Source organism: Vanacampus margaritifer, chromosome 3, assembly GCF_051991255.1.
Source record: "Vanacampus margaritifer isolate UIUO_Vmar chromosome 3, RoL_Vmar_1.0, whole genome shotgun sequence".
Classification (NCBI taxonomy): Eukaryota; Metazoa; Chordata; class Actinopteri; order Syngnathiformes; family Syngnathidae; genus Vanacampus; species Vanacampus margaritifer.
This window is the reverse complement of record NC_135434.1, coordinates 18,711,215-18,855,393: the sequence shown is the minus strand read 5'-3', so window position 1 is coordinate 18,855,393 and position 144,179 is coordinate 18,711,215. Positions and strand designations below refer to the sequence as shown.

Below are 144,179 nucleotides of genomic sequence, written 5' to 3'. Positions count from 1 at the left end.
CGTGTTTGCATGTGTGCGTGAGTGTGAGTGCGTACTCATTATTCCACCTAAAACCTATTAAAAATCCCATACCGTTCACCTAAACCGAATACTTCAGAATCCAGCTAGAGTCGTGAGGTTGTCAGGAGACCCGAGGAAGGATCAAAGAAAAGAAAGGACAGTGAAATCCTGCACCGACCAGACATCACCTACTACCCACCGGGTTACCAACCAGAGTCTTTCAACAACCCCAGAAACATCTAAATTCCAACAAATTAGGGAGACCAGATTACATTTACATGGCAACACATAAAAGCTGAAATCTGAACAAAGAAAAAAAGAAAGAAAATCATACACAACCATACACATGAGTAAAAGCTGGGCAGCCAGGAGAATGGCTATTAAATGAGGGTTAAAGACTTTTGAGAATACATGGATACAAATTGTCTGAGTTCCAAGGTCAAACTGTCTCCATCATAAAACCTACGCAATGTAACATTTTTAACATTCTTAACTATCATACAAGTGTAAACAGAATGTAACTGCTGTATACTGTAGTGCAGTACTTAAAAATAATAAATTGTGAACTCTCCCTAATGCATTCAGTCACCTTACATAAATTATTGCAGTAATGTAAATTTAGATATGTTGCTTCAGTAAATACAGTAGCCAAAAATATTTGTAAAATTCCATTCTATAAGACTTCATGGGCGTTCCTCAAGGATCACCTGTTTTTGTGAATACTTCACCTTTGATCTAGTGACTTCAATGTGAGGCCTATCAAGATGCACACTAAAGAGCCTGGTTGTTGAGCAGGTGCGCCTTGGACTGGTTACAATAAAAGTCCTCTCTCCGTAAAGTTCAGTCATACCACACATGCCAGAGGTTTTGGAGTGTGCAGCTCACAAGCAGGAATGCCCACCTGAGCCCACTAGCCAGTTCATTTCATCATCGTAAGCCTTCAACATTGTTTCTCAGAATTTGGCAGAACATCCAACAGGCCTTACATGTGAAAAATGTCAGAGATGGGCTAAAGGCAGACGCGTGCAAGTCACAAGTAAGTCACAAGCCAAGTCATAACCTTTATGTCACAAGCAAGTCAGAAGTCGTTTGGGGTTGAGCAAGATGAGTCACAGGTTATCTCAAGTCTTGCCACAAGTCATGTACCAAGTCAAGTCATGTTATGATTGCGCTCTTATCCACATTATCTGGTCTTAATAAATAAAACACCAATAAGGTCAAATAATGATATTATTGGACAGTTGATCTAACTTGTATGTGCAGGTGTGTCTCACGCCTCTCAAGATAATATCAAAATTTCATGAATAACTTCATTTACAACTCCCCCCTTTATTAAAGAATAAATAAAAAAAGACTACATCATAGCACTCCATTTGCTTTTTACAACTTGCATTTCGCCGGCATCGGGCTGAAACCTCCTAAATCCCAGTTTCTAAACTTAACATTTTTCAAAAATCTATACTGTCAGTCAACTCATGTGGGTGTTATTTTTACAAATGGTTGATCGATTTGAATTCTTGAAAGTGGTTCTCTTTAGCAAGGTGTTTGACATTGAAATGACAAATCACCACAGCGTGCACTAGCATACCAACATGTTATATCACATCATAATTAAATATATAAAATGAAAAAGAGTCAAGTCTTTCAAGTCCAGTCCTAAGACATTGACACCCAAGTCAAGTCTCAGTTTTTTCACAATTCATCAAAACACTGACTTGAGTGGACCCGAGTTCAGGTCATAAGTGCTCACCATCCCCATCTCTGCCGAATATATGCAAACAAGGACAACCACAGCAGGTGTACTTCCCTGATAAGTTGTTTGAGATCAGTCAACCAGTTGAGAGATGAAAGGCGGTGTTCAATTACATTCAGATGAAGTGTTTCTTTAAGATGAACTGAGGTAATCATGAGGATCCTGGCATATCTTACCAGCCAGGTGGACTATTTCACAAAAAGGTGAGTTTTACTAATATCGGTACATTACTAATACAGAATCTATTTGTAAGAGTGAGGTGTTGGTTTGTACTGTATATAGGAAATCTATCTAATATGTTTTACCAGTTAATGGAAAATAAGAGCAAAAATATACCACAACTGAGTTTTGATGAGTGTATTCAATCCACCAAATATCCATACATTTCCTACTTAGTGTTTTTTTATTTTATTTAATAGTTCTATTGAGTTGTCACATATGTACGGTACATATGGTACCATCATGCAAGTGAATGTTTACTTACATTTATTTTAGTTACTAAATGGTTGCTCTTGATACAAAAAGGCATTCATGGACAAAAAGACATCAATCAAGGTATTTCCTTCCCCCTTTTAAACTTAATCCAAGTTCTGATGGAGAGATACAACCCTAGAGTCAGCCTGTCTATGCTTTAAAAAGAGAAGAAACCACCGAAAAAAAGAGAGAAGAGGCCCATGTTAAAACAACAAACATCCTAACCTGATATCATACTCAGTGTGATCTGCTGTACATCTCCACGCATTGCTTTGTTCTCCTGGGACATTTTATTAACAGTATAAAAACTTCCTCAAACTGTCTCAAAATAAATCGTATTCAGTATTTTGCATGTTGGAATAAAAAAAAAATATCTCCAACAATAATTTGAAAAAAAAAAAGCAAACTAAAATAACCTAATGAAATATTATGTAAGGTATTTTCCTAATATTACCATAAAAAAAATCTAAATGGGATAATTATTATTTCTGGATGAATAAATATATTAGTTGATTAGCCTGGCGTAAGATTTCAAATGAAAGGTTACTTGTAAGACACCTCAGCATATTGAAACAGCTAAGAAAATGCACCATTTCCATTGATGTTCAAAGGGAATGATCAATTTAGTCCTTAATTATTATTATTTTTTGACAATTCCCTTCAAATGAAATAAAATGAACAACTGTAGTTTCCATACATTGTTGTCGTACATAGGCTGCTTGCCATAATGCATTTAAAAATATGGGCATATACTGTATGCATACATATATATATATATATATTTGCTCTTTCTGGCATCAATAAAAAAAGACATGACTTCATACAGAAATGAAGGATGTGGTCTATTGATATGTAGTATACTTTATTTAATTGTGCTCAATGGTGCAATGTACTATGCTATATTAGGTCCCAAGTGCACAATAAACATACAAGCGTACGTTATCAATATGACAGCTGGAAAAAAATACAGAGGTAATAAGGTAATATTAAATGCAATGTACTCTCAAACAACATACCAGAAGACACAGCAGTCGTGACAAGGGGTTCACTGTACACTAAATCAAATCCTATGACAACTCTCCTTTTATCAGATGGGCTTGTTGTCTTGTGGAATGGAGTGGAAGTTTGAGCTCGTCTTGGACCAGTTCCCCTCCTCAGCTCACATTCTCCGGGTGAACCCGTGTCCTGGGGCCAGTTGGGCAGCAAAGTCTCATGTCTCAAGTCCTCACAGTTCACTGGGCCCTTTAAAGTGAGCACACCCACCAGGGGCCCTCTGGATTACAAATACAACAAACACTGGGTTTCTGTCCGAGACACACAGTTGCATGCCCACACGGGCACACGCACACCAACTGTTAACAGCCCATTTATCCTAGATATAATAGAAAGACAATAGCAAGAACAAAGATATCATATGCATCAGTTGTTGGAAAGCACGGGTCTCTAATTTTGCACTTGACAGTTCTTTTGAGTTCCTAATGTTAATCTTCTTTTCAATGGCATTTCTTTTCTCTTTCTTTTTTTTAGGAAAAGTGATACATCCTCAAATAGTTATGGGAGGGAAGTGTCAGAGGGGGGATCAGTTTTCAGACATGGCACACTCCGGTGAACATACTCACAAGATCAAAGCAGCCTCTTTGCCTACCGCAGTGCATCCCCAACAGATCTGACAAAGTGTCCCCATTGTGTGACCCTGACCCATTACTGATAATGGATTGCCTCCAGAAACAACACTCAGTTCTGTAGTGGTATACTGGCATGTTGATGACAGTCAAAAACAAAAGACAGTCAAAAATAACCCAAATGGGTTAAAAAATTGACTGACCCGACTTTTTATTTAACCCAAAATGTTGGGTCAAATTCAATAATAATCCATCCATCCATCCATTTTCTTAACAGCTTTTCCTCACAAGGGTCGCGGGGGGCGCTGGAGCCTAACCCAGCTGGCTTCGGGCAATAGGCGGGGTACACCCTGAACTGGTTGCCAGCCAATCGCAGGGCACACAGAGACGAACAACCATACTCACTCACAATCACACCTATGGACAATTTGGAGTGTTTAATTAACCTGTCATGCATGTCTTTGGAATGTGGGAGGAAACCGGAGTACCCGGAGAAAACCCACGCAAGCACGGGGAGAACATGCAAACTCCACCCAGGAAGGCCGAAGCCCGGACTCGATCTCACGTCCTCTGCACTGGGAGGCGGACGTGCTATTCAATAATAATGCACAAAGTAATTTATTTTTTATGGGTTAATCATTTGACCCATTTTTTTGGGTTATTTGAATAACCCATTTTTAATTGGGTCAGAAATGAACCAAACCAACATTTTGAGTTATTTAACCAAAAAGTTGTTTCAAATTTAATTAATAACCCACAAACCAAAACTATTTTGAGGTTGTTCTGTGGATTATTCATTTGACCCAACTTTTTGGGTTATTTGAATAACCCATTTTTAATTGGGTCAGAAATGAACCAAACCAACATTTTGAGTTATTTAACCAAAAAGTTGTTTCAAATTTAATTAATAACCCACAAACCAAAACTATTTTGAGGTTGTTCTGTGGATTATTCATTTGACCCAACTTTTTGGGTTATTTGAATAACCAATTTTGAATTGAGTCAGAACTGGACCAAACCAACATTTTGAGTTATTTAACCAAAAAGTTGTTTCAAATTTAATGCATAACCCACAAACCAAACCAATTTTGAGGTTGTTCTGTGGATTATTCATTTGACCCAACTTTTTGGGTTAATTAGTAAACCCAATTGAACTGGGTCAAAAATGAACAGACTCAACTTTGAGTTATATAACCCACAAAGTTGGGTAAAATTAAATGAATAACCCACAAAGCAACCTGATTTTTGGGGTTAATTGAATATCCCAATTGAATTGGATCAAATATGGACCGACCCAACACTTTGACTTATTTATCCCAAAGGGCTCGGTTAAATTAAATTAATAACCCATAAATCAACGTAATTTTTTAGTTGTTTTGTGGGTTATTCATTTGACCCAACCTTTTGGTTAATTAAGTAACCCAATTGAATTGGGTCAAATATGGACCGAATCAACTTATTGACTTCTTTAACCCAAAGGGTTGGGTCAAATTAAATTAATAACCCACAAAGCAACCCAAAAAAAGACTTTCTTGAAAGTCAGAAAGTGCCATCTAACTTGAATATATTGATTTATCTGCAGTGTTTTCACCTTATTTTCTGTCTATGGCAAAAAATACCACCGATAAGACCGTAAGAAATGCTACATGCACATTTCAACAGTAAAATGTGCAGAATGTTGGCTATTTTTGTTTGCTAACTATGGCAACTACACTTGGTCAAAACACATAGGAAATGCTCCAAAATTATGACTTCCGCTCTTTGCTGATTAGTTCTGTTTACTGTCTGTTTGGTAAGGCTTGTCCCGCCTCAGAAACCAGACACACTCAGTGATGAATCTGGTTTTCTGGCTATAATCCAATTGAACTGGATCAAAAATGAAGCTACACAACTTTTGAGTTATAGTATTTATCACAAAAAGTTAGGTTGCCTTGAATTAATAACCCACAAGTTTAATGGTTTGTTTTGTGGGTTAGACATTTGAACCAACTTATTGGGTTATTTGAAAAAAGTCAAGTTGATCCCTTGTTAACCCAATTTGGATTATATTTGACTCATTTGTTTTTACAGTGTACCTTCATGCTATATGACATTCTCAAACAGATTTAACTAATTTAGCTGTTTTTTTTTCATCATTGTATCATCCCAAATTGTAATTTGTGATCATCCTGATATTTTATATATATATATTTTTAATATATTTCATTTTACAGAAATAATGCCAGGAGAAGTACATTTTTTCATTTTCCATCCGTTGCCACCTTTGCACAAGTGTTCTGTATCGAGCTTTTTTTGTGAATTTTCTGGCATTTAGGTGGGGCCTTTCTTCAGACTTTGAGACTCACGCCAGACCGTACACGTAAACATTTACACACACACCAGCTCTTCTACTCTGCCACGTCAGTTGCCTCAGGCATGTTCTCAGCTCCTCCCTCCTCATAATTACTTTAGTGATCAAGGTTAGAGCAGTAGTAAAGCGCTCTAACCTTTTAACCTTATGCGAACTCTCCCATTAGTTCACCTTGGAAGCTGATTCTTGGTGTCAAGCATTGTCGCCCAGGACAAGCCACTGAGTTAGTCTTGGCATGAAACTAGGAGACAGGTCTGAGCGGCCTCCATGTGGCTCAGACGCCGCATCAGAGACAGAGGGAGCGTGAGGGGGTCAAAAATGCAGCGTTAGCAAGCGCTCCCCGTCTTCGCAGACCCCCGCCTGGGCTTACAGAAACACGACGGACTCCCACAACGCACCCTGCCATTCTGCCAGCCCCAAGGGCTCCTCCAGACAGCTCAGGAATTCAGGAGAAGGATCGGACCGGGTCTACAGCTGGGAGGAGAATTTCTACCATCCTCCATTTCACGCTCTTATTGTCTGGGCCTTCCATCCCAGTACTCCCTGTCTGGCTCCCTTGTCTTCCCAGCTCAATGTTTTGATATTGTTTTTGCTGAAGGGCAAGGTTCACATGGGCTGTGACATCTGAGTTTGACGGGAAATGAATTGCAAACAGTGATCATAATAGAGGTGAGAATTTGGGCCACGGCTGACTCGGGCAGACAAATATTGAGCTAAATATTGCCTTTTGTTATGAGCAACATTGCTAATCATGTTGCTCTCCCTCCACAGTGATGAGCAATAATCATTACATTGAATAAGTACGTGATTAGTTTTCTGGCTGTAAATGTTACTAAGCAACACCACCAAAGAGTTTTCAAATATTTTCAGATGTTACTGTTGCCAGTGTGAGCCCTCAGTGGAGGCATTGGCCTGCTAAATGATTGGTCCAGGGGACTGTTGCCTTTTACACGCTGATTCTGTTTGTGGAGTGCAGTACTACAATTACGTTTTAGGGGGCAGTGTTGTACTGAGAGACGGCTCTGGAGAGAAACAGACTTGTCTCCCGGAGACGCCTCACTGAAGGCAAATTAACTTATTGATAGTTCTTATTTAAGAAACATCTGAATTGGTTAAATTGATTAAATTAATTTCAAAAACAATTTCGTGAAAGTACAGAACAGTGAAAAGATAAATAAGTATAATCTGCTTTTATATATGCATTATAAAGGTAACCGTTTCGTATGTGCAGTGAAGCATGGTGACTGGTGAGATATCATATTACAAGGCATATTTAGATAAGCAACACAACAGATACAATAGAGAGACCACACCTTTTTTTTTGCAAGCCAATATATAATCATCTCTTTGAAAACCAGGACATCACTTGAAACAAAATATAAAATATATCCTTTTCTAAAATTCAGTATTTTATTAGTTACATAAACACAAATGAAATAACATGTAAAAAAAAATACCCTTCAAACAGTGGAGTTTAAAATAGATACTGGATGGAGGACAAAAACCAAATACTGAATACAAATAAATGTCACGGCTTAATCTGAGAAATAGGCCTGGCAACAGCCCAGACAAAGTGAAAGGAGTGTTCACAGCTGAGGCCATGCTGTTACTATCACGTACACTTTGGGGCAACATGATGGACAGATAAGATGGACAGATATTAGCAGTGGGAGTAAAATGGCACTGGGAGCGTTGTCAGAGCTGGTGTGAGAGGAGCTGAGTGGGGGGTGACATGTTAAGAGTGGGCGGACACAGGCAGGGGCGTTGGTGGCGGGGGTGTTCATATCCAGGGAGACTGGGCGAGCAGCAGTATGCAGGTGGTGGCTGGCTGGTGTTCCTCAGCTGGGCCCGCCGCCAGCTTGGCCCCTGGGTGCCCTGCATTGAATTCAGCCCTTTGTGCTGCCCCCAGGGAGGTCAGACAAATTCACGTCTCATCATACACGGAGATAGCAATGATACAGGCTAATGACTCAGCTGCAATTTTAGCGCTGTCTCTTTGGCTACACAAAACAACTAATATCATGTAGCCCAATCAGCAAATATACCCATTTGTAGATATGGTCATAAACATTATTAGATTGTTACACATGACTGTATTATTGACAATCATTATTTTATATAATGAGATTTAATTTCAATACTTCTTAGGAAATTAAATTAATTTCACTTTGAGTCCAGATGGGAAGATCACCCTGATTCATTTCAGTTAAACCTTTTTTTTTTTTTATCACTATTGCTAACGTTGCTCATTAGGGAATTGCTTGGTCTCATAAAGAGCTGTTCAATATGTAGAGTGCCATGAAATGACTTTTGTTAGTATCTAGCCCTGTACAAATAATATTGAGGAACTTAAATAACATTAACGTTTTAATTTGTTGCCCATCCTTTCATTCCATGTTTAATTATTTAACCAGAACATCTTGCATGCAATATGGTGAATTTGTGAAATATGTTTTCTCCTCTTGGCATGACACAAAGAAAAACAATAAAACATGAACCTTCAAGAATGTATTTTATTTTATTTATTTTTTCTTCTTTATATACACATAACAGCAACAGCAATAACTACAACAACAACAACAACAACAACAACAACAATAATAATAATAATAATAATAATAATAATAATAATAATAATAATAATAATAATAATAATTTTATTTATTTTTTCTTCTTTATATACACATAACAGCAACAGCAATAACTACAACAACAACAACAACAACAACAATAATAATAATAATAATAATAATAATAATAATAATAATAATAATAATAATAATAATAATAATAATAAATCATTACGAAACACCCTCTTCATTATTATGTATTTTCAGTAGAATCTAGGTGAGGCCCGGTTGCCAACCTACTTCGGCGTAGGTGCAAGAGTGGACAAACTCTAATGAGAAGCAGCAGCAGTGTGGTGGCTCTAGGGAAGGGTCACATGGGTTAACTATCAAAGATGAGTGCAAACCTATCCCTGTGGAAAAGAGGCAGAAGAAAACATCACCTAGCACATGCTAAGCTCCCCAAACTGGGAGTTCCTGAACATAATTAATTCAAGACACCGTACCCCTTCCAAACAAATTTTGCTTGGTTCACTCCATGGAGAAGTAAAGGCTAACACACGGACATGTCGTCTTTTAGCTTGTGTATGTTTTTGTGTGTTTTATTCGTATAATTTGAAAATGTCTCAAGATTTCATTAGTTGATCATGACTGTGAAAACGACAGGACATTTTATGGTTTTATCCAAACAGAACAGAAGCTTTTGTGTATTTGAAATTATGCCAAAATATCTCAAATAATTATGGTCACCTGCAGAAAAAATAAGAGCACACATTTATCAAGGATATTGGAAAGATTTGTGTGTGTTGTTTGTGATGAGAAAACCCTCATAATTTAAAGCCACACAAAGTTAAAGCTGAAAGGAAAATAAAGACAGAAGTTGACTTGTAGAATTAAAAGCAGAAACTTTGGTGACAATGACATTTTATAGTCTTTTTTGTGTGTGTGCAAAACAGTCGCAGTATATTGGTAACAAAAACACTACCTTTTTCCAATTGATAAAATCCTGAATATTCAACAGGGCATATCATTTCAAAATTCATTGTCACATCAATCATTCTTTTTTCCAAACTTTGAAATAAAATTTCGGAATCTTACAATATAACAACAATATGAACCCAACGCCTGTTTTCTTCACACAGACAACTATCTCGTCTCCAGACAACACACAACCTCAGGCAAAGTTTTGAGTTGTGAGACGGTCATTAGCGCTGTGAATGTTTTTGCAGATTTGGAATGTGAACAAATGGAACAGTCAACATAATCTAAGCAGGCTTTAAATAACATGCCCGCCAACAACTTTCTATTGTTTGTGGATGAGAATGTTGCATGCACTGCAATCGCGGTCTTAAACGTGCAATTGAACCTAATTCCCTTTTTCCCTTGCAGAAAGTTTCTGACTGACAAGCACTCGTCATAGCAACACATTAGTTTCCCTCCACTTGTCAAGACAAAGCTTTTAGTGGTAATGGCCTTCTAGCCCACAGGTCCTTTAGCATGGGAGGCTACATTATAGAGCAGTCACTTTTTGACTGACAACTTGTGTACATGCAGCAGCAACCCCATTGCCAAATTGCACATACAAATACGAGACGAAATCGATGAAAAGGAAAGTAAATGCTGCTGTAAGAAGAACAAATAAGAAGGCAGGTCAACACTCAAGACTGTCAGCTTTTGTTTTCTGCATGGAACATGCTGATATTCTGTTGCATTTGCCTCCGAGGAAACAAAGCAGTCTGTTCAGAAATGTGCGATGCTTTCTTGCACTTTCTTTCACATTGAAGAAATATAGCAGAACACACATGCTGATAATCCACCAATTTGCTTTGTATGATGCAATCTATTGCAGATGTGAAAACACTGGAAAACGCTATGGAGCAAGACGTTGGGCCCACTAATCGTCTGAGGGAAGTTTTTTAACCGCCTGCTGAGATTATTAATGCTTTAAAGTATCCAGTTATAACTCAAGCTACCAGACATCATATGAATCTAATCACAAACACTAAAGATGGCTGGCACCTGTCCCTGCAGGTAGCGAAAAGCTGCGGCATACTGGCCTACTTTGCATATTTATATATTAACTTTATTGCAACCAGCATGGTCTATTAATAATGCTCTCTCCAATTGCTAGAGTGACACAAAGAACTTACAATTCCAGCCCTTGTGTGTTTCTCATTCAGGTTTACAGTTTGAGTTGCAGTCCGGGCTTTTGCTTTGCCAATTAAACATTATCCATATGTCATTAGTTACTTTCTTGAGGAATAATGGCTTATTACATATTGAAGAGTGTATAAATTATGAGAGCAAGTATTTGCCAAATTTAAAGCGATAATCATGATAAGACAGTAACACAATGCAATTAATCCACATCGGTCAGAAAGGAATTTCCCAGACATAGACCTACTTGGACTGCAAACTTTTCTACAAATGTCTCTACAAATGTCTGAAAAAGAAAAACATTCACATGTGAATCAGCACAAGTGAGATACTGCATTCTCTTCATTCACTCCAAAGTCATCATGTCAAGTCAGTATGTGGGGCATCCAGATGATTTGGACTGGATTTTTTTAAACTTTTTTTTTTTTGTTACTTTACTAATTTCGATTCGCATTGAAGTGGCATCGTCTGGATGATCTCATGGTTCCAAGGCAACTTGAAAAAAAAGTCAAGAGGAGACATGTACAGTACTTTAGACGGGCAGGCCACAGGCAAATGGTTCTGGCTGGCTTTCTGCTGTGTGCAATGGTAGCTCTCTGTCAGGGCTTGCTTTTTGAACTGCTCCCTAAAAATTCTTGAAAAGGAAATTGAGGTCATGGCTCATCATTAGGGATTATGCTTGATTTTTTATTTTATTTTTTGCCTTTGAATTTGTTTTAATACTTAAATGTCTATTTGAATTTTCATTATATTAAAATTAACAGCAATACTATCAAATTTAGTGTCCTTTGCTGCCAATCATTATGTGAGTTGCTGCCAATGGCATGTCCTAATTTCAGTCTTTTAGTAGTTGTTCTTATTGTGATTTTTTTAGTGTAGTTTTTTTGTATGTTTTTAACCACAAGGTTTGCTCAAATTTCACTATTTTTATGCAATAACAACTAAATCTGAAACATGTTATCAGTGACAATATTTTTCTCCGTTTTCATATTATCAGCCTGTTGTCAAATTGCCGGCATCATTGGTCAGTTATTTGAAAAGCTGTCCTCTCTATAAAAAACAAAACAAAAAAAACACACACAGCGATCTCAGTCAAAATCAGCAAATTTAATAACGAAAGTAAATGTATACACAACATGATGAATTTGGCTAGGTGCTGCGTTGTATAACAGAGTTTCACTTATTCAACTGCAAGGTCCCGCTCTGTGGCGCAGCGCTCAACGCCATGCAGCGTCATGTCGGGCTTGTCAGCAGAGGAAGTCTACAAGAGAACTTTCACTGAGGCAGGCACAGCAAGCGTGATGACACATACGAAGGCAGGGGGTGATGAACGTGTGAACTCCGATACCGCCATACCATCTTGGGAGTCAGCCAGGGGCGAAAGCCAGGGGGAGTACCTCGACTTTGAGATTCAGGAGCCATATTCAGACACACTGCCGTGAAGGTCGGACTTCACTTCGCAGGAGCTCACGGTAACTCGAGCCCGGCGCAGAGCTGCACGTGCTGATTTGCACAGCAGAAAGAAAACGCATTGGCTGGGATGAAGGAAGAGCGAGGCAGGGATTAGGCTAGTTATTAGTCTTTTCAAAAGCGTGTCTGTGTTCTCCAGTGGTGGCTCCATCTAAGTGGCTGACTGTAATTTAATCAATATTTACTCATAATGGCCACTCTGGGAGGTCATGACCTTTAGTGTTTTTGACTAGTCATCAGTGATGCCAGCAACGTGTTATTCTAAAATATGTGCGTTTTCAAGTAACAACATTACTATTTTCAGTCAAGTAATCATACTATAGTTACTCTTCTAATATCAAATAAAAGCTACTTTGAAACTCTTGTATTTACAGCTTGAACATGGTGAAAGTCATTGTTGGAGCATTCAAATCATCTCACGGAGTGACATCATCGTTTCCGGCGTATTGATGACTCACATATCCATAATAGCAATAGTGGAAGGAGTCAGAAAGTTGCGCTTTCAAGCAAGTACAGTCACTATTTTGAATTTGTGTCAACTAAAAACAAAAATGTAAAAGATTTTTTGCACATAATGTGTTGTCTACAGAGAGCTTCAATAACACTATGTCAAAACAGACACATGGATTGCAGGGCAATTTATAACAACGTTCATTTTAAATGTTGTTTTGCCATTACAACATTAATAGATGAACAACTGTTTTGATTTAGATTTAATTTTAAAATATATTTATGCTAAATGAAGTCTAGAAAGACTGTCTTTATACATTTTTTGATTAAAAACAAGTAGCCCATTTATACGAAGTGAAATCCATAAACGACTCAATTGTTTTGTCAAAAAGATTGTTTTTATTTTATTATTATTATTTTTTTTAAAACTTTTTTGCTAAATGTCACAGTTAAAAATGCACTTCCAAATAAGAAGCAAAACTGGGTTTTATTTTTATTTGAAGCGGGGTTGTTGGTATTTGCTGAATGTAACTATTAAAGTTGCTTGTAATCTCACTTAGTTACTTTTAAAATCAAGCGTGTGTGTGTGGACGAGGCGGATTATTGAAATGCTACAACAGCAAGCGCTAATCCACTGTGTATTTTTATGTACAGCAGCTGTATTAGCAGCACAAACACCAACAACTGTAATGTGGTCACTATGGTAATGTTTATCATGAATGATACCATACGAAGGGTATTTTCAGTAGAGCAATAAACTTGAAGTCACATTTTTATGCAACTTTATTAGAAGTATCTTCCTGAAATGTGCCAACAAGGCACCACACAACAGATGCAAAGTCGACGAATGACGAATTACAATGCTAAATCAAGAGCCACTCGCCGCAAATTGCGATCAGATGGCATCACCCATTGCTGTAAATCCATATTTCAAGTACTCCTGCGAATGCAGCTTTCTTTTTTTTCTGTGCCTTTTCCCAGGCAGTTACTTATTTTGCTGACTTTATTTCATATTAGCATTAGCGACCGGGATTATTAGCATCTTGCTATGCATCAAGAGTCCATCATAGACGGTTGAAGAAGAGAGAATGCGGTCACATTTGAAAATAAAATGTTGTAAAAAAAAAAAGAGAGAGAGAGCAATGATGATGACATGTCAAATCGGTAAAATTACCGAATGAACAATACTGAGCTCTCCAGAAAAAAAAAAAAAAAAAAGTCTAATTTTTTTTTTAGCCTAGAATAAACTGGAAGTACTATTAAAAAATATATATACTCTTTCAACGGTGTGGTCTAAAGTCTGGTGATTGGGGACCACTGGGTTATAATGTTGAATTCAAGTTTAGACATTCACGGATAAAGCCACGACAGTCAGTCAAAACAAATTGCTGATCAAATGTGTTGCATAACCACAAAAAAATAAAAAATAAATGAATGAAAATCTAGTTGCAGCATATTATCGGTTCTTCAAACCAAAATGTTTTTACTTTTTTACTAGACCACCCATTTCATCTTTAAACACATCTTCATTAAATACGGAAGAGGGACAATGGCCTTCCTTGCACTGTCAACACTTAACCTCGCCAGGAACTGCAATATTGTAAAAGAGCAAATCTCTTGCCAAATTGCCCCACAGTTAATAATTAAGCCATGACATTTAGGCCAGACACCAAAAATCCATATGGTGAAATTTACTAACCTTTCGGAGCGCTCACCAGTGGAGGCTGTTCATGTGCCGTTTATTTGGGTGGCTCTAGTCTTCATAATAAAACTGTCAAAAACACACTAAAAGGCCAGGCTGTGCACAAAGAATGATTGTCTGCTGTTAACTGGAGGGGGAGCATGAGGCTAATCAATGGGCTTCAAATCAAAGCGTTATTTTAGGGGCTTCATCTCTAGGGGAAGTGGCCAGAGCGTCATGGCTGATAAATGATATTCATATGTAACATTATGGATTATTAATTGTCCTGATGAACTGATGATGATCTTGGTGCTCGCTACAATCAAAAAGGTCAATCGGGGCCGAGCGACACTGACCCCTGTCTTAAAAAAAAAAATCAGTATCATGTTAGGGCGGGTCACCTAGGAGGTCAAATGTGACACAAAGGTCATTAAATGATCTCAGAGCAATTGGTCCGCTCTAAGTACGGCATCAATAGTCCACTTTGAAGATTTACAGTGTTATAAAGGTCTGTATAGAATTTTTTAGATTGTATCTAATTTATATTAACAAATGAACATGACAGATGACTTGTAAGACACAACCTTAAGGAAAGAGGTCAAGCTTTATTTTCCAAGAAGTAATATGTTTAATAAATCAGTGATGTTCACAAGAAAGCTGTAGCTCTCATCAAACTCATCAAGGGTACATTGTAAACAAGGCAAACATGACAGGAAGTGGGCCAAATACAGAATTACCAACAGTTTGACTTAGATGTTGACTTTCAGATTTACTGTCCACGCTTAACTGGCCGTGCACACTGACGGTGATTTATCAGCCTCACAGGTGACTTCTGTCAAAACCTGCAGGGCTTAAATATACAGCTGAGGGCTCACCTTGTCCTTTTCAGTATCCCGTGTCCAGAGTTAATGTTTGTAGGAGTTGCTGTAGACAGCATCTTTGCTCTGAAGTCATTCCCGAGCAAAGGCAGTGTTTCCTCTCCTCTTCATCCAGACAAGAAACGGGGAGTTAGTGTGTTTCTAACAGGATTGTGCTTTAAAAAAGGACTTCAAAAGATTCTCTTTTTATATGCAAACATGTTTTAGCAAGAGGAGTAACACATAAAAGTGGATCCTTATTGACTTGATCACTTGTAAATTGTTGGAGTAACCTGAACTGCACTCTAAACTCTCGTCCAACTCTTGTCGACAACAAGGCTGGCTTTATCTCGCTCATTGACAGCTTTAATACTACAGTGTCCGTTTGAATTCATTTGAATGTCAAAAGGTAACTGGAGAGAAGGTACAATTATTCTGGGTTAGCTGTGTGTTAAATTGTTGATTCAAATCGGCAGCTTCTCATAATGCTAAGATGTGATTTGGTGGTAGGGTCAGCAGATCTTCAAACTTAAAAATGGGACGGTACAAATTAGCTAAAAATTAAATGTAATTGCTCGTCAAGCTTCGTCAACAGTGTTGCCCTGCAAGATGAATTCTCTCGGAATTTGTGACTTTACAAACTCCTGAGAATACTCTTGTACCCAGCCCGTTGATTTCCACCACTCCGAACCACCAGTGGTTTGGACCAATCACAGAGCGACATTGTGTTTGGGGCGTAATATGCAGCTGTGCTGAAACCAGGAACCCAGCGCCAACGCCGGGGCAAACACATCTAAAATGGACGAATGGACGCTGTAATTAATTATGTTCTTGTAGAATTACTAACCGTTTCCTTGTTGAATGTTGAACAGCGAGAGGAGCTTCATGCATTATTAGCTGGTAAAGATGTTCATGCTTTTCCCCCCCTTCGACGAGAACGAAGATACCGCATTGTCCAATCAACTCGAAGTATTGTACAGAATGTTCCGCCTTTCCCGAGCAAATCACTGCGGAGCAGTCCCAGATTGATGTTGTGGATAACTCCCTTGAGTGAATCACAATATCTATGTGGCTATTGCCAGGTTAATGGGATGGGGGGCATGAGCCAAATTCTTTTTGTTGACTGGTGGGAGATTATTACTTTAGCTAATGCCAAATGATATTATAACCAGTATACGCAGAATGATGTAACCCTGTGACCAACAAAGTATTAAAAAAAAGATAATAATAAATGATATCATCAGCATATTCCTTTCAATCTATATATATATATTTTTAATCCCTTAATTAGACACAGGGTTACACTACACTCTAAAAACAGTTGGGTCAAAAGTAACCCAATTATGGATCAAAAAATGGACCAATCCACTTTATGGGTAAATTTGACCCAACTTTCTGGGTTGTGTTAGATAAAATTACTTTTTTGAATTGAATGTTTTTGTACCAAGTAAAGGATCTGACCAATATGTATGAGTTGTTTTATGCTGAAAGACCCTTTTCTTGACTCACAGTGGGGTCAAACCGACCCAAGTAGAGGATCGGTCCATTTGATCAGCTTTTGCAGTAGTAGGACTATATTTCCCATGAGTCTTAGACACGGGAGGATGAGAACACAAACGTGAATGTGTAAGTAAATCGGAAGGAATTTAACAGTTAAAATTCCCTTTTAAAGGGTTTAATGCATGAATCGCCTATGACAACTGTGTGACTGACATACACATGGCAAAAAATTAGACACTGGGAAGGGACCTCTGTAATATCAGGAACAAAACAATAAGGTTGGCGAAATCTGCTGGTATGCGGGACCCAAGTTCAAAAACAGGGACTGTTCTGGCCAAAATGGGACATCTGGCCACCCTAACCTGTATCAATCAAACATTCTGAGGACAATACTACTCTGTAAGCACACTGAATCCTCACCCCCCCCCCCTCCCATGTAGACTTACTTGATTTGAATCCATTTTGAAAAGGTATGCAGTAGTTTCAGCAGAGAAAAGGTGAAGTTTGGTTCTCAAACTTGGAGACATAATACTCAAGGGATTGTAAGATAGGTGAAGGGGCGGGACGTGGATTCCAACATCAAGAAAGGCTCCTAGAGGTTAGCAGTGCTGGCTTGTGTTAGACCCTAAGGTCATCATTCCTTCAACTCATGCCCCTGGCATCACCTTCCTCCTTCACTTCAAACACCCTGGCTACATTCCTGGACCATGTACCAATAAGCACTAATAGTGCAGAAAAATGAAAAGCAAAACAGATGGGCTCCAATAGTGAGGGGGATTACTGAGCCACTATCCGGGGCTCTATCTGCACCCTGGGCAACTGAGAGGTGAATCCCACACCATCTTTTCTCAGGACAGGGAAAAAGGCGAGAGGTTAAATCATGGCAGCATATCAAATAAATGTGTGGAAAGAAGTTCAAGTTGGGTTTTTTGGTCTTCAGCATGGTGGGATAAATAATGGAATGTACCTCCTTTATTTTCACTTAATACAAGATTTTTTCATGACAAGTCAAAATGGGCTCATGTTCTGGGTGAACCTGCGTTCCTCATGTACATTATATCATACAAACAGTGCCTCATGCCGAGGCAGCAGTGTTTTGGACCGCAGACTTTGCCAATAAAGCTGCAAAGACGCTCATGGACACTTGGCTGAAAGCCCTTTTTCTGGTCAAGCCAAACTATAGCCTGTCATGCCATTACAGACAAGCCCTCAAGGCACAAAGAATATGTGTCAGTCGCTGGTTAAATATCTCCCTTTAACAATTAACCACACAGCATGGAAAATGCCCAATGAAAACACCCGAAAGCTCCCCCTTGCTCCCACTGGGGACTCACTGTGAACTCCTGTGAACTCTCTGAAATCATGAGACCTTTAGACTGTATCTAGCCGGAAAAATATATTTTTGGCTAGCGCTATTCGCAGTAATTGTAATGCTGAAAATTTTTCATTTATATTGTCTGTTGTGTGAATGCCAAATACTGTAGAGACTTTTGACAAATGGAGGTGTTGCTTGGTTTTGTTGTTCTGCTCACTTACATGAAATTTAACATTACAATAATAACAAATCACCAGACACAAGCTTTCCATAAGTCTGGTAAGAGAATCCTACAACTGGTGCAAATGGACCACAAACCTCTAATTGTATTTCGGGTAAAAGATTTCAGGATTTTGACTATCTAGTGAAAATATTGTCACTAGTCTAATTTCCTATGCGGTTCCAGGACAGCAGAAGAGTAAACGTGTGAAGAGTTTACTGAAGGGCGGCTCTTAACTCTCCGTGAGTTTGTGTGCGTGTGCGTCTGAGGCTGCGGCTCAGGTTTCAGCTCCACTGTTTTCATATTGAGACCACACTTACCTCAACCTCTGAGAGGCTCCTTTGGCTGATTCACACCCAACGAACAGGCAGTGATGTTGATTATAGTCACTCATTGGCTCTACTGTTTGTCAGAATGGAAGCTGAGGGAACAGGAGGTGAGGGGAAAATATCTTAATAAGGATAGCATGTGGAGGTACAATGGAGCAATTCAGTGTACTGGTTGAAATTCACTTTCAAAAATGTTTTTTATTCACTTTTATATATGGAATCCGATTATGTACAAGCCATGAAGGGAAAAAACAAAAAAAACTATTAAGGGAAAGATGCTCATCTCTTTCTGAGTACTGTCAAAGAGCAAGGCATTGAAACCCAGAATTCAACTTCCTACCATCTCTCATTAGCCTCTGCGTGTACTATGTGGGGTGCATTGTTTACAAAACAGAATAATGGCATTTAAAACATATACGAAAATGAACTTATTAAAGCGCACCTTTCCCCCTCCAAAATAGTAAAAGCATCAATTGTCTACACTTCATCACCAAGCTTTCTGAAGTGAACGTGTTAATTAGTGTGCAGATCCACGTTTGACACAACAGACACATCCCCAAACACAGAAACTCAGGGAGGAAAAAAAAAGCAATGTGATGGTAGTGTTATTTAAATTAGTCTAAAGAGAACACATTTTCTGAAGTCAGCAATTCACAAAAAATATATAATTTATCTTGTATTTTAAAGGGACTGCAACATGAATTTTTTTTTGGAACTTTTATCCATGTTAAAATGCTAATTCCTCATCAAAAACATGACCAAAGTTATGTTTTCCTCCATTCGCCCTGAATGAGAAATTCTAGGTTATTACCTGAGAAAACGAGCTGTTGGCACGGTTTGACGTCATTGCGTGCGGCCCCACCCCCGCACAGCCTCTGCGGACTAAACGCACGCCCACTTTTTCTGAGATCTCCCTCCATGGAATAATGACAAAAGTAGCCTTTATCAATAAACATTCTGTCCAAATGAATTCAAAGCAATCAATTATTCTTCACATTTGCAATGAAATGACAATTGGCTGTCTTAAAATCCATTGGCTGACACTGGTGTAAACTACAGGTAAAACATTTGCGCTGGTGAATTTTAAACAAATGGATGGTGTAGTGGGTAGTGTACATGCCCACCAAGCAACAGGGTGTGAGTTCATGACTTACTGTGGTGCTTCTTTTTTTTCTTCTCCTCCTTCTTTCCAATAACCCAGGGGTGCTCAAATTCGGTCCTCGAGAGCCCCTATCCAGCCTGTTTTCCATGTTTCCTCCCTGCAGCACAGCTGAATCTAATGATCAGCTAATCAGCAAGCTTTGCAGTAGCCTGATAACGATCCTGATCATTATTCAGGTGTGTACGTGAAGAGAAACATGGAAAACAGGCTGGATGGGGGCTCTCAAGGACCGAACTTGAGCACCCCTGCTCTAACCTCTCTGCTCCCTTCCTCTTCCACGATTTCTTGCGGCAAGGACCCATTTTGTTTCAAATGTTTATTCAAGAATTTATGGCTTGCATGACCAAACGCAGAGATCTAGCAGCCCGTCAAATTTAGAGTCCATTTAAAAAATTTGTAATCTGTTTCGTGGGCGTTGCTCGGAGAACGTCATGAGAGGGCCGTGGCAGCCACAGGGGGAGAGGCGGGGTTTTACTTTGACTTCCGGGTAAGAAAAATAGCCACCGAAATAACTAAATATTTCATAAGAAATTACATTGCGATTGTGTCAAAGGTAAGATTTCACATTATATGCCTATAGTTAACTGTGGAAGGGCTTAAAATAGCATGGTGTAGTCCCTTCAACATTTGATGGTTGAGCATACCGGCATTTGTACACAAGCAATGAAAAAGTCAGCTATGCTAACCTTAAAGGGAAGTTCAACCCAAACATTTTCTTTACAATAATATGTTATATGTGCCCTCACTAGTCTGAGCAAGGTAAGCAGCAAAATCCATCCGTTTTAATCCATGTCAGTGGGCGGCCATTTTGCCACTTGCTATTGACTGAAAATGACATCACAGTTGCTCAGGGCTCAGGTATTGACCAATCATGGCTCAACTTGCAAACGTCACATGACAAAACTCAGAAAACAGGTGAGCCATGGTTGGTCGTTAAAGCCGTGATTGGCCGTTACATGAACTCTGGGCATCTGTGATGTCATTTCCAGTTGATAGCAAGTGGCAAAATGGCTGCCCCCTAAGATGGATAAAAACGAGTGTATTTTGTTGCTTAATTCCGTTTCCACAAATCAGAATTCCGTGTTTAAAATAGTGTATATATTAATTAAATGTATATTATAAATTAAGATTTTTTGGGGATTGAGCTCCTGTTTAAATTGAAGGTTGGCTTTTTAATATTCTCAATTTGTAAGATACTGATTTTCAAATAATACATTATTTTTTTCTGACCAAAATATGAAAGAGCAAATGGTGACAACTTTTTGTCTTCATAGTGTAAAAGTGTTACTGACTAGATGTTATTGTAGGTCGTCCTCTATGAACCGAAACGTAGCTAGCTAACACTGCGTGGCTAGTTTAGTTAAACGTTTGGCTTCTTCTACAACACCAAATCACCTGGGTCAAAGTTCATCTGACCCAACATGAGGGATTCATCCAATTGTACAGTCCATGTAATGCAAACAAAGTGTGCTTAGTGAAGCGCCATCCATGTTTACTGTACACGGGAGCTTTTGTCAGATGTATTTACTCAGTATTTTGCATCTTAGACGCTGCCTATCAACATAGATTACACAAACTTTGCAGGAACTGGTCCATCGCCAGATAGAGGCTTAATGTTACTTGCAGAAGTTGGCAAATGAATATTAACATGATTAATTTGTCCCTTTGAGAAAAATAATGAAGAGCAAATGTGGCAAAAGTACTCAGATTCTGTATTTAAGCAAATTAACAGATACTTGTCTAGGCTTTTAGAGGTAGACTCAATTTAATTTAAGATCACAAATCAATTAAGGGCTTAGCTGTGCTTGACTTTACACCTGTCTAATTACATCTTTTTAATATCATGTACACTCTAAAAAGAGAATTGTTGAACCAATTTAAGATTACAAATGGAATTATTGACCAATTTTAAAAAAATCGCCTGAGTTAGTAACACATGATTGAATTAAGTTAATCCAAAATAAATATGTTAAATTTAATTAATTATGAGTTCAATAAAATATATATTTTCACTTTGAATTCATGTTGGATTCATTTAATATATTTTGGATTAATTTTGAATTAATTTATTTCAGTGAATATATTACGTTTAATGGACTAATAATGAATTAAACTTAATATATTCACTTTGGATTAACTTAATTCAATCGTTAATCATTAATCATCAATTGTTACCAATTGAAGCAATTTTTTAAGTCGGTCAACAATTCAATTGGTAATCTTAAATTGGTTCAACAATTTTATTTTTAGAGTGTAGGCTGAAAAATGTAACGACTATTTTGACAAAGTTAGGTTTAAAAAGTATGTTTTCAAATGAAGAGAGTAAAAGTGAAACATCATCAGAAAAATAAAGTAAAGATTTACTTAAGGACAGTAAAACAGATGCGATCTTCAATATTTCCCACCATTGACAAACATGGCTCCTCTTGTCACAGCACTCCGCCTGTGGGGATCCTCACCTTGCGGTGTTACACGTGAAGAGATTTTGTGACCTGGCTGTCAGATTGATAGTGGAGATTTAGTGCTGGAATGCTTCAAAGCGTTGACGACATCACATGCTTCTTTGCTCGGAGTCGCCCTTTCACAGTGAGAACATACGGCGTTGCGAAACAGCAGAAATGATTACTGGAGAGTTTTCGGAATCTGTGTAATCATGTGACTGTACAGTCGGTGAGTGGAAGCCTACATGAGTGCGGTGACGAGCTGTCAAGGAGATACAGGATGAAAACACGTCCAGGTGGCACTTGCAAGGAGCCGCCAGACAAAGCCTGAGGACTTGGGCGAGGTTTACGCTCCACTGTGCTAAAACGCAACAGCCACTTGTTATTGTACTTTTACAGGAGCATTACGATTTTTATTTTTTACTTCATTTGTTTATTATGAATTCAATGCTGCTGCAGGTTATTGATGTTGCCAGGCAATATTTGTGTGTGGCCTGTCCAGTGGCTACCACCACCGACTGAAGAAGCACTGTATTAGATATACATTTCATTAGAAGGATTCAATTTAAATAAATAATATATTAGTTGATTATGTTGTTACGAATCACTGTGAGACATATTTTTTAACTGAACCGTGATACAACATTGTTGATTTAATTTTTGACTGAACTAGTAGTAATTGGTAAAAATTGTTTTTGGTCCTGGGCTAGGTTATCCTCAGTTGTATAGTTCATTATTGTACTTTCAAACCCGTGTGGTAAATTCAAAACCTTTATTTAATGTAGATGCCAGACTTGATCTAGAAGTAAACAAAACCATAATCTTCGGCACTGTTTTCATAGACAGCATGTGAGCTCATTGTGAAAACAGGTGCATCTTCATATTTTGCATCATGCTGGGCATTCCGACACACCGAGGTATTTTCTGTTGCACGCTCATGGTACGCCTGACAATTTGGTGACTGAAAGCACGCAAGGACTTCAGACCAAGTGAAAGCAGGTCTAAGTTGTGGCGCAGGTGGTGCAACATGATTTTGGTCAGGCACACGGAGGTCTGCTTGGAGTTTGCACTTTACATTCTTTGATTTTTATTCATGGACTCCAACGAGTCTATTTCTGTTTCCACAATGTCAAAAACTGTGCACGCCTCTCCTGTACCAAATGTAAAGGGAATGAGAGGAGCAGCTTCCACTGGCCAGGAAATAAATTGACTGTTTTCACTCCCACAATGGTACCTGCGTCCGTCTACGAAAATACCAAGAGAAAGAGAACCATGCAGACAGTTAGACTGCACATTATGCTAGTCTTACACTGGACACAAATATACTGTAGGGCGCCTTATGTTAGATTAAAAACAAAAATAAATTATGCATCTTATATAGACATATACTGTATGTACAGTATATACTGTATACAGTATATAAAACACATCCACCACATGTGGAACCAAGTTGTGACTTGTCTGTCTCTGTGTAGTCTTTATGCAAGTCCATTCATTTTGTCAGAATCTGTGCTGTTGTAAAAATTGAATACGGCACAGGGGACCTCCCTTTAAGTCTTTGGGCTCTATATTTAAAGATTGTGGTAAAAATGGCTGCATCTTGATTTTCATGCCTTGTTTGGGAAGTTGGCTCTGAACCATAGTGGGTGTTCTGGCATACCATGGGTGTTTCCTTTGACATGGGCCCGGCTCACCGGACAATTTGGTGACTAAATGTCAACTAAACTTGATACCTTCTGGAACCACGTCTAGTTATTGGCACAGGTAGTGTAATGCGATTTTGGTGAATTTGATCAAAGTGCAGACAGAAAGATTTGGAGCTACATGGACACGTGAGATGGATGTCATTGTACATCATTCATAAATATGACAACAATGTGGATTGGTCACAATCACTGTAGTAATAAATTCATCCACCCATTATCAGAGTCGCTTATCCTCATGAGGGTCGCGGGCATGCTGGAGACACTTTATCATAATTATTATATTGTATTTCTTAATATTTGTAAAATCTCTGAATGCGGCACAGCTATGGGGCAGTAGTTGATAGTTTCAGCGACAAGGATCAGGGTGTAAGGTGGTCTCCAAGTACCCACTTCAAAGATCTGTGATCTCCATGACCAACTTCACATCATCCGCCCGACAAATCAAGTGTTCATGTTCACGCCCACAGCGGCAGTAAACAGCCATTTGTAACTGTGCCAAGCTATCATCGGCTGCGAAAATTCCAACGCTTTGTCCAGCTTGCCTCCATTCAGAGTTAGATAGCTGGCTGCAAATTCTTGCACTGAAAGTTCAATTTTAACCTCTTAAAGTTAAAGAAGGAAGCAAAGTTTCTACTGCACATTTCTCCTTTTTTATTATTAAGGCTGAGGGTTTTAACAATGTTAAAAAGTGACCTTCTTTTTAAACATGTATGGCAGTTATTGCCACTGATGGTATAGGGGTTCCTATTCAGTTACACTGTGAATGCTGCCTGTCTCCATATTTGCCCTGTGATTTACTGGCGACCAGTCCAGAGAGTAGTCTGCCTTTTTCCCAAATTCAGCCACAATTGAGAAAATAGAAGGATGGATGGTTCTGAATGGTACAATATAATACAGTATAATTTCTTCATGGCAACATATATAATATATGTTATTGTTGTGTTATAAATATGTTATTATCTTTATTATTATTATCACTCTTGTCATAACTCCTCTATTTACATCTACTTCCTGATAATGGTTCGTTTGTTTCACTCGTGCTGTTTTTGTTTACAGTGTCCACATTATGGCACAGGTAGCAAGGTTTATCATAAACAGGAGACTGACGTCCTCATCTGGCCTCTCGGAGAGTGAACCATGTCAAGCTGCTGTCAGTTTTCAAATCTGTGGGTGCTTATACTGTATTCTCTGTTGTGAAGGATTTGTGCATCACTCAATTATTTGCCTCATTTGACAGAAATGATTCAACCTCCTTCAGTAATTATGAAACTGAAGAAATATGATACTGATGTAGTCTGAATAAGGCAATTTGTTCAATGTTATCAGGAGAAAGACATTGTTTATTCATCAAACCAGTCAACTTTGGTCAATTAGCAACTTTAACATTTTGAGAATGCACATATGACAATGACATCAAAGACTTTATGGTCTGTACGAAATAAATAGCACATTGCTCATTTACAGCTTGGCTGGGAAAAAAAGGGTTAATCTTCATATTAAAATGGCACACAGATAAGTTGTGAAATTGTGAACTCACTAATTGCTCAACAAAAAAAAGTTCTCCTTTTTAAATAAAGCTTTTCATTTTTAATATGTACCTTCAAGAGCCTGTTATAGTTAAATAAATAGAATGTTTTCCATTTTTAACATGCACATCCAATTTGCCTCGGAAAAGTATTTACATTTCACTGATCTGACTAGTCCGTCCACCATATTCTCCACTATTTTAGTTTTTTTTTTTTTTTTTGTCCTCTTAACGCTTCTTTCTCACCACAAACTCTCAAACATACACAAATGTACAGCCACGCTTCCAGACATGCTGCACCTATTTACTATTAACACAATATCTAGTACCTATCCATAGTGATCAAAAAGCTAGCGGTAAACATTGCCAACAATGTAGTGTTAAGAAGAAACAAAACCAAACACCTCATCTTAACCGGGGGGAGACGAATTAGAAAAGTTTTGTTCACAATTGATCATGCACTGTATAAATTGACGCTGTTATTTGGTTTGAGAGTGTGTCACCGGCTTTAATAGCTACGTGTGAACAAAAAAAAAAAAAGAGTAATACAGTATCTCCTGTTAGGGATAAGCCATCCTATTGAATGGTTTCTAACAATTAACAAGTCTTTTTGTCCCAGGAATCTTCACTGTCCTACAAGTGGTTTTGCAATGTCGGCGTCCACACATAACCAGGACGCTTTCTTCTGTCGTGTCCGTGCTTGTGTACAAACTCCCCAGCGCCAGGCTTTAGGTAGGGATGCGCAGTTTGTTCTGTGCTGTTTTTCCATTTCTTTTCTCTGTCCTTTCATGACGCAAAATACGAGTTTTGCATGGAGTACAGGCGGTCGATTGGGTTTCCCACGCGGGCCTGCATGGAGTTGACTTCCGAAGACGCCATGAAGCAGTCACTTAGGCTGGTTAAAGATGTGTCACTGTCTATGTCGTGGAATGCAGAATCGTTACCTGTGTGGGAGAAAAAAGTACAGGAATCTGTCACCGCTAAGAAGTAGAGGGAAAAACAACAACAAATGCAAAATCAATGTAATCTTGCAACTGATGATAGCGTTGGGAAATTAGAATTACTAATCGTCACTATGAGAAATTGCGTTTTTGTGTCATCACAATTGTGAAAATGGTTTCCTCAGATATCAAAACTCACTTTTTGCTGCCCTCGCTGGGACAATTGTGCTTTGTGAGGGCGCATGTAAACAAGGGGCATCCTCCTAAAAGATCTGGCTAATAGCAACTGTTTACGCCTTTCATAAAACCTCAACATGTTATTTCTCTAAAGGGAATAGTTAACTTTATTACACTCTGGATCTTAATGATAGTGCACAAAATGGGGACAGTGTTTTGAGACATATCTTTTAATGCCTTGCCAATATTGTTCTTTTCCCCAAACCGAAGGAGAGTGATGAGACCGGGGATTTAGGTTCTTACTATCAAGAAGAACTAAATGGAGGCAAATTATAAGGAAGTTATGAACTTGAGGAAATGGTCCCTCTGGGGTTTGTTGAGGACATCACTCCGAAAAGTGTTATTCCAGTAACATCCTGTGGATTAAAACTTGATTGACTGATATGATCCCCCTCCTCTCGTTTGCAATTTAATGTCTTTGCAAAATCTGTGAGTAGTTGCGCTCGCGTCCTGATGTGCTGGCAGATACGCCCCCCCAGTCTTTGTTTGCGTTCGAGCGCCGTCTCCTCACACATGTTTTCAACCGCCAACATCATCAGCAACGGGATGTTTCAAAACTTGGGGGCAGAGATCTTGAAACCACATGATCCCCAAAACACAAACACGTATGTGTATGCTTGTGTTATCTCATGTGGGAGGAGAAGCTGCTGGCACTTAAATCAGGTTGCTGTGGCTTGAAAATATGTTCCACGATGGGGGAGCCATGAGATTGATCAAGGGGGGAGAGGGGGGGGGGGGGGGCAGACATGTAAGCGGGGGGTTAGCGAGTATACTGGATGCTCACCATATGGGTTCATGTGGTCCCCGGGCATCTGTGGGGGGGTGAGACCCTGTTGGAAGGGGTCTGTGCTATAGCCATTCTGATCCATGGCGACCAGCTGCTGCTGTGGCGGAGGCAGAGGTGTGAAGGAGCTCATCATCCCCTCCATTCGATTTGACATTACTTCTGCAAGAAAGTGAACACACGTAAGGGCAAAATTGCAAAATGTTACAGACATGTAGATGGCCTTGAAAGGAAACAAATGATGTATTGATTCAAGATGATATATTTCCTGTGTCTTTTTTAGAGGCACTCATTGGAATTCTTTATTTTATTTTTCCAATTCAATATTTCAATCAATGTAATGTTATTGTAGAACACAAAACTTTTTATACTGTAGTAAATGTTTACATTTTTTAGTATATTGTACACAACATTGCAATATCTACATTTTTTAAATAGTTTTAATAACAATATGCTCCCTATTACATCCTTATAGTGATTTTCTATTTCTTTTTGGTCCAAGTTACGCAATATGAAGAAATCCTTTACCCATGATACAGAACTTTTTACATTGGGGAGACTTTTACTCTTACTTTTACTCTTACTTTTACTTTTACTCTCTCTCTGTCTCTCTCTCTCTCTCTCTCTCTATGTATTAGGGGTGTGCATCTCTCAAGGAAAGACAATCTGCTACTGTTTCCGTTACGTGGGGTGTGAAACGATTCAAGGTTGGTTTGATTTGAAAGTGGAATGATTCAATTCAGTTTGAATCAGTGGGATTATAATTCCATTTAATATGGTACGGCTCAGTTCAAGAGGAGATGATACAATCATATTTTTGTTGTAATTTTACATACATTTGAATGGACTTGCCAGTACTGTAAAATGTGCCATTTCCTTATGAGACATATCTCTCCAATAAAAGATGATTAGATACGTGTCTTGATTTATTTCAAAGTGGAACAATTTGATTTGGTTTGGTTCGATACACTCACATTTTAAATCAAAAAACGATTTTTCGGGTCAAAACTGTTTTGTTACACCCCTAATAAATACATGAATGAATAAATAAATAAATATCCTATTATTTGGATGTCATTAAAGGTGTAGAATTCTGTAATGATTTATTTAGTCATTCTACTGATACTAATGAAATGGTGAATAAAAGGTTGAGTTCTTGTGAGATAGTGACAACCTCCAAATTCCTAACTGGCTGGCATGCCTTTGTTAGTGTTACCTTGGAAACCTCCTGAAACACACTCCGGTCACAGCCCTATGTTGCTTTTTCAAACACTGTTCTTAGCAAAGTGACTGATGAAGGCACATTTCAAGTCCAATCTCTGGCACTCATTAATGGAATGCTATCAATCCCCCACATTCTTTAACATTGACATTTGATTTCAAAATTACATATAACAACTTTAAAATTACTTTTTGTTCACACTTTAGAAATGTAACACCATATTTTTTCTTGAGTGAATTAAACCTAATTGTGAATAATAAAGAAACATAAGGGGAAGATCATTTTCAATTCAGCGCTTCAATGATATTTTAGTGGTACTTTAGTGCGTCTATGTTATATGCTCATCATGTCTTGACTTGTTCACATAAAACATCCTGCATGTAATATCTCTGTCATAAGAACATGATTAAAATGTAAAATTTAATGTAAATATTTATAATTATTTTCTTCATTAGAAAGATTGTAACTTATGGTGTTGTGTGTAATGTGTGTAGTGTGAATAAAGATAAATATTAGCATGGCATAATAACACATGATCAGATCCATACACACACTTTTGTGTGCTGTTGATTATGTCTATTGAAGAGAATAAGAATATATTCTATATTATATGATATAATATGCACTGTATATAATATTATCTTATAAAGGAATAAGACGTTTCGATTCATTCAAAACACAAGATATACAGCACTTGAGAATGAAAAGCTCCTCGTGTGTACTCAGTCGCTACCTTGCCCAAGTCTCTGGGAATTCTGTTGTTCTTGTTGTTGCTGCTGTCTTCTGGCCAACTTCTTCATCTAAACGAAAGAGTCAAAGTTGTGAGGAACTCCCAAAACTAACATGCGCCCTTTAATTTACAAAGGATGCTTCACGCTCTTCACCCTGGCGTGAACTGCATGAAATCTGTATCGGAGTGCATTTCATTGTCAAGTATCAAAGGATTTCACCAGATAGTCATCGGCCCGAGGGAGGGCGTAGACATTTAGTGCATCAGTGCGCTAGATTTGCAACTTCAAGTGATATTTCTTTTCTTTTTGCACTCGTGAAAGGAATGCAGTGATAACTTTAACACGCATAGTTTTGGTGATTTATTCTCTGGGCTCTTTCTGTAAATTCAAGATGGAAAAGGGCTGTTTCGTACGTACGCAAATTGTTTTGTTTCTCCCACCTTAGCTCTCTGGTTCTGGAACCACACCTGGACCACCCGGACACTGAGTCCCGTCTCCGCAGCCAACGTCTCCCTCACCTGAAGACAGTAATTTTGAGCATCATGAACAGTGTGCCATTTGATGCGTTTCTACTTTTATTACATCAGCTTCATATCTCAATGGGTTAAAATGAGACTTGCAGCTTATTTGGCTCTCTACTACGCCAGTGGTGATCAAAATGAATGAAGTTAATCGATATTATTGTTGCTGTGATCCAAATGCATCCCCACATACCTTCCGGCAAGGTTTTGAGGACACCTCAAAGGAGGCCTTGAAGGCTCGTCTCTGCTGAGTGGTCAAAATGGTCCGTGGTCGTTTGGGTCTCCTGGGATCCTTGCTGTCATCCCCTTTTCCCGGGCCTCCGATGCTTCCTTTCTCAGGCTTGATGTCCAATTCCTCTTCGTCACTTTTTTCTGCAAAAAGGTTTGCATCATCAGTTTCTGTTTGAACTAACGACACACTTTGGTCAGTGACAGCTTGAAGGACCACTATTTGGTTCTTCGCTCTTCCAGGAGATTCACACACCACCACAAATGCATAATCAAAGGAGAAACATGTGTTTTGAATAGGCTATCAATTAGTTTCAAAAGAAAACTGCCACATGCATGATTGCACTCACACAAGTCGGCAGCATGCGCTTGGGGTGCACAGTGAAGTATGTACATTTGTCACTGAACTGGACACTGTGTCACTTCTAACATATTGCCCTCAGCTTTAGCTGATTTGCACAAAATCAATCTCTGATAAGAATACTATGTTAAGTGTAACAAAGGCGATGCTTGAACATATGGGGAATACATCTTCTATAACAGCGGCTCTGAACCCCACCAGTTTCCATTCACCGAACACTTTATTGAAAAATTATATATATATTTTTTTCAAATTTGAAGACATATTATTAGGTATAGGGTTTACTGGTGAACAAAATGAACAGGGAAAGTTGCCTTTTCTTTACCTTGAATTTAGAAAGTGTTGTGTTCTTATATTCCCAGTTAGCTAGTTGTGCTGGTCTAGAATTGCTCAACTTGGCATTGCAAACAATGCAGCATAGGATGCTGACTCCCATCACTCAACTCAACTTTATATTTATAGAACACTTTATAAAAAAACACTGTTGTTTTCTCAAGATGGAACCCAGGGGATACAATGAAAACAGCAGAGGCCCCAGAGTTGAACCCTGTGGAACACCATATCTTCCGTTCTACATGTGAATTCATATTGCACATATTCGTCCGACCACTTCCTTTTTTTGGTCGACATAGTTAGTATGAAGGGAATACAATAATAAAGAAATCATACAACGTACGATCACAACAGTCACAAGTCAACTACTGAGCACACCAAATTACCTGTAGTACAGACAGGCCAAGCAATGTAGCATGTCTCAGCTACAGCCTATGATGGCCAAGGGGGGCATATCATCACAAATCATATTAATCGAGTGTGTGTCTTGACCTCCACTGAACCCCTGAAATTGACTTACCAAACCCCTGGGGTTCGATCAAACCCAGGTTAAGAACCAATGTTCTATGATGAAGCATAAAATGGACACAATTGTAATAGGATTGTACCATTTACATTTTTTTTTAAAGCCCAGTTTAAATGGAATGAATCCAACCAAAATATTAATCAAGATTTTTTTCAGGAGAGACACAAATTATGTCTTAAATACGTAATACTTAGATACGTAACTAACTACATTTGTCCATTGCAAATATATATTCTTTTGTCCATCACATAGCGAGGTTAACCTCTGCTCATGTCAACATTTTCTCCATCTTGAAATTTGGAGACATGCACAAAAGCCTGCGTGATACTCCAGGACACGAGCGAACAAGGATGCGGCAGAGCAAATATTCCCACAAGTTGACAAAAGTTGACATAGGCACAGATGTATTTGACAAATTCCCCGCTTTTGTGCATGTTTAAATGTGAGCCAGATGGTAGTGAACAGTGAGACTTGGCGGGCTGCCTCATTGTGCGAGGAGGCTATAGGCGAGGAACACTCGAGCTGATAAGAGCGGAGATGCAGGCGTTCTGCAGAAAGGCCCCAAATCCCTCTGTCACTCACCATGATACAGTGATTTAATTCTTTCCAGCACCCCAGCCTGCCCACGCATGGAGAGCCATTAGAACAGAGGGGCTTGGCTGAGTCCTGGATCCACTTCCTACTGTATCATAAACTTGCGCTCCCTGCTCGAATTAGAAAGCTACAAAAACAACAGATCAAGTCATGTTGGAAGCTTTTACAGCAAGTGATGTCTGTTAAATTGCAGCTGGATAAAAAAAGGGTTTAAAAATAATAATAATTGTATGTCTTTCCTATACGGTCACGGACCGCATCTTGAGGTATACCTGCGCTATCCAATACAAGCTTTATAGCTACTACAGGATTTTCTCAAATCTTTTGTAGGGGTGTTGACAAGAAAAAATGCATTTGGTGCAACTCGCAATACGGTGCACAATCTTTTTTGTTTCAGTTTTGTTTAGAATAGATCAATATTACTATATTAATCCTTTGGGGGAAGTTGAAGTGTCAGAGCAGCAGTATTCACACAGCACGTATTAATATACTACAGTATATACAAACGAAAAGAAAAACAGGACAGCACTGAGAATGAATTGAAATCATTAAAGATTCAGATTTAAAATGTGTTATGTAGCAAAAGGCAACCAAAATATTGGAAACTACAGCACTTCAAATTATAACCATACTAATTAAAATATTAAGACAATCTCACTGACCCCCCCCCCCCAAAAAAAAAATGCCTCCACCTACAAAAGTAAACATAACATGTTAAACTATATGTAAGGCTCTAAATATTTTTTCTTTGCAGAGCAGATTTGTGAATCAATGAGTTTCTAATTTTGTGAAACAATTTTGTTTTATTTCTATCTTTTTTTTTTTCAGGTAAACCCAGGGACCTGGAGCAGGGGTTTATGTAATCAATAAAAACATGACAATATAAAGAAAGGTATGTATTTCTTAAATTCACATTATGTAAAGCAGCAAACTGTATTTTCTTGTCTAGAAACAAAGCTGCAACTGATTTGCTGTGGCAACCCCTCGAGGAAAAAGCCAAAAGTTAAAGAAGATTGTGCAACCTAAAAATTCTAAATCAAAACACGGGAATCTATTGTGAAAAGGAACAAATAACAATAGCATTACTGATATTATAAATATTGATACTAATATACTTTTACCTTATAGGCCACTCATCCTGGCTGATTTACTGCATACCGTAAATTAATTTATGTCCGGATGTTGACCTATTTTAGTAAGAAGATTTTTTTCTCTACAAGACAAGAAAAAGAGCTCTACCTATTATTGGTTGCGAGTTCAACACATTAGACTGAGCAGATATAATAACTTCCTTGCTAACCATTCTCCACGTCTGCTCATTTTTGGCTAGTTGCTTACAGACCGCAATGATATTGTCCTATAACGTTTTTATTTTCATCACTTGTGTGTGACATAGTAAGGGGAGCAACTCTGCAACGTAGCCGCAAGATCTACTAGCTAGCTGGTGCGGCGCAAGTAGCTACTCGAGCCTCGATCGCGCATGTCTCCAGCCTGTGTGTCCTTCTCATTTTCAGATTTGCTATTCAATGTGTTTTGATGAGGTGCAAAATGCTCATTTTTGCTCGCAAACTGTGATACAAAACCGCTTATTTCAAGCCTTGTATATTTTGCTTGATGCTGTGAGCATACTTAATGTTGTGGTCAGTGTGTGCGTGTTATAGCATGTGAACACCACTTGACTCCAGTTCGAACCTTTGAGCTGGCTATCACTGCAATGGCACAGCACGCACATAACCCAACACCTCGGTGTCATGTGATGATCACACCAGGGTGCTGTTCTCACACTGCTGTGAGAAGGCGTGCAGAGCTCACCTGAGTCTGAGTCATCTGGGCTGACCGAGCTGAGTAAGTCCTTCTCTCTCTCGTAGTCGACCTTGCACAGCAGCTGACCCTCCTTCAGGACAAACTCGTCGCCCTTTCGCAGCTGGCGGTCGCACACGCAGCAGCAGAAGCAGTTCAGGTGGTAGACGCACTCCAGGGCTCGCATCACAAACTCTGTAGGGGAAATCTTCTCCATGCACCCGCTGCACTTGGTTGCAAACAACCTATGGATGAAAAAAAGAGATTTGTTTTTTCCTCCAAAATGCTGCTATCTATAACCATTATGGTATTTACCTCTGCTAACAACGTTGTTGTTTTTTTAAATCTCCCTATGTAGTTAATGTCCCTGACATATGGTCCATGAAACTGGGGAGGCACATACTCTAAGTCAAGGAAGTCTCATTAAATATTGTTATAGATATGGAAAAGATCCCAGAGTTTTTATTTCACTTTACTAGCTACTCATTTTGTAATTTTGATATAATTAAAATGTATTCAAACTACCCTTTATCACAGAATCTGTTTATAAGTAGAGGAGTTCTACACACACAAAAAAATGCTGGGTTGTTTTCCTAACCCACTGACTGGGTAGCTGTGGATTTTGAGCAGATTGGCTTACTTTTACCCAAGTTTGGGTTAATTACTTTGACCTAACAGACTGTGTTGAAAACTGGATTTGGTTGGGCTGAACAGCTGAAGCTGGTTGACCTTTTCGGCAGTTTTGTGTACTGAAGTTTAAGTAAGTTTGATATAACATTCTAAGAAGAGGTTGTTGGCAGCTGGATGGTTCAGTGAGTTACATCGCTGACTTTGGACACTGGTTTTGAGGTTAAAATCACGGTCAGGGACGGAAAATGAGTGGGATGCGACAGGAAGAGCATCCGGTGTAAAAACCATATCATGCAAGTGACTTGCTGTGGCAACCCCTGACAGTGGAAAGTTGCTGCTGCTTCTTATTCTTTGAAAATGTTTGTAATAGTGATTATTGTAAACTGTTTCATGGTAGCTTTAACACATCAGTACGGGCAGTTTTTTACGCCTTGTTGGATCATAATCTTGACCTAACGTGCTGGTGAAATCGTCAAACTAATTCACTGTTAGAATGAAGTGTTCTCTTCTTATTCACAAGTCAGGGAGAAATTGAATGTGAGATTAAGGTAATTGGTGACGTGTCTGCAGTGAAATGAACACCTGATGTGTCATGATGAAGAAGAATCTAAGCTGAAATGAAAAGCTCTAGATTTACCGTTGAATCTACGTTCACACACTTATCTACGGTCTTGAATTTTGGGTGTGACCTAAACGAGATCATGGATACCAGCAGTCAAAATGAGGGAACGCCTTGGGATCCCCCCCCCCCCTTGGGATCCCCCCCCCCCCCAGAAGAGTTGGAGAAAATAATTGGTGAGTGGCTGCTCCTGAAACTCAACAACATACAAGCGGAAGAAAATGGTTGGGTGGATAGTTCTTTTTTTTCTCTTCTTTGTTTTCAATTTCTCAGAGAATAATGCACAAATCAAACATACTGTCAATTCACTCTTTAAATCCATACTATTGTTCCGTCCCCAAGTGGGTCTGTTACTTTTATAAATGATTGACCAAATCTAAAGTGTTATTGAAGGTGTTCCAATTCAATGCTGATTCTATTTAGTTGCATTTGGCCTTGGCGAAGGTCTGTGTTCAACTGAGTGTTATGATTGTCTGTCCTGTAACTTTGCTTAAGAGGCTTGTGGGTTCAATAGAAATGAGGAAATGGTATGAGTATGGTGCTTTGTGTGACTCTGACCCAGAAAATTCATAATATCCTGGTAAATGTTAAAAAAGAGGCCAAAGAGTAATGACCCCAAACCTTGAATGACTGCGATCAGATTTTACTATGAGATACAATGACATGTTTGTTTCATACCAACAAAATTGTAAACGCATCAGATAATATCTCAGTGTCCATGATTCATTGCTGCCTGCCGGGTGTCACATCTTATCTAACGGTGTCTCTGTGCTGCAACCCCGCCTCAGTCATCTAATACCTCCATCTTCTTTTGTGGTCATTCAGCAAGATGTTTGCATTGTTTTATTGGTGACTGTGAGTCATTTAATTTGTGCTTGCTTGTTCAGATGAAGCCACCTAAGATGAAGCAAGGAAGCAGCGAAGCGCTCTTGATGTGGTCCAGCCGCAAAGCTGGATTTATTAGCGGCATCTTTGTTTGTCCTGGTCAGGAAGACAGCTGGCAGCCGCCTATCTATTTGTGGTGAACATCTATTTCATTGTGCGACGAAGGGAGGCAACAAGAGGACTATTTAACATCATCGACAGTTTCGGGGAAGGGATGAGCGATGGTGATGAATATAATGTGTAAATATGAGAAGAGGGTTTTGTCATGGTAATTTTGTTCTTGGTGCTGATTGAGTGCTGATAGGGTGCGTGTGTTTGTCTGTCTTAACACGTGTGCAAGCAGCACCGGGCAGCTGTATGCGTGCTGGAAACAAGTGTGGTTTCTATTGTTGTCTATACGCAGCTCTTTTGAAATGATTGCATCACTATTGCTCAATGGAACAAGCTATTTATGTTACCTTAATTACACATCAACAATTGATTGGTTATTTTACCAGATCAATTATAATCCGAATAATCTGTATTCGTCGGTGCACTGTATAGAACTTCTTTATATGTTATTAATCTTTCAGCCTTCATTCAGCAACAAACTAGCGCTAGCCAGTTTTTGTAAAATCCTATAATCTTTCTCATTTATTACAATAAATTAAGAAGATTATTATTTAACTATGGAAATACCTCAAGAGTAAAAAAAATAGCTAAAGTGATTTGCCAATCTGGATATATTTTCTCAACAAACCACCATTTCTGTCTGCTATAGATAAAGGGCTAAAAAATCTCTATATAAAAAAATAAAATAAAAATAATAATAATACTGTAATAATAATTTAAAAAGGGTAAAGAAAATAATTAAAGTGTCATCTCTGTCTGATAAAACTGAATATTCAGGGACTAGTTTGCCATTTTTAGAAGGATTAGTGAGTTACATGCTGGGATCAGTGGAAAGAAGTGATGGATCTCTCAAGACAAGTTCCCAGCTCTAATGTTTAGCTAATGATTGACGGCTTAGGCTAAGAAAGAGAGCGAAAAGTTGAGGAAATGACTTGTTAGCACGGTTTTGATATGTCCAGGATTGCGCATTCACCTACAGCCGCTCTCTCAAATCTTCTCATCTAGATGAAAACATTCTCATTCAGCCCCCTCTCCTTTCTTCTCTTCCGTGCACCGAGTCTAATCTTGTAAGCCATTATTTTTCTATTTCCCCTCTCTGTCACTTTGCATTATTTTTGCTGCTGTAATTCCTATTCGTCCCTTCTGGAATCTTCCTGTCCTGCTTTGTCCTCGACTCTAATCCGGACTTTCTGCCTGTTTTCAGGCCCTGGTCCCCATTCTCTGCGGGGTTCAGATGGAATAGCCATGCATGACGCCCCTTCTATGGCAACCACACCTCCACAGGAAGGCAACGGCGACTTTTCGGATGGGCAGAGAGGGCCTTTGAGAATCTGGCAGCAGAAGTAAATCCTTCTCTAAGGAACAAGGAGAATTAGCAGGGAGCAGTGGACTAGGGATTTAACCCTACCCCTCTCCTTTGAAAGGCACAGTCAGGCCCACTCCTGCGGCTCGCCACAATCAAACAGAAGAGGAGAGGGGAGGTGGCAGTGGGGAGAGCAGAACACAAACTCCCTGAATGACACAAGCAGTGGATTGTGGAGGAGCCTAATCCCACTTTAATACCTTTCCAAGTTCAGCTGCTAAAGAATGCTCTTTAAAACAACACCGCTGTGTGAGCAGTGAAGGTTGACCAGGGGAGGCACGCCATTCAACCTCCCCAACATTACCTGATTAGTGGTTTGAGGTCCGGGCCACTGGGCCAACGTGCCGGCGGGAGGCAGCGGAGAGGACATAAAAAATGATTTCATGTCGACAAGAAGCATAACTGTGGTAACGTTAGGCTCCATGCTGGGATGCCCCGCTTCAAAAAAGGAGACATTCGCTCAAAGTAGCCTTTCTGAATGCACGGCTACTGCAATTTTTATTAGCTGACTGATCGGTGTTATCATTTATTGTGTTAAATAAGTTAATACATGAACATTAATTCAGGTAGAACATTTAGTTTTGCTCTTCATAACCCTTTATCATTATATTGTGCAAGTACACTTTAAAAACAGTTGGGTCAAAAATGAACTAAATGGGTCAAGAATGGACTGACCCAACTTTCTTTCGTTTAGAGTTATTTAACCTAGAAAGTTTAATCAAATCCACAAAGAAGCGCACTTTTTTGTGGGTTGTTTTGTGGGTTATTCATTTGACCCCAGTTTTTGGGTTAATTGAATGACCCGATTGAATTGGGTCAAAAATGAACCAACCCAACTTTTTTAGTTATATAACCCAAAAAACTGGGTCGAATTAAATAATAATCCAGAAAGCAACCCATTTTGGGGGTTAATTGAATAATCCAATTGAATTGGGTCAGAAATGAATCAACCCAAATTTTTGGATTTGACACAACTTTCAAATTAATTAACAACCCACAAAACACAAGTTTTTTTTAGGTTGTTTTGTGGGTTATTCATTTGACCCAATACTCAGGTCAAGCTGTAGTGACAAACGTCCAAAGTGATTGTTCTTTTTTTCTGACATCGTGTCATATCCAACCTCTACGTGAACCACCTGACCGTGTGGACGCGCAGCTGCCTGCGTAACACGACTCCAAATGTCGCAGCGAGGACCACCAGCATCAACAATTCCCGTCCCGCCTTTGGCTTTCCTCCTCCCACACCTGAGCGCACGGATCAAGGGATGAGCTCCTCCTCTGTGGATCAATGGCCGCATCTCAAGCAGAGAGCTGTCAATATTTACCTTGACGTCCCCGACGGACTCATAAATGAAAGAAAAAGGGCCGATCTCAGCACATATCTTGCTCCCAGAGGACTCATCGTGTCCTTCTTTTTAATCCTGTGTCCACATACCTGTAATCCCTTGTCTGTTCTTTCTCAATTTATCTGTGATTGGGTTCATCGACTCTGACAGATTATCACACTGGTGGTACGGCGGTGTTTTTAGTAAATATAAAAAGACACAGCCAAGAGTAAAAAGTATTATATAGAAGACAAGGCCATCAGGGAGCAGCACTTATTTTGTCTGATGAACACTTCAGTCTGGCCAAGTGCAGCTGAGAGACTTCAGCATCTTCTTCCCCCTTTTTACAGGCACTCTGGAGAACTATGCACTCTCCCTTTGAACAGATTATAGGCAACTTAAAGTGTGACAACATCTTAAGCTCTCACCACATGCTGCCAATGATTTCCCTTCCACAGACATTACATTTAATGCTTCTGCTGCAGTGATAAGCATCAGGAGGACTGGGCAGGATGAAAGAAAGTGAGAAGCATAAAGAAAAAAGAAGGGGGACGGCGGGGTGTCGAGTTGATCATGCTACATTTAGCAACACGTGCGACACATTCGGATTTTGCTGACCAGTACTCCGAGAAATACCAAAACAGTTTCGGGAACAATACGCCTCGGCCTCTTATGTCAGCGACTCTCATCCGAGCCTGAGGGGATAAGGATTATCCCGGCAGCAGCTGTAAACTATTACTTTTAAGATTGTTTTGGCTAGGCAACCTGTGGCCACGCCAATCATGCTAGGGTGCGACATGATGACTGTGCGATCGGTCTCAATAAGGTCTCGGGACAGGATGGGTGACACGCCATCAGTAGTCCACTCACATTTCTTCTGTTTTTTGTTGTTTTTGTCTTTCCATTTTGCTAAAGATACATTTAGGGACAGTTTACAGCTTATTTTGGTAACTTTTCAGGCACATAAGAACATTTGAAAAATTGAAAAAGTGGTTGGACGTCAGCATTATTATTTTGTCAACAGTTGTCTGTGTCACTGTGCATGTGTGTTAGGTGTTAAGTCTCAGTTTCTGTATGAACAGGGACTTTTTCTTTTTGCTTTACAACGTTGCTGTTACCATGCAAAAGACACAAAAGAAAGCAATGTTCCAGTTATATCATTAAATGTGACAAATGGTATCTACAGGAACATGACGAGTTTCACTTAAATCCAAAACATTTGATTCATACAAAATGTATTTGTTATGTAGAGTTAGGTCAACCCTACTACGCTTAAAAAGCACCACAAATTAAGCTAATATGATGGTATCATTTCTTGCAGAGTGAATGGAAAAAATATATATTTCAAAAGAATGTTAAAGAGAGCTAAAACTAAAAAAAATTGTAACAGTATGTTGTATGGGGCCCCACTGGTCCTGATTAATATTGGGTTCATGGAACATGAGCTAAGCAGCAAATCCACTCTGACCAATCACGGCTCACCTGTATCCTGAAGCTGAGCAATGATTGGTTGTGGCAGCTGTGATGTTATTTTCAGTCGACAGCAAGTATAAAAATGGCCGCCCCTTCTGATGGATCAAAATGGATGAATTTTGCTGCATATTCCACAAACGCAAAATTTACCTGAAGATGGTGTTTAGACTAGCAAGGCTCTATAGAATATATTGTAAAGATAATGTGTTGAAAGAAAGAAAGGAAGAAAGAAAGAAAGAAAGAAAGAAAGAAAGAAAGAAAGAAAGAAAGAAAGAAAGAAAGAAAGAAAGAAAGAAAGAAAGGAAAGCTGTACTCATGAATGTCCCACAAAAATTGATACAATAATGTTGTCGGGATAAAATATCTCAGCGGCTGACCTTGTTTTATATTATCAGCATTTCTCTTTGGACTATAGATTCATGGAGAGTAATGAAGCCAAATAAAAAGTGCCATCCTTCTGCTCCCAAGGGCTAGCTCCAGTCAGCTCTAAAAGCTGCTTAATCACCAGCCCATGCTTACAACATTAGCATAATAATGGCCTTTAAATTGAGGCTCTTTGTTTTTTAATTAAACTCCCAGCAGGTAAAAGTAAAACACATTAACCAGAGACGTGTACACCGCTAATGGCCCAATGGTGCCTTCTTCATCACGCGGCTCTGGCCACGGGGTTCTACTCGTGCCCCTCCCTGGAGCGCAGCGCCGGCTCCCTCCAAAGCTCACCGGGGAGGAATGAGACGACCTGATTGCACTTGGCGTGGCGAAGATAATAGCGTAGACGTGTTGGAAGTGTCGGTGCACGCGTCCGCACCTGCCTTGCATCCAGGAGGGAGAACACTTAGGCGAAAAGCTGCTCAACGGATCTTAACTGAATCTGTAAAAACACGCGGCTAACAGTTAGTTTGGAACAAAGTGTTTTCCAGGATCATCTATCCCACAAGTCTGCTGGTGTGAAAATAAATATGGCCGCTTTAATTCTATGGCAGCATGAGCTCTCAAATTGAGGAATGTGCAGCTCCTGAGACGAGTCTGGGGCCAAACAGACATCTCTGTCTGATATCTGCGCATGGATACTGCACAGCTGCACAAAGAAATCCTAAACCTTGATTCATTATTCAAATGATGTCACTTTGGCAAGTGCGCTTTTCAGATGACACAAAGCCCTGCCTAAAACATGCAAATAGCTCACATGTAACAGGGTTAATCATGTCAAGTGTCTCATGCTTTGCAAGTTGAGCATGCATACGATAATGTTACACATGAGGCTCAGAAAGCGTTGCGCTGAGAATTGTATTGCAGCATCAAGTGAGCGGCTGATTCTCATTCACATGTATCTGCTAATGAGTCTGAAGGGAAAATGGGATCTCTCTCGCTCCCTCCCTCTCTCTTCTCTTTCTCCCTCTCCCTCTCTGAGGGTGGAAATAATCCTCCTACCAGCCACACAGGTAGAACAAAGCTGACAGAGTGAAAGGGACAGTGTACTGGGCAGCAGAGGAGGCTAAGTACACATCTAAATACAAGAGTAAGCAGACAGGCACATAGGATGCTGTTTGGACAGCTGGCGTTCCTGAGTATCTGAAATGTGTGGAACATCACATTTAAGCTCTTTTTTTTCACCACCTTGGAACAAACTGCATCACAGGAAATGATGACTGTAAAGTTTTTCAAAAAGAAAACATTGTCCTTACACTTATCCTTACACTACCGGTGGTAGTAGTAGTAGTAGTAGTAGTAGAAGTAGTAGTAGTAAAAACAAATAATAATAATAATTAATGGATGGGCGAGCACCAATACCAGGTATCAGTATCGGGTCAATACCCGGCCTTATTTCAAGGTTTCGGTTCACGCGACAGCAGCCGATGACCTCTTGTGGCCATTTTACGGTGAAGAATTGGAAATTAGGAATAATAGAATTTAAAATTGCCATTAATTTCATGCAATTTTAAGGAAAAATGCTATATTGGGATATATAGGTCTTATTTAAAAAAAATTGTCATTGTTTTTGAGGGGGGAAATTTTATGTATCAAAAGTATTAGTGGTATCAGCACTTGGTATCGGTATCAGTGACTACTAAGTTATGTCCTCGCACTGGTAACAGTCAGGAAAAAAAGTTGTGTCGAACATCCCTAATAATAATAATAATAATAATCGTCATGGGAACAATAATCATCAACATTATCAATAACAACAATAATAATTAAGGATGAATGAATACTGATACCAGTATCGGGCAGATACATGACATCATACATGGTATCAGTAGTTGAGTATCTTGAGGCCATTTCATGATCAATATCTAGAAATGATCAGAATAGAAAATTGCCATTAATTTCATGCAATTTAAAAGAAAAATACTATATTGGGATGTATAAGTCAGTCTTTAATATTATCTGTCAGTGTTTGTAGGGGAAATTTTATGCATCAAAAATACTTGTGGTGTCGGTACTTGGTATCGGTACTGGAGTACTCAGTTGAGTACTCATACTGGCATCAGTCCAAAATAAAGTGGTATCGAACATCCCTGATGATGATGATAATAATAATAATAATAATAATAATAATAATAATAATAATAATAATAATAATGGTCATGAATATGTATAAAAAAAGGTCACAAGATACTTCTAAGTACATGTGCAAGCAGTGATGATGTATTTTTGTATCCAGATTTTTCTGTTTGTCCTCCTCTTCCAAACTAATATGCATCAGCTAACAATTGAGGGCTTGGCCTGCTTGACGAGCCACTGGGAGCAATTGCAGCTTCTGAAAGAGCTGGGAGAGCACAGAGAGTGATGGCTACAATAAGGCTAATGGCTATCACATGTTATAGAGCTCTAACTGACTATAACTGCACAGAAACAACTTTCTGCAATTTCTGCCTTTACAACACAAGAGAGGCGTTGATTTATCAGCAAGCTTGTTTTGATATTGTAGCTCGCAGTGCTGTTGAAATGGACCATCTTATATGAGAAGTGTTTAATATTTTGGCCACGCCAACATTATTATTTAAATACATGTTCTGGAGTATAAAAGCAGCTGCTGAAAGCCAAGGCATAAATAATTAATTATTATCTATCAGACTCTAAGCAGCCAAACTAAAAAGAAAAAGCATGCATGGAATTGTTTTAGTGTATAATACAAAGTATTTTAATTGTATTCACTTGTATTATCTAAATGTCACAAAGCTTATAATTTACACTTCATAGTTTCATGATTAAACAATTTGGACATAATGTCTAATAATGAAAGTCAAATTTAGTTTGTTCACATTTTAAAGAAGAAAAACAAAGCGTTCTATATTGTTTATGATAACAAATAAACTTCCCGATTCAGTGCTGGAACGGTTAAAAATCAACATTTGGATTGGAAGGCTTTATAATTACTATTGACCCGCAGGTTCTGTGTATAAGAAATAAAACAAACAGTAATATGAGGTGTTCTAAAGCACAAGTCTGCAAATATGCAAAGACAGGGTCTGGTGGAGAGCATCGCGCTTTGGCTTCTTTTCTTCGCTCCTAATCTGGGGGTCTACACAATATTAAGACGGCTTTGGAGCCACTTGTGACCCAGCTGTGCACTAATGAAAAATTCCACAGTGCTGCGTAGAGGCCAATGGAGCTTGACCCCTTTCCACCACGAACCAAGCAATGTCCATCTTGAGGAGTTTACCAGTGCTGGAAGATACTGGATTAATCGGTATCAAAGAAGAATGGGAGACAATCTGGGAAAGGCTGTGAAAAGCCCCGATGCGTTCCCCCTCTTTTCTTTCTCCGCAACCTTGTGTTCTTCTGGCGTATTGGCGGAAAGTAAAGTGTTTGACCAGGTTTTAATGGGCTGAGATGATCTGGAGATCATTGTGAGGGACATGGATTGTGTGAGGGGGCTCTGTTTACTTAACAGAGATTCAGTCTAAGACCAAAATTAGTTTGAAGGGAGGGAATGTGAGGCAACCAGGAATTAGATGTTGCTCACAAGATCAGTGTTTGTATGTGTGTGATCGCGCTGCCCTTAATCCTACACAACTGCATTTTATATGGAGAAGTGTACTGGTTGCTGCAAGGTTATACGGTAGAGTAAGAAGCCACTGAGGAATGGATTCCATGTGCAGCATCTTCACATGAGCCAAAAAGGAGAACAAATGTTGAGCTCAACTCAAATTAAATTGAAAAGCAAGCATTTTAATCAATTTCTAAACAAAAAAAACATTTTATTTTTTTTCCTTTTTGGTTTATTTATTTTTTATTTGATGACTCACCTGCATTTCTTTTTTAAAAGTATTAATGGACATCGTTAAATGATTTTGTTGGCAAAAATACATTTTGTGTTTACATATTGATAAATCCAATAAATTGTTCACATTTAGGAAAGCACAGTATAGTATAGTAAAGTATATTATAGGAAATAATTCTAAAAGCACTAAAAGTTTTAACGACATCTGGCCTTTCATTTTATTTTATTTCCACATATTTACTCTTAATGAAACAGACACGCAAAACACACAGATTAGCCATCCACCTTTCTTATGAATATCCAAACACAAAATCACACATATAATAATTACATTTGGAAATCGTAGAGGGACAATTATACATAATTACAATGTCCGATTCTTAAAGAAAAAATATTTTAATTCTGGTGAAAAAATTATAGGATGTTAAAAAATTGTAGCATTCAATAGGCAAACATGAGCTGTATCTACTCAAGAATTGATGAATAAACTAAACCAAAAATCCCAACATCAAATTCAGTTCTGAATAGACTAGACAATTTAAGCATCAAAGTCATTTTTCACCAATCTGGTCACACACTCTCAAAGGCATCCTATTGAATCCCTGAGGGAATAGAATATATATTGAAAGTTGCGAGCTAGAGGCATACGCTGGAGAAAATGAAAAAGGGGATCACAAATGAAAAATAAACAGTGGTTGAAAGACAGGATGCTTTAAAACCCGAGGACTAGGGATTAACATTCAGATTAGCATTCAATTAATATATTTGAATTTCTGATCAGCAAGCCCCTTCAAAGCACAAAATCCCAAGATTAGCAGGAGTTATGCTAAAAAGCTGTGTTTTTTTTTTTTTTTTTGTCGGAACGTAGCTACACTAGCCAAACAAATACGTCTGAAGAGCTGACGTGGATGTATGGCTGTAACCATGACGACCGAATGGTAGTTAGGAGCCTTGGAGAAGGGTGCAGTGTTGGAATGTGTCAAACAGACAGAGGGGCACAGAGACACAGGGACACACACACAGACACACACACAGACAGAAAACCAAAAACCTGCTGTTTCACTAAAGAGTATCAGCCACATTATTAAGACCACCTACAAGGTCCAGGGGTCTTTGGGTCGAGAGATGGAAAGGTTATTCTCCATCATTATTACATGTTGTTTTGAATGTATGCACAATTTAATGTGATCTAATATAAGAACAGTATGAGATCCACATAACAAAAATATTATGTGTATGAATACAGGTCATCACCAAAACAAACTACAAGAAAATAAATACAAATGTTGTCAACTCATTCACTGCTGTTGACGTCATAAATGCATTTTAACCATTTCTATTAGTTTAACATTTTTTCCACTTTTATTAACAAGAGTATGAAAACCTAGAACTATTAAAGTCATGCAATTAATTACAAATACAAATTGTAATCACCTGATTCAATTAGAAAAAAAGAAAATATTATTAAAAATTCAATAACCATTTAATAGGGTCAACTCAAACTGGAAAGGCAGTTTTTTTTTGTTCATCAGATGGTGCTGGCGTCAGTTAGTGTATCATTTCCTCCAATTTAGTAGTCCATTCCACCTTGCATGATTCAGTAAGTTTTTCATGTTTTGCATGTGAAGTGTTCTGTTTTTTTTTTGGTTAGGATTTGAAACATGTTGCTCAAATCTTTCACTCTTACTAAAAGTTAGCACAGACAAAAATGGGCACAACTTGATAGTGCACACAAATAGATGTGGAAGCAGAACCGAGCACAACCAAGATTATGCAATATGCGCTAATTTGTCAAGCAGCTCATTTTGTGAGGAGTATATGTGAAGAGATGAATTAAGCTCATACAATGCGATTTATCAAACCCGAGGCAAATTACGCAAGCTGATTTTGCATTTTTAAATAGTCTGAAAGGCAGATGCAAACTAGGTGTAAGTTGGTGCGTGCCAGAGTTGTGTGAGCAAAATATAAAGTGGGGAGGACTTTTCAGCTGTAAACATTCTTGAAAAAAGGTGCCCAACATATCATCTATTCCGCAATTCAGTTTTAGAGTTCCTGAAGGATTGACATGGAGATAGTCACAAGAAGGAGTCATGCCAGATCAACAATGACAAAAATACTGAGTTCAGTTGAGGTGAGATAAGCAGAATGGGCACTGTACAGTGGGGGTTTTCAACAACTGGTCTGTGGGGCTATTTGGTACCGGGCTGCACAAATATATAGAAAAAAGTCATTAGAATGTTTTTGTAGCAGAGCAGATTCCAATCAGGAATGCCATCAGTTGCTGGTCAGATAAAAATCTGTACTATTAGGACCATGGTGGAAAAAATGTTGGAGATCACTGCTGTACAGAAGGGAAAAAAATGCGCTGATGGAAAAAATTCTACTTTACTTAACTCTACTTTAACTCTTGTTTCATACCCACTGTTTTGTTCAGCCCTATGATGAAAACATAAAATGAAAACACTATTTACCATTTGTTATTTAGGATTACAGTCATGCCCATCACACACTAAGCAATCAAAATGTGGACAACATTAAAAAAAATAAAATTATCAGTCTGCCCCCCCACAGACACGTCAAAGCTCAAATGTGGCATCATAAGGTTATAATTTTTCTTTTTTTTCTTAAATTGGCATCGTGTATAGCAGCAAATTATATTCTCTTGTCAAGAAGTTTGATTTAAATTAAATAAAATTGATTTAAAAAAAAAAGCTCTGCTTCAATGTATTTTATAAAACAACATTTGATGAAAAATATTTATTTATTTGCAAATTTTTTTAAGAACAAAAAACCTTAACTATTTTCAATAGAACTTTTCATAATTTAAGCTTTTAACTAATTTAAATTTAAACAACGCCTGATCTCTCCCAAAAACACAAAATATGAATTAAAATATGTGAAACAAAAAGGAGAGAAAAAAAACCATCATCCAGATAATGTTTATATAACTACCTCAGCCTTTAGGAGCTGATCTGTAAATATCTGCCCTGATTTGGAGAAGATTATCCCAGGTGGGACTGACAGATTGCATCCAGCATCAAGCAGCAACAAGTTAAAGTTAAAGTACCACTGATTGTCACACCCACCTAAGTGGGGCGAAATTCTTTCTCCGCATTTGACCCATCCCCTGAAGCAACATTACTGGAACTTTCGTTGATATCATAGAATATATAATGCTTGTTTTTTCCTTACAAACAAGCTTGTTCTCTCTCTCAAATTTTGACACCAAAATAAGATACAATCTTGCTTATTTCGAGCATTGTGAGAACCCGCAACTCCAAGTGTTCGCATCAGTAAACATCAATATCACAACAATATCATTTTGGTGCACTGCATATCCTGTACTGTGTAATTTTCAATGAATCGCAAATAATACGGCACAATGCTCAAGGAAGATGCGGATTTCCAAGACTGGTATAACTATACTACAATCATACAAAGAGAGGAAACATGTAAGAAATAAAAGGAGAAAGTCTGACAGGCAATTGTAAGTATTATTGTCAAACACAGGTACATATTCATAATAAATTACAACTATACAAATACAGTTAAGTAAGTAATGTGACGGCCAACTGAAACTCGAAAATGTTCAGTTTAGAAAGCTCACGTGTTTCGACAAGGCTTTTTTGAGTGGCTGTTAAATGGTGTTAAAACTGTTCACCAGTGATGGAAATTTTGAATCCCAGCAAAACCAGTGGCTGACGGTCGGGGACCTTAGAAAAGTGCATTTTTGAAAACAGTTCAGTCAGTTTAATTAAACTGTGTACTTCAACATGCCTAAATGAGGCCCTTAGTCTAAATGAATGCGGCACAAAGCGTTAATTGGTCACATTATGTGTGATTGATATTTCTTTCAAAAAATAAAACAATAAAAAAATAAAACAATAAAAAAATAAAACAAAATGAAACAAAACAAAGACCAAGTAAAACAAAACAAAAAACAAAAAAACAAAAAAATATGATTGACATTTTACAGAGTGTACTGTACACAGACAATGAAGATTTGTCTCCCTTTGAGATATTTGCTCAAAGGCGTTGTGTTTTCACATTTTTCTGTTGAGTCTTGAAGGTGAAACACCGTCTCGATCAAACCGGCTAAAGTTTCTGTGAAACAATTTTACTTGTCTTAAAGTACTCAAGCATGCATTTGGCCTTAAGCAAGTATTAGACAGAAATTGGCTGATGCCATCCCTGTTATTTCTCTTGACTTTCTTTCACAAACCCTACCCTGACCGCCCACAAATACATACACACCAAAGAGAGCGCCGCTCTGTCATGTGTTTGGCGGTGTGTAAAATCTCATCTCCCCAGCTGGGAGAGAACAGGTTTGACAAAATTCTCTCTCCTCCACGTGGAGCCTCGGAGGCAAAGAATGGAACGGCAGAAGCATGGCACGGCACGTCTGCTCTCCGCAAACCAACTGACAATGTTTCTGCATGGCCCCACGGCGCTGACGTGGAGTCAGCTCAGTTGTCTTAGCGCGCCTCTTGAAGTGACTGCATTGTGACCCCTGCACAGCGGGTTTTTTCCCACCTCTGCTTCAGAAGCTACAGACTCGTACTGATTATACCAAGGCTTCATGTTGCAATTTGAGAGTGAAAATAAGCATTTTAAAAGCCTCAATAAAACCATGAAGAGCAAAATGGGGAATCACAGATTTTTAAGTCCTTACGATAACTGAACCACAGAGCCTGTCCCAAGAAGCTTCACTGGGCTGGGCGAACGCACACTAACGTAACCTACACATGGGTGCTATTTACGCCACGGGAGTTAGCTAGCAACGAGGTTCAGCTGGCTGCTAAACACGTTGTGGAGTCACTTCAACTCCTCGATACTCATGAATGAATGAATATTTTTATTTCAGCTCTATACATGATTATGATTATGATTATGATTATGATTATGATTATGATTATAATTATGATTATGATTATGATTGTGATTATGATTATGATTATGATTATGATTATTGCCTATCCTATATAACCTCTATTGCGGCGAATAAGCTACACTTTTGATAACACTAATGTTATTTATTTGCACAATTCAGTCCTGAGTTTTGATTTTGGCATTTGAATGCTGCATAATAAATACTGTACTTTCAAAGTTGCATCACAGTTGATCACATTAAAAAATAAATACATTTGCTTTTCTAAAGTACCATACAGCACATTCGGAAATACTAAATTTGAAGTAAAATATATATTTGTGTTTGAAATTGCCTCAATGAAAATGTTTCTAGACAAGATAATAAAGTTTGCTGCTATTCACAGTGTAAATTTAAGAAATAACAACTTTATTATAGAAAAAAGCCATTTGAATGCTCATTTGTTATATTGCCACATTTTTACTGTAAAACCTTGATTCAGATCCCTGGGACTAACTAAAAAAATGACTCCTCAAAATTCAAACGTTGCTCATCAAATGAAGTCATTGATTCGTAAAACTACTTCTCAAAGATTTTTTTTTATATTTTGAGCCTTGTACATGGTACATACATAGTAAAGTATGCAGCAGGTGTAATGCCCAATGTTTTAAAATAGATGTTTTGTGTGTTCCTTTTTTAGCACTACATGGATAAAAAGGACAATTAGCTGGATGCCAAGTTTGTGGATGCAAAGCCAAAACCACTTACGGAAGCTTGGATGAGTATGATGTGGAAAAACTTTTAAACCTGACCTCAAACCCATGAAATGTCTTTAGAATTATTATAAGAACATCAGATTCCTCTAACTTCACAAACGTTTCTCTGGATGAATGAACAAAAAATATCAACAGACACAATCTAGAGAAAGATCTTCACAGGAGAGTTTTAGCTGTTAAAGCTGCAAAACTACAAACTCCGTCTCTTTCTCTATTTTCACTTTTTCTCATTGCAAAGTCATAGTCTTGTAGTACTTTGGTCGATATTTTGTATATGAGGCATAGTTTAATGGCTCGATATGAATTCTAAAGAGAGGGCGGCAGCTGTAGTTATGCAGATTTGGCTGCAAAGAAGGACAATGTTAGTCTCCCTTCCACTCATTGTTCACATTATCGGGCTGATATGGATCCTTATTTGTCTTCAGATGCGATGACAAAGTCTCCCACCGCGGTGACACCCCTGTTCGGCCCTCTCAGCAAGGCAAAAAGCTTTTCATTCACGCACAAATTTTACACCCTCTTTGGAGCCACGCGCGTCTTTGTGTGCTGGAGAGGAGCCCATTCTCTATGGCTGTCTGAAAAAGCAGCTGTTTCTATAATGCTGTGGCAGCACTTTATGTTGCAGCGTGATAAATGAAGGGGAAGGAGGAGAGCTGCAGCTGAAACACACACAAGCAAAAACAATAGCATAGGCGTGTCTTTGCATCGCAAGGATATGTCATTTCTCTGCGCGCACATGCAGTTTCTACCAGTGGCGCTACAGTTACCATAAAAAGTAACTTAATTACTAATTACTTGTGTTAAAAGTAACTTAGCTACTTTTCAGATTACTTGATTTTAAAAGTTTCATTCAACAAGTAACGTATAAACAACCTTGCCTCTGAATTTGAAGTGCATTTTTAACAGTGCCATTTGAGTTTTTTTTTTTGTTGAATAAAATAAAAACAATTTTTTTGGCTTAAAATAATTATTTTTAATGTAAAAAAGTATTTAATTGACTTTACTCATTGGAAATTGGCTACTTGTTTCTAATTAGCCATGATCAAGCTGGAAATACCAGAGTTTCCCTTTCTTTTGTACTCTACAATGCATAGTTATTTTAGTGACTTTATACAGTGTTAGGAATTAGGTTTATTCTGTATCTTATTATTCATTAGTTCTAGATTAAAATATGTGCATGAGGAAGGTACCGTAGGTGATAAGAGTGTGCTGAAAACTTTTGTCTCTTGCCTCTTGTAGGTGGTAAAGTGCTACTACCGGTACTTGGGTAGTAAATGGTGTCATTCTAATTATGGTGTGTAGAAGCAAATATGTTATTCAAAGTAGCTTTTAATGGAATTTTAAGATTAACTATATTGAATATTAGCATGCTAGATTAGACATCACTGGAAAATGTGCGTATTTGTGGAGTCACTGTAATCCAATCCAATGCAATACATTTTATTTCTACAGCCCATTTTATAAACAAGCATTTCCAAAGTGCTGCACATTGAAATCCGCACACTATCATACACATAAAATCGGGTAAAAGCAACTCAAAAAAAAAAAAAGTCAATAAAATACAATAAGTAAAATTAAATATATATATTAAATATATTATTAAATATTATATATTAAAAAATAGTAATGACATGCATTATTATTATCATTATTATTATTATTATTACTAACCCTAACTCTAACAATAATATTTAATTTAAAAACACATTTAAAAAAAAAAAGATAAAAAAATTAAATTAAAACCCCCGAAAAAGACCCCAAGGACCACACAATTCATGCTAAACTAAAAGCCAAGGAATAAAAGTGGGTCTTAAGACGAGACTTAAAACACTCCACTGTGGGAGCAGTTCGAACGTGGAGAGGCAGACTTTTCCACATTGGTCTCTACAGGTTAGACTCCCGCAGCTCACTAATAGCTAAAGGTTATGAGTGTGTGTTGATGCCCGGGTAGGTGTGGGGGGCTAAATAGATGAACACAAGCCACCAGCTCCAGTGCAGACCCAGGGGAGTGAGAGGTTGAGGTGGCTGTCCCACAGGGACCTGTCGCTCCTCTGTCCTCAGGGCAGTCATCTTCCTTTCCAGCACCAACCTAATGACACAGCCCCGAGGCCGAGTCACCCCCACAGGCCACCGCTCGCCTCCCAGCTTCTCTCTTCCCCTTGTCCTACCCAGGTGCCTGTCAGAGGGGTGTCTGTTCCGCAACTGGTGTAGCTGTCCACATAAAGGCAGCAGTGCCCCTCCCTCCCACCATTGCCTCCTCCCAACGGCCTCAGGCTCTGCCTTTCATTTTGAAGTGGCGCGGGTCAGCTCTGCAGCAGCCTGAGCCATCCGCCTGCAGCCTCCTCCATTGTTTTGCCTCAGAGAAAGACTATTATTTCAACTCAATTTACTGTGAGTAAACACTGAATGATAAGGCGGCCTGTCCAATCCCTCACACACACTCAGACACGCACATGCACACGCACACACTTCAGTGATCCCCTCCCCGACCGTGGGCTGTAATATACACGGCCAACAAATCACTGCTCACAGGCCATCGCTATCACCGGCTTAAGAATGGAGCTCACTAATTCACTTTCCAACACTGAGCGCTGGACAGGCCTCATGTGTTTGAGAATATGGTGCCACCACCAAGTGGCATTTAAAGGGCTTGTGGCCCTATGGTGGACTGTTGTAAATTGTACGCCGCAGTACTCCCACATCTTTAACACATGCAGAACATGCACGGCCATGGTAATATGCAAATGAACTAAACCGTGATTCCAGTTACAGGCTCTTGGCTCAGATTCAGTGCAGTGTCATCAATGAGAGTTTTTTTTTCTTAGACAAAGGATTAGTGACTCACAGCAACAGCAACAACACATTGTAGCCAGGTGTATAATTAATAGTATGCATTCTTGTGGCTGAACCAAGCAAATGAGACTGAAGTAAGTATTGTTGCTATCCTTTCCAAAAGATGAAGCCTGTGCTAATTTTGTTTGCACCAAAAACGTCTGTGCCCCTTTTTTTTCTGCGAGAAGCTGTGCTGTGTCATAATAATACCGAATTATCCGCCCTCTTTAAATAGCTGTCGTTTGCGCCGTTGCTGCCTTATAAGCTAATGTAATTATTTGCTGCCTACTTTATCTTAGGTAGAAAGAGGCTGACACAGTAGCGCACACTAATGTGATAAAAGCTTTGCATATCACGGCTTGATTCAAGGATTCTAAAGGTGAGTGTTTATGACAAGGTAATAATGCCTCATGCAGAAAGCTGGCCTGTGGATTGGTTAGTTAAGGTATGATGGATGAGGGCAAGCCTAACCTTATTTCCAATAAAGTCTCTTCATTTCTAGAGCTGAGGATAATGAATTTGATGTAATTAGGCCATCATTCATCTAATTAAGAATGGGAGAAACCTGACCCTGTGTGCTAACTTTCAGTGGGCGGTACAGTAATGACATATGTGCAGTTCTTTTACACTAACCATTCTTTAAAAAAATAAAATAAAAAATAAAAGAGCTATCACATTAGCAAACATTTGCGCTTATCCAACTCATCGTTCACAACATAAGGAGCAAAAACATTTACAAAGAACGTGTATATTACTGCATAAAATAAATAAGGGCCACCGACCCCATTAAGACATAGTTTAAAGGATATAACCATATTTACAGCTATAATGATCCAATTAAAGCAATAATTTATCATCAGATTATGAATGTAGTTTGCATGGCTCCTATGCAATATTGATAATGGCCTACCTCCTCCTCAGTCCTTCTGCTCCTTGCACTGCCACGCTAATCTCTTTAAAGGCCAAAGAGATCCAGAAAACGGCACCCACCGATTCCCTCTCTGTGCGTCCCCTCACAGACTTGACACCTCTCATTATAACTGCAACTTTTCCACCTTGGAGGAAAACTCTCTAAACTCGATCATTGTGGCAGCCTCAGGTGTTGTATTTGTCATCCTCCGACTAACTGGACACACTTGCAAGCCCGTGTAGGATATTTCTTTTCCACAGTTAGATATGGGGACCGGCTGTGATCTACCTCAGGCTGTGTTAACAAATGTGGATGGCTAAAAAATGTCAAATCAGCCATTATTACTGCACATACTCGCAGGACTTACAATACTTATCATTGCCAGTTCATCCTATTATGCTCCTTGAAACCTAAAAAAAACAACTATGCACAACTCATAGATGCTTAGGTAGCATACACACCACATATCCAATTACCTGTAATACACAGTTGAGTTTATCTCACTCCCAGTCATTATCTAAATTGCCGACATATTATTAAAGCACCTGCTTGAGACGTGTATCTTTTTCTCTCCTAATAGAGCCCAAAGGGAGTGTTGTTTTGGATGCAAGCCTCTGTAGAGTGCAAAGGAATGGGCTTTACAACCATTTTCCAAAACAGAGGCATGCAAGTGTGCACAACACCTCACCATTATGCACTGAACAAAAACGTATCTGTCATGAAACAGTGAGTGGTACAATCGGGAGATTAATTATGTGATTGTAGAAAAAAGAGCTCGCCCCTCAGTCAGAGTGGTGCCTTATTACATTACTGTGGCCTCTGGAGGAGGCCAATTGACTTTAGAGGCACATATAGCTCCTGCACAATGAGCTATCCACGCGGCAAAATCTACGCTGATTGAGAGCAGTGACAACGATTAAAGGTGCACCGCATTTGCTGCTTTGCCGCAATTCCCGCAGCATCAAATCAAAGCGCTTAGGTTAAATGCATCCTTTGGCTGCAACATGGGAGTCAATTAATGATTTTGGATTGTACTGTATTTGTTTACGCTAGGCGAACAAAAAGTAGCTTTGGGCTAAAGAGTATAATTCTCAAAATGCGAGGATAATCTGTTTAAATTGATCTGACAAACACTTAAAAATAAGACTAAATGAGTCAGTCCTCCACAAAGAATGAAAAAAATTGGATCAACACCAAATAGCACCTTAATGGATACCTGCTTCCCGCATGTCTTTATCGTTTCATTTAGTTCTGCAAACTAAAATTAATGAACATCCGGGAAAAAGGTAAAATTAAATGAATTACTTATGTAGTGTGAGAGTGATCTTACTCGTGATTCAAATGAGGACCAGTGGTAAATAAAATGCCTCCAAGCCTCGACATAAGCAGTTTCACATCGCAGTTTGTGAGTTAAAATTCACATTTTGTGCTTGATTAAAACAGATTGAATAACAAAAGTGAGAACGAGACATGTTTATGATTTTTTGATCCATGGAGACGATGCATGCATCAACATAGTGCAACACGTTTACCTCAGCTAGGAAGCAAACGGTCAGTACAGCCAGTAATAAATTCATAAATAAATCAACAAAGAAAATACAACAGCAGTGCGTTCATGTTTAACAGTCACCCCGCCCCCTCGCTGCCTTACGCTGTTCAGGTACTATCGACGCGAGCTCGGACGGGACGTAAAGTAGCCTAAACAGAAGAAGTAGAAGCCATGCTAATTGCTAAGCTAAAATTGACATGTTAATGTATGTAAAAAAACAGAAATAAGGGCTTGGGTCATCGAGTACGTTTTTCTTTTCTTTTTTTTTGTAATTCACATTTTATTAACTTTTTCACAAAACTTTTCAATAAACAATATTCACATAATTCAAGGACACAGTCACCTATACGCATCCCCACACATCTAACAACCGTTTGTCCTTCTTTTTCACAACATATTCACCTTGCATACTGTAACTGACACTAACAGTGTCACTATTAACAAGAACAAAAAATAGAAAGTGAAAGTAAAATAAAATAAAACATTTTAGTTGTTTTTTTTGCAAGTCCTATATAAAATCAAATCTATGATGTTTAACATATCAGCCAATCTTTCCAAATCTTTGTGAATTTCTCAACTTCCATTCTAAGTGACACAGTTAGCTTCACCACATTGTAAATACATGACATCACATCGCTCCATTCCTCCACTTTAAGCGCGAGATCACTTCGCCATCTTCTAGTTATTGCCTTTTTGCATGCCAATAGCATCATTCTCAACATTATGTAGTCTTCTCTCCTTTTCAAATTCAAGTTTTCTATTTTCCCTAAATACATAATTTCAAATATAAGTGGAATCTTTGTTTTCAACACCACTTCACTAAACTCATGTATTCCTGTCAAATACTGATTCATCAGAGGGTATCGCCAGAAAACATGGACGTGATCCGCCAAGACCTACACCATTCAGTTTCTCCATTTTTACTCTGTGCTAGGGTTGCAAAGTACCTTACAGTATTTTCCAACTGTACTCCCTCCAGAAATATGAGTATGTGATTTTCCACTGATATTTGTTTATGTTGTACCAATCCCTCACAGAAAGCTCAACATTAGCTTCCCTTTCCCATCTTTGTTTAACATATTCCGTGTTGTCCCTTTTTAAATCCTTCAAAATATTAATATCGAGTTTGCTTTTCAGAGAAGTCTGGTTGGAACTGCGTTAAAGTGAAGCCTATCCAACTTTGAACAGCAGGCAATTTAATACATTTTTGATCGAGAATTATACTCAATAAATGAAATGCAGCCAGGAGGTGCAGCCTATAAGGTTAAAAGTACACTACTAAAAAAAGGAACAAAGTGTTCCCTTAGTTGTTTTCAACACAATTAAGGGAACACTTTGTTCCTTTATTTTTTTGAGCAGTATATATTAATATATTGAATATTTATAATATATGTCAGTAATGTTGACAGTATTTGTTGTTTTTTGTTTTAACTTTTGAGAAATGCACATTGTACAAAAAATCACAAAATCACAATAGTTCTCAAAATCACATTGCAGAAGATCTTTTTTTTCTTTTCCTCTTTTTTAAATCAATTTAGCTTTGCTAAAGGGGCATACTACCCATTCAGAAAAAAATTGTTTAACCTGAAATGTACATTTGCTTGAAATTGTCCAACTGAAATTTTTTCTAGACAGGTTTGCTGCTATGCACATTGTGAATTTAAAAAAGAAAAATGATTATATTAAAAAGGAAACCAATTGGCCATTCGTTATAATATCATATTTGTTATCTTTTTTTTTTACAACACAAAATACAAATTGCAAGCGTCCCTGAATGCGTGCGGTGACAGTGTGAAAATGAGAGTGAATTTTTGTCTTTGTGTCTTGAAGCTGGCGACCGATCTAGGCTGTAGCCCGTCTTTCGGCTGGAGTTAACTGAACAGGACAAGCAGTCGTGATATACATGTGTGTCCTTGTCCATGCATGTGCAAGTTTCTTTATAAAAAGACAATAGCTAATTATTCTTATTGAGAGATTTCCCCTCAAGACACTTGTATTTTCACTCTTCTGCTTGGTTAGTCGTACGTTTTTAATCATTAGCCCAAATGGACCCAAGTCCCAAGACCGCCTCAACACACAGAAGCAAAAGTGACGGCCGATCGCTCCTTGCATCATTCAAATCAAGTCCATGCAAGTGAGACAAGCTCATGACACTGGCCACTCCTTGGAGAGCCATATATGCGATTGCAGCATGGCTGAAAGGCTGAAAATGTCTCATCCATAGGGACCCTCACAAGCAATAACACAATATGAGAGACAGACAGCTAGATTGAATAGAGCGACAGCTAGACAGGCAGAGATCAAGTCCAATCCCGCTCCCGTCATGAGGCTGGATGTTCGGCGGTCAGGCTTGGCTAATCTAATTCCTGCGCTTTCCCACAAAAAAGCCAAGTGCCACTCAGGAGAAGTGGCGGGGAGAAAGAGGGCTCGGGAAGTGAATGTGGAGAGGAGAGGGGCGATGGCGCTGGTGGTAAGCTTGAATAATTATGAATCAGGGAGCTTAACCTTCAGGGGAGTTAATTTGAGGAGCACTGGGGATAGGGGAGTGGGACTCTTTATTTCCCTGGGGTGCCCCTAATGCCATTGTGAGGGAATGGAGAGATCAAGACACGCAGCAATATTGTGTCTGTTAGCCACCATATGACGAGCTGACCCCCGAGCCGCGCTCACAATCACACCTGCCGTCATCGCGGCTAATTTGCTAAACATATCAATAGCGCGCTGCCGCCGGCCTTTTCTCGCCTGCGCCGGGCCATTGATTCGGCCGCTGTGCCGAGTGACAATACCTGACCCCTCACTCCCTCCAACCTCAGCCGACCCAACCGCCTACAACTGCCGTGGCCAGACTAATCAAATCTTTACACATGCACTGGGTTTGGCTTCACAAATGTTCGAGGAATTGGATGAGACAGTCATCACCAAAATCAATCAATGTAATACCACTTGGCACTTGTTCAACAATTTTATGCCAATGTTTTGATTACCACCATACGAAGTATTAGGACCATGAATAAAAAAAAAAATTTTTAGTGGGCGGGGAAAATATTCTGAGAAAAAAACTCGCAATTGTGCCACTTGAGTTGCAAATTTGCCACTTTATAAAGTGGCAAATTTGCGAGAAAAACCCCCATAAATTTGGGAGTTTATAAAGTGGCAAATTTACGAGTTTATAAAGTGGCAGATTTGCGACAAACAAACTCAGAAACTTACAATAAATACACGTGGTGTAGCTATAGTCTAATGTGAGGATTTGTTGGTGGTTAATGGGACACTGTTTATAAAATGAAAAGGCAGGATCTTAATTTAAACTTTACTCGTCATACACGACAGTTAGAGCAAAAACACTTCCTGATCCCCTATCAGCTGACTAAACACTAACCTATCAGAAGCTAGCATACTTTAGGTAAATACAAGTGAATGACGGAGAACAGCAGATTCGACTTAGCTACTTCTACAAAAAAATACCAAAATGTATGAATGTGTAAATAATAATTCTGGAAACATAAATGTACAAATAAATTTTTATTTTAACAAATTAACTTAAATGCTTGATCCTCTGAATGTCCACCTTTGCAAAGCTGGAAGTACCCAAAGCTTCAAAGTGCGAATGCTTAACATGATATAGTTGAGGCCATTGCTCCTTATTTTAAAATCCGACCGAAAAGTATTGGCACAAACATCCGACTATGCAACATGTATTTGTCCTAAGTTTCTGAGGTTTTTTTTTTTGCAAATTTGCCACTTTCTAAACTAGCATATTTGCGACTTTATAAAGTCGCAAATTTGCAAGTTTTTTCCTCTGAATATTGCCACCACCCTCTAAAAAAATATATATTTATACATGGCCCAAATACGTACCATCAGTTTTAATCTTTTTATTTCTTTTTCTTTTTCTTTTTTTTAACACCCCCACCTGGAGGCCAAAACCAAATGAAGGCCAGGGGAAGACAAAAAGCGGACAGAGACACAAAGCCAGAGTTTGACAAATCACATTATCAGGACTTGGCTCCGTATGAGTTGGAATTCTTTTATTTGAAGAGGGGCCCCTTGTCATGTTTGTAGCATGGAAGCTGAAAGATGGTCCGGGCGGCTGGCAGAAAGACCCCGTTGTGTGGCAGCGGACGTCTTTGGCAGCACAGACGTCGACATCTGGATCCAGTTTGCAGGGAGCACACGCAGGCACGCCTGACTCTGCCAACTGGGAATCTCAGCCCTTTGATTCCAACTCCCATGGTCTGCTCTAATTGTCATCCCTCATTATTTAGTCAAAAGGTGGAGGGATGAATCATAAACTATTACAGAGCAGTGACATTTCCTGATCCTCCCCAACCTCGCTCCCCTGCTCGTGACTCAGCTGATAAGAGCCGTGAATCTCGTCCACGGTCGGAGTGCAAACATCTTTTGTATCTTTTAAGGAGGAGCTTTGCGTTGTCCTGAAATCCCTCTGATACGAGAGGGGAGGGGCTGTAGTTGCAGCTCAACCGATGACAGTGTTCAATTAGAGGAGGGCTATTTGCTGTCTGAAATGTCTGCAGATGAAAGTCTGTGTTCAAATTGGGCCTTAACAGCAGCAATTGCAGGGATTACTGCAAATAAAAGCAGCATGTTTTCTGCGGTAGTGTAAGGAAAACAACCCCCCAGGGAGCGGCTCAAATACTATTATTTTGTGAGCGAATACTCGCGGATCTTAATATACTCTGAACAAATTTAATTCTAGGATCTAATTAAGAGGCTTTGGTGGATTTAAACACTCAACACTTTACTACTTTGTAAAACAGGCAGTACAGGCAGTAGCCATAACATTAGAGACATATGTTCAAGCCAAGTAAGAGCTGAACCAAAAATGTTGCCTTTACAAATAATCAGAATCATATTTACTGGCCAACTATTTAAAAATACAAAAGGAATATGTCTCTGGTAGTAGTATTAGAGTAGCAAGCAACTCCAAGACGTGACACATAAGAACAGTGAGTCCTTAGGAAATGTAAGGGTACCATTTACTGACCAATGACAGCTGAGCAAACGAAGTAGAGTCGTCGAGCAAAGATAAAGTAAACAGTAGCACAGTAATTGTGGGACAATTTTGACTGTGCAATGAAAATATTTCAGTGATATTACTGAGTTTAAAATCTCCTTCAGTTTTCATATCTCTTTATGAATATGTCTTATCCTCACCTCAGTGTGATGCAACGTGATTCCACCACTGAAAAATTCACTATAATGTAAAGACATTGTTAAATGAATCTCGGTTTCAAGTTTGGCATAGGATTATTTCACTTGCTTCAAAAACATTCAATTAAAGTACTACATTTAATCACTCATGAATAATACAAATTGCATAGTGGACGGTGTGGCTCAGTGGTAAACGTGGTCATCTCGCAACCTTGAGGTTTACCACAAGAAAAATAATAATAATAATAAAAAAACTGTGCTAATGTTACAATTGCATCATCAGGGCACGATGTGCGTCATACTGGGTAAAAAAAAAGAAGAAAAAAAAGTATGATTGGAACCAACACAAAAGTATTACACTTCCACTGCAGCCTTCTTCTATTCATGAGAGTTTACACTATTAAATGATGACGCCTGAAAAGACAGCTATGTTTAGGCATGCAGCACTCGCCAAGTGAGAACAAGTTTTGCTGATGTCAAGTTTATCAAGGACACGTTGGATCTTTGATGTTGCCTCTGTTTGTTTTGGAGGCCGTGAAATGCGAGTATGTGCCTTGCATTTTGCTTGTGGATGTTTGATTGTGTAATGTGGCCTGTCACTACTTCTGAAGAGAAATGTGCGCATGCCAAGCACACGTAATATGATATCCTGTGTTCGTTTACTGACTTCGTTATGTCAATCAGTTTCACACCCAGACAGTTTATTGAGATTTTTTGGGTGTGTTTTTAACAAATAAAAATATAAATGCAAGGCAACACATTTTATTTTTGTAGAATTACCCAAAATGTATAAACATTAAGGAGACCATTAATGAACTGGTCTGGCCCAACTACGTTTGATAAATAGCGTCCAATTCAAACAGACCACAGTGGCACCTGAATTGACTGAACTCCCACCTCACAGCATAAATAGTGATGCACAATTAAATGTGGCAAAAACTAGGATTGGCGATGTAATGATGTACTGCTATTTTGTGCTTGATGTTGACAATTGAAAACATGTAGCACGTCAGTAGAAGACGCTGCATTGTCATGAGCAGGTAGAGCGCTCGGAGCCTAGTTCATTTGATTAACTGCTACATAACAGCTGGCTGTTAAAGGTGAGAGTGCAAACTAAGGAATTTTCTAGATTTACAGCTGGCCACCAGCCCTGCTGCCAACTAGACTGAATTGAACTTTTTTTTTAAGTTCATTGTTATTATTTTAGTCGTAAATAGTTTATTTGCATCATTGCGTATTTTAAACTAGCCTTGCGGGCTGTGTCAAATGTCATTTTTAGTAGGGCTGTTTTTGTTTTTGTTATTTTTTGTTATTTTTCCCAGAAATTTATAAGAAACTTGAATTTCAAAGGACTTTTTTTTATCGTACTGTTTTCTTGAACATGAATTCAAAAGTATTTTCTTACATTTAAGAAAGAAATGCACTTTAAGACAATTCTGAATCTTTTTAATTTATATTTGCAATTATTGAATTATAATTATGAAAAAATGTTCTCCTCTTTGTTGATGTCAATGTTTGTGTAACATGCAAGTGATTATAACACATGTTACTTTCATTAAAAAACTAAATCATTTAAGCAGTTACTGCCTCCACAAATTTTTGGGGGGAATATAACGTTTATGAAGTTTTTTTTTTTTAAATCATGTCCTTGATATTTAAGAAGAATCAATGTTCCATAATTAATAAACATCAGATTGAAGTGAATCAAATGAAATCAAATTGAACTGAACTCTTGAGAATCGAAATCAAATCGATTCAGTAAATTAGAATCGATACCCAGCCCTATTTTTTTAGTATATGCTGCAGGCCGCTGGAAAATGGATGTAGTTGTAGTTTGGACGGCCCTAATCTATCTCCTTGTGGTCTAGACAAAAATAAATCTAAGTGAGATACACTGTATTTGAAGGATTTTACATAAATACCATACAATTTCATAACGTTTCTAAAATAGCTCATCACAAATGTATCCCTCACCTTGCTTCGGCTCCTCCTTTTCCAGTGTCCATCCCTCACTCATCATTTTTCCTATCGAATGCTGAACCCAGCAGCAGATTAAGCAGTCTCTGATTTCAGTGTTAATTGCGCGCGTCCACTTAAGGAGCTGACAGGCTGGAGAACGAGGATGCTTGCAGGCCTGCGTAGCACGACACTCATCCATCACAGCCTAACCGATTGCATCCCTCGGTAGGCTCAACGCGCTAACACCATTAGCTCGACTGCTGGGCATCTAACTAGCACATCACTCACACAGCTACATGCTAACAGCATTACAGCTAATGCTGCCCCTCTAACTAACACATCCGTCAAAGGACGGCAAATCCTACAGCGCTGGCGAATCACGCTGTGTTATTTGTGCCCCTCCGTTGTTAATATCCCTTATCTCTGAACGCCGCCGATGTGATACTGCATTTGTGATCGTATGGTTGAATAAGCTTGTCTCTGTAAACAGAATAATTCACGTCTGATTACGATTGCCAATTTCACAATGACAATACACCTCTTGGATGATTTTTAATTAGAAGAAGAATCAGTGAAATAATGTTGTACGGCGACCATAAAATGGGGGGAGCATCCATCCATGGGATGATTCTCTTGCTTTATTTAAGATCTGTGCCAATGTGCTAACAGCATTAATGAAGTTATAAAGAATTATGAGAGGAAATCAAATTTGCCTCGCCACTTGAGCGCCACTAAAATGCCAAACAATAAACTACCAGATTGCAAATTAGATCAGTAAAAATATCAAACACATTGCAGTGCAGGAAAATCCATAATTGCATTTAGAGCCTTGCCGCTCCTGAGGGAAGAGACACTAAAGATCATCAGCAGGCTACATGGGGGCCGCTATTGACAGAGTGGTAAAAATCGACAGGCTAACTAAATAAACACTGCAGGCTCCATTAAATATTCAACTGCTGAGATTTGACAGTCGAGCGTGCCTGCCTCTCCCCATTGCCTCCATTGGCTTCCCCCTGCAGCACATCTTCTCCGTCTACCCTACACACACACACACACACACACGCACACACACCATCCTCACACGTATTCTTGCTCTTCCCCCTCACCCCACCCCCCCCCCCCCCCACCCCCCACTCCTATGTGGCTCCTGACAGCAATAAATGATGCAGTGCCTGAGGGTGCTGTACCAGTGGGAGACCTGAAAGGATAGAGCAGGAGAGCAAAAGAAATAAAGGGGAGACAGCCTATGACCAATGGCCATTAACCAAGGACTGAGACAGGGCCCTATGACATCCAGTGATATCCCCCCCCCCCCCTCCAACACGCACTCTTCTCTCAGGCAGAAGCGCACACACATACACCGCACACCAACATATACGAACTAGGTTTACACGCAGTCAATATTACCCGTTTGCAGACGGTGACACATGGACGACGTCATTACGCAACCTGGATGTCAAATTCTGTTTAAGGTCAATAAAAGATATTATAATCATGTCACTCATCACAATAATAAAGTAGTCGGTTTCCTCCTCGCTTTGGTTGTGTCAGGCGTGGCCATGTTTCACCATTTTTGTTTACCTTTGTGTGAAAACGCCGCAGAGAATTCAGTGTTCCCTCGCTTTAACGCGGTTCACTTTTCACGGCCTCGCTGTATCGTGGATTTTTTTGTGTGTGCAATTTTGCATGCATTTTTTTTTTTGCATTTGACAGTATTGTACCTATTTTATAATTATTTTTATTTTCAGAGCTCAGTATTGTTCATTCGATTTGACATCATCATTGCTCTCCTTTAAAAAAAAAATAAAAAATAAACAAAAAAAATTTAAATTTATTTTTTATTTTTTTATTTTTTAAATATATATACATATATATATATACACACATATATATATATATACATATTTTTTTGTATGTGGGTGAGTATGTGTATGTGCGTGTGTGTGTGCGTGCGTGCGTGCGAGCGTGTGTGTATTCATCATAAAATTTATGAAGGTTTGAACATTGAGAATGTTTAAACGAGAGAGAAATGTGAGACTGTAAATGCCTCGATGAGAAAAGTGTATAAACTGTGTGGTGAGGGGTTTTAGAGCCTTAGAACATTTATAATAAATGTAAACATAAAGCTAACTATTTCACGGATTTCATTTAGTGCGGGTATTTTTAGGATCCTAACCCAGAGAAAAATTAGGGAACACTGCATTCAAGTTTTGCTTGTTTATCGAGTCGCAAAGTACAAATTTGCAGAACTACTGCTGGGCATCGATTCTAATCTCCTCAATAGATTCGATTTTGATTCACAAGAGTTCCGTTCGATTCAATTTAGATTTTTTTCCAGTTCAATTCACTTCAATTCAATTCGATATTAATTAAATAACAAGGAAATGATGAAAACTGCACAAACATTAAAATCTCAATTAAATTTTGTGGAGGCAGTTTAAATTATTTAGTTTATTAATGAAAGTAACACGTGTTAAGTGCTACACAAACATTGACATCAGCAAGGATGAGATGAAAATATTTGTATAGTTCTAATTCAAAAATTGTAAATTTAAATTTAAAAAAATTCTGAATTGTCTTAGGGTGCAATAAGTCAGGTCTTTCATAAATGAAAGAAAATACGTTTAAATTCATTACAGTAACATATCGAAAATGAATTTATGGAAAAAGAGATATTTATGAATCGATATCAGGCTCAAAAAGGGAAATGGATTTGATATCGATTATTAGATTTTTTTAAACCCAGCCTTACGCAGAACACAAACCAAAGTTCAATTTAAAGGGAGTACTGTACACCAATACGTGTTGATGTGACCAAAATGGATAACAAAGGGGTCTTATTGAGCTTTTTAAAAACCTGAATTTTGAAAATCTTTGGGTTTTGAAAAGGCCTGCGAGACCAAAGACACATTATTTTTGTTCGTTAGTCAGCAGGATTACGCAAAACCAATCTTCAGGAAAATTGTGAAGATACTGGATACATACTGCAGAATACAAAATAAAGCTGCATATATGCGTTTTTTTTTTTTCATCATTGAAGTGTTTTCTGGAAATGGCTCTTTATAAAGGCTTCAATTTGGTGCTGATCCAAATGAGAGTTGTTGCCAGTTCTAGTTTATGTTCCGATGCTGCAAAGATTGTCAAGCCTGTTTATGCAAAGCAGTTTTGCGGTCCTCATTGTTGCTCATTTGAACATTTGACTGTGTGTTGTAACAAATGTCACACCTCACTGAGGTTAGCCCCTCCCTTTAAAAGAAGAAAAAAAAAAGACATGCCACCTCCTCTTGTAGCCTTTGGACAAGATCTAATGCATTCATCAGTTGTGCCGAGGCGAGTGACTTTATGCAAATGAGAGATGACAGTGTTATTGCACACGGAATATCAATGGAGTAATTACTGTTCCATGTCGGGCTGTTGGCTCCGTGCTGCCGCGCCCAGCCACTGCGCTTCATTTCTCAGCCTTCCTCTCAAGGGAGAGATGAGCGCCGGGCTCCTGAGAGCAGAGCTAATAATGGCAGCTCGGATACAGGCATGGCTTAGACGAGCCCCGGGGTCCTGTGCTGCAGACTGCTAAACGTTGCCGGGGTCTCCAGAGAGCCCCACAGCCAAGATGAAATGATTAAAAAACAGCCCAACCTGACTGACAAGCTGACCGGCTACCTATAACTCTTGCGTGGCGGGTCAAACCACCAGTGTGCCCTTCAATCATTACAGTGGCTGACCTTTTTCAACATTGGCTAGCTGTGTGACTATGATTGAATATGATTTGACAAAAACACACACAATATTGTTGCATTAGAGGAAAGGTTGCTGATTATAATTGTCGGTGTTAAAAATACACAGATTTTGTTTTAATTAGGGATAGACCGGGCCGATTATCAACACCGATATTCAGCATTTTGACGAATATTGACATCGGCCATTTTGAAGAATCATAATAATAGATCCATAAAAAAAAAAAAGTGTTAACTTCAGGGAACTCATTTAAATTATATATTTTTTTACATTATCAGAGATGCTGCTGGCCCTAGGAACTCTCTGCACCTTCTGTTTTTGTTTGAAATTAAAACTAAGATGAGGAAAAATGTAATACTTCAGATATTTTGAAATACTTTATTTACTGTAGAAAACAATTCTTTAAGTTTTTATTTAACTTTTGAAAACATGCTACTGCACCTGGGAGATCCCAGAACTTTTATTATATTTTTTAAACAAAGATGTTTATTGTCTAAGATTTTTTTTTTTTTAAACAAAACAAAAAAACAACAACAATATTTTACAAATCCTTAAAGATGTTCAATTAAAATATGCTTAAAAAAAATAATTAAGAGCTGGAGTTTGTATTTTTTTTTCAAATGTTGATGCCAATATTTTTCCTTTTAGTGAAAATGAATATCGGCTCCAAATATCGGTTATCGGCGTCCTTGACTACTAATAATCGATATTGGCCCTGAAAAAAACATATCGGCTTTAATCACTGAGCAAGGCAGTTAAGTACACTAATTAACACTAATACTCGTTAAGGAACATATTTTGTAGTAAATAAAGCCACAGAACCAAAACAGCATGCTGTCCAACAATATGTATAACTAGATAATGTGCAATTTCTGCAGAAAATAATTAGAAAGCCTAATGCTATTAGCTGAATGCTAAATTATTTCAGTGAAATGATAATACATTTCCTGATATGATAGTCAGTTGGTATACAAGTATATCACTTAGCATGGATATATTTTCAATGTACAGTCAGAGATGGGATTCGAACCTGCAACCTCCTGGTTAAAGGACAAAAACCTATACCAACTGCGCCAACGAGCAGTATCATACACTTGACAATGATGAAGCGCTGTATGTATGGGAGTGGGCGTGGAAAGTTCAATGTCAGTCCCATTGAAAATGAATAAGGAAAAATTTATATTTAACGTTAACTCGTACGAATACTGTAAGTAATGTGCAATCAGATGATATATACCCTGGGAGGCGGGATTATTTTAAGCGAGTTGAAATTTGAATGGCGTAAATCGGAAGTATTATGTGGGAGTTGTTTCACGGCAAAATAAAAAAAGTGTGGAGAATAAAAATCACAATAACATATGTGGGAGCATTCCCACATTAAGTATTTAACTAAATCGTGAACTATATTGCTGGTGTATTTAAGTCAAGTGGCAAGTTGCATACAAAAATAAATAAAAATACAAAATATATATATATATATTAAAAAAAAGAAAAAAAGAAAAAAGGAGAGCAATGATGATGACATGTTAAATCGGTAAAATTACCGAATGAACAATACTTAAATAAATAAAAAAGTCAAGTGGCAAGTTGCAATGAGTGCTAGTGGCGTCTATAAGGTTAACTACAAAGCGATGTTTAAGTGTGCTATCATCATAATTGCTGTATGTCTCTTGGCTCGTATCCATGGGGCAAACTATTTTAGCAAGTCAAGTGTCATCAAATTTGTTTGGGGGTTAAACATGGCATTCTTTTCAACGTGCGATACCAGTGAGTACCTGTAACATGTCAGCTTCATCATCTTTACATGTGAGGGAATGTGTCGTAAAAATAAAAGCTGCGAGGGGCTGAAAGTTCACCTGGTGTGAAGAAGGCAACGAGGGGAGAGACGCCAAAGAACAAAGGCGGGGATAGGCCCTCGAGCTTAGTGATTGTGAGCTGAAGGAATGCTTCTCCCACACACCTTAAAGGGGAGAAGAAAAAAAAACTTCAAAATGTACTACTACAGATTTAGGATTTGTTTTTCTCTTTTGAGTTCAAGGTTGAACATCTCCTGATATTTCTCTCCAAATCTGGGACATTCCGACTTGTGACAACCAACAGATGAAAAAAGAGATCCCTGTGCTGCACTTGTACCTTCACACCATTCATTTCCAGGTCAGGTGCATCTGTCACACTGTCCAGACACCTCATACATCTTGCAGGAAAGAACCAGCTTATCTCCAAACTTATCTCAACGGCAATAATTCCTACTTAAAGCTGTAGCCGCTAGCAAATGGCTGAACATGATGGGAATCGCAGACTGGTGGTGGTACGCCACTCCCACTCCAGCAGTCACACACACACTTCAATGTGCCGAAATCGTCGGAATTTCAGCCTCGGCCTCTAAACAGTAAATATTCTCAGATGTCTGTAGTCCTCCATGAAAGCAGACGGATTATCTTTGTGTTTACACAAAATAAGACATTTGCAAAAAAATATTTCGGAGAACAATGATCAACATTTTTGCTTGTTTTCTGACACTTTAGGAACCAAACCAGTAACTGAATCATAGTCAATCCAAGTTTGGGCTTGCCTTGTCAATTTGAAATAATGTCATGTTTTTGAATAAAGGGATCAATATCCAAAAGCTTTTATTTTTGGTTTCTTCATCAAAGACTCAAAAAAAAAAAAGATTAATCAACTAATAAACTAGTTATTGGTTGGGGCCGACCCTAATTGGTCAAAATAATAATTGGCCGGAGATTTGCCAATTAAACTTAATAATAATAATTAATAGGGGTGTGAATTGCCTAGTACTTGGCGATTCGATTCGTATCACGATTCATATGTCACGATTCAATTCGATACCAATAAGAATCTATAAATTGATGATTGAGATTTTTTGGGGTGAAATTTAGAAAATACTCATCAGTAAACTTGTACATGTACACTGTAAGATTTGTATGAAAATGTATTTATTTATCTGAAAATTCAGGTTGCAGTCTGTTTCATGTTTGAACAGCACTGAAATAAAATATTAAGGCTTAATGTTCCATTAATATAACATTCTTCCATGCTCAATGTGTGAATCCTAAACCAAGTAAGACGTTTTGTTGAATATTCCCATAAAAAAATTGATGTTTAAAAATCGATTTGGCCGCATATCGAATCGATTTGAGAATTGCGCGCTATAATATCGCGATATATTGCCGAATCGATTTTTTTCTAACACCCCTAATAATTAAAATGACTATTATTTCTAATGAAACATTAAATGCTGTTCAGTAGGTATATGGGTAAGAACTAAAGGACATGAATGGCTGACAGAATGTTATTCTATGTGAATTACATCCTTCCCCATCCTCTCATATGCCCATTAAGATGCAATGTCTCTAAGTATATACATATAAGATCATAAGGTTTATATTCATGCTGAGAATGCATTATTAGTGTTAAAACCGGCTTCCATCTCAGTTGAATTCTCTTTCTGTAAATCATATATTTCAAATGCGACTCTGTCAAAGATGCCATGTTTTGACATGTGAGAAAGCCGCCTCTGGGATTTATCTTTTAAGTCATCACTTCATGGCAAAGAAAAGAAAATAAGTAGAATGCATGTTATGTAATATTAAAGGGAATTACGCATAAATCACGTAAATAAAATAAAAAAATAATTGAGGACAAAGTATTCATATTCATATCTTTGTTGTAAGAGTTAAGGGACCCCAAAAAAAGTTATTCTACTCATGATGTAATTAGAAAATATATATATTCCAATGGCAAATATCGTAATCGGTGACCTGTTTGTGCACTTTTGTGGGTTGCTTTTTGCATGACATAAAAGAACAGCAGGGAAGATGCCGACTTCTCCCGATCATTGTTTCTACATGTCATACTGTACATCTGCGTTTGACCAACTGGCTGCTTTGTTTATAATTGGCGCTCTATTTGCTTTACATCCTTCCCACACAGCTTTGATCCTGCTAACCTTAAGTGTGTTCACCGTAAACACGCACCCTCTTCAGACATTTTAATCACTGCAAAGCTCGATGCCAGGCATGTGCGTGGATGTTTAGCAACAGATGAACTTGCCAGTTAGCAGCAAAGGCAGAGAGGACAACAGGCTCCCAGCGTGAGACGCATTGCAGTGCTATTTTGTTCTGGATCAGTCGGGATATTTAATTCATGCAAGTCTCTTTGATGGTTTATTAGATACAATTTATTGGGCTGTAACACATTTTTTTTTTAGCAAAGCTACTTTTGTTTGTCCATTTGAAGAATAACAACAACAACCTATTGAATTTCATTGTAAATCCAGACAAAGGCAAACTGACAAGACCCAGATTGATCATGTGAAGTGAGTTCTCCACATTATCAATCTGGAACTGCTCCAAAAATGATCTGCTTGGGAAAGGCGGGACATACAGTATAAGACTTTGAGCTGATTGGGCGATGTGGCAACTTGCACTCTTTGGGTCAAAAATGGACCGATCCTCCACTTGGGTCAATTTGACCCAATTTTAAGTCAAGAAGTTGGTCTTTTAGTGTAAAACAACTCATAAATATTGGTCAGATCTTTTAGTTGGGTCAAAAAATTGGGTTATTTTGTAAAAAACAACCCAGAAAGTTGGGTCAAATTGACCCAAAAAGTGGATCAGTCCATTTTTGATCCATAAATGTATTACTTTTGGCCCAACTGTTTTTAGAGAAGCGCACACCTACCAAACTTTTGTTTTGCATAATCACAGCAATGCATGAAAGTGTCGTGTCGCACATAAAAAAACAATTAAGAAAAGCACAAACATCTTTACCAGCTAAAAATGCACGAAGCGCATCTCGCTGTTTTTCTTTCTTTTCTTTTTCTGTAAAATACAACTGTTGAACAAAACGATCAAAACAGACTCAGTTTTACAGGCATTTTATTACTGATTTATTCTTTGGATTAAAAAAAAAAATTATATATATATATCAAAACGCCCAACTAATATGCTATTTGAATTTGGCTTTGCAAAGTGCGCCAATTACTTTATAATTATCCAACAAGTGTCAAGCAAGTAAAACAGATCTATCTGTAAAATCTGCATGCATATGCATATAATCTGTGTTAATCTCCAGAGTAAAAACTTCAGGTCAAATTTACTGTGTACTTCAAAGACAAATGGGTGGTTCTAGTAAATAAAACAAATAGAGGACCTAGAAAGAAGAGAATGTAGCATTGCTGGGCAAAGTAAGAGTTTCCATGAGCATTTGCCAAAATATCATTAAATGTTATGGGCACACAGCATGTTGGTCAGCACAGTGGGAGAATGACATCTTACACTGTGCAGGGCCTCTTTCTGGACCATGCAGACAGCTTCAAAAAGAACTTAACTGTCAGGGTAAAAAAAACAGCCTATCGTCTTAAACCACAGTAAAAAAAAAAAAAATTAAACACCACTCACTGTGAGATTTCGGTGTATGTATTACGGATAGTTCTGCAACATTCCTTCCATATAAACAACAAGAAGCTGATCCTAACAAGGAGGCAAGGTCAAAGGCTGTTAACGAGGAGAATCAGGAAAAATTCTATAAAACTAATGATGCATAGCGGCGACACTGTGACAGAAATGATGGAGTTCTGCTGCCCATGAGGGATGGTTCAAAGCCACTCCAACACTTGTCAGCGCAGTTTATTACTTCCTTGAAATATCTGTAAAAGAGGAACCATTGAGCAAAAGAAAACTGTTTTAGAGCTGGCGGTGTAAATCTCTTTTAATGCTGCTGAAGCCTGCGTTATAGCGCCGCTTCCAGAAAGCGCTCGCTGTTTCTCCTTCCCCACGGTTCCCTCATTATACACCGTCCTGAAGAAATGGCTACCTTTTCACTTCGCTCCCTCTCCAATATTGCAAACTGTAAGCACTTTCCAAAGTTGTAACTGCTGCCATTGTGTCAGCCAAGAATCTGTCAATTGTAGTTAAGTTTTTCTGCTCTTTTATTCCTGTGGCTGTTGTTAAAGGAGGCCGCCACGCAAAAGCCAAACTTGTGATACACAGAGGCATGCTGTTTAAGTACAAACTTGATATGGATATCGGTGATATCATGCAGCAGATTGTGCTGGCTACCGGCTGACTAAGTCAACTTCACTCAAAGTATCACCACTTCCATCAAGCTTTGGATGTTTTTTTTTCGTGCACAGAGGAAGGATTTAGACATGAGTCCTGAAGCCCTCCTCGAGCTCACCCCCAGGATAGGTGAGTTCCTAGTGGGATGTTTTTGTGTGGAGAGGCCAACTCTCTTTCTTATCTTCCTGTCATCTCTGTGGGACAGCGGGGCACGACTCCTTCTCTGGCTCCAGAGCCACAGGCTTCCCCTGGACACCAAACCGCCGCGCCTGGCTCCATACTCTTTTTGTGAGGGTGGTTGTTTAGGGTGTGTCAGAGCCTATTAGTGCCAGAATGTGTGAAAAAAGCAGAGCTGGGTGAAGCAGAATTTGCTAAAAGGTTTTTATGGCTCATTTTGCTCGTCTTATGTGCCAGCAGTGCTGGCTTTACCGCATAAGGCAGTGCAGGCGGAAAGAAACTTTTGGACAACCATGAAAGCGTGTGAAGGTCTGTTTGGTCTGTTCGGGATCAGCAGCTTACCTAAGACCATCTGAATTTTTCTGAGTTGGTAAACCACATCCCACTGATGTTTTAATCAGATCACATAAGAGCACTAGAGAAAACTCAAACAACCACTAACACACATTTCTGGGCCAAGAAATGTCATCTGGGTGTCTGCACGTAGATATTAGTTGTTATATCTTGCAGTGAAGAAAACGGCACCCTTTCAACGGCAGCTAACGTTGCTGTCTTTTTTACAGTATGCATGCAAAGTTGTTCGTACAGGTTTCTTCAAGTTAAATTGAAGTATTTTTAAGACCTATATAAGACCGTTTTTGTTTTAGTTTCAGAGGCTTATTGGCAGAGAAAAAATATATTTCTTGACTGCAGTATATTGAGTAGGCTAGATGTCAGACCAATTTGAATCTTGGCCACAGACAACAGGCCAAGTAGAGGTGTGAAAAATCAACATCAGTTTTGACTAACACTGAAGTTGTTTTTTTTTAAACATGGGTTGCATTATTTTTCCACATTAACTAGTTATATATCTCATACTAGGGATATGCGAAGTTGGCTATAGAATCTCTTGAAAATAAGCAATATAAATCAGAACTCAACAATAAATAAATGAAGTAAAGATCAGGAATAGTCATCTCCTTAGCTGGAGATCCACAGCTGCGCTGGGATGGAGCTGGGGCAGCGGCACGAGCAGCTAGCTGGCAAGTGTTAGCTGCTGTTGCTTCGCTTGCATTAGCAGCTTGCTGGCTTCCTTTGCAGCATGAAATTCAAGACCGATATATCAAAATTCACTGACTTTTTAAGGTATTATTTCCAAATTCAAAAACTCAAGATTTTTTTTAAGACCCCGCAGGAACCCATAACAAAATGATGAATAGCAGCATTTATGTAGATTGTTCCTCTAACAGTGGTTCTCAACTCCGGTCCTCGAGTACCCCTATCCATTCCATGCCTCCTTCAGCCAACCCAGCTGAGTATTGTTATCAGGCTTCGTGCAGAGCTTGCTGATTAGCTGATCGTTTGAAACACCTGTGTTGGCTGTTGGAGACATGGAAAACAGGCTCTAGTACATATAGTAGTAGAAAAAGCTCCGTTGTGGATCACTGATCCTGCACACATCTTGGAGAACAATAATATGGAAGCAGGACTAATGTTGACAAAACAATCTGGTACGCACCAAATGTAGGTAAAAGGAACTGTAACTTCAATGTGTAGCTTCAGACTCCTGCATCTATGGTGCTGCTCCATGTAATATATGTATCAACTTTATGTCCTCCGTGCCAATGCTCTATGTACTGTGCACTGACACTTTTGACCCGGCTCCTGCATCTGCGGCTTCTGGTTAGTGTAAGCAGTATGCAACGGAAAGCTACCAAGTCACCTTCATGTGATGTTTGCAGGGAAAGATGGACCAATTAATCAGATTATAGCTGCAAATCCTCTGACATGTAAAGGCCCTTCTGTTGCCATGTGCAGTGCAGATGTGTATGAGTCAGTATGTACCTGTGTGTATCATAGCAAAGGTATGGCCCCGTGCCGGCTGAAAATATACACTACGTTCTCTAAGATTTATGACAAACGTCAAATGACATTTTGCAAATATGAATCAGTTTGATGAATAGGCATGAGATTGTTGATGTGAGAGATGTAAGGAGCTGTAATGGCATGTAAGCAAAAGTGTGGCCATTGTTCAGAAGGCCTAATTAAAATATGTGGTAAAATAGTAAATGGTCTGTCAAAGATTGCAGTCTGTTTAAAAACACAACACCCGAGCTCTAGATGGCTTAAAACAGCCACTTTTCATTGGCAAGGCTATATGAAAAGGGCGATCCTTACAGTGTCAATCTTGAGATGCGATTCAATCACAGCTCCAGGACTGAGTGAATGTTTGTACCACTGACTGCAGCGGTCTATGAGGAAGTGGAATGGGGAGCTGACAGACAGAGGCCGATACGGCACTTCCACTCGGGTCCAATCCCAAGCAAACCCCGGTGCTGACAGCCAGGATATAGCACTCATCCATAGGCCACGGCCCAGGCACTGGGGCCCAGGAAAGGAGAGCAAGGAGAGGGCCGTTTGGCTGATGATAGAGACAAGAGGTTTGCGGGGGGAACGGGGGGTGGGGTACAGAATGGCGGTTTGGTGGCACGCACCGCTTACCGCCTCCCAAGCAACATGACCAGGAGGAGAATCCACAGACTATGTCGCCTGCCAACAGCATGTCCAATCCTTGGCCAAGTGACAGACCCACTTCACAAACACGCAAGCGGCAGCGCTCCTCACGCAGTCATTTGGTTACGCACACGCGAGCCATTTCACACAGGAATGCAAAACACACGATCAAATGCAGAGATAAACACAATGTAGTAAGAAACTGCAAAGACGCATTCAGTGCAAAGCCTCTTTAAGTGGCATTTTTCCTATAAACATATTTCACGGTTATTGAGCAGACTCAAGTTTGAGGGGGAAACTGTTGAACACAGTCATAACAGATGGTCGCCCCACTCCAGTCTCACTGGCAGTATGTCATTACTGACATTAAAATTCACACAAAACATTCATCTAAAAAAAACGTGAACATTTTGGGTCGCTGAACCTCTCGAGCCAGATGAGTCGATAAACATGACCTCATCAAAACTTCAGCCCTCTGGTATTTGTTGCAAAGCATATCCTTAGAAGTGACTGCAAGTCAATAAATAATGTCGTCTAAGTGTGTGCTGTGCAGAAGCACTATGGCGCGATGGAGGTTGAGAGGCCACTGGTGACCTCTGCCGCACGCTGCGAGAGGGCTCCATGCAGAGTCAGAGATGTCTCTCCAGCTGGGATCACAACACAACTTTGGAGCTCCGGTTTCACGGAACAGCTCCGGCCCGGGTTGGGATGGCGCACCCCCGCCTGCTTGGGCCTGCAGGGCTAACGTGAGGCAGACAGATACTCAGGGGGCAAGTGTGCTTACTCAGCCCACCTACTCTCAGGAGGAGGTAGTGACATCTATTGAGGCCAAAGACTGATTGGGGGCTCCGTGAGATGGCATATTTTGTTCTCTTTTTAAGTGCTCTGGTAGAGTTTTCTTCAACTGTGAGCCAACTGCAGCTATTTCTGTTGAGCAATTGAACTGCCCCTATGCGGCCAGACTTATGGAGCTATTCTTATACTAACAAACAGAATTACACAGTAGATGGCCAAAAGTGTAAAGACAAAGGTGCTAATAATCTATTAATCACTCCAAGTTTCGTTCTCCTCAACCCCATTTGGGATAAACAAGAACATAAATTGTGAATCAGCCCATGAGAGCCAATGCATTCAGTTTTAAACAAAAAGCTCCACGGTACTTGACAAAAATGTATATTCTCTGACTTCATAGCGCTTTCAATTCTCATAGGCTACATGTTGGCAAAGTGAGCTGTAAAAGATCACGTGCGCTCAAAAAACACTGAAAACTCTTCAGGTTTTATCCCTTTAATCCATCCGCCTCTAAGAGGCACAAGATCAGTTTGCAGGAGTCATGGAATTCCCCATAAGATGTATTTGAAGCAGCTTTCAGAGAAACATTCATATGCTGCTAGCAGAAGAAGAAAGGTAACGGAGCCGGGGGAGGAACGAGGTGTGTACAGCAGGGGAGCGGGCGTAGATCAGTATCATTGGTACATTAGGATGAAATTCCCTTTCTGATTTCAACTGCCTGTTACGTTGGGTCTTTAGATGCTAGTTGCCTGGTTGAGGCTGGAGGAGGGACGCTCATCTTCTCGACACCCTACTCCCAACTCCCCCATCACCAAGGCTTTAATGCGGACTCTTCACATCTGCCTTGGCTTACATCAGCTCCTACCAAGTCCCCAACATCTTAGCCTCCCTCCCACTTCTTCACTCCCCCTTCAGGATCATCCAAATATTTCCCCTGGCTGCTTTTTGAAGCTTCCATGGGTCACGGGACCTTATGCACAAATCATGCTGGTTTGCTGTGGGGGGGGCTGGTCAGAGAGTCAGACTCAAAGAAACCCAATCTGAACTCTTTTCTTACTGGGTTACTTTTCTTGCCAAGAAAGCCATCAACAGTCAGTAGGCGGATGCTAAGCAGCGTATTTTCAGAGCTGTCACTGTAGATGCCATCCTGGCAGCAGATTGCAGCCATATTCCCCAGCCACACCAGGCGGACAGACAGAGAGTAAATTCAGTGAGTGTGACAGCCTGCAACGGTTTAACATGGGGTTTAGCCCCAAATACATGCTCTGGGTTTATGTTGATGGATGGATAACCAAATCCATCTCATTGTTGGCAAGAAAACATAGATGTTAGTTTTTACACTGTCACACCAGGCAGATAAGATGATCTACTGAGAAAGGATCTCAAACAAATGCAAACTTAACGAATGTGTGCTTCTGTGAGCTCCTCAATAAAAAATAAAAAATCTGACTGTAAGACTTACAGAAATACATTGAATCCTAGAGTGTGGAAAGATGATTCAGCGTGAAGCGTTCCGCCGTCCTGCGGAGCTCTGGTTGAGTAGGAGATGCTGGGCAGGAATCTGCAGTGCTGGTTAAAGTAATCACATTGGTCTCACTGCATCTGATCTGCAGTCTAACAGACTTCCAAACAGTTGAATGAGTAAATAAAGTGCCCCGGGGGACTCCCGCGGGAGATGGATTACCACAAGGGTGCGCTCACAAAGGAGCTGATGCCCCACAACCCGATGTGAGCTGAAGACAAAAGCCAGCGCTGGACCTTGACCAGCGAACCGGCAAACTTTATTAATCTCATCCTCGACTGTGATGCGTGGTTTTGAAAGTCAGAGATGAGCATATCATCTATGATGTGCAGATACACACTTGGAAATGATACCAGTGGGATTGGATGCAAACACAAAGACAAAGACAACACCTTCTTGCCGATATTTCATCATCACATGTTGGCGTGTACGTATCCGCTCGGGTGCATAGACCACATAAGACGCGTCTCATGCTCACTTGGCTGTGGAAGCCAGGTCTCGGGGGGGACTAAGGGCTGTGGCATTCTGTGTCCCGGCCCCATTCTGCCCTCTTTTTGGGTCTGACACAAATAAAAGGATTAGGAGCCCCCGTTTCCGTCAGACCCTCTTTTCAAGACAAAGCTCCGACCAGCTTAGTGTCACACTTAATGATAAAAGTGCAGATCTCTGTCAGTCACTTCGGAGCTGGAATACCGGTTTGGGGGGGCTAATCTCCTTTGATGAAGATTAAAAGTTGTAAGGAAAGACAAAGAAATGTGTTTTGTCGTATCTGTACAAATATCTAGAACAATCTAAAATCTAGAGTTAAAATGAGGGCCGGTGGAAGGAGCGTAGATAACAGACAAAGAAGGGGGATGGGGGGTTAGTGCACGCACATTTGCCCACACCCTTACCAAATGTGGGGTGCACGTTGGCAAACATACCACTCTGCCCATTGCCATGTCGAGCTAGAATGTGTGACATGAGTGTGAGAGTAAGCCTTGAGCACACAAGAGTCTGAATGCAGCACTTGCCACTGTGATGCCAGTCCTCTCGAGTGTATCTGTGAAAAGCCTACGTGTTGGAAAAACATTCCAGGCTGGGATCACATATACTCGGCTGGGGCCAACAGTGACACCGTTAACCAGCAGCAGAGGCCGAGTCTCCATTTCTCAGGCACGTTTCACCGGGCTGCCTGAAGAAACACGTGGGGGCTTTTTACAAACAAATATGCCTCAGACGTGAGCCAAATGAGACAAATGGATGTGAAATGGTATAGCAAATGTGGCAAAAATTTGCACCAGCACACCCATAACAAGCGCGGCAAAGATCTAGTCACATTCTAACATCTCAATTCTCTGTATTTAAATGCGTAATATGGCAAATTATAAGTGAAAACATTTGCTCAGAGAGATGCAGAAGCAGTATTTCACACATTTCCACAAAATCTAATTTGTAAATTGCTTCAATGGTTTGTGGTTGCTTTCGCTTTTGTTATGAAAAGTTGTCATGCTGTGAAAATAAACCTGAAGGCCTGAGGACTCGGAGCCAGTAATGAAAATGACTGATGCCAAGTCGAGGACTTTCTCTCTCCAGTGTCACTGATTAGCTTCCCCGATTGACTGACATGTCCCACTGGCTGCCTAACAGCCGGCTTTAGGAGATGAGGTTAAATTGTGGCTACCAACAAATTGCATGCTTGAGTTCCTCTGCAGCCCTCCGCTATCATGCAGTGTAATGTGAGCACACCAGGCAGATCCCTCTGCAGATCCTTCTCCTCCCCTGTACCACTGCACCTACCCAGCCATCACACAAACACACACGCACGCACAAAGCCACACAGACCTCTTTTCCACATCCTTCGTCACTAGTCTGGCCTCTAAAGTGGGGATGGCATTACCATGGTTGAGCCTTTGTGGCTTCACAAAGCATCACACACACACACACATATTGTCTATATATTTGTATTTATGTCCATTGAAAAACACATCATCATATATTGGAAATGCCACAATAGAAATAAATACTAAAAAAAAAACATTTTATTTAATAATATAAATACTTGTCATTTTTTTTAAAAGTCTGTTGTCACCTTATTGCTTCCACAGAGCAAATCATGTATAATGTACACTCTTAAAATGCTGGGTCAAAAATAACCCAATATTGGTCAAAAATTAGACTGACCAGCAACTTTGGTTCCAACTTTCTGGGTTGTTTTGTACAAATTATAAATACATAACACCACAAAAATCTGTTGGGTCAATTTTAGCAAAGTAGCTGGTCGGTCCAATTTTTGACCAAAATTGGGTTATTTTTGAATCAGCAGATTTAAGGGTGTTTTAAACATAAGGATATTAATTTTTTTTATCGCTCACTCCCAAAACAGTTGGGTTAAAAATAACCTAATTTGAATAAAAAACAACCGACCGAGCAACTTGGGTCAATTTCACCAGGCTTTCTGGGTTATTCAGCACAAAACTATCCCAACATTTGGTTTTGTATAAAGCAACCAAAACAATTTAGGTTGGGTTATTTTTGACAAAACTGTTTTTTCAATCCTAAAAACACTGCTTCAAAAATAAGCTAATTTTGGTTGAAAATTGGACTGACCTATTATGTGGGTTAGTTTGACTTATTTTTTTTTTAATAAAAGGTCCAAAAAAATTGGATACAAAAAAAACACAAAGTTGGGTCAATTTGACCAAAGTAGCAGGCTGGTCCAATTTTTGACCAAAATTGGGTTTGCTTGATTTTTTTGTTTAGTTTTTTTACCCATATTTGGTTAGTTTCACCCAACATTTTGTCTTGTTATGTTTTTTAAACAACCCAATTTTATGTACAAAACAGCCAAAAATTGGGTCAATTTGACCTAAGAAGGACCCCCTCTTTAAAAAAAAAAAAGGTTAGTTTTCGTGTTATTTATTGTTGGGTCACTTTCACTCAATTTATTGGGTTATTTTGTACAAAACAACCAGATTTTTTTTTATATACAAAACAACCCAAAGTTGGGTCAAATTGATCCAAGTAGCAAATCGGTCATTTATTTGTTTTGTTTTATATTTTTGACCCAGCGGTTTTAAGTGAGTAGACTGCTCAAGATCACAAAATAGTTTAAGATGTAACATTGCACATAATACCACCGGTGGCAAATAGGCCTAAATTTGTTGCATAAAAGGAGCAGTTATAGGGAGATGACAGAAGACGCATCCGAGTGTGCTGCTTGGACAGGCCAGGCCATGTTGACATAGAACCCAATACTTCCTTACAGAGGAACAGGGTCAGTTGGAGCTAGCTGCTCTCCGAGCACTAAAAATCCCAGCAAGCTGAAGCAATATTATGCAGCTTAGCGTTTCTAACATTAGAGCGCTCTCATTTTTATTTACCCAGGAACTGTGGTTAAAGACACCTTTTTATCCTTTTTAGGGTACATTTTGAAAAGTCAAATAGAAAAAAAGGTCTTCCTCAAAGGAACAAACAAAGATGAACTTAGAAAAATGCTTGGTTGTTTCTGTAGTCGAATGGAGGACACGCTTTAATTAACTATAAAACTAGCCCGCTGGGTGGACAACACAAAGTGCATCCAGGTTTTTTTTTTTATATCTTTTGTTTTTGGTCTATGGGCAAGAGCATGTACATAGGCCGCACGGGAGTGTCCTGGACTGAGTAAAAAAGACACACACACACACACACACACACACAGAGTGGGGCAGCTAACAGAGAAAGCCAGCCGTCAGCATCTATCCGGCACACTGCTGCAGCGTCACAAGCTCAGCTAATTAAAAAACAACAAGTTCACAGGAGGGTACTCCAAACAGTTCTAAAAGGGCAGCTCTCAGCACACTTGGGGATCGTCCAGCACGCATGGGAGGTGAGACCGATTGTGGGAGCTCCACTTTTATGGCTTCATCACTTCTGTTTTGATCTACTCCTCATACTATCGTGACCTGATATGAAATTTGTCTTACGAGGTGTGCATAAAAAATATAATGGTGTATTCAGAAAATTTTGTTGTTGTTGCGATTTTCGGCTTAGGGGTCACCACAGTGAATAAAATATTTGAACACAAAGCTTGATGGTAAAACATTTTTGTGCATCCACAGGTGCTTTTTGTAAGTTATTTGGTGTCGCATGGTGAAGGTTACATTTGTGGATGTAGCCCATGGCACTTTCTAACAAGGCAGTCTATTAGAAGGGTGTTGCCCGACATCTCGACCCACTGATGGCCTCACTTCATGGATGCTTGCTTAAAGGGAAGGTCCCTCTAGGGAAAAGATCTTCTTTCTAATGACGCCTGATTGACCTGCGAGCACCAGGGTGAAAACACAAACTCTCTGAGGGTGGTGTAATTCCAGCGCCTGCCTCATTTAAGCTCGTTTCTCTCGACGGCGCTGACTACCATCCACCCGAAGGCTCTGAACATGGTCACCCAAAAATGATCTTGCATTTTCTTATGTTTCCCCCGTTTAAAAAAGACCCCGATTTCTGTGAAGCACATGACATTTCCATTTGGCAATTTTGATGAAAATAAAAGCCGTCAAATATATTTCACCTTCACATAAATTTCAATTTCCTTAAATTTAGGTCAAGACGGCAACAATAAACAAACACGGGTCAGCGGCAAGGTGTTTTAAAAAAAGGAAAACATGGGATAAAAGGATAATAAAATCCAATCTTGTTACTATATAATTGCACTATATGGAGCAAGACAGGTTGAACCGTAGTGGTCGAAGTTTTAATAACACGGTACACAATTGTTTTCCCCTGTCTGCACTTAAACCTGTACCAAAGGTGTGAAAAAAGACTGCTTGCCAATTCCTTGATTTATTATAGCTGGTGAGAGCTGATTACGGAGCATGAATCAGTTGCTGTAGGAATGTAATTAGGCAGGAGAACCTAGAATGCTAGGAGCTCTCTTCGCAGCCCCGAGCAGTTTGTGGGCTGACAAATGCATCTTAAATGGATGTCATAAAAGTCAAAAAGGTGCCAATTACATCCTTAAATATCCCATCACTGCAAGTGGAATAAACAGGAAAAGGGGACACTGTCTATCCACACGTGTGAGTGTATGACGGAGGGACCCTCCGCTTAGCTTTGACCCATAAACGTGAAGGAGCAGCGGCTTGAAAAGAGTGTGAAGAATTAAAAGATGTGTTGAATAACAGCATGTGAGAGCAGGACGGCGCCCAGCGGGTTGTTGTTGTTCAGCTCTGCTCGACTCTGATTTGATGTGCCACACAAGCTGACACCATTCCAAACAGCAAAGGTGGCAAGGACAAAGGGAGTCGTTATCATGAAGTAGAAAGATCCAATACACTTGTGTATCATTTGCTCTCATTTCTTTACAAACACACTACACAACTACAAACAGGCCTAAAAAAAGGAAGTCTGAGGAAGAGATCATTGTCTTTCTCTCTCTCTCTCTTTCTCTCTCTCAGCTTCCACCACCTCTGAGCCTTGACGCCATGACTCCGGTATCCCATAGTTACTGCTATGATTTTTACCCCCATTGTTATCCTGCAACTACACTGTCACAAAGCTGCGTGAATGACACACACACACACACACAGCCATGGATGTAACTCTTTGTTGCTAGCAAGGTGTCTCGCAGAGAGCCACCTACATGTCTCAGTAATGGAAGGTGAATTGTTCAAAAGGCCGCAGACAAAAAGCTGAACATTTGATGACAAGCATGAAAAGCGCCCATGCAATGAGAAACATTGAGCACCCCGGGGTCCTCAAGGCCCCCCCCAAAAAAGCATTGTTAAATCTGTTGCTAAACCACAATAGTGCCTCAATGTTATGTGATAATATAGGGAATGTAAAAACAATAATTTATAACAGAGAATATCAAATGTATATAAAAGCTCTCCATTTCATTTTTTTTTATTTTAATAAAGCTATAGCGTTTGGTTTGCAGTCTTAAGAAATGATAAAATCATTATTGTACCTAAAAAGCAAAATGTCACTTTTTTTTTAATGGGGACCTCAGTCCGACAGTATTGAACAAGTCGTGCAAACTACGCTGTCTAATTATGACACATGCGCTCTGTGTGAGGGAGTGTTGCACGTGCACATCACTGGGGTTCTAATGATTCCATTTAATCAAGAAAATCGTGTTAGCGCAATGATAATTCACAATTGGCTCTGCATAAACTATTAAATGACACACGTCCATCTTTTGTCGGCCGCGTGTTGAAACGGATGAAAAAATATGATTCAAAGTAATAAAAATAAAAAGCATGCAAAAGACGAATATGCAAACGTAAATGTCTGTACAGATTTAGGAGAAAAGAGAAACGTAGATGGGTTTCCAGACACATTTGTTTAATAGCACAAAAGGAAACGGAAAGAAAAGAGACGATTCCTGCATTGTAGGCCGATAGGCTTTTCGATCGTCCCTTTTTGTTAAATATAATAATAATAATAATAATAACAACAATAATAATAATAATAATAATAATAATAATAATAATAATAATAATAATAATAATAATAATAATAATAATAATAAATATTTAAATATCTTAAATCCATTCCAATTTCAGATTACCAATTTCACAGGTTTTGTAAATTTCTAAAACTGTGCACCATAAATTTCCTCTGTTTTAGTTAAATTATTGTTTTAATTAAAATACAAATATCAAACTTGTTTTAGCACATTTCCCGAATGAGACCTCCAACATAAGCCGGCCTGCGAGCAGGCCAAATCATCAGCAAGCATGCCCACAAAACGCGCTCACACACGCAGAAAAAGAGGACACATTTCAGCGAAAAAGCAGTTCTTACTGTTGGTAGTCGTGCTTGCAGTAAAGTTTCCTTTCTCTGAAGTAGCAGCTGGTGATGAGAGGCTGTTGACACACTGTGCACTGCAAACACTCTTCGTGCCACGACGACTCGTTGACCCTCATCAAGAAGCGGTCAGAGATGGGACGGTGGCAGCCTTCACACACGGCCTGGTGGTGACAGTCTGTCCCTGGGAACACAAGTTAAAGTCTCGTGGGTGTGTATGAAAACACATGTTAAGCCAAATTAAATTCAAGGCCTATACAGATTAATTCACCCATCCAATTAAATGTTAGGATGCGCCTGACAATTAACGCAAACGAACACAACTAGCTTAATTTCACGTGTACAAGCGTTGTTATTTATTTTTTATTTGTATTATTATTTTTACGAGTCACTCACCTATCATGACACCGAGCGCTTGTCCTGACCGCAGCGGATGCTCTTCTATTTTTATGCCGTCCAACATGATGCACGTCTCGGATTGTTCCCTCACGGGAAGCGGTTCCAGTGACACAGGACCTGTTGCAATAAGATCCGTAACACACACACACACGCACGGGCGAAGTCAGATCAGAGAATCGCCCGACAAGCCGACTCACAACGCGGCCGCGTTCGGAACCTGTTGAGCAGCCAAAGCTACCACTTTGAGCGACACATAAAAAATCCACTTCGGTCATATGTGGATTGGTCATAAAATAAAAGGACAAAGTAGGAGCGCTCGCTGTCACCTGCAAAAATCTGAACCGATTATACGTGCTGTTTGAGAGCCGAATGCGTCGGAGCTGATTTGAGGGTCCAATCAGAGTTGGTCCAAGGAGAAGACAGCAGACAACGAGGTCCAAAGACAGCAGAGAGGAGATGTCCCGGCACCGAATCATGCAGGAGGTTGCTTACTTGCTTGTGTTCGTGTCGCTGTTCAAGTCTCTCATCGTGATTGAAGCGAATGGAACCTCCCACTCGTGCATGCTTGGCTGCACTTTTTTTTCACTCCCAACTCAAAGACGTTAGGATGCTATTGGAGCATAGTGCATGTGAATCCACGCAGCCAACAACAATAATATTGCATAAAATAATGGTTATCGCGATAATCGATCGCGCAATTATAACGCTTAAAAATAAAATGACACGATGTAACCTTAAAAAATAGAATCAACGTAAATATTAGGGCAATAGCATAAAATCACAATAGCCCTGGTGTGTAATTAATTTATACTGATATTTTGTAAATTAGAATGACGTGCGTGAGACAATCAAATCAGATGGAACTGGAAGCTGATGTCTCCTTTCAGAGGATGCACCTGGTGATTAGAAGTGATAACAGGAAGGTCATGGCTCAACAACAAAAAGCAACAAAAAAAACAATAATAATAATAATAATAATCTAGACAAGAAGCCGAATATTTAACAATAAGCGTTCAAAAAAAAAAAGCTGTACTGCCGTCATACTTGTGTACATAAATTCAAATCAGTTGCTATCCACACGGAGCGAATTAAGTTTTTACTTACATAAAACATGTTATGGACAAACACAATTTAAGCACATGCAGCTCAGTAGCTCCGATGGTAACATTAATTGAAATAAAAAAAAATGGCGTCGATTTTCATTTATAGAAAGAAAAATGCACCTACAAGAAATCTAAAATTAAGTGTCTGACTATGATCATTGTAACGAATAATTGTTGCTATAAGACTACTAATACTACTACTAAAAACACCACTATAATAATAATAATAATAATAATAATAATAAGTTGAATGAAATAATAAAATATGCTTTGAGATTGAGCAGAGTCCATTCAGTCTGTTTTTTTTCGAGGCCTTCGTGGAGCATCCAGACCGTGACCTGCAGCCCACTTTCGAAACAGTGAAGTAGATTGATGGGTGCGCCCTCTGCTGTTCACCACAAGAACTGCAGAAATCATGAAACGACTGGAAATGCAAATCCTATTCGGCAATAATTTAATAAGAAGGTGAAAGCCTTAATGGTTTCATTGAAAGGCACAGATGCTCCTCCAAAATTTGTCCACCTGACAATCATAAAGTAGAGTCCCTTATTGCCAACACTTTTCTCAGCAGGGGGTCGATTCCAGCCTTCCACTATATTAGATTATGGTACCACTGAACAGCATTATGAGCTGATATCAATACATTTTAATCAATAGACTTGAAAAAACAAACTGCATAGAGGCAGACCTCATGCATGCACATATCTACTCACCGCCATTCAACTGTGCAGGTCACTTGTGTGAATGAGATCATTAATTCAATAAATCAATCGTGCTTTAATGAGCCCCTGTTTGACAAGCCCACGCTTTACACAAGGCAAAAAAAAAAAAAAAAGTAGCGGCAGCACAGGTGTGGGGAACACAACTATAGAAGTGATTGCTAAGTTGAACCATATACGTCCCATGCAAGCAGCCACAACTGCATATTATGTTACGTGCGGCCATGCAGAAGGTAAGAAAACGTGCCATGTAGTTTGTTCAATAGGCTACAGTTCGGAGGACAGTGCACACCCGCGTGCATGAATAATTTAACGCCTAAATGCGGCACCTGCATGCTTGTCTGATTACAAACGGATTTTATGTTATTATTATTTTTAACCCGACAGATATAAATGCAACTTTATTTAAGGCAATGCGTTGTTTTAAGAAAACATGTGTGATTTGGCAACCATGAATGCTTTAAATTAGCCTATAGGCCTATAACATTTGTCAAAATCAGCGGTCAACAATTCGATTCAAACAATTACTACACGGAATAAAACTAAGAATAGCCTATCTACGTAACTGCATGTAAAATATCTATTGTAACGGAAGTACTTTGTGATGTATAGCAACACAAACAATATCCTGAGGCTATAGTCAAACACACACACAAAAAAGACCGTGTCATTTTAAAATAAAACAAAATATGCAATGCAAGTATTTGTTTGGAATGATCCGTCCAGTCTTAAAATTAAATACAATTACTTGGGTAGGCCTACACAAATGAGCAAATACATTCTGGAACCCTAAATTGTAGAGCAAGAGTTAATGATGTTTAAACTCACTGTGGATGTTTATTTATTTATTTGTTGATTTTTAAAAGATCGTGACCGTTGTAAAACACGCAGATCTGCACACATCTATTGCACTGAACATCTTCAAAGCAGATTTTATTTTTCTTGTCAGAGATATATGAATTTAAACGTACGGCTACTGTAGACATACATAATTGTCAAAAGAAAAAAACAGTCCTGAAGGTAGCTATTTTGTCATCATTCCTGGAGTTGTGGAGACTGCACCGCTCTTATCTCATTGCGAATCAGCGCCAATGCCTATTGGACGGTTGCTGCAATTTGTGACAAATCAGCTGTAATTGGATCAGTCCTTTGCGCACAAGTAACGGAACGTGCTATTTTAATTTCGAACGTCTGACCACAAAGAGGTTCTACCAAACTGGGCCCAGTAGGCCATGATCTTTAGTTCCCTTTCACCTGGCAGAGAAAAACATTTTCATGCGCACATGCGCGGTTCGTTTGAGTTGAAAAATAGGCTACTGACAGAGTTGTTATTTAAAATAAACAGCTTGGGTGCCATTATAAGGCGAGAGAAAACACGCAGGTTGCACGGTGTCCCCTCTTAACAGTTCTCCCGTCATTTTCCAGAAACGCGTTCTCCTTCATTGAATCAAGAAAGGCTGAAAAATGATAACGCCCGCAGATTTGACAAAATCACCTCCATTTGATAATCCTGTATGGAAGTAAGCTTGCATGTTATTGCTACCCCGTCGCCTGTAGCCGAGCTGCTGTAATTAAAACGCGTAGTGTGCACATTATCTGGATTGTCCTCCACAAACACGGACATTGAAATGTTAATCATTATAGACTACACGAAATAAGTTTTTTTTATCGTCTGAAAATAACATATTTAAAATATAAACACGTGCATATTTTTGTTATCACGACTATACACTTATAACTTATTGATAAGGAATAACAGTGTAAGCATAAATATAGTCGGAATTCTGCATTCCAACATTGATTATAAAAGCCAAATTACTGCTTTACAGTCTATTCTTTTTTTTTTGTTAGAAAAGACGTTGTGCTATAGAGTGTATAAATACACAATGATTATTGTGAGTGTTAAGTGTGTTTTATTATTATCATTTTAAACTAATTTATTAAAAAAAATAAACACACATTCTTGTAAAGCTCTTCGAGTTTTTGATAGTCTTGTGACAGTGAGTGACTGACTTCAATAATTTGATTTGATACGTCAACGTTATTTGAAGCCATATTTAACCTGATGTCTGAACTAGCTACAACATTGCCTCCTGCTGGGTAAAGGTGGATAATACAACACGCTGTGCTAGTAGTTAAACAACTGGGAACTGCGCCAATTAATCTTTGTCAAAACTCAAGATACTAAATAAAACCAAGGCCAAACCTAGACATATACAAATGATAAATATTCCGTTTAACATTTAGATTGTATCTTATTCCACCGCAACACTCATAAATAGGACGAAACATTGGCATTGAAATGAAAGAATGAATGAATAAATAAGTAAATAAGTAAATAAGTAAATAAGTAAATAAGTAAATAAGTAAGTAAATAAATAAATAAATAAACATAAAATACGATTTTTTTTCAAACTTTAAAGGGGAAATTAGAAAAAATAACTTTAAAAATTAATGAGTCCAATACTGTTTCATAGGTCTGTAGATTATAAATTCTTTGCAGTTAGAAATGACTCACAATTAGAATTACAGTATTCCGAAATTATATGACAGTCATGCAAGTTTCCATACATCAAAATGTGCATTAAATGTCTTTATATTCTGTATGCTGCAGTGCATACATTATATGATTTTATAGCCTACTCACATACCAATATTTAATAGTCATATTTAATAGTAATATTTTCAAATGATTAGCACTTCATACTTTTTTTTTGTTTGTTAGGCAATATAAATTACAAAATTTATAAGCACACATCAATCAGCCAAGACACTAGTATATTAAAAAAATATTCGAATTAAGCATTTTTTATCACATATTATTTGTATGTAAACGTCTCCCATGTTGAAATAGCCAAGCATAAAGTCATATTATTTATTTATTTTAAATATTGATTATTTAAAATTTTATGTCATCATATTGAACACAATCCAAAGATAAATACACTGATTTCATGCCAGTCATATGCAAATGTAATCCAAACAAGATTTCTTAAATTTGTTTGAGAAAACATAAACAATGTTAACAACATACATTTTGTCACAGGTTTGTTTATAGAAGCAATGGCATAGGCCCTACACTTCTTGTCTTGTAAAGAAGATCAAAGTGCATAATGGTAAGTCAAAAGCAGCTTCATAGCAACCATGTGAGTAACACAATTTACATGTGTTGCCATTCAAACTCCGCAGTACGATTGCATAATTGATCCCAAACAATGGCAAAGACATGTTCTAATTGGCAATTTAAAAAAATTATACATACCGTACCGGGCTAAAAAACTTCTTTAATTTTGCTGTCTGCTACTGAGAATGCAAAATGGCTGCCAAATCCGGGCATTTCAGCTCAGTTCTTTAATGATGCTCCCTCCAGTGGTAACAACGGCAATAACAGCTTGAGTGACACGGAAGGACCGTTTCTATAATACAAATGTGTAAACCAAAAAATGCACAACGATCTATTTTTGTTTGTTTTCATGGAAATGCATATAAAGCAAAGAATAGGGGGGCAAAATCCTCAATAACATGTAATATAATTAATACCTAAATATAATAATTACCCGAAGAAAGCATGTTGCAAATCTTGAAATTTCATTTGTGACACACAACGCTGAAGACAAAAAATATTACTTATAATAATAATAATAATAATAAATATTTACTTTTTTGTTTTTGTTTTCTTAGAAAAAAATAGCTTTTGAATGATAACCACTGCCAAAAATTAAATACTTATATCAAATTAATTTATTTGTAACCGTTATTGATGACATATGAAAATGGCCAAATGATGCAATTATAAATATACGTAGGGTGTTTCAAAAGTCACTTTTAGTTTTGTATTGCTTGTTTTAACATTAATTAATATGTAAATGAAAAAAAACAAAATGATGAAATTCACAGGGTAAAACCTAAATTAACTGAGAATAGTACTCGCACCATTTTTGATTTGGTATGTTCATCAATAAATCAGTGGTGTCTCCCACCTCTATTGTAGCAATCAAGCCACATTTCACTCATGCCTGTGGCCTTGTTCCATCGACTTTCAACGATGTAATTTAACAAGAAAAAAACAAAACAAAAATCACAAACTGTACTATTTATTCAGGAACACACAAACCTCATACCAATAATACTCTGGGACAGCTACCTCGGCATGCTTCAGGAATTCTGTGTGCCCGAAACTGTCAGCACGGCAACAAGTCATTTTCCAACAAGATGGTGTCCTGCAGATCTCGTCTTCACTATAGCCTACTACAAGTACACACACGATAGCCAAACAAGTCTCTATCTGGACACACAAAGAAAGACCTGCAGCTGGATAATACCAGACAAAATGGACCCACGGGCTCCAAATGTCTCCAAGATACACACACCCACGTGTAATTTCACTTTCTCTAACTGTTGATGAGTGCCTTAAGAATCTTAAATCTCTCTATAACAATATGTAGTACAGAGGTGTTAAGTGGAAGGGTTACATTGAAGTAAGGCAAGGCAGAGCTCATTGAGGACTTTAAGAAAACACTGGGAAAAAATGCACAGGCTACTGTGAGAAACTTGACTCTTTCTGTTAAAAAAAAATGTTTGCAGCTTCTTTCAGCATGATCAAGTTAATGATTTGTTTGCACGGAAACAAAATTAGGTTTGATTATTTTTATTTAAAAAAAAAGGGGCGGGGGTGAAAGTAAAGACTGCAGATAGTCAGGAGCGTGATTTTAAAATCTATTTAATATGCACATAAATTCTACGGGAAATAAAACCGATTCACTTCCACACCATACAACATCTCCGCAATTTTTTGAGAGGTGTAAAAATTGTATCAAAGAAATCAGAGCTCAGTTTTGTTGGCAAGCATGCTGTTAAATTAACAGTACAACAAATTCAACCATTTTTCTTAGAAGTGAGCTGTATTTCAAATATTTTGCCCCCTTGAGCCAACTGGTTGAATCAGATGGCCATCCCACACCGACACTAGCAGAGGGCGTTTCCCTTGCTGAGTGCTTACTCATTCGGTTTTCAGTGGCTCTCTTAGTGCAGTTCTAGACCTGCTCCATAAGTAAAACACCTTAAAACAAATTGCGTTGAGATTTGGCGTTTCTTAAATAAAATTAAAATAAAATGGAATTAGCTCGCTGAATTAGCTACAAAAAATATTAGAAATCGCCCCGTTAAGTGTTTGAAACAAACACTTTGTGATACAAAATTTGTGGCAATCACTAGATCAAGCAGCTGTATCTAATGTTGTAGCAGTGTTGGATTGGAAAATATTTTAATACCATCGTACAAAGTCAAAAACCTTTGAAGAAAATATTTTGCAATGACAAGTACAGAGTATGCACCCGTATGACTGCAAGTATGTCTTAAGAAGGTAGAAATCATCCAGATGTTTCACAGCTGCTTGTATCTGGTGGTGAGGATCGAGACAGCATCTGTCACAGGCTCAGGCCATTTCTGATCTGTCCAGAACATTAGGCAGAGAATACTAAAAAACCCATCACGTGCCCGCTCAGCTCACAATGTGCTCGCCACCGGCTCGGCTGAGGTTCACGCTCAAAATTAAAGGAGAACAACAGAAGTGATGCATCGAGCTAAGTCTTACAGATAGGACTATTTTCTACACACCACTTCTCTTTTAAACGCTTACGAGTGGAGTGAGGGTGATGGCTTTGAGAAGAAAAAAAAAACAAAGGCTAACTAAAGTTATGAGGGCAGATCGCCTCAGGCAAGAGATTGCAGCTTTGAACTAGAGGTCCAACACAGCTTATTGAGGTCAAGATCTGGCAAACACCAAGCAGAACTAACAACACTATAATATGGACACAAACAACATTTGGAGTCCCAAGTATTTTCATAAAATTACTTCTACTTGGTATGAAAGATGGATACTGTATGTAGCTAAATGTGGTCTCGAGAAAGCGGTAGAAATAAATTGTGTGCAAAGGAAAGCAATACACAGTATTACAGTAAGCCTATATATATATATTAGGGGTGTCAAAATTAGTGTGATCATTTTGAGTTAATTTAAACCCACAAATTTTTTAAATGCGTGATTAATGGAAAGCCTGTACTGGGGGAAATCCACTCGTAACGCAGCAGACACGTCCTCGTCAAAATTTAGCAGTAATACATTTAATAATAATACATATATTTGTGGAGACTGGGGTCAAGTTGTATTTTACAATTTTAAAAATGTATAGAATTTCACAAGATACTTCATGTTAAAAATTAGATAGCTCTTAATATGAAAAGAAAAAGGCACTGAGCTGTCACCAACGTCTTACAAATGCAATCATGCCATCTAGTGGCAGAAAAATGACCTAAACATAAATCAATATCACACTCCTTATTTACAGTACAGTAGGCCTACATCTGTTTAATTTTAACTCAATTTTAAGGATAATTATAACAGATATAAAATTTGTGATTAATTGTGAGTTAACTATTGCAGTCATGTAATTAATTACGATTACAAATTTTAATTGCCTGACCAAACGGGTAGGTAACTTGGGCCAATTTTGTCAAAACAGCCCAATTTATATATATATATATATATATATATATATATATATATACAGTATATATATATTTGTGTGTATTGATTTAGTGAGTGGACTATTGTTTAAAAAAAATACAGAATGGGTAAACTGGCTTGAGAAATAAAGGAAATAGGGCATTCTTTTCTTTACTTTCTCCCACCACAAAATGCTACTAATAGCATTGAGATCATTATCATTTGCAAAAGAATCAATCCTATTTTGAGAGCAAAATATCATACACAGGAAGAAGCGAATCTCAAATTCCTATCTCGCCATGACCGCTGCCAAATTTCAATTGACACAACGATGACACGACTGCACCTCCGTGATGTGTTTGTCTAACATTCTAAGTTTAGGAATGTCTCTAGATTTTTCCCTTCCTGGGTTCATGCACCTAGTTACCAGCCGGTCAACCTTGTGGCCTCGTGAACTGACCCTGTCCTCCCTCCGTGGTTTGAAAGGAAAAGAAAGCCAACTCTCAGGGGAGAGCTCCGACTAACAAGAAAACTGCTGGCCCGAATCTCTCAGAAGTGCTGTGTTTTCCCACTGGACCACTTTCAGCTTAATAAACATCTTAACTAGCCAGAGGTCCCGCGGGAACTGCTGGGAAATCCTCTGGGCAGCCAGAGCTCAGGAGCTGGGCCTTTATTGCATCCAGGTGGCTGTTAAAAAAATGCTGGCCTGCCATTAATGTCAAATAAAATGCAAGTGGCACCTTTGAGGGTGGACAGGGTCAGTGCACCTGTCTATGGACGAAAGCTACATTGGCACCCTCCAACCTCTTGTCCAAACACTTTGATGTCGCCATCTTGCTGTCCAGTACCTAATGTAAATACATACATGTATGCCAAACAACGAGCTGGCTGTTGAATCAAGGAATGATGTGGAAATGGCCCCCATTAGAGTACTTCCTGTTTGTTTCCTAATGTATGTGCACAGTGGCCGATTCGGACCGGAGCAAAGCGGACTAATTGTCCCGCAGGTTGTGGAAAGACCTGCATGGTGATCAAGCACTTTGATCAGACTTGAAAGGAGTTAATTGATTTCTGTGTTAGAGGCGGGGCAAAAGATGCTTGCTGCTCATTTGACAAATATCTTCCAGGGGGACGCGGAGGGATGAAGAGAGAGATCACCTCACACCCGACTACATCGCCGCTCAATTAGAATAATTTGACTCACATGTGGTGGCCGCAGCATGGCAGGCCGGGAGAGTGTGGAGACTGCGTTGGGGAGGAGGCGGATCGGCGTTCTGGGAGCTCACTCATGTAACCTCACTTTTGATGTCCCGTTGGAGTGCAGCCAGGAGGCTCGTTGAGGTGGCGGTGGAGCGACCACCACACGGATAACCTCTCACTTTAAGTCTCTGTGGGACGCTGGATGATGTCAGAAAGGGAGATGCAAGAGTCTGCTGGAAATAAGTCCATGACACAAACGGCTTACAGGCTGGTGTCTCCGGGCGCATCATAACATGTTTATGTCATCATTATTGTGAATGCTGAGACTTTCAGACCTCGTTGGCACATGGTATTATTTTTCTCTCACTTGTCAATTCTGACTGAAAAGCACTCATGCAGCAACAATCCCATGATGTTATTACAATGTTATGTTTTTTTTATGTGTGTTTTTTTGGAGGTTCTATCACAGCATTGATATTCACGTGTATTTTCTGTGGAGCAAAACATAGATCATTGTTAAATACAAGAATTATGCTTTCACTCATTGAAATTTTGTACTCCAGGCATGTCAAAATCTGTGAGAATACTGTGGACAAGAGGCAAAAGTACAAAACTGAAGACAGTAAACACTTCAACCAACTCCTTCACGAATGCATATTTGGAAATAAAATGACAATATAAAACTATTTTTATGAAACACTTCACAAAGATATAACACTTTTTTACCAAATTTGAAAAACAGGACATTTTTCGTATTGCAGACAGCTTTAATGAATCAACAGTCATCGGTCTTTGATTTTAAACGTAATGTTTTGAGCAGATGATTGACTATTGAATACTTTTACAAGCTGGTATCGGCAGAGGGCCCGATACTGCATACCAGTGGTATCGGTATTGGTGAGTACTAACAAGTAACATGCCGATACCATTAATTCTGGCGCTAATATAGGACTTTAAATGCAGCATCTTATGTTTTGCTCATGCGACATGTTCACTGCATGCCGAGCTAACATATCCCATTGGCCCGTGAATGCTCTGAACCAATGGCAGGACAGCTTGTTCATGTTAAGAAAAAACAACAATTTAGGTATCGGTATAATATCGGCATTGGCATCGGACAATAATGCAAAGCTGGGTATCGGAATGGGTATTGGGGGCCAAAAAACGGTAACGGAACAACACTAATATATATATATATATATATATATATATATATATATAAATAATAAAAGGCACATCGTTATCAATTTGTCAGAGCCAATATTACATTCTCATTCTTACCTACGGCAGTGATACCGATTAACCAGACAGAGCCACTTTCACTCTGGCATCGCTCCTTGCATGCTTGCAAAGTTGCACGTGTGTGACCTGCTCAGATTGTTTCTAATTCTGCTCAGACAAGCCATAAAACACGTTTATTAACTGTAGATCAGAATATGCAAACCACGGACAATTTCTAGTGGCTCACATTATATAGCCTACAAAAAGTAAAAATTTTCTTTGTCAAAGTAAGATTTGTGAATATATCACATTAAAAATTACCATAATTTCTTGAAACTAAACATACAAGTCAAAGAATGTCATAGTGGCATAGGATTTTTAATTTTTTTCCATCTGTGGCCCTTGGTGGAAAAATTTTGGACCCCTACGGTGGATGTTCAGCGGCAGGCACGTGATTTCCTGCATCACCTGTTAGTTGCGAGTTTGTTAGCTGTAGGTCCAGGTCTGGTCAGGACCTGTTTTGACAGGCCTTCTGCCTTTACTCCCTTCGCCTCTATCAGTCTCTGGTCACCCAAGCGCAGGGGGAAACAGGACTGTCGGAGGGAGAGTGGCAGGCTAAGCCCGTCTTAACACAGCATCTCAAAGCACCTCATAAATACGGGCTTCCTTTTCCAATTTCCAAGCAGCCCATCCACCCCTGTCTACATGCTTACACACCGCTCGGTGTCATGCGCTCGGGTGTGAGTGTAAAAATGACCACGGGACATCTGGCATACTTGCAGAGGGTGGAGCTTTGATGTGCTGCTCACCAGTTCAACCCAGCTTCAGTGAGCCAAACCCTCCAAAACAACATTGAGCCACAAATAGGCCTGACGGGTGGGAGATAGCGAAGAACTTTAAATGCAGCCTGGAAGCAGATCTGCCGGTTGTGAAACAAACAACGGCCTTCAATTATTTCTTTGGCATTTCAATTTCTCCTCAGCACATGCTCACACACACACACATCTATTTAATTTTCAAGTGTGGTCCAAAAATCATTATTTGCCTCGTCAAAAGGCGTGAATAGAAAATGGAAACCATCTGTGGCAGCATTTTTTAAAGGGGTTATTCTATGCATGCAGTTCTGTGAAGATTGTTTCTTCATGCCCATCTGCAGACTCACCTGGTTCCCACCACACAGTAAATTTTGTAGAGTACATTTTATTCTAAACAGAGTAGATTTGGTCCCACTATGAACAGAGTAAAATTTACACTTGGAAGAGAGAAACATATTCAGAGTGAATTTTATTGAAAAATATTTTTCATGGTGTATGAGAGAGCTGGCCTATCATCCCATGACAAAAACCTAGTAAAGTTTTCTCACTCCGAAATTCTAAGTACTTTTTTAGTACATTTTCACGGAAGAGGATTAGGGCCAGCGAAGACAGAAAAAACATTTGGCAGGATTCTCACTTTATTCTCAGAATACTGACTTTAAAGTGAGAATAACAGTAGCACTAATAAAGTCAGAATTCTCACTTAAAAAGTCAGGATTCTCAATTTTGACAATTTTCACTTTAAAGTCAGAATTCTGACTTTATTCTCAGAATTCTGACTTTAATCTGAGAATAAAGTCAGAATTCTGACTTTAAAGTGAGAATTCTGAGATTAAAGTGAGAAGTCTCACTTTAAAATCAGGATTCTGAGATTAAAGTCAGAAGTGAGAATCCTGCCCCGCCCCCCAAAAAAATCTCTTCACTGGCCCTAATCCTCTTTTATTTATGTATTTATTATTATTATTTTTTTAAAGTTACTCAAGGGTTGGGGAAGGAACTCACGACCTTCAGCTTGGCAGAGTGCCACTCTACCACCTGAGCTATGCCACTGTAACTCTTTGCTAGTATCCAAGAGGAGACCAAAAATTATTCTTTAGAGGTACGAAGATTCCAGCTGACGAGTGATATGGAATTCCTTGCATTGTTTAGGAATGTCACCCTTTTTTATTGTCTTGAGCAAACGGCTATGCTGAAAACACGAACATTCAATACCACTCCATATGTGATCCAGGTGGAGCTGGATGTTTTAGTGCCATCTAGTGGTGAACTAATAATTGATTCATATGTAAAACCGACTGTTTATGTCAATAGTATGCAAAAAATACGTTGTTGTTGTAGATACATATATATATATATATATATATTAGGGGTGTCAAAATGAGTGCGTTCATTTTGAGTTAATTTAAAGTTTCTTTCACGGCACAATTTTTTTTTACGCGCGATTAATTAACAATTCTTACTTCTTACAGTCACAACGCAGCAGACACATTCACATCAAAATTTAGCAGTAATAAATTTAAAAATATTGCATATATTTGTGGACATTGGGGTCAAGTTGCATTTTACAATTTTAAAAATGTGCAGAATTTTACAAGTTACTTATGATAAAGATGGGTCCACCGCACCACAGCTTACCTTCCACAACTGGGGCCTGCAGGTGGTCGTCACTAACTTCCGTGATTCGGGCCCGTCGCTTGTCACTTTCTTTTTTGCTCTCGCAATCTTCGACTAGCCTTTTTTTTTTTTACTAGCTCCTCCCACTCTTGTTAGCCACTCCAGCCTGTGGCTCCAACTAAATCCTGCTAGCCGCTCTTGTTAGCTGCTCCGGCTAAGTCCAGCTTATTCACAGCGGCTGCCAAGTCACCGTTGCTTGTCGAGATGCTGGTTTGCTCACGCAAAAATAAGAATTGGTGGTAGGTTTGTGAAATGTGCTCTCTGAGCCACCGTAGTGTGCCTGCTCCTGTGTGCTTTTAATGCTATTCTTTGACCACTAGATGACGCCAAGGACTACACACTGGGTCTTTTAGATTATAGATGGCATAATACATCCAGCTGAGACGTCAATGGTTAAAATCCAGTCTTCTGACTTCCTGTGTGGAGTAAGCATGTTTAAGTATTTTCTATGCCTGCGTGGCTCTTCTCCGGGTACTCTGCTTTCCTCCCACATTCCAAAAACATGCATGATAGCGAACACTTTAATTATTTGTTGGTCTGAATGTGATGTGAACGGTCGTTTGTCTGTAAGTGCGGTGTGGCACTTATATGGGTGGTAATGGAACCATCTTTTGGTTTGGCTGTGTAAATGAAATGCTCATTTAGCTTCTGTACTGTATTTCAATGACATACAGTACAGAAGCTTGACATGCACCAACAGTGCCTTCTCTGTCTTAAATGAGGCCACCTGGCAATTTGTTCTGACGGACAATGTGCATCTATATGCACATTTTTACTTATAAAGGGTACTTACTCATTAGAAAACTGAAAGTGCTGTTTGTCATTTGTTGGGGATTTTTAAGGTACATTTAGTATAAGAGTAGTCAAGTAGTTTTTGTGACAGGGATGTGTTTTTAGACTTTAATTCTGTAGGCTAGTCAATGAGGAAACATCATTTAAATAGATTTTAGACAACTGAGGCACACATAATTAAACCGTGTTCATTAAGTGGTGAGTGAACAATATTTTTTTTGTTAATACTAAAATATTTGTTGTACACTGATGTTTATGCCATGGGATGCAGTGGTGTACTTATTGTGTTTTAATTACACATGTTCCTAATATCCCTTATCTGTTATGAATTACTCTATTCCCAGTTTACACAAGTGAGGATAAGAAGGAAATGGATAAGTAAATATTTACATTATAAAACCGTTTAAAGCTTTTCAGTTAATGTATGCCAGTGGTGGAATATACTGCTTGCAACTCCAACAGTCTGCAAGTGGATGTGAATACATATGGCATGCAATAGATGCACTGTACGCACATCAGGAAGGAAGGCTTCACGAGCCTGGCAGCGCGCTTTAGGGAATCACTGACATGAACTTCACCTCAATACGCAAGCGTGAAAACGGTTCCCTCTGCAGAAGACGAATCTTTAGACTGTCACTGCTGCTCCAGCAGCAGAACTGAAGCGGTAACGCAAAACCCTGTCAAGGGATTCTCAAAAGTTAAACTCAGGCAGATGGACTCTCCTTGGTGGGTCCATTTATCGATTCAACTTTTGTGAATTGCGTGACCACGATGGCTGAAATGCTACTAAAACACTCAAAAAGGGATGTAATGAGTCTGGAACGGTAAAAGAAGCTACTCGTGTAGGAATCTAAATGGAAGGTTTTGAACAAGAGTCAAAAGTCGTGGGAAAAACTGTTATGATTGTGTGTTGGGTTGGAGTCATTGAATTGATATAGTCTTGTATGATGTTGTCCTTTATGATGATGAGGTATTTGACCATCTTATTTTGTCAAGTCATTCTTATTTTGTAGTTGCTATGCAGTTGCTCTGAAATGTATTATGGTAGTCTTATTTTGTATAGTCAATTTTATTTTGTAGTTGCTAGTTACTATGTCCCTTATGATTATTTTTAATGATGACGTGTTAGTCACTCTTAGTTTATCTAGTCTTATGCAAGTGCCAGTTGCTATGCTATTAATAATTCTTGAACATGTAAACTGTGCTGAACTATGACATCTGTTGATGGCCCTTTTCTTTCTTTCATTTTTTTAATGTCTTGTAATGTATTATATGTTCAATAAATCAATCATTCTTAGTTTGTCTAGTCACTCTTATTTTGTCATATAGGCTTTTATTCTGTCATATAGAATTGTGCATTGTCATAGTAACAATTAATGAATGACACTTTTGTCGGTTCTTAGCCGAGGTTTCCATAAGCCAATTCTAACACGCAAGATGTCTTCCATGTGTTGGGCATCCAGCCCTGCTCGCTGTGGTTACTTTGTACTTTTGTGTTCTGCATCCAGCCTGATCAAGGTTCATCAAGTTTTCTCCATCAAGGGTTTTCTTCAAGGCCATCTTTATGCAGCCGTGTACTCTGTTGGTACTTTTTATTTATGTTGGTGTATATAGATTCTCTGTTTCCCCCCTCCATCCGTGTCTTGTCTGCATTAGGGGCCTAATTCAATCCGCACCCTACGTGACACAGAATCTTATCTTTATCTTTTGTCTGAACTTGCTTTCCTATTGAAGGAGATTCTGTGACGCCTGTGCAGCTTTAATGAGAAACTGAGGAACAAAAGCACTGTAGCCACATCAAATGAAACCAGGTACAGGTATTACTGTCGATATACTCAGTTTCATGACATGCATTAGACAGCTAACAGGTAAGGAGCCGACTGGCTTTTCAAGGGAAGCCAACAAGAAACACAAATGCACAGCTATATTCCATCCATCTATTTTCTATACTGCTGATCATTCTCATTTGTTCAGGAAATAAAATGATTTGAAATTGATTTTACATGATTTGGTGTGTGAAATTCGTATATATTTAGCAAATGTTTCTCTCTCTGTAAGACTGGGAAAAGTTATGCTGTGCATCAGAACTGACATGTTATAATAGTTGAATGATTTTCTTTAAGCGCTGACTCAGTTGACGTGTCACTGCAGTGAAGTACGGGTGTCTGGGGTAAAGGCCCAGTGCCTCAGAGCTGTGCTCGCTCGTTCTGCACACTGCATGATGAACTTTGTGATGGAAATATATTTCAGCTAGACCATGCACATCAGTGAGATCTGTCTGTTTGTCGTGAGTTTTGGTCCCTCAGAGGCAAATAACTGCTGTCAAATGTCAACGTCTAAGGCAACTTAAAAATACACATTTTAATTGGATATTAATTGGATTTATTTTTAGCATTTATATGCTTTCCTCTAAAACATTTTTTTTTTTTTTTACAAAGTCCTATTGGCAAATGTAATTGAATCTGAACATTTTTAACATTGTATAAAGCTGTGCTAATACAAAAACATCATGTTTGCTCTTTATCACTTGATATCAGATCGCTGCTTTTGTCCACCCGTGTGGTCCATCATGTTGAAGGAATTCAGAGGGATGTTATACAACAATGTTTTTCTCCGTGCTGAAGTTGTAGTGAAACTGTATGGGGAGGAAATACACTATTAGACAATATGACAATACATGCTTAAATGTATGTTTACACTCAAATTTGAAAAAAATAAATAAATAAAAAAAGCACAATATTGTATAGTTGTTATCGCAGACTGCTTTATGGATGTTTTATATATATATATAAATTGAATAACATGGGCATTTCTATATAATTAACTAGGGAATTGTTCTAGTTAACTATGCAATTGGGACAAACAAGTGTGTACATATGCACAACAATGTTATACTGCCCCCTTCTGGTGTTAAAATCCCTTAGTGTCATAACATTTACTGAGCAATCACTGTATTTCCATCAGGACAATATCAAGGCACACCACCTCACAAAAATATCACAAAAAGTAACGTATTATCTCACCTGGGTTCACTTGCAAATTCACCTACTCAGTCAGTATGAAATATATTTTATATACTTGCCCTAGGTCATGAGTGTGAATAGTAGCAGTCACACAAATGGAAGAGCAGCTAATTGTTCTGCTTGTGATTATACGTCATTGTCATAGATGGATGAACAAAAATATATGATTTGTATTTGTAGTTTATAAATAATACAAAATAAATAATACATTTTAGGCCAATTAAATCAAAGTGGCTATTTTCCCACTGCACACTTAATTATCTCAGGCCACAGCACAGGGGTTGGGAATCATTGCTCTAGAAAGGCACAAATCATGATTATCATAATTGTAGTTCTTTACGTGAAATGGGACTTATTTACATTGTTTGTCACATTTGTTTCTATATTCTATTGTGCAAATCTAAATAACTGATAAATAATATACACAAAGTACAAACCACATGAAATTATGTCACAAGTAAAATATGAAAACTTAAACATCATTCTTGTTCAACATGGTACTACTGAGCGTTGTTTGAACGTTGCTGTTTCTCAAACAGTTGTACTACTCTAACAAAACACTAGATGGCGCTATAAGATAACTTGAATCATTGTTCCAGCTCGCTAACAAAAGCAAATGTGCACATTCTATCATTGAACTGCAGGTTCTCTCAATCAAAACACCTCATATTCTGATTTTCATTTACTTAACGGGACCTCGGAACCTGTCACATATCACAATCCTGTTAGTGGGGGTGATTCAGGGCCCCACCACACTAGAATTCAGTTTTAACAGCTGGCACACCAAATAAGGAATACCAGTAAGTATATGTATGTATGTATGAACGTATGTAGCCCATGTATTCAGATGTGGGTGAGTTTGTGTGGATGATGGATGGGGGAACGGGGTGTTATCGGGGCGAGCATGTATCAATGTCTGCCAGTTTTACACACGGGCTGACAGGACAGTGACACACCAGAACATGGGCGGCAGTCGCCCAGACGAGCCCGGCTTCATTTCCTGTTCCTGCTCCACTGCCAAAAATATGTGACATGTTGTCTTCATTAATTCCACCTCTATTTGGAGCGCTCCCTCTCACACCATGCGCACACTGTGTACCTCTGTGCCTCTTCTATGCAACCACATAGGAAGAAACGTACACAAACACGCACGATAGCTCCCAAAGCAATGTTGAAAGGCCATCATGCATAGGTGCTAATGAAAACCCTGTCATGTGTGCACACACACTTCTCCATCTTCACACACTCCCTAAACTAAAATCATTAAGCCAGCCGCCGCCAACATTTTTCCGCAGCGCAAACCACATAAAGACGTCACTTTAAATTGTGTACTAATTAACACTTAAAAAGACACAAATTAGATATGCGTGGCTAAAAGCAATTATAATATCCGCAAGTTTTGCGAGTCATTTGGGAAATGAAAAGAATGCCTAATTGCTGGAACCAACATCATTGAAGGCATAGCTAAAGTGATGTCTGTTAGGAAATGGTCTTATCTACAAGTGTGGCTGCAGTCTTCGATATCAAGTCGGAGAGGACATCACTTTCAGGCATCCATATTTTCAATGTGGTGCTACTTGTTTAAAGGACATCATATCCACTAACAACTTCTGGATGAGAAAAGAAGACAGAAGTAGCAGTATTTTTTTTTTCATTCAAATATTGTATCTTTTTTTTTTTTTAAGACTCAAGAACACACCGGTAAAGTCTTCTCTGGTTCCAGAAAACAATAGTTTACTTTAGTGGAATGAATCAAAAGTTCATCACCATTTGCTAACTAGATGAAGCAATGTCTGGAGAAATTGCACTTTAAATGCTGAAATGCTGAATAAAAAAATATAGAAACATGTAGAATTATATTGAATGCAATGGAATGTTGAAAGATATGGAATTATGTCAAATTGTATTGAATGATTTGGCTTGATATTGAACAATATAAAGTGATCTTGAATGGTAGTGGTGAAAATGCATGCATTGAATTATGTGGAATTATATTGAATTATATTTAATTGTAGGGAATTAAATGACACTTGAGTGAAAAAATGTGGAACTGGAGATTGTGGAATAGTTGAAAATGGTTCAGACGGTAAACTGAACGATCTTAACATTTTGAATGCAGAATGGGAACACATTGTTGAATGTGCCATTGAAAACGAATGAGGATTTTATTTATTTATTTGGTTAAAAAAAAGAAGAAAAAAAAAGAAGAAGAATTATGTGGAATGTTAAAAAGTTTTGTGTGTATGAAATATACCAGAGTGAATGGCAAGGTGAATTGAATTAGCTGAACAATTTCAATTTTGAATAAGATCAATAATACATTTGAGTAGGAACCATACGAGTGTGAACGCAAACCTTCAACCCATACCCTCAAAATGAATGGGACATTTTGTTGGTGTAAAAAAAATGGCATTTTTGTTATTTGGCAATTGGAGGAATGTTGAAAATTGATCCCAATGTCAATTGAATGAGCTGAACATTTTGAATTTTGAATGGGAGTGACTTGTTGAATATCTCATTGGAAATGAATGGGGATTTTTTGGGTGAAAAATGTTGAATTGTGGGAAAACTTTGAATATTTGGGATGAGAAAAATAATAGTGCGCAAAACATGATTTTTTTTTAACATGTTAAAGTTTGACTGGTTTGAATTGGTTGAGAAATGTAGTAGTTGAAGGATGAAAAATCGGGGGAAAAGAATAAAGTGTAAATGTTTTTAGCATTCACACAATTAACACAACCTTCACCAAGAGATTTCACTCAATGTTGTTTGTGTGAAAGCGTGATTATGCAAAACAATACTTCGCTAATTTTCATAAAACTTGCAGAATGGATCAAGAGATACACTGAAACATTTTGATGTTGATCCTGTTGTTTCAATTAGGGCATTAAATGTAATTTTACTGTGAATAATGGACGCATGTTATTGAAGAAAATCGTGCGTATAAATGTTTGGATTTTGAAGGCGCTGATCCAAAGAAGGACTGTTTGGCCTTGGTGAAGGTCTGCGCTCCTCTGATGCTATTCTAGTTTCCTATGAAAAGCACCACTTGTGTTATGTTTTGTAAAAGTCTCACTAATTATATTTCTCCCCTGCTTCTGTAGATATCATCCTGGGATAATAACAAGAGGAGAGAGAAGTAAAAATAACACAATTGTGAGGGATGCTTCCACTTGCAAACTAATTATCAAGCTAAGCTGCGACTTCATCCTCATCAGCCAGGCCCCGCCATTAATCTTGTGCTGTCGTCCACTTCACTAAATCCAGCGTGTTACACTATCTCACATTTACTTCATCAGCTCCAGTGCGGCTGTAATTAATGATTTCTCATGCCCTTCCCTTCCCCATCTCAGCTCACCATGTGTCCGCCTGCTAATCACACCCGCTGAAAAGAAAAGGAGGCGAGGGAGCGACGAGTTGTGGAAGGAGAGGAGAGAGCAGATAGGATGAGCAACCAGGTTGGGCTCACACGCGCAAACACACACACACACGCACGCACGGTTAATGCCTACTTTGACAGTGAGCTTCAATCAGATGACCGTATGACAGCGTGGCGACTGTGTGATTTGGATAGTTTGTGACAGAAGACAGAGGCAGAGTGCAGAACAGACACCTGGTTTGATGAGCGAGTGTTTGCTCCGTAACACATCTCAAACCCAACAGCACCTGTTCTTTTACAGTGGTCTGTCACTTCCTGGCACTTCAGATACCACGCTACCGTGCTAATGAGAGAGAAGGGGGGTGGTTGTCCCTCAATTTAAAGCACACCCATATACTGTACAAACACACACAAACACACACATACACACAGGGTCTTAATTCCTGCAGGCTACAGTGTGTAGAAGGAATTGAGCATGTTCTCTGCGCGAGCTCGTGTTTTCCGGGGTGCTGACTAGGAACTAAAAGAAGATCAAAACCTCAAGAACCGACAACATTCTGACAGATGTTTGATTGAACTGTTTGCGGGAAGAATTGGGGAATAAAAGTCAAGGGCTTTGGAACAGTAGACAAAGCTTTTAAGAGGGAATGGCTGCCTAGCCAGGGCATGCTTTTATTCAATTGGGGCTTAGTGGAGCCAACAGGGTCTCGCTGTCTCAGACACTTAATTACAAGCCCAAGACTGTTTGCTTTGCATTCTGGGCCAGCGGCGGCAGCTGCAGCCGAGCGTTGCAGCCTCTACTCACTTCCTCCTCGATCTCTGCCAGGGATTTGATCGTAATGCCCATTAAATTGACTTGCTGCATCTGAAATCAAAAGCATGGAGAGGAGGGAGAAGGCAAGAGGGGGAAAAAACACAAGGAACATGGCGGTTAGGCTCATGGCTAAGTAAGCATGCTTAAAATCTTTAATCCTCTCCCTCTGTGTCAATACGAACCGGCTATGGTGACAACCGCCGCCAGCCAGCCAAATGGACTGCATTGAGCCAGCCCTGCCTGAGTGCATGCATTCATCACTCAGGGTGAGGGAAAGGAAAAGAGAGCAGATAAAGGGACAGAAAGGAATGAGAAATAAAGGAGTATGGATGAGAACTGAAAGGACAGTGGCGGAATGAGGAGATTTTTGATTTGATTTTGAAAAAATACATTTATTTGCCGCTCTTATTTACATTATTTTCCTAAACACACAGGTCGGCAAAGAACAATTCAATAAGAAGAAATAGAAGAAGAAGAAGAAAAAAAAGAAGTCCGGAAGATCCTTATTGTGCAAAGAATTGCTCCAAATGGCCAAATTCCCAGAATCATGATGTTTTCTTAGAATTTCTCCTAAAACTGAAGAGTAGATCGTAGGAAAGATAAAAGCTATTCCTGAAAAATCCTTCGTCTTAAGAGGAGAACACCTAAGGTGAAATCTGCTCAAAACAGGGAATAAGACTTTTAAGCGGCTTAAGAGTTCCCTAAGCAGAGAACAAAATGGCCAGGCGTGATGATGTTCACGCGTGTTAAGACCATCAAAATCCGCGTCATTTTTCTTGACAAACAGCACATCGCCACGGCAACAGCGTTTGGGGAAATAATAAGCTTGGTTTTTACTTTTCATCTTGAACATCTCTAGATGAAGTTCCTTAAAATGTGACCTCTATCAAAGGCCAACAAAGGGGGCAAAGGTGAAAATTTATGCAAAATGGTTAAGTTTTTCAATTTGAGGGTCCCTCATTATCAGCAATAGTGTTTTTTTTTTTTTTAATCAAGATTTTGGGATGAATCACAGCTTTTGAAATGGCTGATACCTAGCAACAGGGGGTCAACCACACTCCTCACTAAGATGGCAGTTTCTGTCCATTCCTTGCTCAGAATTCTCTGGTAATGTTCTGTAATCATTCCTAAGCTAAGACTCTTTGCTTGGAATTTTTCAGGTTAAGATAGGAGCTCTCTAAGAAGATTCTTAGAACCTTTAGGAGTAGCCTGTGTGGGTCTTGGCGATTCAATAAAACTGAACAGAAAATGGATGCATAGATTTTAAGGTAAATCAAGTAAAAAACTAAAAAAATAAATAACGATGCACCTTAATTTCAATCTTTGATTTGGCTATGCCTGTGGTTATACATTATTAATATAATGTACACTATTATGATTTTTTAAATGTATTCTGTATGATTTTACCTCTTTTGATGTATCACGTAATCGCGGAGCGATCCCAAAGGGCACATCATCCATGGCTGCAGAAAAAGAAAAAAGTTTTTTTTTAAATGTGACTTTTTATACCAAAAATGTCATTGTTTTCTTTATTTTGAGAGTTTGAACAAAACTACATGTGGCATAATGAAGCAACAAAGCTATCAACATCTCCAGGCTCCCCGACACCTCCCCTCCCACCCATCCATGGAGACAAGATGAAAGCCTTTTCTTATTCTTTGCGTCTCTCCTCCAACCCAGCCCTTCCCAACCCTCTTCCACTTTAATTATTCTTGATTATTGCTGATTTTGTCTTGTCAGAGAGATGTTCATCTCACAAACAAAGACACACTTACACCCGGCACAGAAAATTTGAAAGAAGAAAGACAAAAAGCCGGATATCAAATTTGCATGAAAATAAGCCACTGCGTTCAGCCCACAAAAAAGGTAGATTGAAATGAGGACTTGCCAAAAGCACGGTGGTATAATTAGCATTTGACCAAACAAACGAGCTTCAACAGAGCTATAATTAAGCAGGCCTGTAATTAAGTGTATGCCCTTTATCATAATGATCGTGGTTAAAATGGTGTGATGGCTGCCAGTTGATTATTAATGGTGTAACCCGGCACTGCCTGCATCCTGCACTGGAATCAAGGTGTCACCACTGTCAGGCTAGAGTGCCGGTCTTTGTTTATAAAGAAACATTAGGGCACAAATTAACACAAGGTGACAAGAGATACAAAGCTTCTCGGTTACAGCTGAAGGGAAAACTGCAGCTGCTTGGCCTAATTAAAAAAAAGAAAACAAAAAAACTCTCAAGAATCTGGAGTTCCGACGCTTGCCGCAAAGTGCTTTGACAGGGGCCTCAAATATTAGGGGGCCGAGCTTCCAACTAGTGTTCTTCAGCCGCTTGGCACGGAAAAATACATTTAGAAGTGTAAACTGAAGCTGCTCCTGATTTATGGTTTTGGAGCTTGCGGTTGTTTTTAGGAAATTCTCAATTCTGCCTCCCTTTGACACTTAAATCACTTGCTTTGCTTTTTTGGTCGTGGAACAATGTCATCTTTGTAATCTAAGAATGACCCTCGGCTGCCCGGGTGCGGTAAGCTTGTTTTTATTTTGGGCTCCACAGTAGGAATAAAATAACAACCTGGAATGGCAGGCAGAGTAGACCTGATAATAATGAAAATTGGCAGCTAGTGATAGATTCAATTATAGTGTGGAAAATGGCATAGATCTTTGTGAACTTTTTATTCTACTACAACTAAAAAATAGCCCATGTTTAATTGAAATTGTCCTGAGTCTCAACAATTTTTAGTACAACCCTGCTTTGACTGCTACATTCTTTCACATGCGGAATTAGCTGTGTATTAAAAATTGGTGTATCAATACTGTGGTAGTCATGTGTCGTCGTGTCCTTGGGCAAGGCACTTCACACACATTGCCTCCAGTGCTACTCACACTGGTGTATGGAAGGTGCGAATGTTTGGTGGTGGTCGGAGGGGCCGTAAGCACACTCTGGTAGCCACGCTTCCGTCAGCCTGCCCGAGGGCAGCTGTGGCTACTTAAGTAGCTGACCGCCACCACAATGTGTGTGTGAGTGCATGAATCATGTATCCATTCCATTGTAAAGCATCTAATAAAGTGTCTAGAAAAGCGCATTATAAATCTAATGCATTATTATTATTATTTATTTGTCAAATATCGATATTAACTAACAAATAAAAATGTGGGGGTGCATGGATCACTTTTGACTGTTATTGATAGCTTACTTAAATTATTATGTACCAATACACTGCCATACATAATTGCGCTAGTCCATGCCAAACTGGTTCTTTTTTTTTTTTTACAACTAAAATAGCATTAAGAAAAATTAAAGAAGCGTCCTTGCTTGCTTGCCTGACAATTCTGCGTATAAGTTTCTCTCATAATTCAAATGCGCGTGCACACGCAAGAAGGCTATTTTGATTCCGAACTCTTTCCACTGTATCTCTGTATCGCTTAAATCGTTATTTTGATATGTGGGGTATTGTGTTCACACTCTCCAGGCATGACCAATCATCCAAGATGAATCCAAATGTTTCACAAGTCTAACACTTGGACTGAGTGTGAATCAATTAGTCTGGCCTGGAGAGCGGGGTGCGAGGATGACGTTATAAAGAGATGACTGTTTACGATTATGTTTGTCATTTGTGAGCTTAGTTCAATAAACTGAATGTGTGCAGTGTGCATTTGTACCCAATGCCAGCTCGTGCTGTGCAAAAAGGTATGTTCAAGAGCCTAATGAGTTTGGTAGCCGATAAGTTGGTAGTTCGGGCTGGTTGACATTCAAAATGTTTGCAAAAAGCCACTGTGTATACGGGTACAGACGGCACTCTTACCTTTGTCAGTTTACGTCTGTTCATTAATCCTTAAAGATTGTGATCAAAATCAGATTTTAACACGACAGAAGTAAGTGTAAAAAATAGAGAACAACTGTAATAACACACACACTCAAACTGCAAAATACCTCGAGTGCAAAAATTAAACTGTGATATAGCGGGGGTGGGGTTACTGTAACATTTTCCTATTGTCCGCTTGTTAATGGTTTTGAATTATATTGATGAAATTGTAAGAGAAAGTGTCGGCCTCAATATCATATCACATGCAAAAAGTGTTCCCATCTCCCATTCCTGGTAAGTATGACGGCTTGTTTAAATCCATAAAAAAGAAAATAAAAACAAGACAATAAACATGTACTACTACTATCACTAGGAGCAGAGAGAAGGAGGGAATACATTTGAATCAATAGGCGGCCGGCCATGGAGGACCGAGATTGCAGTGGCTGATGGATCTGTGTGGCGTGGACAGATGGCTGCACAGCACTGAAGGCCAGGGACTTTCCTTATTGCATTTAAACCGGGTCTCACTTTGTATTCTACCACCATCCATATAGCGGGGCTATCTTACATCCAGATGAATGGAAAGGTGCTGAAGATGACTTGGTGTTAAGAAATGGATATCTGCACCACAGTAGAATCTAACACAAAGGGCAAAAGTAATGTAAATACAATCTTGTGGCCAGGAACTCCATTATAAAGCACGTTGGAGCTGCTCAAATGGCCAGGCTATGGTCCATTACCTCATGCGTATCGCAGTATGGAAGGATTGGGTAGTTACTTGGCATGTGGAGTATGTGAGAGCAGTCAATAGGAAAACGTCAGCTCGGATTTTTGGTGCGGTGACTGCGATGATGGTGATGATCATGGCGGTGAGCACAGAGGTGGCGTTAAGTAAGGAGGACCCCGTGGCTTGAGTGATTGTAGTGTAAAGAACGGAGTCAGCACAGGCCCCGTGTGGATCATTGCCTTATTAATGGCTCCGTCAGGTGCGATGAGCAATGGCTGCATTGTCATCTCCAATCCCTGGGCACAGATGAATGGCTGTTTCAGGGCGGGAAGGGCTCCCTCCTACGCCATCTTGAGCACTAATCCCTCACCCTTCCGTTGTTGGATGCGCTGTCGCCCAGGACTTTAGCAACGGCATACATTGCCTTTCCAGGGCTCCGGTAGACACAGCCAAGCACACACACTTTATAGTCTTGTACCCAGACACTGACTGATGGCAAAATATGCGTGCTTGATCGAGCATGACCCATATTACCTGAACCACATCTTACAGGTAAAGTTTTAGGAATGTTGATGAACTTTTATTTTACACTTCACTAATCCAACACAACTGCATTGATCTCTGTCTAGTAGTGTTTCCAGGCTAATTCTTCGATGAGATTAGATGAAAATGACTCCAGACCAAAACTAAAAAAAAAAACTCTAGATTTTTTTTTTTTAACTGAAGTTTGCCCTTTATGGACAACAAGCTATACTTGAACAGGTACACAGTAAAATCTGTAAAGTAAATTTGACTCTATTTAGAGTGGGACCAAATCGACTGTTTTAGAGTAATATTTACACTTGGAAGAGAGTGAAATAAAGAATTGAAAAAAAAGACAGCCGATTTACTCCCTGAGCCACGCAGCTACTGCTCTGTTAGTCTATTGCTCGTGTCAGCTGTCTCTTCCTAACACCAAATAGTTTTAGAGTATATAGATCAACACATTGTTTATGGTATCTTGGAGATAAGCAAACAGTAGGAGGGGCATAGCTCAGGTGGTAGTGTGGCAGTCTCCCAAACTGAAGGTCGTGAGTTTTTTCTTGAACCCTTGAGTGACTTTTGTTTTTATTTTACAGAATTTACTGTGCACTCAAAATAGACCTCATGTCACAAGGCCGTTGAATGGCGTGCTTCCTCCCAGTTAGCAAATAAATCATTATGAATGCAGTGGTGCCTTGACATATGAGTTTAATTTGTTCCGTGACCACCCTCGTAACTCAACACTTACATCTCAAATCATTTTTTCCCTATTGAAATGAATAGAAATGCTATTAATCTGATCCATGAAAAAACAGTTCCATCAATTTCTAGCCCGTCATTTTTTTTTTAAAGGTTCTTGTTATTCGTCATTCATCAGAAAAACAGGCGTCCATCAGTATAGACTCTGGTGGGTTTTTTTTGTGTGTGAGAAACATAGCACACTATAATATTACGCTTTATAAAAGGATAAAGACAAAAAAAATAAAATGAACAAGAATTACACCGTTTGTCACTTATGACATGTGACAGTATGCCACATTGAAGAGTCAGCCGCTCTCTTGGATCCTCAGTAGTCTACGACAGTAATATTAGTTGTTCTTCACAGACGATATATAATATATATGATTATTGTTTTATCACTGCCGTTGGGCCGAAACCTTGCACCTCCAAATTAGTCACACTTTTCAGGAGACTCACAAAATGGCATGTTTGTTCTAATGACATAGCATCATGAAAATGTATGTACAACAAATGATGTACAAATGATGTACAAAATAAAAAAATAATACAATCATTTGAAAAAAAAAAACCTCACCCGTTTGTGAATAAATATGAAATTTACCAAATTGTGATTTACAAGGTTTCGGCCTGATGCTACCAATATTATCTTTCTAAATCTCCATGGTTTGTGTTCAGATGACCACCACATAGATGCTAATTGTTAGCTCGTGAGCCTTTGTTATTTTCCAACTGAATGTTAGCATTAAGCTAGCAGAGGCTATGTACAATACAGGTGCAATTGTCTTTGTATTATGTTTGCTTTTTTGAAGACAGTCAACTGCCACATACTCATTGATCTCGCGGGTTCACATATTTGCAGATTTTTTTCGTCATTTCACCCCCCAGGAGTTCGCCTCACCTCCCCCAACCCCCCTTATTTGTGGAAAATGTACAGTATGTAATGTTTATCGGCATTTTTTTGAAGAACTTTTTTGGGTTTGTAAACAAAAAACAAAAAACATCCCATTACATTTCAGTGGGCGGCAATTACAGGTATATGTGGATTCTTGCTACTCGTAGGATTGCCCAATCTTGACAGTAATTTTTTACGATCTGCTAAGTGCTGTTTGCTATGAAGTCACCTGCTACCATAGGGGAAATGTACATATAACATTGTACTAGTTGTAGTATACATATACTGTAAGTTTGGGGGGGGAATCCCACAAGTAAAAAACAAACAAAAAACTTGTATAATGTAATACAGTGAGTGCCCTATAAAGTGCAATGTTGACATGCATGCTACATGAGACGAATTTACAAGTAAAACAACTCAGAAAGTATATTTATTTTATTCAAACAATGTGACGCAGCCTGCTCTCCATATGTAGCCTTGCTAGACACTGCACTACCACTCATGTCACTGTGACTCTCAATTTGAGGGGGATTCTTTATGCAGACCATGGAAATGCTATTCTAGTTGCAGCGCTGGCTCTCTGTCACCTCTGCAGATAATGGTGAGTAGACGCAAAGTAAGCTGGAAGAGGACCCCCCTATGCCCACTCACAGCCCTTAGCCGCACTCTTGACATGAGAAATAGTGGCCAGGCCTGACAGCATCTCGGAGACATATTGTAGTTTATTTTGTCGCCTGGGCATGCCATCTGTGCCATTCCAATGGAGGGTGTGGACTCAGGCTGCTGAGAGGGGGAGAGGGAGAGGGTGCCAGGCTCCGGGTCCCTCAGTAGCTCCGCAGCCACGGCAGGTCATTAGTCAAATTGCCTAATGAGAGGGAATACAAATAGCCCTCTTCCCTGACAGGGGGAATTTTGGAGGTGTCAGAGCTCCTGACCCATACTACGAGAACAGATGATCGCTAGTTGCTATTTTCAGATTCTTTTAATGACTATATGGCTGTATGCAATAATTTTTTTTTATTGCATCGTTATACTGTTTTCCTCTAGACAGAACAGTGCGGCATTTCAATCTATGAAAAACCTATTTAAAATATATTTTTGATAAATTATTCATTTATTTTAGTGTTATTTGTTTATTGAAGCATCATTTAGCACTTGAAAATTGATCATTGTTGATGTCCAATTAATACAAGTAATTTAATTACTTCTTTTTTTTAAAGGAATATACATTTGTGTACTTTTACATATATAATGTAATGCACACAATGGTGCACTTTAAGCATTCTGTTAAGTTGGTTTCTGAGGAACAGCAATAATGTTCCCGGGTCAATTTGACCCAGGCTATATTTAATGAAAAAAAAATGCATTCCAGTATTCATTATTAACTAATTTAATTGCAAATATTTCAAATGAACAATTTACCAACTAAAGTTTCATCATGAAATACTATTTATAGTTCTTTTAGGTCAGTTTGACCCGGGCTAAGTTTAATGTTCCAAAAGCACCCTGATAATGAATTAGAGCTCATGAGTAACAGTTTTTAAAGCAAATATGTTTAAATGAACCATTTTAATTTTTTGTTGATGACGTTTCAATACAAAAAACTATAAATTTGTAGTCCTTAAACTTTAAAATGGGTCAATTTGACCCGGCTGTGTTTAATGTTCCAAAGGCATTTTTATAAATACTTTAATTGATGATATGTCAAAGTGAACCATTTTATTTGTCTAATAACTGTTTATACTTGTTACTCTTAAAATGGGTCAATTTGACCCGTAATATCTAACATTCCAAAACCAATGCAATAAACATGGCTATAGCTTAATATTAACAATTTTAATTGAACATGTGTCAAACTTAACTATAGTCTGTTGATGTGAAGTTTCATAGCAACAACAACAACAAAAAACTATGTTGGGTCAGCATTCAGAGAAACAATCTTATAGCTAATTAATAAAATATATATGTATATATGCAAATAGCTAATATTTGCTATTTAACTTGAAAGTAGGTCATTTTGACCCACAGCATAACAAGAGGGTTAAGGTTTGATGAAGAGAAAACTTTTTTGGGGGGAGAAATCATATTTTGTAACGTAACTCTACTGGATGTAATAAATTGAATGTATTGTTATAGTGATTGGTATCTAACAATGTATGGGGGTAAAGTGCATTCACACTCAGAACTGTAGTTACAAATTCAAATTCCCAAATTCAAATTCCACTTGCTACCTGAGAGATGCATAGAGAAATCTTATGCCGAATGACCCACTTACCTCTCCATCTGAGACACAGATTTCTAAAAAATCGTGATGGAGGAAGGAAGCCAGGAGGCAGTCCCAGTTGGACTATGGCCCATCAATCTTCTAGAAAGTGGGCAGAGGCAGCAACACCTATGGTGAGTTTAATGCTCAATGCTCAGAGAATATGCTAAGTGGAGAAACACAAAAACTGCAGCACTAATTATGTTTGAATAAAAGAAAAGAGGGACAGTATATTAAATTTCAAAGGAACAAAAGCAGAACAAAACCCTTTTAACCATTTTCCAATCTGGGTGATCCCCTGTCCCGGGCTCGCTGTTGCAAAATTAAACGGACTACCAGACTTTAATCAGCAATCAGCAACACTGTGTCTTTTCCGACACTGCCAAGGCACTGCACTGATGCCCAGCTGTGGCTGCTGGTAAATGTGCAGCTGAATGTCTGTATAAATGGCCGGCGCCTCTCTGGACAAGTGTAAAAGCTGGCAGAGGGCTGACAGTAAATTGCATGTGCCGGATGGGACACAGCAGAAGGCACAATTACACAAATCCCCTCTTAATTAGCAGTTCTGGGGGCAAACTAACCAGTAATGATGCGAGGAATGTGGCGAGCTCCGGAAAGCCTAACAAGAAAGGCCTACCAATGCGGAACACTTGCTCATGTGGTTCTGGTTCTCCTGAATTAGTGACTGACGCCAGAGACCTTTTGATCAGTGCAGATACCCGGGTTGGCCTGGTCTCTACAACCCTGAGCCCTCAGTGAGGAACTTGCCCTCTGTACTGTGGAACAGCGGGACCCGCATGCTTGCGGTTGGCATTATTAAGTTCTCCATGCTCACAGTACCAGGCAATGTAAAGTGGCATCTCATGCGGTGAGTAATGAACGGTGCCAGAGTGAAAGCAGGAGGGATGACAGCCAAAGAGGCCTCCTTGGCAGCCACTAACCTGGGCATGCACCAATTTATCATCCCTTAGAACCGATCCACCAATACAGTGCTGCCATTTGCCATTAATTATGCTAATAAGAACACAATTTTTCTCCAGTATAAACAGGCAATACTTATTAGTATTGACTAGTGATGTCAGGTGATTAAAATGTTTAATCGCAATTAATCGTATGATTTCAATAGTTAACTCACAATTAATTCCACATTTTATATCTGTTCTGAATGAACAATAAAATGTAAAATAAACTATAATTTTCGAAATGTTCCTACTTTTGTTAACATAAAAGTGGAAAAAATTTTGAACTAATAGAAATATGGATGCATCTTTTAGTCAGTGATAAAGTATTTTCATAGTAATTCATAAAATTTAGTTAAAATTAAAAAATATGTACTGTACTGTAAAAAACTAGTGTGATATTGATTTGTGATTTGTTGAGGTCATTTTTATGCCACTAGATTGCATTTGTAAGATGGTTACAGCCCAGTGCATTTTTCTTATTATATTAAGAACTATCTAATCTTTAACATGAAGTAACTTGTGAAATTCGGCACATTTTTAAAATTGTAAAACACAACTTGACCCCAGTCTCTACAAATATATGCATTATTATTAAATTTATTACTGCTAAATTTTGATATGGACGTGTCTCTGTGTTGTGGCTGGAATTCCCCCAGTACAGGCTTTCCAAGGGGGTGTTCGTGCATTAAAACAATTTGTGGCATTGAGGGAACTTTAAATTAACTCATAATTAACGCACTAATTTTGATACCCCTATTATTGACACACTATCATTGGTAGGTTTTATTAACATGGTGTTCATTCAAAAAGGTAAAACCAAGAGTAGAACATTATACTCCTACAGGATTGCGATGTACTTACATTATGACTAAAATCATGTTTGAACTTCTCAACAGTTAGCCTTTTACATCCACCAACTTCTGAGACTCTCAGTTGCCGTTTTCCCAGAGCGGCTTCATCCAAAATCACACTAAACTATGTATTAGAAAATCATTCATTACAAACTTAACAAGTCAGCAGAGCCATTAAAAGATCTTTAAGGCATATTTGATCATAAATCTCCTTAAACTATATTTAATGGCTGGACTTTGTGAAATATTTTTATCAAGTTCTAATTAGATGTGTGATAACAAACCCTGCTGTACACGAGGCAAATGAGGGAGCCATGACAGGCCCATCCATTGAGGCTGTCCACGTCTGGACACCGGAACTAATGGAGCTCTGCTTCTATCTCAGGGATGGATAGAACGCAATGAGGGATGAGGCTCTGGAGTCCAGTAAGGTCTGCAAACCTTAGAGGCTTTTAAAAGTCTCTTATTTGACCATTAAAAGGCAACAAAATGCTTGAGCTGATGGTCTATTACTCATGAATGCGCAAGTAAAAAAAAAAAAAAAATAAATAAAAAATAAAATAAAAAAAAAGATTCACAATTTCTTATTGGCACTTCCACACTAAAATTTATCAGATTTTTTTTTTACTTTAACATAGTTAGTTTAAACTTTCCCAATACATTTTCAAGATTTAACTGTCAATCAAGTTATAAAGTACAGAACTGTATTAAAATATGGATGTTCAATACCACTTTTTTTTTCACACTGATACTAATAACCAAGTACTAATACCACTAATGCTTTTGATAAATACAATTTCCCCCCAAACAACAATGATAGATCTTTTTAAAGAAAAACCTATATAACCCAATATAGCAATTCCCTTAACATTGCACGAAATTAATGGCAAACTAGTTCCTGATCATAAAACAGCCACAAGAGAGAGTACCGATACCTTGAAATAAGGCCAGAATCGAACCGATACCAATACCTCGTATTGGCATTCACCCATCCCTATTTTAGAATCCATTTTTCTAAACATAAAAGAAACAGAGCAAACTAGTGTATCATTCTTTTCTGAAGACTTTGTCACAAGGTAAAACAACTAAACAAAACTCAGATTGCGTGAAAAGAACATCATTTTAGTGAGCATCACATTTAATCCAACCATTGCACACAATGCTGAGTGCCATCGAAACATGAGAGGCTTCACCAATATTATAACTCACAAAACTCTGTGACTTGGAGATGACAGGGTGATGAATAATTAAAGTTGAGTAAAAGAGATGCTATTGTCCTTATAAAAAGGCTACAAGCAAAATGTTACCATTGTAAAAAAATAAATAATCCATGACTTTGTAAATGTATTAGTGTTGTGTGTAAATATTCCTTAGACGAGAGCGCCATTGTTCTCCTGAATGACTTTCTGCTTTCACTTTCGCTGACCATGGAAATTAAGAGGCAAAGCTTGGATTTTAAGAGCGTTCTTTTCATGTCTTGATGTAAGCTCTGGCATGACTTCAGACATCAAGATTGGTTTCATAGAAATCCCATTCCATCGGAACGAAAAGCGCAGCAGTAAATCTGCCCATACCTCCCCCATAACACTTCCATAAATGATTCATTCAGTTCAGTTTAACTGATGCAAAACAGAAAGACAGTGAGCTGCGGCTGCCTGACTCGTGTTGCAAGTGGAGTACAATCCCGGGCAGTGAAAAGGATGACACACAAGAGAATGACATTCTCTAATAAGAGGTTTTGTGGCACTAGCCAGAGGTTGTGTGTGTGTTTTTTTAATCCCTCAGACTAAATCGCTGTGTTATTCGAAAATATCGCCCCAGCAGTACAGAAACAGTTGAGATCCATCACAGAGTGAGATAAGGACTCAAATGATCCCCACCCCCGCCTCCGCGCAGCCTGGCTTAGAACAGCACAGCAAAAAATAAGATGGAACTTTTGTTTGAAACCTGATGAGAAACCTCTTAGTAAAAGTGCTACGCCAAAATAATCTTTTTTCTCCAAGTTAGTCAATCAAGCAACGATGTAGTTTGAGGGGAAAGAAGAGAAAGGAAGTAATTTTGCTTAATCAGTGAGCACCATCTGGAACAATTAACCAAATTCCACAGAACTCAGAGGATCAGTCATATTGACTTATTAAAGATCCAGAATTATACAAGTTATAAATCCTTGGAAAAACGGAGCCTACGCCTGCCTGTCATGACTATTTTAACTTCAAATACAGTGGAATACTTGATAAGGCTGAAAAGAGGAGATTAATATATGCAAATTATGTTGAGCATTTAAAAGCCCCCCAACAACTGTCTTGCTTTTTTCCTGTCTCTTATTACAGGGCTTTATGTTTTATTCATACGCCAACTTACCTGTCATTCCATAAGCTGCAATATTACGAGGGTATTATTAAACAGCATAAAGTGGAGCTTTAATTGGAAAGCGCCATTGCATTTTCCAATTATTTGCTGCAAATTAAATGAAGATGCGCACAGTTTAATAAGAATTCTAATATTGTTTCTGGAGACTCAAAAATCACTGTCATCCTGTCAAGATATTTTGCAAACCCAAGTTAATTTTGAGCTTTCTATTTTCTCTCCTCCTCTTCCTCTGAAGGATGAATTGTCTTACGTCTGTTAATTGAACTTCCTCTAATGGATCGGGAAATAATTGCACTCCATATTACTCTAGATGAGGGCCGATGTCAGGATTTATTTTTGATTAATGGGACAGATATGCAAATGTATGACTTTTTATTAGAATAGGTGGATGTTTGCTGAATTCCGTGCAGGGGACTTGGCTTTCTCTGTTATCCGAGTTTTATACATTTATTTTGGGTTGAACGTATTATTTTTTGACATATTTCAAGAATGCCATTTCATTAGATACAATTTTCCATCATAACAGACCTAATTGGGAAGGCAAAGGATCAAAGCGAGCACAGAAAAGCATACGATTGCTATGAAAACTTGATAACTCCTCAAATGAACTTGAACTGTCAAGTGAAAGAGGGTAAAAAAAAAAACGAAATGTGAATAGGTTTTAATATTCTGGTAATAAATGTCAAAGCGCCTGCACATCACATCTGTACATAATGTGACTGCTGATGACACATTTCCCAGACATGTTACCTCTCCTCCCCTCAACCGGCTTTTCTTTCGCGTGTTGGGGTTTTTTGTTTAGTTGGGAAGTGACGGAGGGTTTAATCAAGAAAGCAGGCAATTCATCAATCCTAAAGAAGGCGCCTGTACGAGGCTGACAGAGCGCACATGGTTTTAGAGCAACTCGAACCTGGCCAGCTGTCAGCTTGCACACACAGACTCCCACGCACACACAGCACAGCTACCATCACACTAACAGTTAACAATTAAATAGGTTGTTGTCTAGGTCATACAAGGTCCTCGGGCAATCACATTGTTAATGAAGATAAGTTCTTTTCAGTCATATTTTGATACTGCGAGACAAAAAAAAAGATGCCACACATGGACATTTTCGTCTTAACTTTCAAACATATGAAGACTTATTTTGATAGTCATTTTATGATCAATGAAAGCATATTTTTGCAGAATGGATGAAAATTGTGTGGTATTGAATTGATGAAAATAAACATTTCTGATGAGGTTTGGTAAAACAGCCTCAAGCTCGGGGGCTGCCTGTGCTTGAGCAGCAGGAGGAATCTTCACCACATGGTGTCTCTCTCCAGCTAGATAAAAAGCTGCCTGCTTCATTCACCTCATGACGTCACACAATCTTCAGACTGGAGCTCAGGTTCCACTTGGAGGTTCATGTATAGCTTAAACTATGCCTCTAAAATGTAATAGCCTCACGCTGGTTTAAGCCGTAATGTCCATGCCAAATAATGGAATGCAGGGTTAATAATATCTAAGTGATGTAAGGAGTTTTTACAGAGAGCAAAATTTCTCAGAAGAAGACTGTTTTCCGTATTTGTTTTTATTTGCCATTGATGCTCCTGACTTACAAATAACAAAGGGTTTCTGTTGCGGTGTGTCTAAATAAATCTCATCTAACGGCTAAAAACAAATTGAAAAAATATATATAATAGAGTAGTAACCTTCGTTACCCCATGTTGTCAATTATCACGACTAGTTGTTTAAGGGGAAAATAACCCAATAATCTTTTCAATATATTCTTTGCAGCCGCACTAATTTAAACACAGCATTCTGAGTAATATTGTGTTGGTGGAATATGAATTAAGCAGCAAAATCCACCCATTTTTTATCCACTTTACCACTTGATATCGATTGAAAATGACATCATAGTTGCCCAGGGCTCAGTTAATGACCAATCACACCTCAGCTTGCAAATGTCACATGACCAAACTCAGAGAACAGGTTAGCCTTGATTGCTCGTTACCTAACCCCTGAGCAACTGTGATGTCATTTTCAGTTGATAGTAAGTGGCAAAATGGCTGCCCCGTTAGACGGGAAATAAACAGGTGGATTTTGCTGTTTGGTTCGCGTTCTACAAATGCAATATTATTTATGTCATGTTTACACTAGTGGGGATGCGTAGAGCATATTATTGTAAAGTAAATATTTGGGTTGACTTCCCCTTTAAATCTATGCTTTTGCTAATGTCACCTGCATTAACTGGTGGAATATATAAAAAACAAAGAAAGAAAGAAAAATCTTTATTATTATTACTTTTGTGCAATATTTCCATCAGGTTACTTTTGATCGTATACAACCTACGTACTGAGAATGTGAACTTATATAATTTTTGTACTGTTAGTTTCCTTTTACTCCTACTCCTGCAATGCCTCAAAACTACATTTCCAATCTTTTTTTTTTTTTTAATGAATACTCGCTAAATCAGAGTTTCCATCAAAATGTCATTTTAAATACAGTGATAGTAAAATAATTTACGTGTTTAAGTCTGAAGAGTGAGAGCGGCTGTACCTGTCATGGTGTAGCCGCCACTGCTCTGTTGCTCATTGTCCGGCCTGCTGATGGTTCTCATGCTGTCAGAGGGAAAGAAATAATACGATGTCAGTCCATCAATAATAAACTTCACTGAGTGCCATATTAAATGGAAGGTTGCCATGTGTGTGAAATTTATATTCCTATAGCATTTATTGGCACGTGTTTATATGTAGCAGAGGCCCGGAGCGTCTCCAGGAATATTAACGTGTCTTGGTCCAAAAGAGAGACCGGAGCTGTGAAATCAAAGTTTGAGTCTAAACGGGGAAAATAAGGCAAAAGTTAAACCCGCATCGGTTGCCTGCGGGCTTGCGCAGATCTTCAGCAAGGCTTGAGAGCAGGATCTTGTTAAGTCTGGAGGAGCCATGGGATTCCATTATTCAAGGGAAGTCTGCTTTTACCGTTTCATGGCCTTGTATTACAGAAAACAGCACTGAATGCACTTTGTGGGCAGTTGAAGTTAACAAACCATATAAGATTGAAATCCTCATCAATCAAGCTATCACAAATTACACCCCCTGCCTCACCCCTACGGATCGATAAATCCACAGCTAGTGAGGGGGGGGGGAGTGCTTCAAGAGAGCTGCAAAACATGACGTGCCTTGGAGGTAGCTAAAGAATACCGCAGCTATAAAACAAACAATCTCATAATGATGACGCAAAGTAGTCAGTAAAATTATGAAAGTGGGAATTGCTATGATTAGAACGCACAGACATTAGACGTTATACAAGATCAGGTTAGCAACATTCTGGAGAAGTCACTGTTGTGCTATAAAGGCAGATTGTGGAGGCAAATGATGAGGAGTGGTTTGCTTGTTTATTAATGGACTATATATGTTCTATGCATATAATACATAAGTTCTATTCATGGATAGCGGTATTATGCTAGTTGGGAGGGATATCAAATTTAAATTCTTCAGTTGAAATTGCACCTCTGGAAGACTTATCTTATCCAGAGAGAAAAATAAATACAATAATTTCTATCAAGGCCAATAAAACAAGACTTCTGACTGGCTGTGGTAGCCTATTCATGAGTTCAAACCCGCAACTCAAATTTCTCTCCCCCTTCCTCATTTACATTTGCATTCGGCCATGTTGAATGCAGACCAATGGTGAATTTTTAAAAGGTTGGCATCAATCTTGTGGGGACGATTGCCATATTGGTTGCAGGCTTCTTTACCTTGCAAAGGTTGATTCTGCAGCTGAAAGGGAAGCTGCACATCTGTCAAATCACACAGACATCCAGCACACTGATGAAGTGCTGGTGAAAGGTATAAATGTATTATTATTTTTTTTTAGGAGTCGCTGTTTGATTTAGTCAATCAATATATGGCAAGCCCTTTGAGCATTTATTCCATATCCTTGATATCAGACAGTAGTGTTTCTCACTAGTTCAGTCTTTGCCAGCACTAGTTGGACAATTAGCCACACTAGCTATGCACTTTGTCATACAGCGGTAGATAGTGGTCACATTTGGACATGTGGTATCATCTGAAAAGAAATATATTAATTTTGTCCAACAACTCTATATTTTCATTATAATTTTACTTGAGTGGCTAGCTAGAGCTTGTTTGGTTTAAATGGCTAATTGTTAGCATCATAACTTGCATATATTATGTGGTACGAATCGTGTGACTATTGTAGAAAGCTTTCTATGATAGATGTATGTCTTAAATTGTTGAATTTGTTGATAATAAAAACATTGTAGATGATAGTAAATAATAATAAAGAGCACATATTTTGTGTTACTATATAAATTAAATGTGTTGGGTCTGGTAAAATCCTAATCCGTTAATGACCCCTTTACATTTGGAAATGAAGCCTATTACACTCACCATGCAAGCATTCATGTGTTCACAATCATGAAGCTTTCCACAAATAAATCTCGAGGGTTGCTTTTGCCATCTGCTCGCGTTGCAAGGCCGTCTCACTCCAAATTGGAATTTTCGAAATACAATTTTAGGTGCATTGGAGAGGCCGGCATATGGCAAATCAATTAGACAACTAATGCCCAAAACAAAAACATGGCAAGTGCATTTGCTAATCAACAGCAGTGTCGGGACTTGTATTATGGTGGCCACTGGAGTTTTGACAACAATTAATCCTCATTTCAGTCAAGGAGAGCCATATTGACACATATTGCTAATTTATTTGAATATTGAATTATAGTGTAGTTCCTCATCAAATTATAGTAAAACCGGGAACACAGCCTGGAAGATTTACACAATTACAACACCGATCAGGAGACTTCTGCTCCCACCAAATATGTTCGCGTTAAAACCATATTAGCGCTGAAAAGCACACCACAAGCTGTTATACCCTCTTCAGAGTTTTTGCAATTGCCATTTAAATCTTTTGTACAATGTTCTTTATGTTGCTGTATTGTCAATGTCTACGGAAGCGTGGAACTGCCAACTTAAATCATGCACTATAACTGTCATAATCTGTATTTGTTTTGTTTTTGCTTGATGTTATGTCTTGTTTTCTTATGGTTCATGTCTTTCTCATTATGGTTTTGTGTCCACCTGTTTGTCAGCCCCGTTGTCTACCAATCAGATCCCTCAGCCACTTGTGTCATATCCAGGTGTTTCTCATTGTCTCGTTGCTTTGCTCGTATTTAGTTCCTGGTTTCTGTTCAGTTCTTGTAGGATCATTTTGTTTGCTTTTGCTCCTCATCCTGGATAGTGGTCTTGTCTATGTGTCTATGTAAGTTTAGTCTGAGTGTTTTTTTGTTTGAATCTGTTTTTGACTTTAATTGTTTTTGATAGTAAGCCTAGTTTTCTTTTTATGTTTTGTTGATTAAACATTTTTTGTGAGCACACCACAGTCCTCATGGACCGCTTCCTGCATTTGGGTCCACAACTCCCCCCCACCCCTGACAATAAATAGAGAATAAACAATGTTTTACCTATTTTTTTTAATGTATTTACTTATTATTTGAATGTATTGGTATAATGTGGGCCAAATCCTTAAAGGTTATTTTTTTTCGAGTAAAGTGAAAAGTAAAGTAAAGTGAAATTATGGGAAAATGTTATGATTTAGCCTCGTATTACGCTCAAACGTATTTGCAAGTATGTATTTGAAGAACACATCTAAATACGTTCAAACATAGCCTACTCGGCAGTCAAAAATGTTTACCTCACATTGGCAGTTCCACGCTTCCGTAAATGTCATATAAATAAGGAAGGAGAAAATAAACTGAAAGACAGTGGCCACAGAAGTGGTAGTTTGCAGAGAGGCAAGATGATGAAGAAAGTGGTATCAGTGAAAACCCAGAGTTGTAATACAGAAAGTGGAAATCTCTTGTTTTGACACACATCCAGCCATGACAACACTTCCACACCTTCCTCTATGTACGCTGACAGTGCTGCTTTATAGGTGTCGCCGTCTCAGCCATCATTATCCTCCTTTAAGCTCAGTGTCACAGGCTGAAAAGAGGCACTCTCAGATTTTGGTGGCAAATTGCTGAATAGCATGAACTCATCAGATCTCCGCCAATCATTCAATCATCCGCGGCACTGTTTAGAAACCACTGCATTAATCACTGGCACTTATCACAACTTAGTAACAAAGAATTGTGGAAAAATTAGGTAGGAATAGATTTCAATACCTTTGTTAGAATGTCAGCAAGCACACAGACACACAGTTAGGGTGTCTTTTTCTCTCAACAGTATGGTGTATTAGGAAGTCTTGACTAACCAGCATGCAACACAAGCTGATGGAATCTCCTGCAGAGGTGCGCGAGTGTCACAGCCAGAAGAAGGCAGCGGGATCCGGAATGTATTGAGATGCCAATTCTGACGTGGACGACTCTTTAGTTGTCATGTGTAACAAAGTCAGCTTTTCAATGGAAAGAAAGGGATATTCAGCCTTGACATTTTTATCACACTACAATTTGATTTAAAAGGTGCCTGTGTGTACATTGGGCTACAATTGTAATAGAAATGTCAAAAACTGTGATCCAAGTGAAGCAGAATCAATGGTAATATTAGGACAAGGCTAATTTATGCTAGCATTCACTAGAGGGGTCAGATACCAGCCTTACCAATGACAGTTTTATCAGAAGAACAAGTGGAAGTGTGGTCATAAGAATGATGAGTGAAGGAGGGGGGGAGTGGGAAGGCGCATTTACTGGACACATTTCAAGGTTGCTTGCATAGTGCAGACAGTGGCTGGGGGTAATGATTTTCACCACAGCTACAAAATTTGTGGGAGAAAAAAATACGAGTGTTAGATGATATTTCAAGTGCTCGCCGCATACACATAACACGTAAGGTGGATTGGGGCAGTATGAGAATCATGTTCAAGTCTAAGGACACTAGTCTATATTGTTTGTTTTTTTTAAAAGCACAAATAAACACTGTATTTTGTTAGAACGCGTCTTTTTTTTCCAGTAAAATTAGATTTTTACATGTTATTTAATTCTGGTCACATTAGGAGGTAGGGAATTTGGATGCATGGTGATTGTTTTCAAAAAGGATTTATTCTCCTGGAAATAATACCACAAAAATGTATATATTTATTTGCATTACAACCAGTGGCTGCTTGCAGATTATTTTTTATTTTTCTTACCGGGGAGGCTCTATAAATAAATACTCTTATGAGGTGAGTCAGCTGGCCAGTCGCCACCGATTGTGACTCGTAGTGTATCATTAGCGCTTATCAACACCAACATCGCATGAATTTTTCACCTGACTATTTTAAGAAGCAGGATTTATATTTGTCTGGAAAATTTGTGACCTTTTACTGAGTAATGAAATACTTTCCCATACTTTTATCAAAACAAATTTATTAGAACAAGACTCAATGTATGGTTTATGCAATATTTTTTTTGGAATTAACAATAGTGGTGTTTTCTAATATTCTTACTATTTTTTAGATCAAAATGTTAATACACTAGTAAGTAGAAATTGTAGAACCAAAATGTATTCTCATTTTTTTTCTAGTGCTCCAATATAATTATTTTTTACTATCCATGAATTTTCCAATTTTATGTTTTACCTCAAAAATTATTTATGGATTTAGATTTATGGTTGTAGTTATTTTCTCGGATTCCTAAAAACAGAAAAAAATGTTTCAGTGGTTGAATGTTAGGCTTTTTTCTAATGGAAGTAGTCCAATGTTTTGCTCTTAACCAATTTGGACTATTTTTAGCAATATATTTTGGGTTTTGTTTGAAGACCCAAAAACTGTGGTTGAGACTAAGGAGCTGAACTACGCAGTCTGGAGAAGGCAACTTGCAAAGCTGAGATTGCTTGAGAAGTTATAAGAAAATACCCGTTGAGTGGTGCACAAAAGTCAAATTGAGAGGTAAAGAAATGTATTAAGGTTATCGGATTTTTTTGTGTGTGCATGTCAATATTAAAACAAATGCTAGATTTTAATAAATAACCAATGAAAAAATAAATTATTTAATTAATTTCTTTCTGTATTTAAAAACAAAAAACAAAAACAAAAAAAATTTAACAAAAAATGTAACTTTTGTCTTGATTTTATTGAATATTATTCTTTAACAGAAAGGTGTTAAGGAGAAACAAATAAATAACTTAATTAATTTATAATTATAATTTATTTATAAATAAATTGATTAATTTATTTAAAATGAACATCATCCAGATTATGAAAAAGTCATCATATTTCGCACACTTGTGAATACTAGCAACAAACAAATTGCTTCTGCATTTGTACAGCAGTAAACTCAACAGCTTTGCATCCTAAACATTTTAGTGGCTCAATATGTTGCAACAGCCTGAGCCAATAAGAACTAACGATTGCCTTTTATCCTTCATTTTCCTTCAGCTTCCTGTACTAATTGGTGAGATATAAAATATCACTTAAAAATGGTACTACCCGGCACTCGGCAATGATGCTTATGAAGGCCTGGCAAAGCTTAGCCCTATAAAAACATAATTGATAGCTTGGGTCCATACACAAACAGATCCCAGCCTGAAGCAGATTAACATTTAAGAGGAATGATCGCAGCTTTTAAAATGATCCTGCATGGTAATTAAAAAATGGATGATTGTTGAGTACATTTGATTTTTTTTTTGATGATTGTTAAAAACACTGATTGAAGAGCTAGCAGGAAGTTTTGTATAGGCGAGTGGGAGTCAATAGTAAGTAAGTCACGAGAAAGCCTGTTGCTGAATATAAAGAAAAGTACAGTATGGGATATTGCTGTTAAGCGTTACTCAATGAATTATGTATGGTATTACTCTCAAAAGAAGACTCGGCGTGCGGAATGAATTTGAATGTTAATCCAAAACCAGCAGCCTGTGATCTCAGCAGGCATCGGAGGGGGTGCGAGTTGCTTAGAGGTGCAATTCATCCCAACCTCTGATCCTCACCAACTTAAAAGCCAGCTTCAAAAGAGCAGAGAAATCACAGGTAAGCGTTGTGAAGGCACACAGGCATGCTCACATGCTCTGAATTTGTGGCCTTTTATTCAATGTATTTATTTATTCTCATTTAAATATATGACCATGTGAACAGTTTCTGACACTGTGAAGCTTTTATGTGGCTTTTACTCAGCTCAGCAAATGATGGCAAAGCTAAAAGCCTCGTGCTCTGGCAAACATGCCAGGATTCTCTGCCAAGATCACTGTGACATCGTCTCAGCTGTTTATTTACAATTTGCAGTGGAAATCCCCAGGTCTTCATTGTGATAAATAATTGAGCTTATCAGCCTTGGAGTTCACTGTGAGGCCCGAGGCAGAGGATGCGGCGGCAGCCTGAGCAGAGAGCGGACACGCACACTCCAGCATGCCAAAAATCTTGGAGCTCTCCTCCCTTCCTCTGCAGCTGTTGCTCATTCTTCGGGCTACTTCTCCCGCTGTTTGTGTGCACAACACTGCTGTCGCCCAAATCAGAAAGTGGCCTGTCTCTGCCTTGTGGGAACGCCATTTAATGACATTCAACGCTTTTTAATGACCCGCAGTAACCCTGAATGAACATGAAATAAGAATCACATGGACACTGATTTGCCAAGTATTACCTCTCAGTGTCAGCGGGGGCATCATTGTTAACTGTGTTGGATTTCTGCAGAGATGACTGCAGATGAGGAACCTCTCCTATTCGATACCATATCCCCATGTTTTTGATCTCACTGAAAAACAAAAATGAAATTATATGCAGAGAAGGTTATCAAGTCTTATAAGATGAATGCAAGCCACAACATACATCCAAATTTGGATCTCAGATTTGAGTCACCAATCGAATTGTTTTTTGGATCAGAAAACAAAACAAAACAAGATATATAAATTTATTTTATAAAGCACTTTTGCCCATTAAATAATAATAACAATAAAATCAACTCAAGATGTCTAATTTGGTTGTTTTAGGATATAGGAACACAATTTTAAGTGCAATAAGAGGCAGATACATTCTTATTTTATATCTGGTCCATGTATAAAATAACAAGGTATTAATGGCTTAACGTTGTTTTCCTAAAATCTAAATGTCAATATTTGACATTTTGAGTTGAATGTTTTTATTTATTGGAAACGGTCTTTTTTTTTTTAAATAAATGAAGACAAAGTTCTATTATCTTTTTTTTTATAATAAAAAAGACAAAATGCAATTTAAGGCATATTCCCTTCCTTGGAGAGTGAATTATAAAGTAGCCTAGGCCCAGGATATTGAAAAAGTAAAGATAAAGTAAAGAAAGCTAGCCAGGTAGGTGTCTCTCATTACTGTTGCCAGTCCTTTTTTTGCACTTCAGGGCCACTGTACCAGCCAGGCACTAATGCTAACACTATCTTTTAGCCGCTAACGTGGGAGACTTGCGGCATATCATACAATGACGACGTAATTAACTAGCGGTTTTTAACATCCTAACATCTTTCATCATTGCTTCTGTTTCACTGTGACATGTATGAGCACCATTTTTAACATATGCTATAATTTCAAGCCAGCTATAGTCATAGCTATAGCTATAATTTTCAGTGGTCGGCAACGTACCCCAAGCTGGTGTAGTGAACAAGATGATGCTTGGATTTGGCAATGATCTGGAAGTCAAATACAGCCGTCTCCGCAGCTGTACGTGGGCCCATTTTCACACAAAGCCTCCTCTTCCTCATGGCAGGCTCCTCTGATCAGGGAGACATGAAAGAATCAGGCAATTGTCACCATGTATTCAAGTTTTTTCAAGCCAAAAACGGATCAAGGGGCCTCATTTTCGTGCTTGGTGCAAGTCTTTCTTTTTGTATTTTCCTAGACGACTACAGATCGGGAAGGGCATTGCTCTGCTCTAAACCTTTGTGGGAGGGAACACAGCTGACTCTCAGCCAATCGAAGCGGCTCCCCCCATTAATACATTCAGCAGAGAGAGGCATATGTCTTTACACGGTAAACAAGACTTTCTCCCGCACAAATATTAAGATGAGTTTTTTTTTTAATACTAAGCGCCTGTCTACAAAAATATGGCCCGAGGTGTTTTCCATCACCTCAAAATCTTTTTATGCTAATATTTGACTTTCTTTTGGCCATTAGACCTAGAGAGACAATGGCTTGATGAATCAATTCAAAAGTATCACATAGACACCCAATTCAGTGCATTATAGTGTTAGTTTGTGTGTAAAAACCAACAAATCAAAACAAAAAGCTACAAATCGACATGGTCCTCCTTCAGCATTAATGCACGACAGGAATTTAAACTGGTTTCGTCTGAATAAAAACACAATAAGTTTTGTCACACGTATAGTACATTTATAGTACAAGTAATTAAATATTAAATTTTACCATAGACAAAAATAACGTAATGCCTTTTCTTCTTTCTCACAAGAAATGCCATCCTTCTGTATATTGCTTCTGTGCTTTTCTCATTTATTTCCCCAGCAACACTATGAGTGCAGCATAAATGGAACGATAATAAAAATAATAAACAAGCTGTCCTTGCTCCACACACCAAAATATTATTACATTTCCAAGGCATGGATGGTGAAGGGGAAATACATAGCACTCAAAAAGCACTAAAGCATCGGGGAATGCATTTCATTAATATTAGATAACCCCCATCCACTTGTCCTCTTCCCAAATAAATACATAAATAAATAAGGCCCTCATAAAGAAAAGCACAGCTCCAGCTTAGATAAACAATGACTCATGATTCTCTCCTGTTGTACCTCTGGGGTAAAATGTTTATTTTATTCCCACAGTCTACTATAAACTAAGCTAAGCTGCAGCCATAAAACTTTCACAATCTCAAGCAAAGCTGCCCCCTCCATTTGAGCTGGTCAGGGAGTAAGAAGGGGTGAACCAGGCTCGGGTCTACATTGTCTGTTTCTTACTTGTGTCCAATGTTTCTTGTACTGCAATGAAGCCCTCTGGCAATGCATCCTTAATGTCAGTCAACTTTACATCCACAACAACGTCAGGGCCCTATAACAGAAAGAATCGGACATCACTGATGCAACGTCAGCTTTCATAACGATGTCGGATAAAGCAATTGAAAAGGTTGGGTTATTTTGGAGAGAAAGTGTCGGATAAACTGTGGTTTACTAAAAACAAATCCCTCAACACATTGGAGTTGGGGTTGACAATATAGCTGAAATAATTACAGGGGGTTTAATGAGGCATTTTTTTTGAGAAAGTCAGCGATAAATTAATTGTTGATGTACAGTGATAAATGTTAACAAAGATATACATCTATCATGGCTTTCTGTTGAAAAAAGATTGCATTTTCATCTCCTCAGTTTTTTCAGGATCGTGTTAAAGAAAAAAAAATCTTTGACCAAGTAGTGTACATAAGTAAGCATAATCATACTATAAGACAAGCTAGTTTAAACTTTTTAGCATTTCCAAAACCTAAACAAATCTTCTCAAATCGTATCTTTATAAAGCTATTACATGATGAAATTTACTATCTGATACTATTAAGAAGATACAAGCAAAATACACATTCAAGAAGGAGTTAAAAGAATATTTAATAAAGTTGCATGCATGCACACTATATATACTGTTTAGTCATAGCTGTGTAATAAATGGGTTGAGAAGAGGAAGTGTTATCTGTGAAAGGGTGCTGGTTTAAGAGCATTCAGGGGCTGTGTCATCTGACATTTTCAAGCATGACTCTTCCATGACTCCTTAACATTTTCATTTTTGGGCATAATAAATTGCAATAATACACCACTGCAGAAGAAAGTGGGCTGATCCAGGCGTGACTTGATGGCTGGATTCCTCTGCTGTATTTGCTTGACAGTCATTGCCATTACAGATATTTTTATTCATAGTTTTTACACTGACTTAAGGACGAATATGGATGAATGTTATTACTATGCATGGGGTTTATTTATTTATTTTTGTATTTGCCTCTTTTGCTGGGGACTCCCCCCCCCCCCCCCCCGCATCAGGACGTGACAAAGGGGGTTCATCTAGTTTCAACCAGAGTATGATAAATCACAAACTATTTACTTCCCACCCATATAATTCAAGGGATAATTTTACAGAATCTGCTTTTGTCGTAGACAATTATAGCGGGACCTCCGTTGACTGGCAGATAAAATAGCTTTTGTTGATAGCTCTGTCGTGTTTTATTTGTGTCAAAGTCTTTAAAACAACGCAGACACACATTTTAAGATAATAATCAGGAACAAGGGCAGTGCTATTTGTATGCTATGCACTAGCCAGCAGTCCAGATTGAACTTGGGCATGAGGCAGCTGCTGCCACGTTATCAGGATGTTAGAGGACATTCTGTAAATAAAAAAAAATCCTGTCAAAACAGTCAATGTGCAGATTTTGTAGAAAGTCTTTCATACTTTACCATTTTAATGACACTTCATTAGGTAAACCTAAACAAGAGAGCTGAATCCTGATAACAACTAATTAGTTTTTGTTTGTATTTAGAAAAAAATAAAATAAAATTGTCAAAATTAGTTTTTGAGACTCAGTAATAAAAGTAGATATTCTAATGTTAATGGGTCAAGTACAGAAAATCAAGTACACTTCAAGATACAAACAGAAATCAATAGAATGCAATGGATGTAAACCAATCAAACAAAACATTATTACACATTTATTAAAATGTTATTAATAAATAAGCTGCTGTTGGAATTGACAATTAATAGTCATTGCCTATTATAAAATGAAAGTATTCATGTCAAGTAATCATCTATGCCATTTTCTCAACAGATACACTTTTGAATGACAAATGATGACTAGTTAAAAGCTCATTGTTATGTCACCAATAAGCAAGTAACCTCAGGATGTCAATTACATGCAAATCCATTATATGTAAAATAAATAAATAAATCTAAACCACACTGCCTGGCCTTTTAAAAATGTGATTAATCAGCGCACAAAGTATGTTAAAAGCCTTCTGGCTGTAGAACTCTCCTAAAGTAACAAACAGACAGACAGACAGACAAATGCAGAATGCACAAGGAAAGTAATACTTTACATTCTACCACTTACAGGTTTTCTGGTGAAACAGAGGTAGCGAGTGACCTTGGATTTGAATAAGCCGTCCTTCCACAGGTCGGCATCAGAGCCATCTGTTGTTTGTGCTACCTACATCGGGGAAAAAAAAACAAGGAGGGTGAAAAAAATTCAGGAGGTGGGATAAAGTTAATGTATGTATGCCATGAGCATGTTGCCATTGTCTCTTCCTTGCATACTCTCCTTAATTAATGCTTGCCTACACCAGCGCTCCATCTCATTAGAGCCGTGCATGGGTAAAGGAGTCTTAGCCTCCAAAAAGCTGGCTAAAAATATCATCCCTTGGGAGAAGGCTGATTAAAGATGCCCTGAGAACAATCCGCTCTAATAAGGAAACCATACTTCTGTGTGCTTCCTTGGCAAAATAAGGATTATATATAATTTTTGTTTTTTAAATGTAGTAACCCCTGAGATGCGAAAACGGCACCTTGAAGTTTGACTGCTCTGCAGCCTTTGTGGATTCATCCTAGCGTTTAATGAGACAAATATTCCAACAGTAAACTGCTGAGGATAGAATGCAGTTTAACGAGTGTGCAGAAATGAGGCTACACCCCAATAAAGGAGCATCTTGTCCTTGTATAATAGGCTCATTCATAGTTATAAAAGATTGACGCATGCAGTAAGAATAATAGATTGCATCATATTGACAGCGTTTGGCTGCCACAAGTCAAGCTCAAGGTCCTAAACAACATCGCTGTGTGTTGAGCGGGATAAAATATAACCTGCAGACTCCTCTATCGTTGAAGCAAATATGCTTGGTTGAGGCGTCATGTTCCATTGGCCACAATGTGAGAATCACCTAAATAACTGCCAGGGTTATTTTCTAAAGGGATCCTTTACAAAGAAGAGTCAATCTAATGAGGTTCATTCAAATGAAGAAGTCATAGATCTCTGCACCCACCCACACGCATTACCCCCCTTGACAATAATGATGAATGACCCCAGTGACTGGGTGGGGGGGAACATGGCACGGGGAGATTCATGCAAAACCACCACAGACAAGATGGGATTGGGGGGGGGGGGGGGGCAGAGATAGTGAAGTGAGAAAGACAGAGTGAGTATTAGATGAGCAGCGAGCTCTTTCCTGGCTGGGCGTCACCAACAGCACTTCAACTAAAAGTCCCAGAAGGAGCCCATACATCACAGACCCTTCCTCTTTTTTACAAGACAGGCCGTCTTGGCCACTTTTTCCAGGTCAGTAGTCGCGGCATTCTGTCAGCATAAGCAAAGGTCTAGTTTTGTGAAACCCAAAGTCAAGTTGAAGAGTAATGAGGGCACGGTCCTCTTAGGAGGCACCTCAGGCATCATCCTGCCACAGGCGGGGGTGGGGGGAGTGGGGGGGGGTGCAGCGTGAAAGGCCAACTGCTTAGCCGTGTAGCGGTTCGCCAACGCTTTCTTCCGGTTCTTCTTTGTTATTGCAAAGTGCTCAGTCAATGAAGTACTACGTGTGAACGCCAGCAGATGTCAACTCTCTGCCACTGAAGTCTTTTGATTTAAAAAAGCAATGACAGTTTCAAGTGTGACACCCCAAACATTTCAACACGGATAAGACATGTAAACAGGTGCTGAATTTTCTAATAAAAGATCTCAAGAGACCCGCATAGACAACACAGACACACAGCTGTACATAAAACAGTACTCTGGAGACAGAAGCCACCAAGGAATACATAGAGGAAACAGAATGGCAAAACTGATTAAAGTCTTCACTTGTTTAAACAGAGAACAAAAGCCCAAAATAAAAATTCGAGTTTGGATCATTGTCAAATTGTACACCTTTTGTGCGCGTCTGAACAATGATGCCATGTATGAATTTCAACCATTTTGCTGCGGCAAATAAGTACACCGTTTTAATTAATTGGGCTGAAAATTATCATTCATTAATGACAAACAATACACCTTTGTTGGTCGATTTATACCAGCAAGATGTAATGACATGCAGAACATTCACTAGATGGCAGAAAGGACCATCAACCTCTGTAGCTACTTGTTGCCATTCACACAACTGATAAATAGCATTCAACTAAACTGGCCTTCAAGTAAAATGAGACTAGATCAGAACCATTTCAATATACAGTACATTATATACTTTGTGCAACATTTTTGTTTGGTGTTGTGCTGTGAGACTTCTCTAATGTAAAACAGTAATAGACCACTAGCTAGGTTTATGCCAGAAATGTTCTTTGGGTGGTGGTGGGGCACTGTAGCCTGGGGCAGCCACCACCTCTAAATAATGTATGCCCATAAATTGTAATTCCAAAAACATAAGTTGATAAAACTGCAGAGAAAGTTGTTGAGTTCCAATAGCCAATCCAAAAATGATCTTAACACATAAGGTGATTTTCCATTACGCATAAATTGCAGCTTGTTTTGTTAAAGTTGCAAAGTTGTTTTAGGGATGTTACAACTATGTTTTGGGTTGGGTCATGGGATTATTGTGTTATGATGTTGCCGTATTATGCTGATGCAGTTGCTCATGGAGGTCAGGGGGGTCAGTGTGTTATGGATGTGTTATGTTTATGCAGTTACTATGTCCCTTATGATGATAAATGTTTGATGATCAAGTATTAGCTTCCCTTAGTTTGCCTAGTCTTATGCAAATGTCCCTTATGATAAGAATTGCAGTTGCTATGACATTAGTCACTCTTATTTGACCATAAAATGCCTTCATTCTGTCATATAGAATTGTTCCTTGACCGAGCTGGAGTTTCAGAGTGACACTTTTTTCAGTATGTTGCATTTTCTTAGCCGAGGTTTCCCTCAGCATGTTGATGTTTACTGTTACTCCTCTTCCATGCAAGTTGTGTTCCATGTGTTATGCATCCAGCCTTTTTGGGTTGGGTTACTGAGTCATAGGTGACTGTGTTTTAGGTTGGGTCGTGGAGTCATTGAGTTATGAATGTATTATGTTTATGCAGTTACTATGAACCCTACAATGATGATGCGTTGCCACTCTTAGTTTGTCTAGTTTTATGCAAATGTCTCCAGTGATGATTATGTGGTCAGTTGCAATGCAGTTGCTAAGTTCCTTGTGATGATGAAGTTGTCAGTTTCTATGCCGTAGCTATTTTCTTATTCATGGTTCTGTATTTTGTCATACAAGCTTTTATTCTGTCATGTATTGTGCAAGACTTACTGAATGATTCTTGAGTCAGTACATCGAGATCTATTAGCCTGAGCGCATCAAGGTTTTCTATCCCAACTCTTCACAAGTGTACTTCCATGTGTTCGAGGTTGCTTCCATATGTCCAGCCCTGCTCTCTCAAACAAGGTTTCTATGCATCCAGCATGCTTAAGGTTCTTAGTCAAGGTTTCTCCATCAAGTGTTTTCTTCCGGGTCATCTTTTTTAAATTTTTTTATTTTTTATTTTTTATTTTTTATGGATAGCTCAGTATTGTTCATTCGGTAATTTTACCGATTTGACATGTCATCATCATTGCTCTCTCTTTAAAAAAAATTAAAATTATATATATATATATATATATATATATATATATATATATATATATATATATATATATATATATATATATATATATATATATATTGTATGTGGGTGAGAATGTGTATGTGCATGTGCGTGTGTGCGTGCGTGTGAGTGTGTATTCATTAGTTCACCTAAAACCTATTAAAAAAATCCCATACCGTTCACCTAAACCGAACACTTCAGAACCCAGCCAGAGCCGTGAGGCCGTCAGGAGACCAGAGGAAGGACCAAAGAAAAGAAAGGAACGTGAAATCCAGCACCGACCAGACACCACCCACCACCCACCGGGCCACCAACCAGAGTCCTTCACCAACCCCAGAAACATCCAAATTCCAACAAAGGTCAAGGTCATCTGAGTCCAGCCCTGCTCTCTGCTGTTACTTTGTATTTTTATTATTTTTTATATATATAAAGACTTTGTTTCCCAACTCCTGTGTCTTGTCTGTGTCCTATAGCCAACACCCCACATGACAAGGGAGGGTGTTTGTCTGGAATGTCTTTTGTGTGGTCAAAATCACATTAATAGATATGTGATAACATACTTTAATTCCAAGAGGAAAACATAAACTTGAGAGAAGATTGAACCAAGTGGTAAAAGCATGTTGCCTCTTGAGAAGGGTTGAAATAGGATACGCTGATTACCGAAACTATTTTATGTGCATATCCTTAAATACTGACAAGCAGTTTGAGCTTCTTACCCCTGATCTCCCAGCAAATGCAAAATCAATGTTATGCCTCTTGAAATAGATGCAAATTTTAGTAATGAGTTTATGAGAGTAACAAGTCAAATGCTTGCGAATTTGAAACACACCCCGATCCCCTTCGCAACCCTTGCACAGTCAAAGTACGCCTGAGTGTGCGCATGGCGTTTGATGTTGGGTGGCTGCTCGTACTTGAGCAAAGCTGCAGATCCCAGTGGAACAATGTTTGATCTGGGCTTGTGCTCTCTTGTGTTGGAACGATCTGCTGAAGTTCAGAGATGAGAACACACAGCACAGCGCACCATCAGAGAGCAAAAGACTTAATCAGCCCTTTGATTTATCGCATAAAGAGTAAGGTAACATTGGTAAGTAAGTAGTCAGGGTTTTAAAAGGAGACTAGCCTTTGAGGGCTAAAAATCAATACAGCAGTGTAATATTCCCAGACTGCCCTTCTCGGTAAAATAACCGTTGATTTCTTTGCATTATGTGCAGATAAAAAAAATTTTTGTGTGATGTTCCTTATGATTGGAATATTTTTTTAAACACTATAAAAGTTATTTCTAATGCAAAACTCATTGCAAAGGTTGGTTTTAATAAACAATGGTTAATACATGCAAATAATTATATAAAATATGACATTACGTTCATGTCTTGGGGACTTCAAGGTGTCATATCCAGCGGAACCACCAAAGTCAATCACAATTCTACAAAGCTACGGTAATTGTTTTTTTTTATGTGGCTGAAAAGTATATATACGTGTAATTTATTGTATCTTAAAATGAATTGAGCTATAACATTATGTATTTTTTTAAAGGTGCAATTTACAGATGTAACGAAATGTTAAAAAATTACGTGATTAATCGTGATGAATCCAAATTATAAAATGTGAATAATCTGATTTAAAAAATCCATCATGACAGCTCTAAACAAGCAGAAGGGCCCAATCACTTATATCCTTATATATATATGCTAGTGCAAAAGCAAGGGAAGCAGTGCAAAAGCAATTAAAAGAGCAAGTGGGAAAAGTGGTGCTATTGAGCTTTTTTGGTCATTGTATAAGTCAGAGCCTAGCATAGTCACATTTTATGCAATGTATTTTATTAGGAGAATTTCTGGTTTACTTGCACACAATCTTGGACGATCAATTCAACAAAAATATAAAAATGGGAAATGCACTTTCAATTATACATTTCAATAGTAGAAGTCTCTACAGATTTTTTTTTTTTAATCAAAGAATACCTGAATAAATTAAATAAATTAAAAATAGTTGCCATATCAGAAACTATAAAAAAAAATAGTGACATGGGACTGGAAGGATATGAATTGTTTGCAAAAAATAGGGAAAATAGAAGGGGAGGGGGTGTCAAAAGGTCAACATTATGGTAAATTCAATTGAAATAGAAAGAGTGTATGAAAATTTATTTATTAGAGTGGTTATTGATGAAAAATTATGTTAAAGTCACACATAGATAATGTCAAAAGGGAAATGTCAAAAATGATAGGGATACTCTCTAAAACTAAGGATGTCCTGAATAAGAAATCATTATACATATTATATTGTTCATTATTAATACCATATCTGACTTTTTTATGTGGAAATCTGGGGAAACGCCTGTAAAACAAATACCGATCCTGTTTTCAAACTGCAAAAAAGAGTCATAAGAATTATTAATCGATCAAAATATACAGAACCAACTCATTCTCTATTTATCAAATCAAATACAATGAAATTTTTCGACTTAATTGAATTTAAAATGGCACAAATAATGTATAAAGTACACAACAATCTACTCTGCCACAGTACTCAGAAGCTGTTTGAAATTAGAGAGAGTCCTTATAACATAAGGGGTACAAGTGTCTACAAAAAAATAATAAAACAAGAACAAATATTAAGCAAAGGTGTGTTTCTGTAAAAGGTGTTAATTTGTGGAATGATTTTGGAACTGACCTGAAAAGATGTCAGTCACATGCTGAATTAAAAAAAATGTTTAAAAGCAAAGTTCAAAAAAATGACTTACATCTGTCATGAGCTGTTAAAAATGTATATATTCTGTAATTTTTTGGATTTATCGGTAGTGTAGTGAAAAGTGTATATGTGAGTATGAGGATATGATTCATAAATGTATTAAGGTATAAGCCTATGAATTTCATGTGCATATGTCGCTGGCAAATGTGTGTATGTTAAAGTGCACTTGTATATATGATTAGGTTTACACATTTCCTTTTGTTGCCATCCATAACAGTACAGAGGTGGCAGAGAACGCTTTAGGTGGCACTGGTTGAAGATCGATGGGAAGGTGCTGCTAAGTCACAAGCTGAAAGCTCCTCAATCTCTTATGAGTCACCTGAGTCACAAGAACTGAAACACCTGGTTACCTCAGTATAAGGTTAGGTAGTCCTAAAGATGTGCTGTAGCTTTACAAAACATTCAAATAAGTCATCACACTGCTCTAACAAAAGAAAAATAAATTATATTGGATGACTGCCAACATCATACTGTAGATGGATCTTATGTAAATAAAAGCAGCCATACACTATAGAAATGGAACACAACTTCTAATTAATCACTCACTGTTATTTCCCCCTGGATTTTCAATTCTTCATTAATTGCTTTCAGCTTTGTAAATTTGCAGACATCACTTGGGTAAGGTACATTTATATTCTACAGTTCGAAATGGAAGGTCCATAAAGATATGTTTGGATGTGTGAGCTTGACTGAGACTTGACTTTAGCTTCACAAATATTCTAATGGAAACATTGCAAAAATCCAATATTTCTTAGAAATTCAATAGGTATAGCTCTGGCAATGTTATTGTTGGATTAAATCATTTGAATTTTAGAAACAACAAGCAAATAAACAACAAATGAATTAAAATTAAAGTATAAAGATTATATTAAACTGATGTACTAAGATTGATGGGGATGGGGAAAGTCAACCCCACAAAACTTCTTAACAATAACATGTTCTATGCAGCCTCACTAGTCTAAATACGGTATTCTGGTTAATATTGTGTTAATGGAATATGAGTTAAGCAGCAAAATCCTGACATTTATCAATATCAGAAGGTGGCCATTTTGCCACTTGCTGTCGAGTAAAAATGACATCACAGTTGCTCAGGTCTCAGGTAACAACCAATCACAGCTCAGCTTCAGAAAACAGGTGAGCTGTGATTGATTGTTGCCTGAGACCTGAGCAACTGTAATGTCCTCTTCAGCCGACAGCAAGTGGCAAAATGGCCGCCCCCTGAGATGGAACAAAACAGCTAGATTTTGCTGCATAACATTTCACAAATGAAATATTAATCAGAATGTCATGTTTAGACTAGTGAGGTCACATATATTGTTAAGAAATGTTTACGGTTGACTTCACCTATGACAATATTGTACCTACGAAGGCAAAATATGTTTTGATGATATGCGGTAATTACTAGGGATGTGCCCAAAAATCGATTCTCATTAGAATCGCGATTGTCATTTATTACGATTTGGAATCTATTTTAAATGTCCCAAAATCGATTTTATTTAAAATATTTTATACTGTCTTGCCTTTGTGCGTGCCTTTATTGGGAGCGTTGTTCGTGTTGTACCTGATTTGGCCACTGAGGGGCAGTGTGGTTCCACGCGGTCTAAAACATTGTTAAGTTGTAGCCACATTAGAGAGTAAAAGGAAAAAGTCACGATCAAGTTATTACAATAAAAGTTGTTTTTTTGTTGTGTGGAGCCGTTCTTTTGAGTGATAAAAGTGCCGCGGGTAGCGCGCTAATTAGTATTAGCGAGTCAGACTGGAGTAGATAATTTCAATTCCTTGCACATCTATAGATTGAAGCAAAAATCATTGTCAATCAAATCATTTTAAATAAAAAAATCGTCATTAATCGAAAATCGATTCTGAATCCAATAGCAGGCCCAAAAATCGGAATTGAATCGAATTGCAGATTCCCATCACTAGTAATTACTTACAACATAGTAGTCATCTGGAGCCTGTCTGTGTGAAGAAAGGATTCCGACTGCAGTGATAGGCTCTGTCGGCATCTGGTCGCTGGTCCCAGACATGACAATGTTCTGACAAAAACAAGGGGAACTCAGACATTTGCAATTTTTTCTCTCAATATATGTACTTGGAATATGTTAAAAATACTTGGTTAAACATATATAACTTGTTACAAAAAAGGAAAAAGCACAAAAAGACAGGCAGTTGAACAAATTGAGCTTTGCATCATTAAGCTTCATTACACAGAGAATGGACAATGCTCTTCCTGGCTGAAAGGTCCAGAACGCCACAATATTGACTTTGCAATGCGCCTTATTGGGATGTAAAAGAAAAAGTGTCCTTCTAGCAGAGGATCAAATGACAACTCAGACCAAAACAGCATTTGGAGACCACCCAATTACTTCAGCAAGTCACAAATTAGACAGAACAATCACATATTTTCAAGGAAGTCCCCATCAATTGCTATCTATCCCTGTCTAAGGGAATTTTGGCCTAATGGGTATGCAAGCCTTTTACAGGCTAAGTGGCTTTGCAAAGGTTTCTGATGCAACTTCATTCAATTAGCTTTAAAGCTTTGTTGTACTAACTGACAAAGTTAGTGCATTCAATCTTGATGTTTACAGAATCTATCCCAATTAGCTTGATCAAATTAAAGAATTCACTGCAGAAACAGCTGTCCCCTGACAAATGTTAGATTGCTGCCGGTATTCAAATGAAACAGAATGGCACGTTGACTAATTGAAAGACAGATCTCTTTGGAACAGGAATTTGAGTTTGAGGCTCAGAAACGTGACTCCTTAGAAGATGTGTTTGTGAAGAGCTAACAGAGAACAGAAAGATATTGGTAATAATGTGAAATTAATATGAAACAACCTTAGTGAAAGATGGTATTTGGGGCTAAAAATATTGTTGATTAATTATCAGGTCAAATGTAATGCATTTAAACTGCCTTTTCAAGGCTCTGTTGAAATAGTTTGTGTTGTGTTTGTGTTTCATTGAAAATGTGAGTATGTGGGGGACCTGTTTACACAAAAGATAATCACTTTTTTGTTTTTAATTTTGTTCCCCTCACTTTACCCAATGTGAACTGAACGATCACACAACCAAGGGCTTACTGTACAAAAATATGATTTTTGAGAACCGCACATCTATAGATGCTATAGCCTAGCCAAAAAATGAATGGATTACTTCATTTCATTTCAGAGCTACACTTATTTGTAATATATCTCAGCTGACTTGAGGTAAAGGACAGACAACACTACAACACCCAAGCTGGACTGGTCCTGGCCAATCACAGGGCGCATATAGTGACAGCCGCTTTTACTGTATGAACATTTATAGTTCAGAGAAAGGTCTGTTAAAATATGCTGTGGAGTCGGGATTTTATTTACCTGATTGGAGCTTCTATATCCCCTTAGCGCTTTCACTTTGGACTTTGTGTCTCCAACCTTCAGGAAGTCAAAGCCTATAGTGTCTACTAAGAAATCATTAACTAATATAGGTGTGGTTATGTTTTTATGTAGCTGCCCCAAGTTTCTTGAGAGCTAAATAAAAATTAAAATCAGGTGCAGATATTGGTGGGAAATAACGTCAAGCAAAAAATGACTACAACACAATTATTCGTAACCGAAGCAGAGTTTGACGGAAGTCTTTTTGAAAGAAAGAACCCTCCATAGTATCCATATGTGTCACGTATGTTTCTATCCATCCATCCTTCCATCCATTTCCTCCCCCTTATCCGGGGTCAGGTTGCGCAGGAAGCTACATAGACCTTTGGTCACGACCCACAGCTTATGATCATAGCTAAGAAGGAGAACATAGATGGGTTGGTAAATCTTTGCCTTTTGGCTCGGCTCTTTCCTCACCATGAAAGACCGAGACACGTTAGCTGAAGATGCTACGCCAATTAGCCATTCTTTCCTCGCTCGTTAACAAGATCCTCAGATACTACTTGGGGCCCCAAGTTGTCGTTCTAGATCTGGAGTGGGCACTCTTTTCCCACTGAGGGTTGGAGGTGCTGATGTCATTACAGTCACATTTTCTATTGGTTAAATGCCGAACGATTCAATGCATTTTCACGGAACAGATTGAGATCGACATCAGAGTTTCCGCTGTATGTCATATTGTAACAATCCGAGTATTATTATGTTGTACAAGATACGATGACATTGGGTTGTACAGTATACCATAATACATACTAGCTTGATAGCCTCAATGGCACACTGGGAGACAATTTACCAATTAAACTTTTATCTCATGTAATCTGATCATACAAAATAGATTTCATTTTGTAATAATTATTCAAATTCATTAAAATCTGACAACACTGTTTTCTGGTGTGTTGCCTCTGGTAATGTATTGGATTGTTGGGTTGCACTTGATGTGGTCACTTGTCTCATTTTGTACAAGAAAAGATTCTATAACTGGAGGGAAAATGCTCAATGGCAAACCGCCAACTCATATGGGCTGATTTTCCACCACCCCGGCATGGGTTCATGAGACGGTTTTCACAATATAGACAATACAAGACATGGTCATTGGTGTCAAATTTGTACAGCATTTGGAGCCTTTTATCTTCTCATCCAATCTTCTGCAAGAATGTGAATAAGAATAAAGTGTATGGCTCAGTAGAAAGGTAATGCTCAGACTTATTATTCTACAGTCTGCTTGATTTAGTAGACACTACATGCATGTATCATCAGTATTTGAGCACATGTTTTAAACCCTGGAGAACCCAAGAACCCTTTTCTTCTTTGGAAAATTATGAACTATACATTAAATGACTGCTATAAGTTCACTGAACACCAAAATATATGTTTTTTCAATTTGAATCCTTTTTTTAACTAGCTCAGAGTTGCTAATTTATCAAAATATATATATAAAACATAATCCTGGGCATTCTGCAACATGATATGACATAGATTAACAAAAAAAAACACAATTTTACCATCTGATGGTTTGCTGAGAAGATGGTTTTGTTTGGATTGATTTCCAGCTCAACAAAACAGCATGTTGCCAGCCATCTTGTCACCACCACTCTGGCTCATGTAAGTGCAATATTCATCCACTAGATGGCCACATGCATGGGTCAGAAGTGGCACTCTGGACTTTTGA

At 38.6% G+C, this 144,179-nt stretch overlaps 2 protein-coding genes and 1 long non-coding RNA gene across 6 annotated transcripts; all 3 read right to left on the bottom strand.

The window, feature by feature from the left end:
• Positions 1 to 15,306: 15,306 nt before the first annotated feature.
• On the bottom strand, positions 15,307 to 19,925 carry LOC144048663 (uncharacterized). Its single transcript, XR_013293395.1, has 4 exons — positions 19,900 to 19,925; positions 19,557 to 19,659; positions 18,737 to 18,837; positions 15,307 to 15,507 (listed from the first exon to the last, which is right to left on the bottom strand). It is a non-coding gene; the product is annotated as an uncharacterized LOC144048663 (long non-coding RNA).
• Positions 19,926 to 25,373: 5,448 nt separating this feature from the next.
• lmx1bb (LIM homeobox transcription factor 1, beta b) lies at positions 25,374 to 89,650 on the bottom strand. Of its 4 annotated transcripts, none has more exons than XM_077562615.1 (9): positions 89,607 to 89,650; positions 84,520 to 84,639; positions 84,121 to 84,307; positions 33,870 to 34,102; positions 30,209 to 30,387; positions 29,935 to 30,012; positions 29,497 to 29,563; positions 27,542 to 27,703; positions 25,374 to 26,523 (listed from the first exon to the last, which is right to left on the bottom strand). In XM_077562615.1, exons 2-9 carry the CDS (start codon positions 84,584 to 84,586, stop codon positions 26,366 to 26,368), a joined length of 1,131 nt encoding a protein of 376 aa, XP_077418741.1. In that variant the 5' UTR covers positions 84,587 to 84,639; positions 89,607 to 89,650; the 3' UTR covers positions 25,374 to 26,365. The 4 variants fall into 4 exon arrangements, with proteins under 4 accessions (XP_077418741.1, XP_077418744.1, XP_077418743.1 ...); XM_077562618.1 differs by having other exon boundaries at positions 27,542 to 27,700; XM_077562617.1 differs by having other exon boundaries at positions 89,612 to 89,630.
• An 11,494-nt stretch (positions 89,651 to 101,144) lies between these two features.
• mvb12bb (multivesicular body subunit 12Bb) lies at positions 101,145 to 141,127 on the bottom strand. The gene is made up of 9 exons (XM_077561007.1): positions 141,035 to 141,127; positions 132,865 to 132,960; positions 130,742 to 130,832; positions 129,414 to 129,543; positions 128,449 to 128,559; positions 121,434 to 121,495; positions 107,175 to 107,230; positions 105,759 to 105,818; positions 101,145 to 101,186 (listed from the first exon to the last, which is right to left on the bottom strand). Exons 1-9 carry the CDS (start codon positions 141,125 to 141,127, stop codon positions 101,145 to 101,147), a joined length of 741 nt encoding a protein of 246 aa, XP_077417133.1.
• Between the last annotated feature and the right edge of the window lie 3,052 nt (positions 141,128 to 144,179).

Excerpts from the sequence above, each read along its gene's own strand:
- lmx1bb (XM_077562615.1), bottom strand. The coding sequence starts at position 84,586 with ATGTTGGACGGCATAAAAATAGAAGAGCATCCGCTGCGGTCAGGACAA. Across the intron at positions 30,388-33,869 it reads CCCAGATGACTCAGACTCAG|AAAAAAGTGACGAAGAGGAA; the intron begins GTGAGCTCTGCA and ends ACCTTTTTGCAG. Across the intron at positions 29,564-29,934 it reads TCCAGAACCAGAGAGCTAAG|ATGAAGAAGTTGGCCAGAAG; the intron begins GTGGGAGAAACA and ends TCTTTCGTTTAG.
- mvb12bb (XM_077561007.1), bottom strand. The coding sequence starts at position 141,127 with ATGTCTGGGACCAGCGACCAGATGCCGACAGAGCCTATCACTGCAGTC. Across the intron at positions 130,833-132,864 it reads TCTGTTTCACCAGAAAACCT|GGCCCTGACGTTGTTGTGGA; the intron begins GTAAGTGGTAGA and ends TTTCTGTTATAG. Across the intron at positions 107,231-121,433 it reads TGGCGGCTACACCATGACAG|CCATGGATGATGTGCCCTTT; the intron begins GTACAGCCGCTC and ends CTTTTTCTGCAG.